Source organism: Crassostrea angulata, chromosome 10 (genome assembly GCF_025612915.1).
Source record: "Crassostrea angulata isolate pt1a10 chromosome 10, ASM2561291v2, whole genome shotgun sequence".
NCBI lineage: Eukaryota > Metazoa > Mollusca > Bivalvia > Ostreida > Ostreidae > Magallana > Magallana angulata.
Window position 1 is genome coordinate 8,124,852 of NC_069120.1, and position 105,526 is coordinate 8,230,377.

At 35.0% G+C, this 105,526-nt stretch overlaps 10 protein-coding genes across 13 annotated transcripts; 6 read left to right on the forward strand and 4 right to left on the reverse strand.

Annotated features, from left to right (window-relative positions):
* The first annotated feature begins 10,523 nt into the window (after positions 1 to 10,523).
* Positions 10,524 to 17,427, forward strand: LOC128165241 (vitamin K-dependent gamma-carboxylase-like). Of its 3 annotated transcripts, none has more exons than XM_052829569.1 (17): positions 10,524 to 10,652; positions 10,995 to 11,192; positions 11,608 to 11,770; positions 12,311 to 12,466; positions 12,861 to 13,026; positions 13,210 to 13,288; positions 13,552 to 13,658; positions 13,770 to 13,933; positions 14,397 to 14,578; positions 14,800 to 14,934; positions 15,235 to 15,366; positions 15,563 to 15,717; positions 15,880 to 16,058; positions 16,205 to 16,335; positions 16,624 to 16,771; positions 16,958 to 17,111; positions 17,273 to 17,427. In XM_052829569.1, exons 3-17 carry the CDS (start codon positions 11,620 to 11,622, stop codon positions 17,394 to 17,396), a joined length of 2,163 nt encoding a protein of 720 aa, XP_052685529.1. In that variant the 5' UTR covers positions 10,524 to 10,652; positions 10,995 to 11,192; positions 11,608 to 11,619; the 3' UTR covers positions 17,397 to 17,427. The 3 variants fall into 3 exon arrangements, with proteins under 3 accessions (XP_052685529.1, XP_052685528.1, XP_052685530.1); XM_052829568.1 differs by having other exon boundaries at positions 10,555 to 10,658; XM_052829570.1 differs by having other exon boundaries at positions 10,601 to 10,658; positions 11,062 to 11,192.
* A 74-nt stretch (positions 17,428 to 17,501) lies between these two features.
* Positions 17,502 to 21,550, reverse strand: LOC128165244 (18S rRNA aminocarboxypropyltransferase-like). Its single transcript, XM_052829572.1, has 6 exons — positions 21,411 to 21,550; positions 19,912 to 20,116; positions 19,445 to 19,638; positions 19,190 to 19,366; positions 18,967 to 19,042; positions 17,502 to 18,536 (listed from the first exon to the last, which is right to left on the reverse strand). Exons 1-6 carry the CDS (start codon positions 21,529 to 21,531, stop codon positions 18,323 to 18,325), a joined length of 987 nt encoding a protein of 328 aa, XP_052685532.1. The 5' UTR covers positions 21,532 to 21,550; the 3' UTR covers positions 17,502 to 18,322.
* A 30-nt stretch (positions 21,551 to 21,580) lies between these two features.
* On the forward strand, positions 21,581 to 26,811 carry LOC128165243 (N-acetylglucosamine-1-phosphotransferase subunit gamma-like). The gene is made up of 9 exons (XM_052829571.1): positions 21,581 to 21,740; positions 22,928 to 22,976; positions 23,707 to 23,841; positions 24,158 to 24,241; positions 24,482 to 24,575; positions 24,662 to 24,859; positions 25,830 to 25,985; positions 26,257 to 26,323; positions 26,468 to 26,811. The coding sequence occupies exons 1-9, from the start codon at positions 21,581 to 21,583 to the stop codon at positions 26,581 to 26,583; spliced, it is 1,059 nt and encodes a 352-aa protein (XP_052685531.1). The 3' UTR covers positions 26,584 to 26,811.
* Positions 26,812 to 27,838: 1,027 nt separating this feature from the next.
* LOC128165245 (mitochondrial import receptor subunit TOM22 homolog) lies at positions 27,839 to 29,631 on the reverse strand. Its single transcript, XM_052829574.1, has 3 exons — positions 29,446 to 29,631; positions 28,265 to 28,504; positions 27,839 to 28,104 (listed from the first exon to the last, which is right to left on the reverse strand). Exons 1-3 carry the CDS (start codon positions 29,542 to 29,544, stop codon positions 27,985 to 27,987), a joined length of 459 nt encoding a protein of 152 aa, XP_052685534.1. The 5' UTR covers positions 29,545 to 29,631; the 3' UTR covers positions 27,839 to 27,984.
* A 12,322-nt stretch (positions 29,632 to 41,953) lies between these two features.
* LOC128165240 (exportin-6-like) lies at positions 41,954 to 59,515 on the forward strand. 2 transcript variants are annotated; one of them, XM_052829566.1, is made up of 24 exons: positions 41,954 to 42,094; positions 42,898 to 42,988; positions 43,220 to 43,332; positions 45,049 to 45,246; positions 45,497 to 45,656; positions 46,546 to 46,692; positions 46,863 to 47,298; positions 47,465 to 47,591; positions 47,698 to 47,807; positions 47,894 to 48,002; positions 48,178 to 48,270; positions 49,164 to 49,393; positions 49,512 to 49,604; positions 49,760 to 49,910; positions 50,852 to 50,998; positions 51,221 to 51,410; positions 51,678 to 51,833; positions 52,177 to 52,291; positions 52,772 to 52,831; positions 53,149 to 53,260; positions 54,895 to 55,065; positions 55,403 to 55,501; positions 57,562 to 57,792; positions 59,220 to 59,515. In XM_052829566.1, the coding sequence occupies exons 1-24, from the start codon at positions 42,092 to 42,094 to the stop codon at positions 59,319 to 59,321; spliced, it is 3,444 nt and encodes a 1,147-aa protein (XP_052685526.1). In that variant the 5' UTR covers positions 41,954 to 42,091; the 3' UTR covers positions 59,322 to 59,515. The 2 variants fall into 2 exon arrangements, with proteins under 2 accessions (XP_052685526.1, XP_052685527.1); XM_052829567.1 differs by having other exon boundaries at positions 46,866 to 47,298.
* Positions 59,516 to 60,112: 597 nt separating this feature from the next.
* Positions 60,113 to 63,572, reverse strand: LOC128167938 (uncharacterized). Its single transcript, XM_052833935.1, has 2 exons — positions 63,234 to 63,572; positions 60,113 to 62,488 (listed from the first exon to the last, which is right to left on the reverse strand). Exons 1-2 carry the CDS (start codon positions 63,246 to 63,248, stop codon positions 61,946 to 61,948), a joined length of 558 nt encoding a protein of 185 aa, XP_052689895.1. The 5' UTR covers positions 63,249 to 63,572; the 3' UTR covers positions 60,113 to 61,945.
* Positions 63,573 to 73,102: 9,530 nt separating this feature from the next.
* LOC128168344 (beta-1,3-galactosyltransferase 5-like) lies at positions 73,103 to 75,989 on the forward strand. Its single transcript, XM_052834581.1, has 2 exons — positions 73,103 to 73,782; positions 74,385 to 75,989. Exon 2 carries the CDS (start codon positions 74,414 to 74,416, stop codon positions 75,644 to 75,646), a length of 1,233 nt encoding a protein of 410 aa, XP_052690541.1. The 5' UTR covers positions 73,103 to 73,782; positions 74,385 to 74,413; the 3' UTR covers positions 75,647 to 75,989.
* Positions 75,990 to 83,790: 7,801 nt separating this feature from the next.
* Positions 83,791 to 85,085, forward strand: LOC128167578 (beta-1,3-galactosyltransferase brn-like). The gene has a single exon (XM_052833373.1). The coding sequence runs from the start codon at positions 83,815 to 83,817 to the stop codon at positions 85,045 to 85,047; it is 1,233 nt and encodes a 410-aa protein (XP_052689333.1). The 5' UTR covers positions 83,791 to 83,814; the 3' UTR covers positions 85,048 to 85,085.
* Positions 85,086 to 89,844: 4,759 nt separating this feature from the next.
* LOC128166769 (cell division cycle protein 20 homolog) lies at positions 89,845 to 94,814 on the forward strand. The gene is made up of 10 exons (XM_052832135.1): positions 89,845 to 89,971; positions 90,346 to 90,668; positions 90,878 to 91,141; positions 91,313 to 91,444; positions 91,626 to 91,822; positions 92,049 to 92,143; positions 92,290 to 92,524; positions 92,832 to 92,957; positions 93,345 to 93,462; positions 93,843 to 94,814. The coding sequence occupies exons 2-10, from the start codon at positions 90,446 to 90,448 to the stop codon at positions 94,025 to 94,027; spliced, it is 1,575 nt and encodes a 524-aa protein (XP_052688095.1). The 5' UTR covers positions 89,845 to 89,971; positions 90,346 to 90,445; the 3' UTR covers positions 94,028 to 94,814.
* LOC128166770 (trafficking protein particle complex subunit 5-like) lies at positions 94,758 to 102,993 on the reverse strand. Its single transcript, XM_052832136.1, has 7 exons — positions 102,844 to 102,993; positions 101,171 to 101,259; positions 98,074 to 98,200; positions 97,693 to 97,750; positions 97,314 to 97,373; positions 95,695 to 95,759; positions 94,758 to 94,966 (listed from the first exon to the last, which is right to left on the reverse strand). Exons 1-7 carry the CDS (start codon positions 102,907 to 102,909, stop codon positions 94,877 to 94,879), a joined length of 555 nt encoding a protein of 184 aa, XP_052688096.1. The 5' UTR covers positions 102,910 to 102,993; the 3' UTR covers positions 94,758 to 94,876.
* Positions 102,994 to 105,526: the final 2,533 nt, after the last annotated feature.

A 105,526-nucleotide genomic window follows, 5' to 3' on the forward strand; every position in this document is an offset into this window, starting at 1 on the left:
TGCTAATGTGTTTCCACTGACAGGACTGGGTTTGACACTACAGTTCTGGTCTACTGCCCCGGTAGAATGATAAAGCACTACAGTATAGCAATCATGCATACAGGGAAAGGCAAGTGACCCCGATACACTGAGTGGAGACAGACATCTCCGACTCCCTTCTTCTGAAGTAAGGAGGGTGGGGTCAGGTACAATAACAGCTGTGCTGTATATTACATATGGGTGGCCCGCACAGAAAGAGCAGTACATAATCTTCCTCTTCTTCAGAAAATTAGTGGAGAAAAACAAAGTCTTATCTCAAGTGATACTAGGGGGGTATAAAATTTTATAAACAATATCCAAAGTGTCCGAATTTGACAGAGATTTATGGTGGCATCTTGTTGCTCTTCACAATGATAAGAGGTCACCCTGTTTGGTAACTAAGCACTAGTATATATGGAAATTATCTAAGCAGAATAATTAAGATTAGACACATACATGGTCCAACATGATCCTTCTCAGTCACTGGACTGTAAATGAGACTGATAATATGACAGCCAGTGCTTCGGTGGAAAATAACGAATAATTACCGAGGCATATACAATTTCTTATTGTTTCGTAAGTCATGATCAACTTTAAATTCTTCCAGTTGCATCTGCATATTTTTTTTCAGTTGATTAGAGTCAGGAAATCAAGTTTGTATCAAACAATGCATATTTCAAACATTTGTTTGTAAATAATCATTAATCATTTGCAGAGTGCTATAAACTGACACACATTTATACAAGGTAGCTAGTGCTAAAACAGAGGAGAACTCATCCAAGCATGCGATCAATAGCCCTGAGATATAATCCACTCAATGCAGCAGTCAATATTTATTATTTATGTCACCCTCTGGGTTTCTTTACATGAGTTAACATTCACTTTGTAGATAAAAGTTTATTGCTGTGAATACTGTCAAGGAATTATTAATCAGGAATCTCTTGGTAGGGTGCATCATCTTATATTTCCTGATATAATGAAAATTAGAGCATCAGTGATAAAAAAAATAAAATTCCCGGCAAAATATCAAACTACCAATTAATCCCCCATGACACTTATAGATGCTTTTGTAGCTGCAATACTATGCATTTCTTTCTTACTTGGTTGAAATTAAGAACTGCGCATATACACAATGTATATACACAATTTGAGTTGACATTTTAACAACACTTTTGTATGACTCAACTTCGATACAAATTTCCCTTAATTTTGGGTGTATATACCACATTCAATAATTACAGAGTTTATCCAAGTTTAATAACACTTGTTTTCAGCAGTCGATCACAGTAAACTGTTATTTATTTTAGGTCCTCCATCACCATTCATAGACCAAGATTTGTCATGTTCCTGTGAAATTCATCCATTCACCATTCTCCCGACTATCAGTTTTGCATATGTTTCTATTGGTGGTGAATCATCGACTTTTTGTAAAGGACTCCATAATAATTAAATTCTACATTGTAATTCATTCACTGGATCCACATTCATTAAGCTGATTTACCTATTCATGCATTCAATAATACATCTGTTATCAACTGGGGCATCTTTGCTAGCCAAAGGTTTTAAGTCCACTCCGCTCCCCACATATAAAAATGCAAGATCTAGAGGTTTGGATCAGAAACCCTTGACTAGCAAAGATGCAATTTAGGGTACTTCTGTTTAATTAGTTACCAGTAAGGATGCATTTAATCATAATCACTGTTCACCTACACTCCTCTAAAAAAGATTCTTGTGATGCTGACATGGATCAACAGTGTTAGAGTAGAATTGTATTATATATGCATAAATAAATACACTCAGTATCTATGTCTCAGTTGCAAAAGCAGCCCTTTTTATGTGAAACAAAGACGTTAAATTGACAATGGTGTACATGTATATAACATGGTTAAAATACAACATGAGCACCAGAAAACCTTTAAAATTGTTTTAATTTGGCATGATCTTTGTGTTTGCATTAATTAACATGCAGTAATTAATTGACCTAGTCACCTAATTCATGTACATAAAAATCTGACATTATGTCTGCAGACACGAAATAAACACTTACAATGCAGACATTACTAATGAAGCATTTAATGAATGAATGAGTGCATTGTACTTGATTTTACAGACAAAGACCTGAAGATGATGTGCAGAGTACAGACTCCATGTAATCTAAAATTTATACAGAACATCTACATGTAAATATCAATTTAATATTGAATTTCAAAAGATAAATTTAATGCACCTTATATTTGGATTTGACCATCAAAGCATACATGTACATGTACTTTGTTTTGGTCAAATTAAAATGGGGGAAAAAAATGAATAAACAACAATTTAAAAAAATATAAAAACAAATTTTATAACAGTGACACCATATTGCTTAATAACAGCTTCTGACGAACATGCAGGTGAAGTACTTTGTTTGTGTGAATAGAGTATCAATCAAAAACACATTTAACATCAGCCAGAAGTGCAACAAAAGCATAAGCTTATTATAGCAAAATACACTACAGAAGTAGTCAAGTGGGTACTGAGTTACATCACCAGCTAGTGACCGCAATCAACGTAAAATCGGAAGGGGACACTCCAAAGACCCTCAGCAATAGCGTGTCTTAACCACCGACGGACATAAAAAAGACTCTGATAACGATTCTAACTGTATATCAAGTGTATCTAAAGGATACGTTAAAAGTATTATAAAGTGTGAAGATAGAGATGTTGACATCAAATTACTTCACTTCAGTATCAAACACCACGTTAAATCATAGGTCACAAAGCTTACCTTATTGAGTCTTTGGTAAAAAAAAAAAATCTATTAATGAATTGTCTACCTCTCTTTCTTTTTTTCTCTTGAAAGATAAATAGATATTGTCATCATACATTGTACCAACAAGACTCAAGTAGCAATGATATTGTTATTTCAAACTGTACCCACACAGTCTCGAGTAGCATATTGCCGGTACATTGACCAAACTTTTTTTCAAATACCGGTACATGTATATTAGTACTGTATCATATTCCATGGTCTTGTTGGTGCTTTCTGGTATCATGTCATTTATAACCTTTTCTTGTCTAAAGATAGCATGCATGAATATAAATGTTTGAGAATCAGCCTGTTACCTACTCATTCACTTAGAATATACCCTATACTATGTTCCAAGATATCCTCGGTTCACATTTTGCTTAATTACCGGTACTCGATATTTATATATAACTCAGGATTTAAACGATGTTCATTCAAAAGTATGAAAAATTTCCCAGATTTCTGAGTTGAAACAACCCCTCCAGCTTATCAGATTTCAATACACAACTTAAAAGGTGATATCTACAGGGATTTTGTATTGCTGCACACAGATGATACGATTGAAAAATTGCGCGAGGTATTCCAAATGACTTCCGAATGGAGAAAAAATGTAAATATTCCCCATTATAAATCTCTGTAATAAATCCGTGAATTTTTCTGAGTGAAAAATGATAATATGTCCATGAAAATATCTTGGAAATTTTCCATTTCGTCAATTCAATTGCACTTCTCTCATGTTTATGTGTATTTTAATTAAAAATTGGCCAAATGTGCTGCATAAATATTGTGGAACAGACTATAGGTAACATGCAGCATGACTTGTATTTTGCATTAAAAGATGCATCATTTATGCAAGTGTTGTTTTAGTACCTGGCTCATAGATACTGGAACTTAAAAGTAGTTGCATTCTGCATCCCAAGATACACTATTTTTGCAACTCTGGATCATATATATTGGTCTATAGATACTTGGTAATAAGACCTGCATCTAAATCTTTGACCTTCTCTAAAAGGTTTGAAACTGGATATTCATATAGAAAATGTTTAATTATGTAATGAAACCAAAAATGCACCACCCTGCCACTATATACATATATAAGATTCGGAGTTACTTGAATTTGTTCTGCTCCAAAATACATGTATTTCACCAGATAAAATGAAATCTGGCCCCTGACATGGTTCAGGTGAGCTAAAAATCACCTGTGGTGAAAGCTTGTCTTTACAATTCCACAGCTTGTGCAATTTCAATGTGATTATACAGCATTATATAAAATATTGTACTGCCAGGCAATAGTCACAGAGTAGAAAATAATTACACACAGCATATCCTCCCAACAATCATCCATCTGAATGTTCTGTATACAAAACATACATATCACAACTGTTTAAGAAATCCTTAAGCAACTTGTCACTTTACATACATAAAGATACATTTTACATGGAGAAGAAATAACAGTGGATGAACAGTACAAGTCTGTGAATAGCATTTGACCCCATTACAGTTGTATGATGACTTTTATCGTGATCCTGGCTTATACAGATTCTGAAGAATTAATACTAAAGCATCAAGATCGACTCAAGAACCAGTAAATGGCACTGGAATCAGAAATGATTGTGTACTGAGTTTTTACTCAGCAGCTGTATCACTTCATTCATTACATTCAGGATCCTAACTTGGAGAGACTTCCTGTTCCAAATCACTCACAGCAGTCGGCACACCTGTATAAGTGTAGCTCTGCACACAAAGTAGCATTTGATGGCCAATGTGCAAGGCATACTGCATTACGAGCAGGTGGACTTTTTAATAAATCTGCATCTGGTCATTTGCTGCACATAGTGCAAATTACACAAAGGATAAATATGAAAGTAATGCATGCCTTCATGAAATATTGACATTTCTGATTTTTATTACAGCATGTTACTGGTATGAATAATACAATGTATTTTGACACTATGAACAGTTTGGTCACATTAACAAATATTTACATTTGCAAATATGCTTCCTTATATGAACCTATAGAATACGAAAACGTTCAATTTGGTATGAATGTTTTCGTGACGTCACAATGATAACCGCATGCGCTTATCGCTTGATGATTGCAATATTGTAAATGTAAAAGCACTGTTATATTAATGATTCTGAACAGTTTGCCATTCTCAAACGTAAACATAAGTAATAAACAGCAATGTTAAAAAGTTCACTGGGATATGAACTTGGTTGGTATGTGATCAAATCTTCTGAGAAACCCTTTGGGCCCTTTGGGCTTTTCAGGATTTGATCATGTGACCAACCAAGTTCATATCCCAATGAACTTTTTAAATTGCTGTTTATTTCTTAAGTAGCCAATCTAGATGAAATTGACATTGATATTGATACTTTCCCAGTCATTCATTTTTGTCACTGACAATTCTTAATACATCAGTAAAGCTGTAACAGTTACACCTGAGAAGAGATTCATATGTATCCCACTCTTGGGAGTACACAGCAAGTGTCAGGGTGACAGCTAATTTTTATCCACATAATCTGTACCAAAAATCTAACTGCATATATTAATTTAAAAAAGAACAACCGTATATTAGGGGGGTTTTTTTGCGCGTGTTACAAAAATTTGCAAAAATGGGGAAAATCTGTAACATTTTTAATTTGCATCAGTCATTTTTTGCAATTTAAAAAGTTTCTTAAAGAAAAAGATACAGAATATAATTTCTGCGTCTTCAATCATTTGCAATTTTAAAAAAGTCGCAAGAAATGCTAAAATTAGATCATCGTCAAAATTACCGGATATGCAATATAAGACTGAGATGGTTTGTCAAAGACCTTTCCAAAAGACAGAAAAAGTGTATTAAAAGATTAAATTATCAAAATTAACTGATGATCATGACTTTAATTGTTTCATTAATACACCAACTTGTCTATTAAATCTGTTCATGTTTTAGTACAGAGAAAAGTTTTTAGCAACTTAATCTATATATTTTGTATCGTTACTGTGACATACGAGTCTTTCTCTTCTTTTATCATATGAATCATCCAAATAGTAAAAATTATGTGCGGCTGAGTTTTTTTCCCACTGCCTGTTGTTTAATCAATATCATTGCTATTAATTGTCATCAATATTTTCTTCCTTGTACGTCACCCTATGTATCATTAAGCAGTGGTTGATTGAATATTGGTAGATTGAATTGAAGTAAATAACTATCCAGGTCAAAATAACAAGATCATAACACTAGGTTTTAAATCAGTCTACTTTGTATTGAATGTTTTTCTGAGACTAGCTACCAGAGTTGTCTTTCTTTATACAATGTTAATTATAGACCAAGCTAGAATCTATAATAATTATAACTTCTGCTACGTTAGAATATTGATAATATTGAACTTCTTTGTCTGAACATTTAATATTCTTCTTAATTAATTTACCAGCACCTAACAATATGATACATATCCCTATTTTTTTCATCAGCAGCAGTATTAAATTACTATATCATACACTTTTTTAGAGATCTTATAAAAAGTACTGGACCATCAAAATTATATTACTTTTAATGTTGTGATGGAGATCTTATTTATATAATTTGCACCTGACAAGGAAACAATTGTAGTACTGTACTTTCTCTTTCTGACCTATAATAAATTTATAACCACTTACATCCTAAACAGTGAGCTTTTGTAACTTTAATCTGCTTTAATTAGGATAATAAATAATTCTGTAAATGTAACACTATAGTGAGACTGTCATACTCCTTGCACAAAACAACAAAGAACAAAAGCCTTTTATCGACAGACAAAAAAGTAAAAGTTCACTGCATTATACAAAAAGCTATGCAAATGTTTATTTCCCATGGTCAAAATGATTAATAATCTCTGCCCTATCACTTAGCATTGTCATTATTATATAGAATAGAGACAGTCTTCCCTGTGTGCTTTAAATTGTAAATGTATGCATATGAATGACTTGCGTTAACGACTGAAAACAAGTTCTGTTTAGTATGTGTCATCATGTTTTGACCTATAGGTAAGGAGGAAGTCGACTGAAAATTACAATGATGACGCCGATTCTTGGGGGATGACCAGGGGAGATGTCATTATCTCAAATTAAAAAAAGAGAAAGTAAAACAACCTGAATCATTCAACATGGGACACCCCCTTAGTTTAAAATCAGTCATTGACAGCTGTTTCACATCTGTTGAGGCCCATTCATCATTTATATACACTAATGTCAGACTTCACTTTGATAGAATACTACTAGTTTCCTTTAAACTTTGCCTAAAATAATCTAAGCTACGTTGGAAAAAAAGAACCCTGGGATTTACAGTTCGGTGTGAAAAAAGTACAGTGATTTAGGCTTGTATTTGATGGGATGAAGGTCATTGGGTGTTTTATAATTAATTATGCATACAGTAGGATACAAAAATACATGTAAGGTCATAATGATAAACATTAATTTGTGGAAAAGATTTATACTTTTCTTGATCATTATCAAAGAGGAAACTACAGGTTACAAACTGAGGGGTTCTCATGTGATCTTTATGCTAATGTGTACTATACTCTTTTAAATGCAGTGAGCAAGTGCACATGATTTATACACTTTCAATAACAAAGGTAAATATTAAGATTCTGTGCACTAAATCAGCTGATCAATAAAATTACCTGGTAAAAAGGGCTTTCTTTGTGCATTTATACGAGTCTGCGTTGTTGTTATTTTTATATAATTTTGTCTGAACAAACAAATTAATCTTTTCGGTTGCATAGATTGAATGCATCAAGGGGCTGGGTGTGTTCAGGCTTTATATCAAAACACATTTGTAATTATCTTGGCTCAACACTTTAGAAAACAAAGGCCTTATCACAGTCTTAATTTCTGGTTCCTCTGGCAGCTAGCACAGTGTGTTCCACTGTCAAGGTTTGAGGACCTTATCTTTGATTTAAACAGGACATGAATTCAATAGGGTGGTTTTTGGTAATTAAAAGTGCAGCGTAATAGGTTGATTTGACTTGAAGCGCCATGCTTGACTGGTTCCTACAATCATATTAACTGTCATCTGTCTGTGACTGGTTGTCCCACTACGGTAACAATGTACCAGTTTAGTTCACTTTAACTCTGCACTGTGTACCACTGAATCAATCACAGACAAAACAAAGGACCGGCCATTACCACAGAGCGACAAAAAAAGAACAAGACTCATAGAAAACAAAGACAAATACAAATATAATTCTGAAATCATAGAGATATATCCCGGTAATTTGGCATCATAATAAATTACCAGTACCGGTACAATTTTGACTAAGGCAGTCTGACTCTTCCATTTGTCCTTTCTTAACATTAAAAGTACCTGTGTTGTTCAACTCAAATTATACAAATTATACAGATACTATGTATAATATTATTTCCAACCAAGTCTTTTCAAGACTTTAAAACAAAGAGACAATTTTACATCAATAATTCAGAATACACATTAGTTGTAATAGGAATAGAAATAATGTTTGTTGTTCAAGTCAAATGAGTCAGACTTATATATATTTACAACCAAAACTTTTCATGACTTAAAAACAGAGATACAATGTTACATCAATAATTCAGAATATGTTACTTGTGATAGGGATAAAAATCACCAGTTAAAATGACAACTGATATGTGAAAAAATGTCCCATGGTGCTTTCGTTTAAATCAAGCTGTTTTCTTTTAATAAACTGACAAATGATATTCTTATATAAAATAATGTTCCTGTTCTGTTGAGATTTTTAATTTATTGGATTTCTGAAGCAGATTTCTGCTATTGTGAACACTTTACTTATAATGATTGACAATTACAGCCAAAAACCATATGGACCATGAAACCCTATCTATTTAATCTAATAATAAAAATATATTCAAAATTTAGAATGGATCAGAAATCCAATTTATTTTATATACTGATAAATAAAGCATGCATTCTATTTAATTTACTTACTTCTGTCTTGGTATAAAATATCAAACGGACTCCCATCTACAAAAGTTAATAAAAATAATTTTGTACTTCTTTCCATACTAAATCTCTTTTATAAAGAAATGCTTTAATAAAATACCATCCTCAGACATTCAATTTTTGGGAATCTTACTGTTGTACCAGGGTAATTGTCATTTTATTTTTTTTTACAACTTTTCAGTTATGTCCACTTAATCAATAGTTCAATATCAATATTTATATCTATATCATTTTAATATATCATTTAAAACATGCCGCATGCTTGTTAAATGTCAAGTTTTCGTCTGTTGCTTGGTAACTTAACTTTTATCAAAATTTTGCGAACCCTCTGTTTGCAGACCAGTTATTACATCATGACATTGAGACGGCTTTTTTAACAGTGCACATGTATTGATTGGGCTGATAAATAACTCACCTGTATTGGTATCCGGTAGATTTTGCCCCAGAAACATTGTAGTTAACAATTGGGGATACGTAGACTGTAAAGCAAAGCACAGCTTCTGGAAAGGACAGTGCGGTTTCTGTTGAATTATTTCCAACAGCTTCCCGACCTTTTCATCGCTTCTATGATGTTTGTTTATTTCCAATATGTCATCGGTCGTAAGCACTTGGGCGCCCTGTAGAATCGGGTAAAGCCGCTCCACTTCAATAGTGGTAGCAAATTTTTCATGGTGAATCTTCAAAAGTTCCTTGTATCTTTCCTCCATGGTGTATGTCACAGGACATACTACCGATCACAAACAGATAGAATATATATTGACATTATGAGTTGAAACGTACCACTTCGATTTCAGCCATGTTTGATCTAATAATGCTATTTCGAGCAGCTGATCGGGGAACCTGCCGTAGTTTCGAATTTGGGTATTTTTTTTTAACGGAGAAACAAAATTAACAGCAATATTGAATAAATAAAAATCAAATTCATAAACAATATAGCATAAAATAATTTCTTGATAAATTCATTATTAAAAATCAATTAATGCACACTTTTATTTGTTTTGTTTACAAAATAGTATATGGAACGCTGAGTTTGCTATAATAACATGATTTGCAATGATGTGGTGTGTTCGAATAGAGAACACCGTAACATTTGATTTATGATGTGTACCAAAAAAAAAACATTTTTTAAATTAAGAATCTTAATCGAAGTTGTCCCTTTTATTGTAATAATAAAAATAGTATAAATTACTATTATAATTTTATGTACTTTTTGTTGATAATTTCATTGCACGTATTAAAACAGTTCTTTAATTTCAAAGTACATTAATCATTACATGTTATTATGTATATTGAGTCATTCTTCATGTATATTAAATGGCTTATTTATAACAATACTAGTCAACAAAACAACTAAACTGACTAAGATGGAAAAGTATTAAATATCCATTCCTTTGCAAAAGAAACAAAATGCATTGCAGTTCTGTAGACCTGTTATTGATATATATGTCAGTGTTGGCGCTGGTACAGTAAAGTATATATATTTTTTAGTCATAGCATTTTTATATTCTGTCTCAAGTTTTTGCTTCCACCAATATTAATATTTCATAATCATAAATACCTTTGTGACCAAACTACGTTTATCTACTATTTAGACTGAAAAAAGTCCAGATTTTCTGTTTTGAAACGCTCCTTCTATCGCTTCAGGTTTCAATGCACAACCAAAAATTGAAAGTCTTCGGGGATTTTGCACTGCAAACGACATGAAACGTACCCGGATGATATAGTTGAAAAATTGTGCGAGATGTTCCGATTTACCTTCGAATGCAAAAGATGTCAACAATCTCTTTAAGAAATGTTAACATGAGACCCGATGAGGTTTCCATACTTTGGTTTATCAAGCAGGAAGTTGACATCACATGGAGCGGTTGCTGTGATCCTTCATCCAGGTAAAGGTGTGTAATTTGTAAATTGTATTGAATTTTATTTCGACCTCATTGCAATTAAGTTATCAGCAATCTGAAGGATAGTATTTGATTCTTCTTCTTTTGTTCTGATATGAAAATCATTGGAACTTGAGTGTGGATTAATTTTTTCTACACATGCAACTATAATGCATATACATGTATGAGTGACCATTAGTGAAATTTTTTTGCTAAATTTGATTTTTTTTATGTGAAGATCAATAAACTTTCTTCTGGTTTTATTCCAGTGACACTTGTATCGTATTTCAATTATAACAGACATCAGAAAAGTGACAATTATTGATTTTCTTCCCCTTGTATATGCAGCATGTTTGGTGGTAGGAAGGAGATTGTTATCAGGCAGTGAAGCCTTTATGTTACATTGCCCACACAGATTAATCCTAGATAACCCATCCTCATCGCAGAATCTTGTTGGGATTCAAGACATACAGAGTTTCTTCAGGATCACACGGCTCTTTGTTTCCATATGAGAGTACTTAATTTCAGCTAAGGACTAGTCTTTAAGTGAGTATGAAAGGGATTCTAGATCTAACAATACATTAATGTTAATTTAAATCATTTTTTAATTGGCAAGTTACTTTAGCTTAAACCAACATTTATGCACTTCTCTAGGGTAAGGTACTGTACCAGTCTGCACTGGGTGTCTCTATAGCTGTTAGTTGGTTAAGTTATAATCAAAGTAAATAGATTAAAGGGTTAAACACTGCATGTTTATGATTATGACCAAGTATATCAACATTTCAGTTATTGGACTAAGATTGGAAAAATAAGAGCAATAAGGTCGTAAATGTCTACGTGTAGCTATAAGGTTTTTCAACCTCCCATTTAATTTTTTTAAAAATAATTTAAGTCAACTATATGGCATATTGCAGAATTGTTTGTTTTGTGAGATGCTCAGATGTTCACGCTTGTTTTACAGATAAGCAGAATAATGAAGGACAAAGGAAAGCAGAGGGGGTCCACCAACACACCCAAGCAGATGGACACTAACAGGGGTGCAGCCTCACCCTCCACTTCCCTCTTAAGATACCTGTGTCAGCCCACAGACCCAGCTAACTTGGCCGTTTTGAGGATTGCCTTTGGTAAAGGTTTTATCCCTAGGTGTAAAACATTAATGGCTAGCATTAGTGATGTTAATTGTTCACATCACAAAGTATTGATTTGCTGTGGGAGAACTGGTCGCATTTGATTTTTATATCATCAGATGTATATAATTATTCTAGTGGGACTTTGTATTTCCCATAAAATCTTTGATGAATCATTATAATGACATTGTATTTTTTTAGTCAGATTCTATTTTAGAAGATATTTTTTTATTTTGAAATGGCAATGACAATTTTTAATCTACCATAATTTCAATCTAATCGTTAGAAGTCTTACATGCAGTGCAGATTAAGAGGGGAAGGGGAGGGGCTGGGGGTAGTTTAGACATCCTCCCCCCCCAAAAAAGGGACCACACATTGATGATTAGAGGTACATGTAAGAGAAACAACACACATACAAGTGCATCCCCTCACATATGAGGTTATTTATGAATGATGCTGGTACATGTATGACTTAATCTGACCATGAGTGAGGTGATGTCAGCACCTCTGTACTGATCCCAATAAATTGTTTTTCAGGTACTCTGATGATGATTGACATTCCCCAGGAGAGAGGAATGTCCCATGCAGACGTTAGGTGGGGTAGGAAAGATGTCTGCAGGTTCCCTCTTTTCAGTGACCTCAAAGTGGCCCCACTGGAATGGATGTATATCATATATCTCATTATGTTTATAGGTACGTAATAATAGTACAGTAATGTAGATTACTAAAACTCTCTCGTACAGTACCTTTGGGGCACTAAGCCACCTTTAAAAAAATGTTCTTCTGGTGGGGGGGGGGGGTTGGAGGTAAATTAATCTTCTCTTTAAAGTTGCACAAAAATTAGATAAAATAATTAATTTATAAACAAGTACAGCTAGATTTAAAAAAGTAAAAAGTGAAAATCATCTTTGATTGTTACTGGTTATGAAAATTTGTTAAGAAGACTACCATACCTTTTTGTCAATCAGCTCAGAGGGGGCATAAAAACAATATCTTGAAGGTGCATGACCCTATGTGATAATTTTGTAATATTACAAATGCACTCCTTTTAAAGTTATTGATTGACTGTGTGTTGTGTCACTGACAGGTGCCCTAGGTATAACTTTAGGACTATTTTATCGGATCAGCTGTCTGCTATTTAGCTCGACCTACTGGTACATAATCCTGTTGGACAAAACAGCATGGAACAACCACTCCTATCTGTATGGCCTGATGGGAATTCTTCTAATGGCAGTAGATGGTAACCGGTGTTGGTAAATACATTCTTGTTCAATAGTACCATAACTGCATCAGCACATTTTATATACCCAGTAATTTCTGTGTTCTTATTAATCAGTAGTTTTGAAAATCAAAGATGAACACTACTGGAATATTATAATTAAATATTAGAGATTCATTGTCCTAACAATTAATAAATGTACTTATTTATCTTCTAGGTCCTTAGATGGCCTGATTAACAGATCTATCAACAATGCACATGTGCCATTTTGGAATTACTTCATCTGCAGAACACAGGTACTAATACAGTCAAATCTCATTATAACAAACTCAGGAAAAAAACTTTGAGATATCCAAGATTCCAGATATGGAGGTTTAAATGCCTAGAATACATGTACATATATGGTTGGGACTTTCAAATCATTTGATATTTCCATGGAATTCAAAATATTCAAGTTTAAGTGACCATGGTTTGACTGTCTATTATTATTATCTGTTAAAAGTCCCAGTGTCCCAACATTTTCAGATATTATTAAAAGTGAACATTTCATTTGATTCAGATATTTCTGGTGTACTTCATTGCTGGCTTAAAGAAGTTAGACCAGGACTGGATCACTGGGTATTCCATGCAGAAATTGTCCAGAAACTGGGTGTTTGATCCATTTAGGTAAAATCCATTGTCATGCAAATTCCACACCATTTACTGTCTTGTTTTGTCAAAGTACAAAAAATAATTGTCAAGCCTATAATAAATTCTGTCTCAATTATTCCTGTTTAGGCTTTTATTGACGGATGAGCAGATAGATTTATTTATTGTACACATGGGAGGCCTGACTATTGACATGTTTGGGGGAATTTTCCTGTTGTTTGACAAAACTAGACCCATTGCCATCTTCTTCCTGTCCTCATTTCATATCATGAACTCCACAATGTTTTCCATAGGTGGGTACATGTATATGTATTATAATAATGCATTTGTCACTCTGTAAGGGTACTTAGTAGTATATATATATAAAAAATATTCCAGACGCAAAGCGTCCAGTTTGATCTGATGAACCGTGCTTGGCAGCAAGCCGTGATCCAGCTCTTTGGATCAAGTTACAGTTATAATGATAAATTTATCTATTTAAATGTCTTAATTACAAAACTTTGTTTTTGAAGTCAACTGTTTGACGTTTTTTTACATAACAATGCTATTTTGAAACAAAGTCTTTTAAAACGCACTAAAATACAGACGTTATGGATGCATACTACAGTTTCAGAGAGCAGTGATATGGAATTGGAAAACCAGAGTGTGGTGATCCGATAATCGGATCACACTCTGTAAAATTGACACTATCAAGAAGGGAAAATTAATTGATGGGTATATAATAAAATGAAATATATTACTATATGAATTTTCCAGGAATGTTTCCCTATGCCATGCTTGCCACTCTGCCACTGTTCTGTGCTGTTGATTGGCCAAGGAAAGTTATTCCCAGACTGCCAAAGTTTTTGAGAGTTCTGTTTTTGACCGAGACAGAAATCCAACCCAGTTCTCACTGTTTATATAGCAAAGAGGAGATCAAGCCAGAGGGAAAGAATCTGGTATGATAATGGTGCATAAATAACTACCCATATTATGGATAATTAAGGATAGTTGTAAAACCAAACAGTCTGAACTTTCATTCTAAACAATCTTCAGTTTTCATGTACAATATTGTATGAAATAAAAAGAAAAGTTATTGTTTCAAACTCTTTGGGTATGTTTTTCTTATATTATTTTCTTTATTTCATGTCATTTTAAAAACTTTTTTTCCTATGCACAGGATAATAAAGTACCTGTTAACTCCCAATCAGCCCCACCCACCTCTCCCTCACTGGTTCACAGACTTGGAGTCACATTTACCATTATACATATTGCTATACAACTGTTCCTGCCTTATTCCCATGGAATAACAAAGGTAAAATTTTGATGATTCATCATTTTCTCTCTACCTGTGTATCACCATTTTAAATCTATGATCAAGTAAGCATATGAGAGAGAGAGAGAGAGAGAGAGAGAGAGAGAGAGAGAGAGAGAGAGAGAGAGAGAGAGGGGGGAGGGAGAGAGAGATTGTTGCAAGCTTTTTTTGGTGTTTTATTGATTTTTGGAACAACTATGGTTACTTTTTATGTAACCTCTACTTGTTTTTTACTGGTACATGTATATATTGTACATAACACATAAAAGAGAACTGTAAGAATGGGACTCTGTGTTATAGGGGTACAACAACTGGACCAATGGTCTATATGGTTACTCCTGGGATATGATGGTTCATTCCTGGACAACACAGCATGTGCGACTCTCCTATAAGGACAAGATCTCAGGAAAAGAAGGGTTCCTTGATCCTGCTGTAAGTCTCACAGTTTTTAAGATCACTGCAGTGAATAGAAATTGGCAAGATATTTCAAAGAAAAATTTTAGGTATATACAAAGAAAGACAATTTCAGATGGGATGGCACTTTTACAGGTATAAGTAACCTTAACTGTTTAAACTTGGTTCAGTTTTATAAAAAACAATAACATTTGTTGTTTTTATTTTATCATAGGCATTTGTTGATGGTGTTGGGAAAAGATGGAGTAGCCATGGAGACATGGTAGTCCAGTATGCACACTGTGTGGCAGACATCTTGAAAAATTACAACATGTCAGTCGAACTCTATTTTGACATTTGGAAATCAATGAATAAAAGATTTCAACAAAGGTTTGTTTTGATGTCTCCTACAAATTTTTGTTTCTTTTGTTGCTTGTATATATGTTGTATAAACTACCATTACTTTTACAAGTGCAAATCATGTAAAGTTGACTTGGTTGTATACTTAGTTAAAGGCACTGTGTTAATAAATTTTGCATTTGAACATGACAGAATGTTTGACCCCAGAGTAAATATAATGGATGTGGAGTGGTCCCCCTTTAAAGAGGTCTCCTTTGCTATGCCATTGCTACTTGATTTATCACCATGGAGATCCAAGTTACAGGAGATGGAAAAGGAGCTGATAGATACCTCTAACTATACAGATGTCGTTTTTGTGGCAGATTTTCCAGGTAATATATTTGTTATACCTAATCAGTACAGGAAATCATTAAATGTTTGTTACCTATTGGATTCATACTTTAGAATTATATTATTATAAAGTATTCTCTTAACACTCTGAAATCACAAGTAGTCTCCCTTTTATTTCCATCTTCAGGGCTTCATCTGGAAGCTTTTATCCAAGAAGATCTTGGGAACACTAGCATCACTTTACTATCGGGGAGTGTTGTGGTGGAGCTTGTGGAGCTAAAAAAGAATTACAGCCTCAACCCAGGTGATAAAATTCAGGTGAGCAGCTGGGACACTTAAATATTTCAAGTAATGCAATGGAGTGACCTTAACCTTGCCCAATGACCTCATCAGTGTCATCCTTGGGTCACAGGCAACTTTACCGGTATATCTTCTCAGAAAAGTTTTGAATCGGACATGAAAGTTGGACAGACAGGTGGACAAACAGACATGGTGATTCAAATCCCCCCTTGATGATTATGTTCTTTTAAAGAAATCAATACATGTACATTCAATTGATGTTTTACTTTGCTGAAGTCAACATGAAATTTTTGGGGTATTTTGCAGGTGCCCCCTGGTCAGTTCCACAAAGTTCACACAGTGTCTGAGGAACCTTCCTGTTACATGTATATCTATATCAACACTACTTATGTCGAAATTATGGAGAAGGTGGAGACAGTTGAGAAAACAATGAGTGAGAAAAATATAAGTGCAGGTGAGTTGATTCTGTTGCAATGAGTGTACTTGTGTGAATGTTGGTCATTTTTATTTTTTTTTATTTTTTTGTACATTCAGTATATGATCCATCTTTGCTTTGGAAATTTTGAATTAAACCTTTCAATGCATATTTTTAATAAAAGTACCAGGATACATATAGTATTATATGTCTCCATCATTCCAGAAACAGCTATCAAGAGAAAACTATCCAGACAGGACCCATATGTTGACGATGTGAGGCAAGAAATTGAAAGAAGGCACACTGAAGTAAAGGAAAAGACTTTCTTGGATGGAGTCAAAGAATTCATAACCAAAAAAGTAAAGATGCTCACTAGAAGGTAATGGCAATCGTACGATGAATAGATCATTATCCTTGTTTTAAAACACTTTTATCACCATATAACATATACATGTACTAATATCAATATTATGTAATTATATGATATATATGTATTATATGTATTATTGTATAATATAAGTAATTATTTATATTTTACAGCTGGACATTTTTGGTTGGAGCTTTGCAGAGTGTTGTGCTGAGGTCTTCGTTTGATGATTTTCTGGACAAAAAATATAGTGAAAATGAAAAGGCTAATTCTATCTTACCAGAAACTGTTACCTAGATTTCTTCTCAGACTGTTCCTCTTGCAATTAACAAGTGTATATAGGCAAACGACAATTTGCTAATCTTGTATGGACCAACCAAGTACATGTATTAAAGATTGAGAAGTTATTTTTGAGTGAATACATGTATAATTCATTGTGTTTAGGGTGATTAATGTAAATATATTTTTTGATATTATACAGTGTATGTAAAAAATATTATTGCAAGCATTTATCATTTCAGTGAATTTGAATAACGAACAACAAACAGTATAATGTTTGTGTCAGTAATAATTTCATGATCTTAGATGGAATATTTTGTATCCATATATTTACACTGTTATGATGATCATATACATGTAAGCTTTATTTTTTATGTTTTAAAATTTGACATATTTGTACAATATAATTTAAAACTTATTATGCATAAATGAAATCCAGTTTACATTTTAGCTTCATTATTTAAAAGTGAGTTTGTGTATTGTCTGTTTTTTGATAGTCATGGCAGTCCCATTAGATTACTTTTGTTTTCCAAAGATTAAATGTTGTGCAATTTTTTGCATTTGTTTAATATTAAAATGCTTTTTTTTAAAATTGTATTTTTGTGCTCTATACCATGAAAAGTGGAAATTTGGTATTTTGTTATTACAGCACTTGAGTATGTAATTCAGCATAAAATAGCTCAAATGAAAATACAGATTAAAAAAAAAAGAAATATAGGACTAGTGTTAATACTCAGTGAATACTACATGTAATAAAACACCTTATTTTTTATTTGACAGAAAGAGCTTTACGCTTTATCTGTAACTAAAAAAACAATTTTAATGCATCAATTCATTATTTATTTATCTTTTTCATAATACTTTATAAATTACATGTATATACATTTAAAAACAGGTTCAAAGTGTATCTTCTAATGTACTAGCTTCTTCACTATATTGAGATTTTAAGTTGGACTTGTTGAGGTTCCTATGGAAGGCTTGCATTGGGGAGATTCCCCTTTATCTGTGCCTCCACAAGCACTGTCCCTCTTATTGCACTCCTCAGCAGAATGCTGCTCCTCACTCTCCTCTTCTTCCTCCTCCTCCTCCTTTTCATTCTTCTCCTCTCTCTCCTTCTCTTCTTCATCATCATCTTCTTCCTCTTCACTGTCATCAGAACTTGAAAATTCAAACAATAGAAAATAGTGAAAATAAACTACCAGGTACTCATTGTCAAAACTGCTTCCTGTAGAACGAAATATATGATTACCAATAACTGACAATGAAGATCATTTATTTTTATTATTTCAATAAAATAAAAGAGGGCATAATACTCAGTAACATCAGTCAAGTGTCGTGCTACCATTAGTCTGCCAATCACGTGTGGAGAAATCAGTATCTACTACCAAAGCAAAGGGAACACAAATGTTTCCAATACATGTAGTAAATTTACTTCCATTATCATAACTGTGATCAAATATATAGTTGGTGGAAATTTAAAACAACCAACTTAAATATAAAATGTTCTATCTGCAGGTACTATGTTAAACAACATAGTATAAGACAGTATAAGACCAATCAGTCAATGTTTCTTGTGATTCTCACAAACCTGTCACTAGGTGGAAGTTCTCCCACTCTTCGGTTTGGATTACAGTGCTCCAGATCCATGTCTATGTCTGTCAGATCTAGAGACAACATAAACAAAGCAAGAAGAATTTAATACTGTGCATGATTATGAATGACCATATTCATCAGCATGAAAAAACAGCAATGGAAAATTCTCTTTATCAAAGAGAAAGCATACAATGTTACTGTTTATAAAGTCTTCCTACCTTGTTTAGGCTTGTTGTGTTCCACTTCCAACTGTTCTAAGTACTCTTTCTGAGCTGCCACAACGTCAGCGCTGTCTTTACACTTGGCATATTTTTCCAGCAATTCCTCATTCACCTCATAAAATGTATGACCCCATTTAAACTTTTTCAGGAGAATTTCACCAAGTTCTTTGTATCCTACAATGTAATTGGTTAAAATTTAGTTACAGTATTACACACTTCCTCTGTCTATCACAATCATCATTTTGTTACTACCTGTGATATAGAAAGCTGCAGCGTAAGCCTCTACACAGGACAATGTGCACGGCTTTCCGTAGTTGATTGGGTTTGTGGCCACCAGATAAGGAAGGAGACGAGGGTGGCCCCCTCTCATTCTAGAGAAGGGGGTGTCCTCTAATCGAGCCCAGGAGCAATCTATCACCGCCACTCCATGCTCCCCCACAATCTCCCTAAAGAAGAGGTCATTCTCAAAATTTAACTACTTCAAATGAATTATCATGGAGTCTATATTTAGTCATCATCATTAATTTTTTTATTTTTCTATTGTTATTTATTAATCTATATTGCTACATCTCACCTCCAGTATTTCATCTATTTAATATATAAATACATGTATTAAATACAAGCATGCACCAGTACATGCATTTTTTCCAAATGGGTCACACTTTGACTGTTTGTTAATGTTAACAAAATGCAAAGTGTTGGTAAGTTTTGTTTGGTACCTGTCCTGTGGAGACACACACTTGACCCCCATTGGTGACAGTATTAGTCCACTAAACCTCTGTTGCAGTCTAAGAGTTTTCACATATCCCAATCGTCCTAGTTTTCTACCACTGCATTTTTTGGGATCACAATGCTCCAAATCCCACATGCCTAATGGACATGGGAAGTTTTCAGGGGCATATGATGGAGATTCTTCATCACTGTCTGAAATTTCATGCAAATATCATTGTGGCATAAAATAATTTTAAATTGGTAACTATAAATTATACAATAAATATTGACAACAACGAGGCTCTCATGAACCTCGCAAATATTTCTTGCATTCGAATAAAAGTTAATTTACAGGATCCAAAACTTTTTGGGAGTCAATATAATACAACCATAGAATTATATGAAAAATTGGTTACCAAAACTTGTTGCACTTTATATATATACATTTAGCGGTATTTGGATATACCGTCTAACAGGTATTTTATGCTGCTATATATTATTTGCGGTATTTTGTGGGTGTAAAAAATCCGCAAAACATAAAATAGCAAAATATTCTTCAATTATACACTAAATGCATGCAGTTGTAATCAAAAATGTGGTCAATATGTTACTCAATAGTCTGTATTTGGTAATCACCAGTGATAAACTCATAATATGCATCATTTCTGATCAATATCGTTTGGGTTAACAGTTCTAAAAATTCACACTTACTATACTAATTAAATCATTTTATAATATAATTGTTAATTTAAAAAAACACACACAAAAAGTAACAAAATTATCAGACGTGATTAATTTTTCAGGTTACACATATTCCAAGCGCTTGTATGAAATTAATCTGCAAATCTTATTAAAACCAACAGCAGTCTTTTATTTATAGATATTGAACACTCACTTAAGAAAAGTGTCATTCAATATACCATATATTCAATAATGAACAATTAACCTAAATAATACGAAGTCAGTCAAACATAAACACGTAATTTGCTTACAGCTGGTCACAAAAAACTTTTATTTAATCTTTATTTGTAAAATATTTGTGCCTCCCAACAAATACTGCAGCTAGAATCAACAGGTGGCTGGTTATGAATTAAATGGGTACACCCTAATCACACTCGCTATCAGCAGTAATTATCCCAGTGGAGTCCCGTAAAATGTAATATTATACTTGAATTTAATTTTTGCGGAGAAATGTAATCGCGAAAATTGGAAACACAGAATGTAATTTGATACCTCTTAGGTTCTACATCGCAAAAATTTCGAGACGCAGAAAATACCTGTTACATGGTACATTAAAAATTACCGTACTGTGTTCCCCCTTTTTTCATGCACTTCAAATTTATATCCCATTCTGGATATTATATATCCCAAACGGGCTTTTATATCTCATTTGGGCGAGTGGTCCCAATCTGTGGTCATTTTCCTTAGAGGTGCCCAATTTTGTTAATGATGCTATTCTAAACAAGCTATTCCAATACCCCCTGTAATCGGAACTTATCTTAATTACCAATCTGACATGAGCCAAAATCTCTGTTACACTTATCGACATCAAACTTGTCGTCTCTGTGTCGCCTTCTGTCGTTGTTTGTTTTCTTTTTTCCTGTGAACTGTTTATTGTGCTTTCCCATTCTCCTAGTTGATCATGTTTACCAAAATTTTGTTAAAGCATTTTAATACATGGGCGCAGCCATATTGTGGTCATGTGACCTTTGCTGGTTCCCGATGAAGAAAAACATGTCTGCTTCGACGAAAAGGAGGAGATTGTTTTGCATCTGTATTGCATTTGAACACGTTTTACCTATTTTATTGTGTCTGTTGATGGTTATGAAACACACAGGTTAGTTTTTATAAAACTGATTTTGACTGTCATCTTTTCTATGCTTTTTGTTATGATCATATATTGACGTTATTAGAATTATTCCAAAAATTTTCTCTACGAGTACCCCTGGTCGGTTCCGACAATGCTGCATGAGTGTCAGTCTTGTTCATGTCTAGTGTATCAGTAGGCCAACAGTCTTTGAATCGGTGATAAGCCTACTCAATCATAGTTCCAGCATTATTTTTGAAGGCATTTGGCTATGTCTAGTCTTCTCCATAAGCACCCATGCCAGTGAAGTCACATGGACTTGTTCTCCACTGACTCTACTAGCCTAAGAGCAACTCTTGAGAAGAACTATTTCTCACCAGAGTATATTTATGTCACTTTATCAACACATGAATATGATATAGTGAATTAACAAAGGCGAGAAATATATAATCATTAGCTGAAAGTTGTGTTTTCTTGGATTTCTTAGCAAGACAAGTGTAAAGGATAGGAGGAATGAGCATATATATAAGTTCATTGAAAACATATGACTAGATCAGGAGTCGAACCCAGGACCCCTGCATCTCAAGTCAAGAGCTCTACCACTGAGCTATCCAGGCCAATATCCATGGTCAATATAGCACCAACTACAACATTGTTCCTTCCTTATATGATCGATCATCAGTTCTTCCCTTGGCAGGAGTTAACATGTCAGTTCCAGGGGCAGGTCACTGCACCAAATGTTATTGGAAAGGAGGAATAAGCATATGAATTCATTGAAAACATGGCTGGACCAGGAATAGAACCAAAAACCCCTTCAACTCTAGTCAGGAGTTCTACCTGTGACTGAGCCACTACACAAACAAGCATCAGTCTGGGTCATTAATAAACAATGCTTAAATATTAAGTCAACCAGGCCCAGACAAAGTTGTAGAATTTTTATCTTATGAATTTTTTGTTGTTTTTTTTATTGGCCTAACATTCATTGGCATTGACCATTAATTTTACCAGAGATAAAGAAACTAATGAACTTGTAGTTGTTTTAATGAGAATTTGACAGAAAACATATTACCAATGCAAGTCACCATCAAGTTTAACTTCAAATCTTCTTTCTCCTTTTTTATCACTCATAGTATTTTTTTTAATTTTCCTTTCATGTTTAAATACATATTTAACTTTAGAATTTAGTTTTTTAGTAATTTTAGTGATTTTAAATTTAGTTTCAGAGATGGTTAGCATGAAAATTGTTGAGGAACCATCCAGCTATGGGTAAGTACTTATTTCTTACCTCCTGCTAAATCGTAAGGATATCATTGGCTAACAGCTTTCACGTGGAGCTTCAGCTCCCCAGGTATGAAATTTAATAACCAGGTATCATCCCGTACCCAGTCCCTAGACTACCTACATAACTTTGTAACTAATATTACCTGAAGAGAGTATATTATGTACTTATAGGCTTATAGTTGTAAGGAATTGTAGAACATTGGCTTTTGTGGAATACATGTACTTACTTGCCAGTATATTAGACCGCAAAAGAAAGTACAAGCGGCTGATGCCATTAATTGATTTTTCAATAGACATGGAATTAATATCTAATAAGTTTGTTTTATAAGATGTCAATAAGATTTTAAATTGAAAAATATAATTAGCTCACCTGAACTTCCTTTAGTCTGTTTAATATTATGATAATATGATATAGATAAGCAATGTAGCCAATGGGCGTCTTCTTTGATTTTATACCCTCTGCAAACAAACAAATAAAATAGAGAATTTATAGGAATGATCTTGTCAGTCACTCTTTAACATGAAACATCTGAAGCTACCTGGTACAGTTTACAGTCCTGAACCATGGGTTTGTCATATGACCTTGATCTAAAGTCATATGACCAAGGTCAAGGCCATGTTACTACAGACAGGGCACTTTTTATTTGTCTATTTGGGAAAACTAATGTTTTGAAATTTTCTATAAAATGATTTAATGATTATTGTTTTGCTTCAGTCTCAACAGTTACAACTTCGCTAGTCACACAACAGATGACAAAAAATTAAAGATGAGGATACAGCCAAGTAATTTCTCAGGACCTGCTCATTTAAAAAGGCTCTATGGGAAATGTTTCTCAAAGGAGATGAACGAGTGAGGATCCATTTTATTTCTTTTGAACATGTACAGTTGAACTTTGATATCTTGAACACTGATATCTCAAAAACAATGGATATGTGGAAGTGATTTGTAAGTCCCAACCATTTATTTATTTTTTTAAAGTATTTTACCCTTGATTTCTCGAATACTTGAATATGTTTAAGTTTTTAAACAGTCCTATCTAGTTCGAGATAACAAAGTTTGACTGTACATAATGATGAAGATTAATCTGAAAAGTTTCTACAATGTATATTAAATTTTACTTGATAGAGAAATTCATGAACTTCGTTTTTGTTGGTTTGATTTTAAGGTACAGATATGAGCTTTGTCCATTCTTTAATGTGACTCAACATGAACAGTCCTACAGATGGAATCCATTTAGCGGAGTACTTGGGTAAGATGTCGTAAATCAAACCTATTTTCAAACAATATCTTATTTTTGACCATCTCCATAATATGTGAAAGTTTATTGTTACACTTCTCAGCTTTTGTGTGAGGAATATAACAATAGGCTTTGACATTATTGAAATGCATAAATGCTTTGTTTATTCTTCACATTTACAAAATTTAAAAGAAGGATTTCAATTCAGCTGCCCTGTTAAAATATAAATACAACTACAGTATTGTCTTTTAGTGTATGGCAAGAGTGGGAGATTGAGAATAATACATTTACTGCCATGGAAATGAGAGAGGGTGAAAAATGTGGTGATATTCATCGAACTGTCAAGGTAGAGCAATTAGAACAATGGAAATTCAATATAAAGCTTAGTGAGTGATTCCAATTATGTCAGTATTTCTTGTGATTATTTTACAGGTGATTTTTGTTTGTGGAGATAAGCATGACATTGTGAACGTAACAGAGCCGTCCACCTGTAACTACCACATGAGATTTATCTCCCCATACGTCTGTCACAGAGACTCGATGCTAGTGTACCCCACCCTCAGTGAGGAGCTACAGGGGGCGTGGGATGAGCTGGAGGGGGAGCTCTACAGGGAGGAGCTCACGCAGAAAGTATTCATCTATTGAGCTAGATAGCTTCGTTTCTATTTTAATGTTTTTTGTCTATGTTTAATATCTCTGTAGAAGAAGAGCTCTGTATATTTTGGGTTTGTTATATTGCTTTGCTGCTGTCCGTCTGTCGGTCGGTCGGTAAGTCCACCAATGGTTTCCGTTCATTTTCTTCGCAGAGGTTTGGATAGTTTTAGACAGAGTTATGCCCCTTGGACTTAAAAATTTCCACTTATTTGCAGTTTCCATCCATTTTCTTTACAGAGGTTGCACATACTGAAATGAGATTTAGTATAATGATTTATCATAATAATATCTAGGTCAACTTTGATTTTGGATATGATTGAGCAATTTTAGACAGAGTTATGCTCCTTGGACTTAGAAAAATTCCACATATTTGCAGTTTCTGTTCATATCTTTGCGGAGGTTGCACATATTGAAATGAAACTTAATATACAGATTTATCATAATAATGTTTATGGTCAAGTTTGATTTTGATTACAATCGAGCAATTTTCGGAAGAGTTATGCCCCTTTGACTTAGAAAAATTCCACAGTTTCTGTTCATGCTTGAACATATTGAAATGAAATTTAATATACAGATTTGTCATACTAATGTTTATGATCAAGTTTGATTATGATTACAATCAAGCAATTTTTAACAGAGTTATGCCCCTTTGAAGTAGAAAAATTACAATTATTTGCAGTTTCCATTCATTTTCTTCATGGATGTTTCAAAGGGAGGGGGCATGCATAAGTGTTTCACAAACATCTCTTGTGTTTACTAGGTGATCTCTAGGGTAGATCCGAGGAATAATTTGTTGATTGCCCAACCTCCTTAATAAATGCAGGCACAATTTGATTCAATAAAAATATTGGTATTGAATATCATCTCCCACATTTGACTATGATATATACTATGCAAATGAATTTAGTCATAAGTATCTGAATGTAAAACATTTTTTTTTCTCAAGGGGTATAAAAAACAATTGCGGAAAATTTTCGAGAAAGCTGGATATTACATTCCACAAGAAGAAAAAAAGCTTTTATCAGAACAAGCTGTGAAGCGTGAGGAAGAAGAGAAAAAAGAAGAAAACGGACAGTTTGATACCTTGCTTAAATGTACAGAGGTAAATTACCTGCAATTTGTTTACAAACCACTCAGAATTAGATTACTATAATGTCAATACATGTACAACAACTTTTCATTTTCTTCAGGATTATAACTTACCAGTAATCTTGCTTTTAATGTGCCAATCAAAGAAAACTTGTAATTGATGTTGACAATTCTTTGATTATTTATGTGATGAAAAAAATATCAAGGGTATTATAATACCAGTACATCTTAGTTCCTGGTACATGTAGCAAGAATCTTATTTTTTTGTGTTTTGCTTTTTTCAGGAATATAGAAAACTGAAGAAAGAAATTGAAGGATTGAGAACTCTCTTAGCAGTGAAAGAAAGTAAAGGTAAATTTTGAGATTTCTGACATGCTTTTTTGTGCATTGGGTGCACTCATGACCCATGAACACAATTGAATATCCAAAATTGAGGGTTTCAGTTAAAATGTTTCTACTTTTTTCATTTAAAATATGCTTTGTTTCAAATTTTAGATGCAGCCGATGTTTTATTTGGTAATTCAACATCAGAATCAACACAGACAAAGAAGTCTAAACGTAAAAGTAAAGTGGGGAAATTTTTGAAATCAATATCCAAAACAAAGACATAGTATTGATTTATCACAATTCATAAAATCATTTATATTTAACTGAGGCATTCATTATACATTTATAACATATCTTTGGTTTTCATTATGTTCATGAGAATTCATTATATTGATTGAATGTTAAAATGGTGGTTTAAACTGAAGACTGGATCCTGTGCAATATTAGTTATATTACATATGATGTATTTTTTTATTTGAAATGCCCTTTATGTATTAAACTAAAAATAATAACTTTTCTTCTGTTGTCAATGTCCAAATAATCCTATATCTGAGGCATGCTCAAATACAATGTGTTATAATGATTTGAATAGAAGTAAATTTGGTTAAAGACCATCCAACCTGGAGAGGGGTTACTCTCTTCCATGATCTCCACCCATAAAGTCTGTTGGAAACACAAATCTTGTGGAGAGAAAGGATGGTAGAAGGGGCATGGTTTCAGCAATACTTTAATTCTGTTCATCTTAATTGATCAACCTGTGCGTGCACAGGCTAGAGTATAGTCAACTATAAGATTTTTTGAGATTTTGTTGAGTGAGGAGTTCAGAAGAGTTACCCTGACAAGAACAATACTGATGAGGACAAGATTCGAACCATAAACAAATTTGAATCAGAGTGCCATATTTCAATAGAAATTCCCTGTGTATATAAGCACATGTATAAATTAAGTCCTCGTTTAACCCCCGCAAACGAAGTTTGGGGGGGGGGGGGGGGGGTATAAAGGAATCACCTTGTTAACTCCAAATTCTGTGCAGTGGTTTAAGAAGAGTTCTACTGACCATTAAAACTGGGCTGACTGACTGACCAAAGATCAAAACAATTTCCGAATCACATACTGCAACTAATATCGTTGGGTAGTATAATGGCATGAGAATAATCAAAGATAATGAAATGCATTTTAAGTTAAGTAAGTGCATTTTCTTTTCATTCTTCTGATCAAGAAAACTTTGGCTAAAGAAATGCTACGTGTGTGACATTTTCATAGCAGAAATACAGAGGCATACCGCAGAAGCACATAAATTTCATTGTTTTTAAACCAAATACAATCTCGTTGAAATTTAATTTTATAGTCATATCTTAATCTCAAAAATCAACTTTGTATATATGAATACATGTACATGTACTTTGGTTAAAAATTAGCATGGATTTAATTTCATTAATAAATACTGCCGACGAAAATAACAAAATTAAATCCTCAACAAATATTTCTGCTTCTACAGTATTTCAAAAAACCTAATAAAAAAAAACAAAAACAAAAAACTACGTGTTTTTAAATTATCTTTAATTTTCATCACTCTGCTACAATAAGTCATATCCATACATATTCCACACACACATTTATACAACACACAATGATCATTTGAACAACAGAAATATGAATCGCATCTCTGTACACAAGACCAAGGGTTAAGATGAGGCAGGAGGGGGAGGTGCCATTGATGGGGGTGGGGGTACCATGCCTGGTGGCAACATTCCCGGAGGCACCATTCCTGGCCCTGACATAGCTGAATGTGGTCCTAATAAAATCTAAAACAGAATTTTTCATTTCATGTGTTATTTAATGCATACTCTCATTACCATGAAGTAGTATTCTGATCACATGTTTTTGTTTTTGTTTGAACTCTTTGACCATGATTACCATTATGAAAAAAGATATGAAAATAGGTAAAGATCAATCTTAACACACCTGTTTTTCCTGCTGCTTTTGCTGGTCTAACATTTGTGCTCTTTCATTTTCGAACATCACTGGTAGAACCAGTATTGTTCCTGCAGACACAGCTACCCACATTGCACTCTTGCTGAATGAGAAACTCCACTGCATGGCTTTCCATGAAAAGGATCCTGCACTACAGACAGCATTACGGACTGAATCTGGAAACATTTCTGTTAGCCCGATTAATCTTTCTACTAGGGTTTCATCCAATTCCTGAAACAAATACAATTATGTTCATTGTCAGTATTTGTTGGTCTCATCTTTACAAAAGAATACATATACAGTACCGATCAGACCCAACCTCATGCCAGAGCACACCCGAACTAAACCACAGGTTTACTTTTGGGGTTATCTTGAAGTTTACTCTGGGTTTCCTTTTCGAAAATTTGCATCCACTTGGGGTTTACTTTGGGTCCACTCTTGGTTTAATTTGGGTTTACTTGCAATTTGCTTTTGGGGTCCACTGAACGCAATGAAGTGTGAAGCAGGCCCGTCTTTTATCATAGCATCTTATTGCTTACAAGGTAATTCGCTTGTAATTCCTGCCCCTTGTATATTCAAAATGCACATTTGCATCTGCTTTCAGGGGTATACTTCTGAACGGGGTTTACTCTCTGTGTCCACTCTAGTAAACCCAGGGTTTTAACTTAGTTTGGGTTTACTTTCTGTTAGGTTGGGTGGTATTCGGTTGGGTCAGATCAGTATTGTATAGAAAAATTGTCAGAGATCAAATGTGAGCATCTCTAATTTTAATGGGAAAGGATGTGAGTTGCAGCTGGAAATTTAAACTATATTTTTTGGCAATTCAACATGAATACATTAAATTTATTATTTAATAAATTAGTTTCCTTGTCAAAAATGAAATAAATTTTGGACGACATGCTGAGCTAACTTTTAACTGCACATAATAATGCATTATTGTGCCATCTTTTAAAAAGATGCACTTCATATCTAAATATTTTGGACGACATGCTGAGCTAACTTTTAACTGCACATAATAATGCATTATTGTGCCATCTTTTAAAAAGATGCACTTCATATCTAAATACGCAAAATGCAAAGGTAACAAATTTTTTTCCAAACAATTTGTTTAGCATTTAGCAACAACCAGTCAAATAGGACTAGATTTACGAGTCAGTGGTATTTAGTTTTACCTCATCATCATCCTCTTCGTCCTCAATTGCATTAGTTAACTCCTTCAACTTGTCCCCTGTAAGTTCCATTATCTGGTCACCAGAAGCAGGTATTTCCATAAGTTATGACATGCAATTTCCAGCACTATGCAATGTTGAATTACCAAACTCGTGCTCTAACCTTGATCAGTGTCAGCAAACTTATTTAAAGTGCGCTTCAATAAACTTCCTGCTCAAAACGTTTTGGTGATTGCATTTGGTGAAGCGAATACCATTGTATATAAGGATGTCATCTTCCCTAAAAGTTTACAGATACAAGATTTAAATTTTCCCAGGACATTTCATTTATTTCAGAAAGCAAAATGAGTTTAATATTTTTCAAAGTCGAATAATTTGATCACGATCTATTGTATAATAAACGCGTCTTACTCGGAAGTCCTCGAGAAGTTTGAGGTATAGAATAGGGTACTTTTTATATCCTACAAGTAATAGCTTTCCAAAAAGCTTGCCTGACTAAACAAAATTATTCAATGGAAGCATGCATGTATCAATTAGGCTAACTTATCAGAAATGAATTTTAATTTTCGCTGCTGATCATAAATTTATAAATGGAACGTGCAAATTTAAGACGAAATGTTAGTCTTTTCTTCGATCTAGAACATGTACATATATATCACTTGAAATTCATTCATTTTATTAATTCAATTTTTTAGGAATGCACACATATCATATAAGTGCATGTAAGCTTGAAAGCTGGAGAGTAAATAGTCGTTTTTTCAAATTGTATTTGTTATATTAATTGCAAAATCAACTGAAAGGCATTTTTTTAAACTTCTAACGTCATGAAATATGAGAGGGTATACAAACACGTATTGTTTTTAATGTGTGTGGGCAGCTTCATCAAAATCATCTTGACAAGCAATTAAAAAAGGGTGAATTCTCAAATTCAAGAAAAAACCCTAACTGTAACTTTAATTCAATTAGAACTCCTTATTTGCAGTTTCATTATTGCATGCTCCTACAAAAGTGGAAGGGGGGGGGGGCAAATCCATGATATTTCCATTTATCCTATAAAGTTAAGAAAAGTGCCAGCTGTCAAAAAAGAGGGGAGGGGGAAACAGCCCCCCTCACCCCAACCCCCGATGCTACGTGCTTGTGATGTAAACACATGGTGTGCTCTGGGGTATTTGCATGATCCCAACGGACTCGTCAACTAATCGGCGCGCAAAAACTATGAATGAGACATTTAGGCGCGAAATCCTGCTTTACCGTTCACGCAACGAATGAATTCATCCATGGGGGGGGGGGGGGGTTAAATGAATTTTTTGACATTTGTTTTGTAACAGCTACATACATGTATATCATACTTTGGATCGGATGTTTTGGAAGAAATCTATCGAATTAAGAAAGACACTTGATTAGTAATTGTTAAATGTAGTAATGTACATTTAGTAAGACACGCGAGTTATGTTCCCTTTTCAAGATTAATGAAATCGCCCAACTGAACGAAAATCGGGTCACACCCCGCTTTGGCGATTTAGTTCCTCCAGTAAACATTCCAGCTGTATAAATATATATTTGTTTTAATCCAAACTGATGACTCTCTTGTAATAATGAAAATCCAACACCAATTATTACTTACATTGTACCGTATAAGACAATATGTTACAACTTGTTGCGATGACCCCTCCCCCTTTTTCACCGTTCAAATATGGTGGAATGCTGTTCTATTTTTAAATCAGGATTACACACGTGCTCTTCATGGTGACCGTCCCTTTTACTTGAAAACTCTTGCTCGCTGTTGTTATTACATGCCATAAAACATTTTCATCAATTATGAACGTAAATGCTGACATCTTAAACATGCATCGGTTAATCTTTTTTGTGAAATATCATGATATTGCTTGTTCCATTGTCTGCACTGTTTCGGAGATTGCAACTTTTAAACCTTAGATATGCCTGACGTCATGACGTCAGGCAATAACCAGGCACTATAACCAGGATGTGCGCATGCGTGAACCAACTTTCCATCGGGATCGGTAAACGATTGGGAGGAAATTCGAAAGCTATTTGGAGGAACTTCGAACTGATATATGTGCAATTTAAAAATGCGATTTTTATATGAAAAATATGATCAGAAGTGATAAAAATGTTCTGTACATTAGATTTTACACCAAAAAATTAAATAAACAATTGAGAGAACAATCAAAATCAATGTTACAGGAAAACAACAGGCACTTAGCATCGGAGGGGGGTTGGGGGTTGGAATGGGGGCAGGGACAGGGGGACGGGACTGCCCCCCTCCAGCACACGTTTTCTCGCAGCAAATATTTTTTTTGAATTAACTTATAAAAAAGTAAATTAACATACAGTTGCACCCCCCCCAATATTTTTGGGAACATGTAAAATTTGAAATGAAAGAGAGGAAATAAACTGTGAAATTGAAGTTAAAGGTACACTTAGCCCCCTACCCCCACGGATTAGGATTTTCAATTATTTAAAAAGTATTTTTGAGTTGGGGTTTTTTTCAAGGCAAGATTGGATGAGTCTGCCCTCAACCCACTTTGCTACGATGCTAGGTGCCTGAACAAAATATCATGGTTTCATTACATACATGTATGCTAGTATAAAGACTTTATGTAAACCAATATTATCTCGTGCATTGTTCCTTTCTCCAGGTTCTACAAACACCTTAGTCCAAAATAAATAAAAAAATCCAAGACTAGGAGGGGAAAAAAGGAGAAATCTATTTTCCTTTTTTTTTTACTCAGGACCTATTTTGTTGGGGGGGGGGGGGGGATTTGGGGTGAACAGGTCACTGACCCCTTGTAGATCTACCCATGACCTATCACCAGGGTCTGTATTCACATAACCAGGGTCAGTATACCCATCACCATGGTCTCCAGGGTCAGAGTACGTATCACCAGAGTCTGTGTGCCCATCACCAGAGTCTGTACACCCATAACCAGGGTCAGTATACCCATCACCAAGGTCTTCATACCTATCACCAGGGTCAGAGTACGTATCACCAGAGTTTGTGTGCCCATCACCATTGTCTGTTTACCCATAACCAGGACCAGTATACCCATCACCAGGGTCTCCATACCTATCACCAGGGTCAGAGTACGTATCACCAGAATCTGTGTGCCCATCACCAGAGTCTGTACACCCATAACCAGGGCCAGTATACCCTTCACCAGGGTCTCCATACCTATCACCAGGGTCAGAGTACGTCTCACCAGAATCTGTGAACCCATCACCAGAGTCTGTACACCCATAACCAGGGCCAGTATACCCTTCACCAGGGTCTATATACCTATCACCAGGGTCAGAGTACGTCTCACCAGAATCTGTGAACCCATCACCAGAGTCTGTACACCAATAACCAGGGTCAGTATACTCATCACCAGGGTCTCCATACCTATCACCAGGGTCAGAGTACGTATCACCAGAGTTTGTGTGCCTATCACCAGGGTCTGTATACTCATCACCAGGGCCTCCATACCTATCACCAGGGTCAGAGTACGTCTCACCAGAATCTGTGTACCCATCACCAGAGTCTGTACACCAATAACCAGGGTCAGTATACCCATCACCAGGGTCTCCATACCTATCACCAGGGTCAGAGTACGTATCACCAGAGTCTGTGTGCCCATCACCAGAGTCTGTACACCCATAACCAGGGTCAGTATACCCATCACCAGGGTCTCCATACCTATCACCAGGGTCGGAGTACGTATCACCAGAGTTTGTGTGCCCATCACCAGGGTCTGTATACTCAAAATCAGGGCCAGTAAACTCATCACCAGGGTCTCCATACCTATCACCAGGGTCAGAGTACGTATCACCAGAGTCTGTGTGCCCATCACCAGAGTCTGTACACCCGTAATCAGGGCCAGTATACCCATCATCAGGGTCTCCATACCTATCACCAGGGTCAGAGTACGTATCACCAGAGTTTGTGAGCCCATAACCAGGGTCTGTATACTCATAATCAGGGCCAGTATGCCCATCACCAGGGTCTCCATACCTATCACCAGGGTCAGAGTACGTATCACCAGAGTTTGTGTGCCCATCACCAGGGTCTGTACACCCAAAACCAGGGCCAGTATACCCATCACCAGGGTCTTCATTGCTATCACCAGGGTCAGAGTACGTATCACCAGAGTCTGTGTGCTTATCACCAGAGTCTGTACACCCATAACCAGGGTCAGTATACCCATCACCAGGGTCTCCATACCTATCACCAGGGTCAGAGTACGTCTCACCAGAATCTGTGTGCCTATCACCAGAGTCTGTACACCCATGACCAGGGTCAGTATACCAATCACCAGGGTCTCGAGGGTCAATGTACGTATCACCAGAGTCCGTGTGTCAGTCACCAGAGTCTGTACACTCATTACCAGGGTTAGTATACCCATAATCAGGGTCTCCATAGCTATCACCAGTGTCAAAGTGCGTATCACCAGAGTCTGTGTGCCCATCACCAGGGTCTGTACTCCAATAAGCAGGATCACTATACCCATCACGAGGGTCTCCATACCTATCACCAGGGTCAGAGTACGTATCACCAGAGTCTGTGTGCCCATCACCAGGGTCTGTACTCCAATAACCAGGGTCAGTATACCTATCACCAGGGTCTCCATACCTATCACCAGGGTCAGAGTACGTATCACCAGAGTCTGTGTGCCTATCACCAGGGTCTGTACACCCATAACCAGGGCCAGTATACCCATCACCAGGGTCTCCATACCTATCACCAGGGTCATTATATCCATCACTAGAGTTTTTGTGCCCAACAACGGGGTATGTACACCCATCACCAGGGTCAGTATACCAATCACCCGGGTCTGTACACCCACTACCAGGGTTAGTATACCCATCACCAGGGTCTTCATATCTATCACCAGGATCAGAGTGCGTATCACCAGAGTCTGTACACCCGTAATCAGGGCCAGTATACCCATCATCAGGGTCTCCATACCTATCACCAGGGTCAGAGTACGTATCACCAGAGTTTGTGAGCCCATAACCAGGGTCTGTATACTCATAATCAGGGCCAGTATGCCCATCACCAGGGTCTCCATACCTATCACCAGGGTCAGAGTACGTATCACCAGAGTTTGTGTGCCCATCACCAGGGTCTGTACACCCATAACCAGGGCCAGTATACCCATCACCAGGGTCTTCATTGCTATCACCAGGGTCAGAGTACGTATCACCAGAGTCTGTGTGCCTATCACCAGAGTCTGTACACCCATAACCAGGGTCAGTATACCCATCACCAGGGTCTCCATACCTATCACCAGGGTCAGAGTACGTCTCACCAGAATCTGTGTGCCTATCACCAGAGTCTGTACACCCATGACCAGGGTCAGTATACCAATCACCAGGGTCTCGAGGGTCAATGTACGTATCACCAGAGTCCGTGTGTCAGTCACCAGAGTCTGTACACTCATTACCAGGGTTAGTATACCCATAATCAGGGTCTCCATAGCTATCACCAGTGTCAAAGTGCGTATCACCAGAGTCTGTGTGCCCATCACCAGGGTCTGTACTCCAATAAGCAGGGTCAGTATACCCATCACGAGGGTCTCCATACCTATCACCAGGGTCAGAGTACGTATCACCAGAGTCTGTGTGCCCATCACCAGGGTCTGTACTCCAATAACCAGGGTCAGTATACCTATCACCAGGGTCTCCATACCTATCACCAGGGTCAGAGTACGTATCACCAGAGTCTTTGTGCCTATCACCAGGGTCTGTACACCCATAACCAGGGCCAGTATACCCATCACCAGGGTCTCCATACCTATCACCAGGGTCATTATATCCATCACTAGAGTTTTTGTGCCCAACAACGGGGTATGTACACCCATCACCAGGGTCAGTATACCAATCACTCGGGTCTGTAAACCCATAACCAGGGTAAGTATACCCATCACCAGGGTCTTCATATCTATCACCAGGATCAGAGTGCGTATCACCAGAGTCTGTACACCCATAACCAGGGTCATTATACCCATCACCAGGGTCTGTACGCCCATAACCAGGGTCAGTATACCCATCACCAGGGTCTCCATACCTATCACCAGGGTCAGCGTGCGTATCACCAGAGTCTGTGTGCCCATCACCAGGGTCTGTACACCCATAACCAGGGTTAGTATACCCATCACCAGGGTCTCCATACCTATCACCAGGGTCAGAGTGCGTATCACCAGAGTCTGTGCCCATCACCAGGGTCTGTACACCAATAACCAGGGTCAGTATACTCATCACCAGGGTCTCCATACCTATCACCAGGTTCAGAGTACGTATCACCAGAGTTTGTGTGCCCATCACCAGGGTCTGTATACTCATCACGAGGGTCTCCATACCTATCACCAGGGTCAGAGTGCGTATCACCAGAGTCTGTGTGCCCATCACCAGGGTCTGTACGCCCATAACCAGGGTCAGTATACCCATCACCAGGGTCTCCATACCTTTCACCAGGGTCAGCGTGCGTATCACCAGAGTCTGTGTGCCCATCACCAGGGTCTGTACACCCATAACCAGGGTTAGTATACCCATCACGAGGATCTCCATACCTATCACCAGGGTCAGAGTGCGTATCACCAGAGTCTGTGTGCCCATCACCAGGGTCTGTACGCCAATAACCAGGGTCAGTATACCCATCACGAGGGTCTCCATACCTATCACCAGGGTCAGAGTGCGTATCACCAGAGTCTGTGTGCCCATCACCAGGGTCTGTACGCCAATAACCAGGGTCAGTATACCCATCACCAGGGTCTCCATACCTATCACCAGGGTCAGAGTACGTATCACCAGAGTCTGTGTGCCTATCACCAGAGTCTGTACACCCATGACCAGGGTCAGTATACCAATCACCAGGGTCTCGAGGGTCAATGTACGTATCACCAGAGTCCGTGTGTCAGTCACCAGAGTCTGTACACTCATTACCAGGGTTAGTATACCCATAATCAGGGTCTCCATAGCTATCACCAGTGTCAAAGTGCGTATCACCAGAGTCTGTGTGCCCATCACCAGGGTCTGTACTCCAATAAGCAGGGTCAGTATACCCATCACGAGGGTCTCCATACCTATCACCAGGGTCAGAGTACGTATCACCAGAGTCTGTGTGCCCATCACCAGGGTCTGTACTCCAATAACCAGGGTCAGTATACCTATCACCAGGGTCTCCATACCTATCACCAGGGTCAGAGTACGTATCACCAGAGTCTGTGTGCCTATCACCAGGGTCTGTACACCCATAACCAGGGCCAGTATACCCATCACCAGGGTCTCCATACCTATCACCAGGGTCATTATATCCATCACTAGAGTTTTTATGCCCAACAACGGGGTATGTACACCCATCACCAGGGTCAGTATACCAATCACCCGGGTCTGTACACCCACTACCAGGGTTAGTATACCCATCACCAGGGTCTTCATATCTATCACCAGGATCAGAGTGCGTATCACCAGAGTCTGTACACCCATAACCAGGGTCAGTATACCCATCACCAGGGTATGTACACCCATAACCAGGGTCAGTATACCCATCACCAGGGTATGTACACCCATAACCAGGGTCAGTATACCCATCACCAGGGTCTTCATATCTATCACCAGGATCAGAGTGCGTATCACCAGAGTCTGTACACCCATAATCAGGGTCAGTATACCCATCACCAGGGTATGTACACCCACAACCAGGGTCAGCATACCCATCACCAGGGTCTCAATACCTATCACCAGGGTCAGAGTACGTATCACCAGAGTCTGTGTGCTCATGACCAGGGTCTGTACATCCGTAGCCAAAGTCAGTATACCCATGACCAGGGTCTCAATACCTATCACCAGGGTCATAATGCCTATCACCAGAGTCAGAGTACGTATCACCAGAACTGTAAACATATCACCTGGGTCATTATTCCTTTTAGTAGGGTCAGTGTTCGTAGTACTAGGGTCTGTGTGCCCATCATCATGGTCTGTATATTCATAACAAAGGTCAGTTTACCCTTCACCAGGGTCTTAATACTTTTCACCAGGATAGTGTACGCATCAATAGGGTCTGTGTGCCCATCACCAGGGTCAGTATACCTAACACAACAGTCAGTGCACTTATCATTAGGGTTTGTATATCCATTACCTGAGTCAGGTAATACTGACCCTGTTGATAAGTAGAGTGACCCTGGTGATAGGTATACTGATCCTGGTGAATATTACACATACCTTGGTGATACGGACACTCATGACCCTTGTGATAGGTATACTGTCTCAGGTGATGGTTATACTTACCCTGGTTATAGATTTCGAGATTCTGGTGTTACGTATGCTGACCCTTAGAATATCTACACGTTTTTGTATACCGACTCTGGTGATGGATACATACTGACCCCTGTGATTGGCTACAGACCCTTGTGATACGTACACTGACTCTGTCGATAGGTATACTGACCCTGGTGATAGAGAATGTGATAGATATACTGGTGATAAATGTACTGACTCTTGTGATAGGTATACTGACCTTGGAGATGGGCCCTCAGACCCACGGATGCGTACACTGACACGGCCGTTAGGTAAACTAACTCTGGTGATAGGTAATAGGTACAGTTATCCTGGTGAAAGTCTACTGATCAAAGTAATGGATGTACAAACCCTGATGATAAGTGCACTGACTGTTGTGATAGATATACTGACCCTAATGATGGGCACACAGACCCTATTGATTCGTAAACTATTCCTGGTGATAAGTATTTAGACCCTGGTGATGGGCATACTGGCCCTGGTTATGGGTGTACTGACTCTGGTGATGGGCACACAGACTCTGGTGATACGTACTCTGACCCTGGTGATTGGTATGATGACCCTTGTGATGGGTATACTGGCCCTGGTTATGGATGTACAGACTCTGGTGAAGGGCACACAGACTCTGGTGATACGTACTCTGACCCTGGTGATAGGTATGGAGACCCTGGTGATGGGTATACTGACCCTGGTTATGGGTGTACAGACTCTGGTGACAGACACACAGACTCTGGTGATACGTACTCTGACCCTGGAGACCCTGGTGATGTGTAACTGACCCTGGTAATGTGTATACAGACCCTGGTGATAGGTAATGGATAGATCTATTATGGGTCAGTGACATGTTCACCCATTATACCCCCCCCCCAAACAAAATAGCTCCTGAGTAAAAGAAAAAAAATATAGATTTCACCCTCTCCCCCTCCTTGTCTTGGATATTTTATTGTTGGTTATGTGTATACTGACACTTGTGATGAGCACACAGACTCTGGTGATACGTACACTGACCCTGGTGATAGCTATGGAGACCCTGATGATGGGTATTCTAACCCTGGTCATGAGTGTACAGACTCTGGTGACTGACACACAGACTCTGGTGATACGTTCTCTGACCCTGGAGACCCTGGTGATGGGTATACTGACCCTGGTCATGGGTGTACAGACCCTGGTGATAGGCACACAGACTCTGGTGATACGTACTCTGACCCTGGTGATAGGTATGGAGACCCTGGTGATGGGTATACTGAACCTGGTTATTGGTGTACAGACTCTGGTGATGGGCAACACAGACTCTGGTGATACGTACTCTGACCCTGGTGTTAGGTATGGAGACCCTGGTGATGGGTATACTGGCCCTGGTTATGGGTATCCAGACCCTGGTGATGGGCACAAAAACTCTGGTGACACGTACTCTGACCCTTGTGATAGGTATGAAGACCCTGGTGATGGGTATACTGACCCTGGTTATGGGTGTACAGACTCTGGTGATGGGCACACAGACTCTGGTGACACGTACTCTGACCCTGGTGATAGGTATGGAGACCCTGGTGATGGGTATACTGACCCTGGTTATGGGTATCCAGACCCTGGTGATAGGTCATGGATAGATCTATTATGGGTCAGTGACATGTTCACCCATTATACCCCCCCCAAACAAAATAGCTCCTGAGTAAAAGAAAAAAAATATAGATTTCACCCTCTCCCCCTCCTTGTCTTGGATATTTTATTGTTGGTTATGTGTATACTGACACTTGTGATGGGCACACAGACTCTGGTGATACGTACACTGACCCTGGTGATAGCTATGGAGACCCTGATGATGGGTATTCTAACCCTGGTCATGAGTGTACAGACTCTGGTGACTGACACACAGACTCTGGTGATACGTTCTCTGACCCTGGAGACCCTGGTGATGGGTATACTGACCCTGGTCATGGGTGTACAGACCCTGGTGATAGGCACACAGACTCTGGTGATACGTACTCTGACCCTGGTGATAGGTATGGAGACCCTGGTGATGGGTATACTGAACCTGGTTATTGGTGTACAGACTCTGGTGATGGGCAACACAGACTCTGGTGATACGTACTCTGACCCTGGTGATAGGTATGGAGACCCTGGTGATGGGTATACTGGCCCTGGTTATGGGTATCCAGACCCTGGTGATGGGCACAAAAACTCTGGTGACACGTACTCTGACCCTTGTGATAGGTATGAAGACCCTGGTGATGGGTATACTGACCCTGGTTATGGGTGTACAGCCTCTGGTGATGGGCACACAGACTCTGGTGACACGTACTCTGACCCTGGTGATAGGTATGGAGACCCTGGTGATGGGTATACTGACCCTGGTTATGGGTATCCAGACCCTGGTGATGGGCACACAAACTCTGGTGACACGTACTCTGACCCTGGTGATAGGTATGGAGACCCTGGTGATGGGTATACTGGCCCTGTTATGGGTATACAGACCCTGGTGATGGGCACACAGACTCTGGTGATACGTACTCTGACCCTGGTGATAGGTATGAAGACCCTGGTGATGGGTATACTGGCCCTGATTATGGGTGTACAGACTCTAGTGAAGGGCACACAGACTCTGGTGATACGTACTCTGACCCTGGTGATAGGCATGGAGACCCTGTGATGGGTATACTGGCCCCGTTTATGGATGTACAGACCCTGGTGATTGGCACACAGACTCTGGTGATACGTTCTCTGACCCTGGTGATAGGTATGGAGACCCTGGTGATGGGTATACTGACCCTGGTTATGGGTGTACAGACTCTGCTGATGGGCACACAGACTCTGGTGACACGTACTCTGACCCTGGTGATAGGTATGGAGACCCTGGTGATGGGTATACTGACCCTGGTTATGGGTATCCAGACCCTGGTGATGGGCACACAAACTCTGGTGACACGTACTCTGACCCTGGTGATAGGTATGGAGACCCTGGTGATGGGTATACTGGCCCTGGTTATGGGTGTACAGACTCTGGTGATGGGCACAGAGACTCTGGTGATACGTACTCTGACCCTGGTGATAGGTATGGAGACCCTGTGATGGGTATACTGGCCCTGTTATGGGTATACAGACAATGGTGATGGGCACACAGACTCTGGTGATACGTACTCTGACCCTGGTGATAGGTATGGAGATCCTGGTGATGGATATACTAGCCCTGGTTATGGGTGTACAGACCCTGGTGATGGGCACACAGACTCTGGTGATACGTACTCTGACCCTGGAGACCATAATGATGGGTATACTGACCCTGGTTATGTGTATACAGACCCTGGTGATAGGTCATGGGTAGATCTACAAGGGGTCAGTGACCTGTTCACCCCTAATACCCCCCCCCCCCCCAACAAAATAGCTCCTGAGTAAAAAAGAAAAGGAAAATAGATTTCTTCTTTCTTCCCCTCCTAGTCTTGGATTTTATTTATTTTGGACTAAGGTGTTTGTAGAACCTGGTGAATGGAACAATGCACGAGATAATATTGGTTTACATAAAGTTTTTATACTAGCATACATGTATGTAATGAAACCATGATATTTTGTTCAGGCACCTAGCATCGTAGCAAAGTGGGTTGAGGGCAGACTCATCCAATCTTGCCTTGAAAAAAACCCTAACTCAATTTAAATACTTTTTAAATAATTGAAAATCCTAATCCGTGGGAGTAGGGGGCTAAGTGTACCTTTAACTTCAATTTCACAGTTTATTTCCTCTCTTTCATTTCAAATTTTACATGTTCCCAAAAATATTGGGGGGGGGGGGGTGCAACTGTATGTTAATTTACTTTTTTATAAGTTAATTCAAAAAAAATATTTGCTGCGAGAAAACGTGTGCTGGAGGGGGGCAGTCCCGTCCCCCTGTCCCTGCCCCCATTCCAACCCCCAACCCCCCTCCGATGCTAAGTGCCTGTTGTTTTCCTGTAACATTGATTTTGATTGTTCTCTCAATTGTTTATTTAATTTTTTGGTGTAAAATCTAATGTACCTAACATTTTTATCACTTCTGATCATATTTTTCGTATAAAAATCGCATTTTTAAATTGCACATATATCAGTTCGAAGTTCCTCCAAATAGCTTTCGAATTTCCTCCCAATCGTTTACCGATCCCGATGGAAAGTTGGTTCACGCATGCGCACATCCTGGTTATAGTGCCTGGTTATAGGATATAAAAAGTACCCTATTCTATACCTCACCTGTCGTCTGACAAGAAAAAAAAATGGGTTGATCAAATTAGAAGATGTTTTGAGCAGTTTCCCGAAAAATATCGCGAAAAATTATTTCTGTTTAACCTAGACTTGTTGACGAAAATCAGTAGTATATAATAAAAGAAAAAGAATGGTAAGTAATGTATACAAAACCTCTCTCCATCACTCAAAGGGGGATGACCTAACAAGCTGAATGCAGGAAATTTAATGTAAATTGATGCTGAATGAATATTTTTTTAAAAAGCTTATCTGGGAGCGTTTCAATATTTTGTGTATGTTTCAACCTTCTAATGAAGACTTTAAACGACCATAAAAATATCCCCAGTCATAGGTGAACTGTTACTGGAGCTTCCTTCTATGTTCAATTAATTGTCCAGAGGTTTCAACTGTAAGAATTATAAGCCAGTTGATAATGCCAAATTTCATAGCATTACATTGGGTTGAAATTCTGTAGTTTTAGGTAATTTTCAATCCACGTATATCACTATATGTATAGATCTTCTTTCCCTGCTCATTATGGCATTTAAAGTGTTCAGTCATAGCTTGTTGATTTTAATTACTAATATGTAAACTGTGCTAGCATTACGGCAAGCACATCAATTTTGTAATGATATACAGTTTATTGTTTTGTTATGTGTTCTGTGGGTTCCAACCACAGTTGATATTAATTTTGCTTACCTTTGAAATGATTGTTTTCATATTGCCTGTAATATGAACCTGGACTATTATTTCATTCATTATTTGATATAATCATGATATTATTTTTTTTTATGTATATGCCCCCCTGAGGGCCCTTAATTGGTGAATAAATAAATATGTATAATCAACTTTAGAATCACCTCACTTTGATCACATTTATGCTGGATGAAATTGAGCCAGGGGAAAATACTGGGTAGCTACCTTGTTTGAAATTAATTTTGTACTTATAAATTTCAGGCCTCTGACCAGTCATCCCTCAAAGCCCTGGAAAACTTGATGACAGAGTTCTTTGATGGACGAACTTCAAATGAACGAAAAAGAAATATAGGTGTGAACATAAACCATACAATATTTAATTCCATCAGCAAATATATGTCAGGTCAACTTATTTTACTCTTGAAATTTTATTTGCAAATTTTTTATATACAGTGACAAATCAGAGAAAATAATTTTAATTCAAAGTTATTTCCAAATCTTATCAATATGTATAAATGATGATGATGATGATGATGATGATGATGATGATGATGATGATATAGTAGAGAATGATCTATTTCAGAGGAAATCCTAAATAATTTTACCCAGACCAGAGATGCCTGGCAGCATTGTTTATATTATTTGGCAAACACACACAATGAATATGTTATGATGTTCTGTATGACTGCTATTGAGGTAAATTTTGCTTAGTAATTTTGATTAATTAGATATCTAAATATTAGAATGTTGCACAAATTTGATAAAACTCTGTCCCTCCTGTACAGTGCATGAAGTATTTTGTGTTTAAGGTCAAGATCTAGCGTGGCGGCTGCACGCTTTCCATTAATGTTGCCTCGTCGGCGACGTTATCGGTAAACGTTAATGAAACGGTTGGCAATGTCACAATGCTCCAACGAGGACGATTGCAGCTTAAAACTGATACTTATCTCAAAATGTGCCCCAGAAAAGTTGGCTATTTGCAGTTTTAATGTTTTTTGATGTAGCAAGACAAACTTTAGTTACAGGAATCAAGTTTTGTAAAATATGGTAACCTTTACACCATATTGTTTCCTATTCGGCAATGATAAAATGCATTGCCACTACCGCTTGCTGGCGATGTGCGTTCCAGCATTTGGCGACGAAGGCAACACTGGCAAATCTGGCGATGCTGGTTTAATGGAAAGCATCCCTAGTTAATGATTCCAGAGTGCCTTTTAGGTGCTAGAACCATTATGATATCATAATTGATTTGATGAAAATTTTTCCCGTACTGTACGGCTTTAAAGGAGCTTTGTAGAAAATGAAACTGTTTCTTCACATTCTTTATCAAGTTATGGAAAAAGTAGTCACGATACTTATATTAAATTTGACATCATTTTGAAGAGGAGGCCAAGAGCTTGTTTAATGTCATTTTTGGAGAAATTGTAGGCATTCTAGATATATTTCATTGGTTAAAAATGGTTAAAGCTCCGAGATTTGTTACTTATTTTCTTCATATTACATGTACTTAGAAATTTACTAACAAAAACATGATTTTTGTTGTGTTTACCAGAAATTCAAGAGCTAGTACACCCTATTAAACATAGCTATTGTTGCGAAGCATTATTGAAAGAATTTATATTCCGAATTTCATAAACCTGTAGGCATCTTTCATTTACTAGATCTTGACCTTAAAAATTTAAGTATTTCTTTTTAGAATATTAACTTTGGTACCAATATATGGGATGTAATATACCATACTGGGTATTAGAAATACATATAAGCTAGTATACATACTATATGCATCTATGATTTATCAAAAGAAGAAAAGATGTGTTCAAAGGCATATAAAGAAGTAAACATGTATAAAGAAGTATACTTACAGGGCACATTGTGAGCCAATGAGTTTCAATGTAGAATTGTATGTCTATTTCTTATGATAAATATGTAACACTGAAAATATGCATTTTTTGTGGTTCACTATAAACTTCAGCAGTGAAGTGATGAAGAATCTATGAATACTTGAGAGGGTACAGATCACGCTCTAAATGGATATTTTACCAGTAATCAAATACACATGAAGATTTAAACAGAAATTATATCATATATCAAATAAACCAATGTTTTTAACTACATGTTTACCAGTCCTATTGCATAAAATCGACCCCTGGTAATTTCAAGCAGATGTAAAGGTATTGCTTATTCCCAATTGTCTTTATATTGACATGTCAGATAGAGGAACATGTACATCTGCACATTTATTGGTACTTGTTAAAACCTGTGTTGTAACAATGGTTAAGATTGAAAAAAAGTGAATACGGTTGTCTTCATTCTACATAATTATATGTACCAGGTATCTGTGGTTTTTAGAATTCCTGTGTGTATGTTTTAAGTTGAGAAGAAAAACAAAGTGTTTATTCTTTCATTTTTCAGAGCTTGATCAACAAGCAGTGGGTTGGTTTTGATGGTCAGCATAAGTTAGAAATCCGCTCCACACTTAACCGTTTCCTACTGGAACATCACAACAGAGTACCGACCTACATCAGAAACAAACTGGTCAAGTTAGTAGTGGATATTGGCAGAATAGACTGGCCCCACTTCTACCCCGACTTCTTCTCTAGTATTCTACAGGTACACACAGAAATGATGCTGTGTTGGCTATTTTACTTGAGACAAAAAAAAAACCACCATTGTTGTTAATATATTAGTGACTAAAATTGGAGTACCGGTACATATATTATTCTTTTCATCACATGAATGATACTTTATGTAGTACTATATAAAACAGATATTTTAAAATCATTTTTTGAAGGTGCCAATAAAAAAAGGAATTGAGTATACATGTTAATTGATTATTAAGGGCATTGAATTCTACTTACAGCTTGCTCAACAACCAGAAACAGCTGTCCTTGGGATCATCCTTCTGCACACTTCTTCGGAAGAGCTCGCATCTCCTAGAGAAGATCTCAGCATGGCAAGAAAAGAGGAGCTACAGCGTCTTCTTCTTGGACAAGTTCCTACAATTCTAAGCTTACTAAGCAGTATGACAAAATTTCTAGTTCATTGATATTAATGCAAGATTATGGGCTTTCATCTTTTATTAATACACTGTATTTAGCATTTCAATTTACACACACATACAGTAAAATTTGTAAAATCTGGATATCATGCAACCTGTCATGTCCAATCAAACCAGACTATTTATGTAAGCACCTAAAACTTTTTTGATCAATGACAGGTTACAGGTTAAGACCCTACTTTTAATAAGTGTGAATTATCTCATTTTGTCCAGCCATTTATTTTCGTCTTGTTTTTAATAGTGATCCTAACTAACCTCATTCGTTAATTATTGGACAATTATAGACCTATTATTTGTTCTCTCTCAGCAATTTCAGTTCTTACAACATAGACTTAAAAAATCTTTGGTTTAATGAAGTGTTGGATTCCTTTACATTATGGAGATACTTCATAATTTTTATCAAAATTTGTTACAAAAAAGAGCCACAAAAGCATTGCCTTTTTGGGAATGTTTATGAACAGTAATTGATTCAATGGTATCTACAAATACCGAAAAATGCTGAGTTTTAACTACCGTAATAAAATATAAAACTGTGTAAATTATATCAATATCAGTGCAGAGGCAATAAACATAATATATTTTTTGAGAATATATCTTTGGCAATATGTATAAAACAAATTCATGCATGGTCATGTAGAACAATTATAGTGACAATTTGTTAATCTTATTATGTAGCAAACTAGCAGTTCTTTATAAAGAATACACATGTAATACTGGACCTTGAAGATGTAATATTTTCCAATCTGGCCACATTTTCTTAAACAACAAAAAATTACAGAACCACCAATTGCTTGATTGAACAAGTTTTTCTGTAATTACATGTGTATTGAAATTGTTTTGTATATTTGTAGATATTTTGGAGTCTGTCCTTGAGAAGCACCGCCATTTGGTGGCTGCTACTCCACCTCCATCTCCCACCTCAGGAGAAGATGGATCCACCCGCCGGAGATCCTCATCAGTGATGCTGTTCAGTTCTCCTCTAGAATCTAGTGATACTGGTAAATATACTGTTTGATGAGTATAAAATATTTTTGGATCAAATGTTTTGCACTAAAGACTAAAATTTTGACACACTAATTGAAATAACCATACTGAAGAGAAAAATAAAGAACTTGAAAATATTTTGTAAAATGTTTAATGAAGCTGGGTTGCTCTATTGTCTTTAAAGCAGGAAATGTGCTCAGCAACATGTTCAAATCGCCAAGCTGTCGAATTCCACTGGAAGCATTACCTCCCTTAGATGTTGAATCCCAAAATCTGTGTTGTTTAGCTTTGAAATGTTTAGCCCAGTACTTCAGCTGGATTCCTCTGTCTTCAATGATTACCCCTTCTCTATTGAGTACTGTGTTCCATTTTGCTGGATTTGGATGTGAAATACGGAAATCCAGTACCAGTGTGAATTCAAACTTTAGCACCAATACACAAGTGCTAGGAAATCTAGCAATGAACTGTATTAATGAGTTGCTGTCCAAAAACTGTGTTCCAGTAGAATTTGAGGACTATCTTCTTCAAATGTTTCAACAGACATTTTATTTACTACAAAAATTAACCAAAGATAGTCGAACAAATTCAACAGGAAATAGGTTGTCAGAAATAGATGAAAGGTATGAGTGCAAACTTCGATCTTTTTGAATAATTTTTTGTAACTGTATAATTTTGGAATCTAAAAATCTTGCTTTATCTGCATATTTGTTATTATTGATTAATATTACTGTAATAATATTGATAAATATTACTACATGTATTTAATACGTTGTTGTTTTATTACAGTTATGTGGAGAAGTTTACAGACTTTCTTAAATTATTTGTTGGTATACATTTAAAGAGATTTGAATCCAATCCTCAGTTCCCGGTTTTAGAATTTTTGGCTTTATTGTTGAAGTACACTTTCAGACAGGTAAAACGCTCTAGTATGACTTTAGTTTAATTGTTACAGTGCATTCAAAACATGTTTGAATGCTCACGCTTTTGAATGTTTAATGTATGCATATTTTTGTTTGAAGCCAACAAATGAAGGATTTTATAACTGTCTGGACACATGGAATACATTCCTGGATTACCTGGATGATAAATTAAAAGACAGATCCACAAATAGCGCAGCAATTGTGTCAAGGTATTCTACACATGGCCAACTGGTAATATTCAGCAGATACTAAGAGATACAGAGATATATTTAGTTTATTTTGTTTTTGATTGTAGATACCAGGAAGCTCTGTTATCCCTGGTCTCTAATATGCTACACAAACTCCAGTTCCGCTACAACCAGTCACAGCTGGAGGAACTGGACGATGAAGTTCTGGATGACGATGTAGGTTCCTCCTATTGTCCACAATTTATGAATTTTGTTTGGAATAATGTCAGCATTTTAAAGTTCAAAACTGTTGTGAAATTGTTATAATAGAAGGATTTTGGTTCAAAGATGTACTGAATTAATAAACTGTTCAACTTAAGCTTCATAATGTTGTCCTCCTTTTTGAAAACAGAATGAAACAGAATGGCAGACTTTCTTGTGTCAGAGTTTGGAAATTGTTGCTAAAGTGGCAGAAATCTACACAGCAGAGACATTCAGGCTATTGGTGAGAATTATGACTTCCAGTGCTACATGCATTAATGCCAAAAAAAATAAATAATAAATAAAAAACCAGGACTTCCTGAAAGAAACTGTGTTTTTTAGAAGTTCTCACACTTCTTTAAAGCTATACACGCTATAATTTACGTCAATTTTGAATGACAGTGAAAACGCATGTGTTTGTCTACTTATAAAAGTTATCCTTAATCTGTTAATTACAATGGTGAATTCCATCTCGTTACAAAGATATAGATTTTTAATTGTTTATTTTCCTGCCAGGAAAATATACCTTTTCATGAATATTGATAAAGGAAGAGCAAACCGACCTCATTGCGCATGTCCGTGGAGAACTAGGTAGTCGTTATTGTTTGCCTAATTAAATATCCAACTTGATTTTTAATATGCTTAACAGTTGTTAATTTGAAATACATACATGTATAATGAGTAAAATACGTTTGTCATTCACGATACCCTTACTTCTGCATTAACACTTATAGGATCTATAAATAGCACAAAGGGGAAAAACACAGGTCTAAGTCATTTTTTTTAAAGGCAGTATTTATATCTACTCACAGGCTTGTATTTTTTCTTTTGTTTGTACTCGTATATCGGACAAATTTATGCTTTACTGAAAATATCCTTTCCTTTGTGAAACTATCACAATTATGAAGATGTTGACCCTTCACCAGTTTTGGTATGATAGGCTAAATTTAGCTGTCGATATCACGTGATAGATTGATATTCTCGAGGAGGCATTACTTTCCTGGCAGGAAAATAAATATTTTTTATTGTTTAATATTTGATATATTTGTTACGTGATCGAATTGAGCATTATAATTAACAGCATAAAGGTTAGACCTTTTAATAAGCAATATATCACATTTTGTATTTTGACTGCAGTATGAACCATTCAGGGAGCATTTGGATATTTATCTTGGTCTGGACCAGTTTGTCAGAAATAATGCACAAGGCAGACACTTGACAATAACTGCCGAGAATGAATGTCGGAAGCTGCATTGTTCGCTGCGAGATTTGGCCTCTCTTTTACAAGCACTAGGAAGGCTGGCTGAACACTTTATTGGAGAGAAGTTTCTGGAGCGATTTACTGATGGCACAATGTTGTTGGAAAGGTGGGCATGTTTCTCTCAATAAACCCAAGCTCTTGAGACTGTTGATTGTGAATATGATTGAACTGTAGACTTTGTATACTAGTATTTATACATGTATTTTGTTGTGTTCTTGTTTCAGATTAGTAAATACAGTTGTATATGGTTCTAAGTCACAGCTTTTCAACGTCACATCAACAATACAAAATGTCCTTCACACCGATTTTGTTGGGGTGTAAGTATTTAAAAGATATAACTTCTCTTAAGATAACATCATTAACATGTGATATAAACTTGCATTATATTTTTAAAAATTATATTCAGAAGATTTCTTCCTTTTCGAAGTACATTCATTTACACATTCTTCTTAAAATGATTCTCTTTTGACAGGCATGCTCAAGCCATTTCATCAATACAGGCCTTTGCCCATTGGCTGTCACAGTTTTACAGTGAGACACACAAAGTCAACTTGGATAAAGATAAATTTGCATCTCTTATATCAACTCTTCTAGACTCTATTGTACCTATGTTTTCTAAAGAGGTAAACTCTTATTATTAGTACATATTTGTATATAACACATTGAAATCTATTTGATTGATTGTGAATCTGGAAAATTTACCGGGTGCTGTTAATCTTACAAAGATTTGTCCAGTATTGTAGATTCTGAATTAATTCTTTTAATTTGTAATTCTTTTTATTTGACCAAAAAAAGCAAGCATTGAAAATGCATAAAAGTTTTTTAGAGTACATGCCAATGCAGTGTATATATACATATCTGTATATATATTAGGGATGTCAACGAGTACCTGGTTAACCGGGTACTCGATTGAACGTCCGAGTATCGAATAATAAAATCAGTACTCGGTTACTCGGATGTATATTTTTCTAAGTTTATTTAATAATGCATTAAAACATCGGTTTTAAAACTTAAAATGTCCATTGCACTTGTACATACAGTAATTAGGATTTCCTACGCCTCGTAATATGCTAAATGACCGTTATCGCCTGTGGCAGTGTTTATATAGTAATTATCGTGACCAAGCACCTGTTACCTAGCTTTTCTCACCTTTGGCTGTCTTCTACCCTTATTTTTGGCTTACCTTAATGATTTGTTTTCACTGAACATCGTTTATATAGTCTATTATATAAATTAGATAGCAAACAGTAGAGAAATTGAACAGACCTAAAATGCCGCCACCGACTTCAAAGGTCTGGAAATATTTTAAAAGAACTGAAGATTCAAAAAACGTAAAATGTCAGCTGTGCGAAGTAAACTTATCGTATACGGGGGAACGACAAACATGTTAAATCACAAGGTTTTACAGTTATCAATGTACTTGTTCATATTTATTTACACTTTTACCCGGGTACTCGATCGGAAAAACGTCCGAGTAACCGAGTACTAAAAATTGACCGATTTGACATCCCTATTAGGGATTCCCTAATATATATGTATATAATGTGGTTTTATTCTGTCTCAGATTCCAGAGAAAATAGTCCATTCCAGTGCACACCTGTTACTGTCAATCACCACCACAGTGCGGCCCCAGTTCCTTCTTCACCTCTCCAGTACACAGACCCTGTGTAAACACGCTAGTCAAGGAGCGTATGTTGAGCTCACAATGGAGGTTAGTATCCATACTTTTCCTTTGTTACTCTCACTGATTTAATTTGTTTATGATTTTATTCAAAATTCATATCATAGTTAAACTTGATGGTAAATATTGGTAGTGGAATAAACTAAAATATTTTACTGTCCTTTATTCTTTTTAATCATACCTGCATTCTTACTACTGGTACATGGATTCTTGTTACTTGTATATTTTGATTTGATGTCTTTGCTTTGACAGGTACAGCTGTTGGTTTACAGAGCCCTGTCTCACAGCTTGATCCTGCCTTGGCCTAATGTAGCAGATGCAGACCAGAATTGGACCAGTCGGGCAGAGGATCATCAAGCATTTGTCAGACAGATAGCCAGGCATTTTCTTCAGCTTAGCAATCCCAGGGCTTTAGCAGCCAACAAAGGATTGCTGGAGGAGGGTACATATTCATAATAAAAATTTACAACCATTATTCCATTTTGATATATTCATTTTATGGCTCAGTGCCCCTCCATACCTAGAAAAAACAATATACTGGACATATTTTATTCACCCTACACACCTGATATTTTTTGCATATGACTTGACTTCATAAGACATGTCAGAGATATTGTTTTCACTTTTTGCCAATTGATGTGTTTATGACTCTTTTCTGTACAGTGTTAGGATCTAGAAATATCTTTATTGTGGCTAATCAAAATTTCAGCTAAATCTGTGATAAAGAGGACCTTGCAGATTTTTGAGGATTGGATAGAGAATGTTGCCGGGGAGGTGGTTAAAAGTAAACAAATCTGTTATCGGTCTCTACAGGAAGTCATTGAAGTGGCGCTAGCTGTATTTCCTGTCTATTTGCATCAGCCAGGTAGGTGTGATTTAACTAGATGCAGAACTTGATTTCAGTTTTTCCGAGATGTTTGTTATTTTCTCAGTATAAAATTACATGATTGAATTCAATGCAAGGAAGAGGGAAATTCAAATTTCTCATTTGAAATTACCCTTATTCTTATTTGATTATTGTGATTGTTAAAAGTGAGGTCATTGGGAAATTTAGAATGACTGTGAAAGAAGTTTTGAATGCATATTTTTACAGTAAATTTTGCTTGTAAGGAACTGAAAAAAATTTCAGTTATTATAAGGAAATAATGTTGTGTTGTGTATTGAATTGTAATTTGATATTAAACTGATTGGTTTTCTTACCTTTATAGATGTGGTTGACTCCTTGATGAGTTTCTTCCTGTCCTTGTTCCAAGGGCTTCGGGTTCAGATGGGAGTTCCTTTTGCAGAACAAACCATACAGACTTTTATGACTCTTTTCACACAGTATGTTGTTGTAACATCTTAACTGACTCATATTTTTTCAATTTCAATAATCAGTTTTACCAAAGTCAGATCGAAAAGATTAAAAATAAAGACCATTACATAGATGTCAAAGAATCTCATTGTGTATAATACATGTACTTGTATTTGATGTCCTGAGTTAAGTTTATGTATATTTGAAAAGCATTCCTTACAATTGTTTAAAATTCCTTGTGAAAATAGATCTTTTTCTCTGACAGAATGGTGACATTTTATTTTTAGAATTCAATTGTTTGTAATACTACTTATCAAGATGAACATACATGTACAAGTATAATGATAAGAATATTTCTTACGTTGTTTTGGGGTAGATATTGTCTAGAATGACTCCACGCAGATACATGTATCTTAATACTGTACACAAAATTGTTTTAACAAATTCTGCATTATTTCCATTGCCATTAATAACTTTCTTTAATGCAAATATTTGTTGATATTTTACAGAGAACAACTAGCAGAAAGCATTTGCCATGAAAGTAGTGCTGCACATAAAGTGGTTGAAAAGTATGTACATGTACATTGAGTACTATATGTTGAACATTGTACATTGAGTACTATATGTTGAATTATTTTTGTATCCAAAAGATTTGCAGATTGCAGCTTGAAATTAATGCATATAAAATTAATTGTTTAAAAACTTCACCATATATCCATGTAGATGTTTACTGGAAAGACTGATTTTAAATTCTTCTCCTTAAGTTATTTTGTACGCGCATTTTTTGTTGTCCTGTAAGACTATAGACATCTGCAATATTTGGGGGTAGGGTTAGATGTGTTTGTGCATTGTGATCTGTTTAACAAAATGAATTTTTTTGTTATAGATTCCTGAAGATTTTGGAGCTGATTGTACAAGAACCAGGGTCTGCCTTTAAAGCATTCTTACCCAATGTGATATCTATATGTATGGATCAGATTTATCCTATCATAGCGCAGGTAAATTCTTTGTTATTAGTTGGTTTAAATGTCACATTACAACACTATCTTTTACTTCAAAATGCATGTTAACAAAAGTAATATATATATATATATTTTCAAGTACTGCAATTGATCCCAATTTTGCAAATACACAAGACAATATTAAAATTGTCACATGCAGTTTCAAGATATGATTGAAAGGTATTAGTTGGAAAAAGAAAATTATGATTGCGGAACCTGATGCTAGTACAGTTTCATTGTATTTTTACCTGAGTGTGATATTAATGGATCAAATTCACCCTATCATAGCACAGGTAAATTACCAGTTGTAATGATATGACAGGTAACTAATAGAACTCAGGTGACATTGATGTCCATCCCTGAAGGTTTTGAGCATAACAACTCCTATTGATGTTATCAATTTTGTTTTTTCAATAAAGATAAGAACAGGTCACAATTTTATTCATTTTGCGATGAGTGTCAGTAAATTGTTGTGTCAATTAGGTGTCATATCTACAAGTTGTTCATTCTACTACTTGTTGTCTAGTAGCTGCAGAACTGTAGCTCCACGGAAAATTTGGATTGACATACTGTGGATCTACAGTTCAATCCGTACAATTATAATTTTCACAGAATATAATTGTAAATAAGTTTTATAAGTCCAAAACCTTGAGCAACTTTTTCTGTAAAATAGATATACAGTTTTTTGTATATATGGAACTGCAGCTTCGTGATCCTTCAATCTGAATGTCCTGTGGAGTTACAGTTCTGTAGCTTCACGATCCTTCAATCTGAATGTCCTGTGGAGTTACAGTTCTGTAGCTTCACGATCCTTCAATCTGAATGTCCTGTGGAGTTACAGTTCTGTAGCTTCACGATCCTTCAATCTGAATGTCCTGTGGAGTTACAGTTCTGTAGCTTCACAATCCTTCATACAGTTCTGCAGCTTCACGATCCTTCAATCTGAATGTCCTGTGGAGTTACAGTTCTGTAGCTTCACGATCCTTCAATCTGAATGTCCTGTGGAGTTACAGTTCTGTAGCTTCACGAACCTTCAATCTAAATGTCCTGTGGAGTTACAGTTCTGTAGCTTCACGATCCTTCAATCTGAATGTCCTGTGGAGTTACAGTTCTGTAGCTTCACGATCCCTCATACAGTTCTGCAGCTTCACGATCCTTCAATCTGAATGTCCTGTGAAGTTACAGTTCTGTAGCTTCACGATCCTTCAATCTGAATGTCCTGTGGAGTTACAGTTCTGTAGCTTCACGATCCTTCAATCTGAATGTCCTGTGGAGTTACAGTTCTGTAGCTTCACGATCCTTCAATCTGAATGTCCTGTGGAGTTACAGTTCTGCAGCTAGTTGTTTTGATGAGTTGTTGTGTCATTGAAAAGTTTCGATGAGATGTCATTGACCCCTGTACAGAGATGTACATCTGTATTGAGAGAAACCTGGTAGTGTTGAGGGAGATTGTTTATGTTTTTTGTTATCTTTTGCAGGTGTAAAAAGGAATGTTGTGTTTTAAATGTGCTTAAGCATATAAATATGATAACATGTTAAAAATTATTGTCTACCCTTTATTATTGCATCCAATTTTATTACATATTGTTCGTAATATAAAAATGATTCCATGCTATTCTTTTTTCTTGCAGCGTCCATCTCCTGATATTAAACAAAGTTTATATAGACTAGTCCATGAGTTGATAATGAACAACTGGCGTTATTTCTTCAAGGGAAGTGTCCTAAAGACTTTACATTCTCAGTCCCCCCAGAATGGAAATGGGGATGTCCAGAACGCCCAACAGTTCACTGCCATCATGCAGGTTTGTAGCACGCTGACATCTGAGGTCTGTTGACCTCAATTCGTAACTCAGAACTACTGTATGTATATTCAAAAGTAATACTTAGTTACCTACTACATAACAAGTGAATTGATACAGGAAGGCAAAATGGTAAACAAAAATCTTATAGTCTATTTGATGTATCTATGATGACTATTCATATGTTTTTCTGTACATTTATAAAAAAAAACCATTGATTTGGTGATTTAAACTCTAACAAATGAAAGGCCATTGAAAGATGTTGCTATGATTTAAGACTACATTGTATATCTTTGATATAGACTCCACTGCTTTCAATGGCTTTTGGTTTCCTTTACAGTCATACGGCCAATCATTCCTTCAACCAGACCTTGCTGTCTTTAAACAAAACCTTGAATCTTTAGAAACCTTGAATGCCAAATGGAAACTTTACCAAAAAGTAAGTTTCAGATGAATCAATTAGACTAAAGCACTGCTCAAGTAGTTCCACTTTATTAGTAATATGAATCTATTCAAGATCATTGATGGAAATATGTAACTCAGGGCTGCAAAATGTATTTGGATTGATATTTTATTAATTGCATCTTTTTAGACACTGTCATTTTGAGACTATTTTGGTTCTTTGGTCATATTTTGGAGCTCAGTTTAATGGCCGAAGAGAAGTTTATTTTGTATTGTGTATTACGAGATCTATTAAGATGTGTTACTCATGTATATTGCATAGTCATATTCACTTGTATTAAGTATTTTTTGATAGCTTTAATATTCAAGTTTAACTTTGGTATAAAGATAGATTAATTGTCAGTGATAAAATTCAAAGATTAATTGAAAAAGTGGTTGAATCCTTGCTCAAAATATTAAGACATTTGAAGATACATGTATGTTGCAGATTGTTTGATGGCATATAAATGTAAACTCTGGGATAAGAGGAATCTAAATTGTGATATTTATGACCTTACTATCCCCTGGGCCTCATAGGTGGGACCAAATAAGCAAAAACTGCCAAATTTTCAAAAATCTTATTCTCTACTTCCACATTTGTGGAAAAAAACTAAATGCATGATTCTGATGTCCATAAAGTCCTCTACTTAGATTGTGAAATTCATGGTCCATGGGATAGGGGTTCAGGCCCTAGGGCGGGTCCAACATGGCCATTCTTTACTTCCATATATATTTGAGAAAAAACTAATGCATGGTTTTGATGTCCATGAATTTCTTTACTTATGATGTCCATGAATTTCTTTAATTAAATTGCGAAATTGATGGTCCCTGGGTCTGGGGGTCAGGCCCAAGGGTGGGCCCAATATAGCCACATAGTGAAAATGTATTGATTTAATAATATTTTTTCTGTACTGTCACAGTCATGATAGCAGTAGTTAAGTCATATATTATTATTATTATGTTCATAATGTCCAGATGTTAAATTGTGTAATTCACTGCCCAGGCAATTGGGCAGAAGTTGAGGCTTTTTATTTTATTTTTATTTTTGGGAGGGGGGGGGGGTTAAATATTGCTATATATTGAACATGTATTTTTACTTAGGGTAATTGCTGTGTGTAATCCATTAACAATTTTAACTTTATCTTGAAAACCACATGGTTAATTGTCACTTGGCAAGTTAGATATGTGTTCTATTTTAGGAAATGTACTTTAATTTAGCTTATTTTTGGATATTGTCTGTCCTATATCATACCAGACAAATTATCATACCACACTAATGCACAGAATTCAATTTGTGACCTTCAGGTGTACAGGATTTCAAGCACTATTTGCATAATTTGGTGTCAAAAGTATCAAATAACAGAACTGATGTAAAGACCTGATGCTCATACTAACACTTTTTGCTGAAATGCAGTCATCAAAATCATATAAATGTACCCACCCAAGCCTTTGCAATAGCTGGAAGAACCAGCGATAATAGTATTATGTTTCTTTGGGTTTTAGACGATATATGAAGCTAGCTAAATCAAGAACCAGGAAGTTATAGTGGCAAAAACGATAAACTGTAAAATGTGTCAACAAAATTCAGAGAACAAGCCATTTGCTGCTTCACTGGCCGACACACTACAGTTTTTAATGCTGGATTATAAATTGACTAGAAACATTCACATGGTGATCCACCAAACCATGACTGTCTTATCAGTTGATATAAATTAGAATCGCTCTGGTTTAAATTCCTTCCAACTAGCATAGCTAAAATTAGCATAATTTTAGAATAGAAATCAAGTGATATGTCCTGTCCCTTTACTACACAACCAACATTTTACTTGATGCTTATGCAAATGATGAGAAAAGATTTGAAGGAAAGCATTACTTATTAACTGTGATGCTTTTACTCCAAATTCTATTTTACAAACACACATTAAGTACATTTTAATATATTGTAGCCAATCTATTAAGAAGCGATGCTACATGTACTTCAGTATTTTAATGTGTTTGTGCTTTCTTCCAATATATTTATTACAAATTGAAAAAACTCTGTATTTCCATTCATTGTAGCCAATCTTCAGAGAAGTGATGCTACTACAGTTTTTGAATGTTCTTGTGCAAGTTTTGGTGCATAAATCCCATGACCTGCTTCATGAGGAAATCGTTGTGACAGTGTACAACATGGCCTCCGCGGACTTCAGCCGATTCTATGCTGAGTTCTTGCCACACTTTGTGTCTTCTTGTGAAGGACTGGACGCCAATCAACGAAATATTCTCGTTAGGAATTTCAAAGTAGATAAGGTGAATTGTAAAACCCCTTTATATGGCATTTCAAACTCACAAATATGAGCTAAACATAGTTTCACAGACAAAAAACTAGGTTTAAACTATAGTTAACAATGTTAATCTATATTTCACATCTGAAAACCATAAAAGTTAACACAATACAGTAAAACTCGTTTACCATGAACACGGATATAGCAAATTCTCAGATATAGCGAAGTTTTTGGAGTCCCCAGGAAAATTCTTAACAAACCTTTGCAAAATTTTACGGATATAACGGATTCGGATATAACGAATTTACGGATATAGAGAACTGATTTTGAGTCCTGTAAAAGTTAATAATAACGAAATTTAACACTTTTATAACGAATTTCTTTCAGTTTAATAAAGTTTGCTCTGCTATTTCACATAATAGTTTGAATACATTTATTTTCATATAAATTTTTCGACCCACAGTCCGATCATTATAGGTATCAAAGTAATAAATTTTAATTCTAAGCCTCAATAAGTAAAAATTATAGTTTGTGAAAGAAAACATATATATAGTGAATTTGCTATAGTTATTATTACGAATTTGTTATACAGATTTAACGAATTATGGATATAACAAAGTAAATCCTTTGGTCTCTAGGACTTCCCTATAACCGAGTTAAACTTTAATCAATGTTTCAGAAGTGTAAACTATAACTCACACTGAAAACAATCATTTGCTATTGCAATGATTTGTGAAACTATGATAAGCAACTCTTAACTATAGTTAATGAATGTATATTATAGTTTACAGATGGGAATCGATATTTATCAGTAAAATCTATTGTTTACCGTATATACTGTAATTTTCGTGATGATCTAATTTTCACTTTTTTGCGACCTCTTTTGAATCGCAAATTATTGAATATGCAAAAATTTTGTCCTGTAATATTTTCTATAAGAAACTTATTAAATCGCTAAAAATGACATACGCAAATTAAAAATGTTACAGATTTTCCCCATTTTCCAAATTTTTGTGACTCGTTAAAAAAAATGGAAATACGGTATTTACAGACAAACTTAAATTAGCATTCATAAACTATAAATATGGTTCTACAGATAAAAACTATAGTTAATAATTCATTAACTATAGCTTATAGATAAACCTAGTTTATCAAATGTGAAACCATGTTTAGTTCATTTTTGTGAATTTAGTATGCTATACATATAAGTACATGAATTCATGAATTGAATTCATGAACATGAATTGATTAATTTGTTTGAATGCTCTGATAAAGACTCTTAAATTCACATACTTCACAAAAGCTACAATAATGAATTTAAATTCTTTTAACAATAGTGTTTAGATAAATCGTTACATAACCATCTCAGATATGCGAGAGATTAGTTAAAGTGTGCACCTTTATGCTGAGTCGTACATTGTTTTACAGACTATGTTGTTTCTTTATCTGCAGGATTTGCCATCTTTTACTCAGAATGTGAATCGGTTTGTGAACGACTTGAGATATTACAGACTGATTAACAGTAGTCTTCCTGAAGGTTCAGTCACATTTTAAGTATATCTTGAATTGTTCTCTCACCCTGTACATGCAGTTGTTGCTAAGGATCTGCTACAAGGGCAAGCTTTGTGTCTTTTCTGTGGCAGTTTTTATGTGTAGTTCATATAAATAAAATGCATGCGTAAAGGAAAAACGACAATACTGTCGTTTTTTGGAAATTATTTTTGACAAAATCACCAGTAAATTTTAAAAGAAAATGTCTGTGTTTTTTTTTTCTCAAATTTTCCTGTTTTAAATTACATACATTTTAAGACTCTAAAAAACAGAACCTATATGGTTTGAAAACCTTATAAATTTATTTAAGATACATGTGTTATATCAGATAATATTTTCATTTTAAGGGCCTGAAACTATAGCATCCTGAAAAAAATCACATAAATAATTGTGACTGCTGTTGAGAAGCAGCAAGGATTTGGCTAAATCAATTTAATGTTTGTTCAGATTTTCTGATTTAATTTTCAATACTATTTTCATGCATACACCACCAGAAAATAGCTTGGTGCCAGACTGCTATGTCAATAGCATGTTGACAAAACTGGTAGAAGTCTTATCTATGTAAATCTCCTAACCCAGTTTTCTGGTTTGTGCACTATTTCATGTCAAGAAGGCAGCTTTACAGGCTGTCATTGACAAAGTCCGTCAGAAATTTAAATACTTGAAAGGTACTCTAGGTGTGCAATTTTACCCTCAAGATGAAAATAGAACAATTCTAATGATTTCTTCAATTTGCACAGTGTTATGTAATATAAAAAAACAAAAATACTCAATGTAAAACCCATAAAACAAAATACTTTAGATTATATATTTTTATCTTAATACACATGAATAAGAGAGTGAAAACAAGTGAAAAACAAAATGCACATATTGAATATAGACATTTATCTCACAAATATCAAAGAAGAAGTTTTAGAGAGTTACTTGAAAAGTGAAAGTAATATAAAACCAGTCTTGCTAAGTTCTCAAGGAATGCGCATATTACATTTATGCCAAGGTTCTCCATTAGTTTTTTTCTGTTCAACAACAACCACAGCTTACTTGTTTTCTGTCAAAGAATATTTCTTGACACACTAAATTTTTTTTTTTTGCTATGGGTTTCTTCAGTAAATACTGAAGAGGATAATTATTCTTGAGAAAATAGATATGGAATATTGTGATTTAAAACTTCTTCAATTTCTAATTTTTTTTTTCATTTTCTTTCAACTTCAAAGTTTTAAGAACGTTCTATTACTGAACAAAAGCCCTACTTACAACGATTTTTGTGACATTTCTTACTTCATTGAACGTTTAATTTCTGCAGATTGATTTAGTTATTAATTCCATTCAAATTGGTGTTCAAGTAATAATGATGTAGCTATAGACATTTGTGTCTATCACAGTGTCTGTCATTGATCGCCAAAAAGGATGCATGATCATGCACTAAAATGACTTTCATTTTGCTTTACTGCAAAATTGTAAAGATGGAGAACCCTGAATGAACAATTTTTGTATGAAACAAAACACCGGTGCATTCATTTACATGTATTTACAGTTTATATATTCACATAATGATAAAACAAATAAGTACTTTAAATTGGCAAGTCAACATATCACTCGAGAGCGTGTATTTGATAATTTGATCTATATTAATAGAAAATATTTTCGGGACAATAATTATTACATTTCTCACATAATGCTAGAGCTGATAAATATAATGAATGCACTATAAAACAGAAAACAGCAATTTACAAATAAAACACACTTTTAAAATAAAATAAAAGTTCATATTACAGGAGTATAAATTTAACTTAAAGGAAATTGTCTCCAGGGTTCATTAGTTATTTTGAGCAATACAACCTGCAGCACAGATCCCTCAATTCTGGGTCGTGTAAGGATGTAGAATGCAGCTCTTTCTTTCATTTGTTGGTGGTGTAATATTTTAGAAGGCCCATATTGCTTGTTTTCCAGCTACCCATTGATAAACTTTGATATAAACATGAATACTATACACAATTTTAAAATATTGGAAAAAATTTTCTCAAATATTCTACATGTCACAATCCAAAATCCATTGTAGATGGATGTGACTGTATGTTGTACTGTTTTGACAAGCTTCGTTTCCTCCCTTTTTGGAAAGACGTGAATTCAATGGACATATAAACCAAAGATGTGTGAATGCATATTCTTGATTAAAAGTAAATCATCATACACAGAACAAATAATTCATCCACACACACACACACACACAAAACGTTTATGCCATTTACCTTTTAACTGTTTTTTTGTTTTGTTTTTTGTTTTTTTGGTGAAAAGTGGACAGGGATAGCCTTTACTCAAGGTTGAAGTTTATACCTGTCCGCTCAAAAAATGCACTGACCATATTTTTTTTAAAAAGCAGAAATCGGATTGTATCACAATGAAGCTGCTCCTCGTCCCCGGGACACAATGGACTATATGCGTTCACAGCCCCGGGACTTTAAACGGAATGGACACTCCGACATTATACTGCATTGTAAAATAAAATTCTCAAAAAAGTGTATAAAAATAGTCTTTAAATTTAACAAAAGTATAAAAATAACAACAACACATCTGTAACAACACTGAGGTATTTGTCTTGGACGCGGCGATTCTTGGATTATGTTCACTTAGACTTGGTTAGGGTTAGGCCATTGACACGTGCAGGCCACCGCGTACTCCTCGATCCGTACTGTGTATACCTTTCTCCTCTTTTTGCTGCAGAGCCTGAGAACCTTGCGGGGAATCATGACCTCTGTACATCTCCCGTCATGCAGTTCCTGTAGAGATCCGTCGGGCTTCCTTCCGATGCAATTATCACAGTTACATTTGACCTGTATTATAGATTGGGGTATCCTGAATCGGTCGTAGTTCAGTTGGTAGTGATATGGACAACTGTCCACCACTTTTTTTCTACTAAGCTCCTTTAAGGAACAATTCCTGCTCCCGGATATATTGATGGTTTTATTCTCGGAGCGCGTTTGACAGTCGCAGTTTTTATCCGTCTTTGTGTTCAATGAAGCGATCATACCGAAAGACCAGTCGAGATCGTAAATATAGGGCGATAGGATCACTTGTTTCCTGCGACTGCCTAGAATCTTCACTCGCATAGGATCGGGGCATAAGTTGAAGTAAAGATCCACAAATACTCCCAGAACTAATAACTGCTGAATCTGTAACAAAATCAGCTTTCTTCAAACAGGAGTAACGCTATGAAGTACCGGTATTTCTATTTAGAGTATTTCTATTTAGAGATGTACCTTATACTTTAACATAAAAATAAGAGGAAACTAAATTATTGCCGAATACACCTATATTACATGTACTTGTTAATTTTCGTGGCTGTTATCAAGATTTTACACATTCATTGCGTTTGAAGTTACATCGTAAAATTAAATAGATTTTTTAAAAAATATAATATTTTTTTCTTTCTTTTATTTGAATAATTGTTCAAAATAATGTGTTATAAAATGCAGAAATTTATTCATGGGCACACTTTTGTCGCGACTTGTTTAGAGAAAAAACTTAATTCCGAAATTTATGATGAATAGTAACAAAATTCCATTATGCATTTGAGTACTTTAAGTCTCAAACGTGTTTATTTGCCAGCTATATTTGGAGGGCACATCAAAAAATTGTTGCCCATGTCACCAAAAATATGCCGTTGTAAAATTTTATGCAATCACTGGAAAACAGATAACAGAGGACATTATACAAAAAAAAAAAATAGATAATGCATTATTTTTCAAAATGTTTACACATTCTTAAAATCAGGATCGTCTCTGTTTCACAACATATATCTAGCGATGTTTTCTATTCATCAGACGAATTACCATTTACAATTTAACTCGCATATATATAAATATCGGTATATTTCTTTGCCTTCTCTATTCACGCGGTTAAACTAAAAGTACTTACGTATATTTTAATCATCCCTTATCGAAGTGCAAAAAATCCCAAATACTATCCAGAGGTCAGGAGTACTTTTATACATGTTTCCAATAGTTTCCTAATGAATTACAACGTTTTGATTACTGCACAAGGTGTTGGAAAGACCTAATCTGAGCATTTTACTTCACTTCCTGGTTCGGGCACCCTACTTCGTAGAATTCCTCCGCCACGCCGACCTGTTAACACCTGCTTTTTTTCTAATATTTTGAAATATTTTTTTTTTCGGATTTTACTTTTTGGTGGGTGAATGACGAATGGGAGTATTGTAAATTTTCCTTGTTTAACGACACTTTTCACCGACAACAGTAAATTTTAAAAGTTTTTTTTTTAAATGTAAAAACCCATTACATGTATTTTATTCGACAGCACTGATAATTTCTTTTGTAATACGCAATTTAGTGACATTCGATTTCCAATGTTTCTCTGTTGATGGTAAAGGTGTTCATTTACTGACAAGGTATACACATGATCAAAATTGGAAAATTTCAAACGTAACAATATGTAAAAATACTGATGTCGGTTTCATTAAACAGTTGGCAATGTTTAGTGCAAAATCGAGACCGAATTTAAAAACAATTTCAATGATAATATTGTAATTGAATTTCATTGTCAAAATAAAATATATTTTCAGGTGAAAATTGTATTTATGGCTCTCTTATGTCACCCGCGTTAATCTGGTCTTATAGTTTGGTTCCAGCAAGCAACGTTGAAAACTATCTATTTTTTGCAATAAGTTCAGTTTTTTTCCTTCATATTTAAAGAATTATCTCTAGATATTTGACGGTCATTTTAAAAAACTGACTTTAGGTAGTATAATTCCATTGAACAAGAATTTTTTTTCTCTTCTATGTTTCCATGGCAGTTTTGTAAAAAAAAAAAAAATGACAAATTTACGTATAGAACTGTCCTAAATATCTCCGTTTGAGATAAAAACTTGAAAGAACGATTGTTTAACGCGATTATTCAATAACTGGAAATAAACCATAACCGAAAACATTTCAGTGATTTTTATCTCAAAAATTGCGCAAGAGGCTCACTGAATGGGACTTGGAATAGCTAGGAATAATTTAAATACATCACTCCTGCTATCACACCCATGTGTTTTATATACAAAGAGCAACTTAACGTAAAAAAACAATAAACAATTCTAAGCGACACCGACGAAGAACAGAATTGGGTTTGTGTTTTTGAGCCAGAGATTTTCCAGACACCCGGTTTTCGGAGTCGTCTAACTCTATTATGCCGCAGTTATTACCTTCATTGAAAAAACCTAATCGATACACATTTGGGTCTTAGCTTGGTAAAAAAAACAACATGTTTGTGCAAGTTTTGCGGCACCCGATAATAAATTTGATGATGAATTGATGATTTTTATAAAAATTCTATTGAACTATATCGAATACTCATTCCGGTTTAAAAAAAATCACAAACTATTTCTGCTGATTATGAACTTTAAACCTGTGAAATTTTATATCCACTTTATTTCAAGTTTAGGATTTTTTTTGGTTGGACTAAAATGAACTCGATGAATCAGTCTCTTTGATAATAGTCATTGATAATCATAGATAATCTGTTTGATCTGTTCCGCTTGTAATAATATCCGTTTTACTCGAGAACGGGACGAAGAGAAACTCTCACACGCTACAGACCTGCTATGTAGATTAATGGAGAGAGACGAAGATTATTGAGAGAATTACATAATTCGAGGTATATAATCCGCCATGGTTGATCATATTTTACATAAGACACTCGTCTTTGTATACCTATCGATGCATAAATGTTTTAGAAGAGACACTTTAAGTGAATTAGACAGATTTTATTAATGAATGTTTAACTCTCTATGTAGACATAATAAGGTCTCCAAAACAGACATTGTTTTGATAAAATCCAGTCTACTCTCCTTTAGAAATATGTTAAATGACCCAGCCATTCAATAATTAAGAATGTTTCAAGATCAAGACGCATTATCTTCGTCTATACAAGTCAAAGTATTGTACAGCACGTGTAAACAACACCTAGCAACGTTCCATCTATTACAAAATTCACACATAAAAAAAATCTGTTAATGCATGGAATTAGCATTATTGCGTTTTAGAATGTTCCAAAACGCATTAAGACATAAATTCCTTAAGAAATCAATTCTTTACTTGAACGTATAATAGGTCCTTTAACAGGTTTCATTTAAGTCTTTATAAGTATTCGTTATCATTCTAGCTGCAGGTCTGTAGCTGCCGGTCTGGAAAAAAACATTCGGATACATAGACGACCTGGGAGCTCCCAGATCATTCATCCGAATATTTTTCAGATCGGGAGCTACAGACCTGCAGCTATTATCATTCATGTAATGACTGACATAACGTTTAAAAAAAAAAACATAAAGATGCGAAGATATTTAAAGTGCTTGTGAATGACAAAGCACAGCCCAGTGAATGAAATGATAAAAAAGAGTGCCCTTATTGTACAAAAACCATGAATTGAGGTCTTCTTTACCATTAATTAAATGCATTTGTCAGAAATCAGGTTGGTCCACTTTCATTAACGTTTTCAACTATTCAATATATTTCAATGGAATTAAAAGGCATTTACTCTCAGTATAACCCCCCTCCCCACCCCCAACAAACACCACTTAATATAGATCTAACTAACAAACAAAATGGAAATATTTCGTGTACGCTAACAGTTAGTACGATATTTAAAACTATTAAACCACCGTTTATTCACTGTCAAATTCACCATATTCGGGATACCTGGCCCCCACCCCACCCCCAGCCCAAATATTCGAAATTCCACGCGGATGTACAGCGCCGATATACATTGTATGTGTTATGGAGCGTAAAAATAAAATGTATCACCAGACGTTAATTACGGGACACAATATCCGCTAAAAGATGGTATCTTGTTTGATGTAATTATGTGCTTATGGAGGAATGGAACACTATGGTTGAAAGTGCAGCATATTTAAGATGTAATCAGCTTTTTAGAATATTCAATAGTGTTAAAATTTGACATGAAAATATGTTTATAAAATTCTTGGAAGGTAAAAATTTAACAACTTCAGCCGGATATGAATCCAAGACTCACCACTCACAGACGTACACCTTGTATAAGGAAAGGTAGCTGTCTCCCAGGTTTTTTATTTTTGTGGATAGGGTCGGGAAGAGGGTTGCTTTTTAATGAAAATTGCTCTAGCTTATTTGGTATGTATGCTGAAGCATTTTCATAGCTATGAAATTTTATTTGAAAATTGCTCCAAGTTATACATATATACATGTAATATCAAAGCTGAAGCAATTTTCTTGAAATTTAACTTTTATTCCAATATTATTTATTTACTGAGAAAAGCGAAAGGGTTAAGTGTCAATTTGTTTCGCTCAATTTTGCATGATGAATTTAATGTTTTCATTAATATAGTTCATTATATATATATATATATATATATATATATATATATATATATATATATATATATATATATATATATATATATATGTTTGTGTGTGTGTGTGTGTCATAGAGAGCAGAGCGGATATGAAGCCCCTGTGCAAGACCTAACTGGACAATGGTTTTAGATATAATATATACTTTAAAAACAACCCAGAATATATTGTTAGGGCTAAGTTTTTTGTTTATCTAGAAAGAAATTAATTCACAATATGGAAGTTCCACATTCCTATTGCAAGGTAGATCTCTGATCACGTACGTAGCTCTTGTTTATATGCCGAGAACTCTGGTCGTCATAGAAACATCTGCCACCTGTGATTACTCGAATTCAAAAAATAAATCATAGCTCGATCGATTTAGCCTACCCAAAACTTATAAAGTATTGATTTATTTTGCGTATTATACAATTGATCTCACAGTCCACGTAAGTAAAAAGTATCCAATGTCTTTGAACCAAGATTCTACTCTAAGACGAAGGTCAAAGCAGATTTTTAAAATCCATATGTTTTAAAGGGTACCTGCAGTGCCGGTCAATTTTTGATATAATGGAGATTTATGTGTAAAAACATCATCCTGAAAATTTTACAGCGATCGCATAAGTAGTTTTCGAGATATTTGGGGAAAACCCGATTTCACACCTGAACGAGTTTTGAATCAAGCCGATTTGGCGCGAGATGAACTGTGACGTCACGGGGTCAACACCGCTGTATGAGAAACAGGAATATCGTATGAAAACTGTTCGTTTTCTTGTATTGTTTTATCGATTTATGAACATTTTTTTCTGTTGTTTTATTTCCTTATCAACCCTGGATGGCTAATTATACTGTTGTTTGAGTTTAACCCGTATTTTATCGAACAAAAATGCCGAATTCGGACAATTGTTTGCTTCATGAATTTTGTCAAATGTGTAACACATTTTACATATAAATGCACAACATATGTAGCAGAATGACAATTAATCAAAGCATTATTGATATAAGAAACATGCTTTGTTAATGTTGTCATTCTTTCGAATGATTTCTCAGTGACATTATTAACTGATTAATAATATTGATAATACATAAATAAATGATATTTCGTAAAAGGTAACTCGGGGTCTATTCCTCGTATAAGGCATAAAATTACAAATGATGTCGCCCGATTATTCAATATTATTTATATCGGACCAATAACAATCAAAATAGTATGCATTATTTAACGCAAACACGGGATTATAAACGGATCAAGGCGAAAGTCCAAGATGGCTGCATGATTAAGTCTGTCTCGTATTCTTTTTAAAAAATGGTAATGGAATTTAATTTTACATTTATTTACATCCTTTGTCAAAATGTTACAGTTTATTCAGATTTCATAATGATTCGTTGTCAGTATTACAATTTAAGCTATACGGAGTTATAAAGCGTTTAATTGCTGGCCATAGCGCTCGAAAAAAAGTTGCACTTTATTAAATAAGAAATTATAAAGACCAACGAAATTACTTCCGAAATAATTACTTGATCACATAAAAAAGGTTCAATTACTCAATTGTAAATTTAGTCATTATTTAAGTGATTAGATAAGTAACAATAAAGGCATTTACTTCGAACATTAGTTTTACTATTTAATAGTATCATGCATGATTCTTTAATCAATGATTGACAGACTATACACTTGTTTTAGCTGACGAATGCTTGATGTTACACAGTCTAATTTATTTTTCTGTTTTATCTTTTAACAATTGAGTAGCTAATTATACACAAATCAAATTACCCGTCTAGAGGTGTGAAACCCTCTCTTTCTTCACCAGACTCGTGTACCTTGTGTATACATACCCCAGATACACGTGTGTCTGGAGCAATGGCTTCGTTAGTTTACCTGTCTACCTGTGTCATTGTCTCGGATCACTCGTGTGTGAAAGGATATTATGTAATCAAAAAATGAATAATGAAGATAAATTTGCCCATGTAAGCGTTTTAAGATATCGTATTCATCGGTAAAAAGGCGACGAGAATAACAAATTTTAAAATCCTTTAAAAAGAACTCCGATTGTAATAAAATAATAACGGATACAAATTTCTAGATCTACAATACTTAAAAAAACAAGATAAGTCAAAACATCAGACCTATATCAATCATTTTGGCTGAAAAATCGAATTTAATTTGTATAGTTTTGTGAGGAAATTTCCCTCCTGTTGACCTCGTGACGTCACTTCCGCTGAAGCCTCGTTATCGCCTAATTCTGTTTTCTCTTGATTAGATTTCCCAAAGCAGGTAAAAATAGCCACTTTGAAGAGGCGTAACTCCGTTATTTTTGCCCCGATTTCGATGCGGTTTTTTGCATTAAATTTTGGTTAATAAACTCTTTAACATATGTTTCACATCGGCTGGGCTGCAGGTACCCTTTAATATGGTTTCTCGAACGTTGGCCTTATTTTGATAAGAATTTATCCAAACAGCTTACCATAAGGGTTTATATTGAACGTTTTCTATGTCAAAGGTCAAATTCATAACAGTTGTATTCTCTATTTCTTTATCCAAATGTTGCTAAGATTTTTATAAAATAATCTACCTGTCGGTATGAGGTGTTCAGTGACCTTGAATTAAGTTTCTATGTCAAATGTCAAGATCAAAGTAGACCTCTGTAAAATCTTGTTCAAACTATTTCCCCCCTAGGCACTATCTGTTTTACATACTTCACCCATAGATTGCGTTGGATAAAGTTGTATAAAGGATGAGCAATTTGAACTAAATTTCGTTAAAACCAAAGTCTTCTTAAATATTTTTCATCCGAGTGTCCTTTATTGAAACTGAGTCCGTTGAGATGTTTACCATCTCAATGATGTCTACATTGCACATGTTTATACAACTAACCTTGTGATATGCATGTCACACTTGGCCTAGAAACAGAGAATTATTAGTATATCTCTGTCTGTGACATGATTGGTATTTTCGTTATCCCCGTGTGTATTTTTCTTTCTTTTCTTTTTTTTTTTTTTAAATTGTATCGATTTCTAGATCACTGGAATTGCACAAGCCAGCGACCGGCCTCTGTCTTCTGTCAATGAAACCAAAGAATGTCAGAATAGAGGACATCTTTGTAGTCGAGAATTTGTGTTTGTTGTGTCAAATTGAAGTTCTCTGTCCATCATATTCTACTTTGAAATACTTTATTAAATCCATCAATGGGGCGCTCTCTTTAGAGTAAAAAAAGCCCACTTTGCACACTGAATAGCAACGATAATGTCTGCACTGTTACATGACGAGTAACAAACTTCTTCTTTCAGATCCTCCATAGTCGTAAGTCATGCAATTCGATCCGGAAACTACGCACTAGGCGTTCAATGACAAAAGGACATACGTAGACGTATCAGCAAAGCGCGTTCTGACTCTCTCACAATCGCGGTCAGATTTGTTTGACTACTCTTCAGTTAAGCTTTTTTCACGCAATGCCTGATCAGATTGTCCAATTTTCGTAAACCCATGCACTCCCTGTGATGGGCTGTAAATTTGTGAAGCGACGAATAATGACATTTAGTGATTCTTTGTGGTGGTAATGGGGTTAGACTGAACAATCCTGAAGTCATAAAACTGGATGAATTAATTTTTCAAAATTTTCAAAACTTTTGCAAAATTCAACTGAGAGTTTAGCAACATAATTTAATCACAGAAAATAACAATTCAAAAGTCTTTTTTTGCAAGAGGGACTGCTTTTAGCTGTTGTCTATGTTTTTTATTTGCTGTTGTTTTCTTTAAACATTCTAATAAATTATATAATGTCTGGAATATGCAATCTCCAATTCTCCATTGACTCGGCTATACTACGGAAAAAATTGAAGTCACAAGTTACCGCGAGTACCTAGTCGCATATTCATTTGCATAAGTACCGTCTGTAAGTACCGTCTGAAAGATCTTCTTGAGCGACATACGATATAATTCGGTTGAGTACTGGCACATTCGCTCTATGCAAAAACGTCTTGCACCCAATGCTTAAGCGATTGTATAAGAACATAAAAAAAATTGAAAAATAAAAACTTTACAAAGCAAATGACATTCTCCTGACGGGAAGGCTCTACAAGGTACAGAGACACGTAACCAACACGACGTCCCCCCGTCGGTGATACTACAATAGAAGGATCGTGAAATAAGAGTTATGTAATATTCGTTTGAAACTTCGCTATTACTTGCATTCCTCCTACTTTAATTTCAGAAAAATTATTTCCCCATTGTGTATTGGTCCGACAGATTTTCTGTCCTAGTAGAGAAATAAAAAGAGAAATGAAAATAAGACATCGTAGTTGTTAATTGACAGGAGCTCCTTGATATAATAAGATTCTGTATTGCTTTGTGACATTAAAATGATATGACTGGTGCGTAATTAACAACGGATGATTGAAAAATGTTTACTTTGATAACAGAAAGTCAAGTTCTATTCATTCACATTTCAGATTTTCAAAATGAGAGAAGACATTTTTAATTTGATGCAGTTGATTGTATGATCCTTTGCACCCAATTACCGATACCTCTGAACAGCTTTTTTGCTTGGAAGCATGCAGCGACGTTGCCTTTGTAAAAGGCAAAACTTAGTGCGATTCACACACACACACACACACACACACACACACACACACACATATATATATTTCATTTGTGCCTATTAAGAACTATATAGTTCACGTTCTTTCTTTCGAACAGTACGTTTTGATTATCAACATTGCCACTTGCATATTTTACCCCTTTTAATGTTGGTTTGTTGTTGCTGATTTTTTTTTGTTGGCTATTTGTTTGAATGTGGCTAAATGGTTGATATATAGTTTAGTAAGTACCCAATGTACGTCATGTGAACACACCTTAAAATTTTGTGTACGTGTGTTCTTTCTTATGCAATAAAAAAGACTTCACTAGACTTAACTAAAAGATTAAACATTGCCATTTTCTACGAAGATAGCAAGCACGTAGAGCAAATTTCATAAAATCTGGTGACATAACTAAGATTGTGGATCGATAGACAGTGCGACCCGGATTTGCCAATTTCACGTCTGTCAATAAAATTATAAAGCGAATAGACGTTATCTTCATGATAACTGTGAAAATAAGAACGCATGTTATATAATCTTAAAAAATGAGACTGATTTGTTTGTACCTATACCAGTATTTGTTGGAACTTGAGGTCTTGTATAAATAGTAATCAAAAGTTTAAGTTATGATTCATTTATTGATAGCCATCACAAGGCCTTATATTGATAGCACTCATAAAGCCGGGTGTGGATTGATTCACTGACAGAAATCATCAGGCTGAGTGATAATTGATTCATATACAGCAATCATGAGGATCATGTGATGATTGATTTGTTGACAGTAATCATAAGATCAAGTGATGATTGATTCATTGATAGCAATCATAAGGTCGAGTGATGATTGGTTTATTGACAGTACTCATAAGATCAAGTGATGATTGATTCATTGACAGCAATCATAAGGTCCAGTGATGATTGATTCATTGATAGTACTCATAAGATCAAGTGATGATTGATTCATTGACAGCAATCATAAGGTCCAGTGATAATTGCTTTATTGACAGTAATCATAAGATCAAGTGATGATTGATTCATTGATAGCAATCATAAGGTCGAGTGATGATTGCTTTATTGACAGTAATCATAAGATCAAGTGATGATTGATTCATTGATAGCAATCATAAGTTCAATTTATTATTAATTTATCGATATTCGTCTTAGGGCCTTATATTGATAGCACTCACGAGGCCAAGTGATGCTTGATTTACTGACAGCAATCATGAGGCCGCGTGATGATTGATTCATTGATAGCAATCATGGGGCCGCGTGATGATTGATTTACTGACAGCAATAATAAGACTGACAACCATTTTGAGGCCGAGTGATGATTGGTTTATTAAGAACAATCATGAATCAGAACGATGATTGATTTATTGATGACAATTATAAGGCCGATCGGAGATCGATTAATTGATAACAATTATGAGGTCAAGTTATGATCGATTCATTGATAGCATTCATGAGGTCAAGTTATGATCGATTCATTGATAGCAATAAGGAGGCCAAGCGATGATTGATTCATTGATAGGGGGTATCCAAAATATGCAAGAATATTTCACTCGTAGAACGAGAGAGAGAGAGAGAGAGAGAGAGAGAGAGGGGGGGGGGGGGGAGAGAGATAGCATATGTCATATACAATAAGAATGAACTCGTACAGCCTAATAAGGACAACATCGTTTTTTAAATGAAAATTCACTCCATATTACCTTAGAATACGATAAACAAGGTTAAATACTCAACTTGGTCAACCGGCAAAATGCTATATTTATCTTTAAATGCATCGAGAATATCCTAGAGTCCTGTTGTGTAGGTAAATAAAGTTATCAGACAATAGCCCTCTGCGTTGGCTGAAGAATACCTTTGCAAATAAAAAAGACGAATAAGGTCGCGTATTTAGAATCGTATAGGTCAAGAAACAAAATCTTTTGTGCAAGAATTGCGACTATCTGTAAGAGTACATTCATATTTACTACGAAATTAAGAAATCAACAGGCATTCTTTAACGATTTACCAAGAACAAAACAAGCAAACAAAAAAAAGAGAGTTTGTTCACTGTGGTATATGAAGGCAAGGCTATAAGTCGAATTGTTTACGTTTATACGTATATTGTACCAGTATTCGATATAGAATTGGGACTTGGCATTGCTAAACCAATAAACACTCAAGCAACTGTCAAAAGACTTGCAAGCTAAGTGAGGCTGCACTAGTCCCATGGCCTCTCAGTTAATCAATCAAGGCTGATAAAGGTTTTAATGGTTAAAACATGTTCAAGACGTACATACATACTCAAAGCAGTCAAAAATTACCAATCAACCCCCTCCAATTCTCAACATTAATCTGGTTTCATACGAGGACTTTCCTCTAGACCTTAAAGGGGATAAAGAAATCAATACATTTTTCTACAAAAAAGAGACTGTAGTCGTTGGAATTGCTTAAGTCGTGAGAATGGAATCTGAGCTGGAAGATACTCGAGTTGTATAGAACTGCCTCTGGTAGACTTATGCTGATTCTACACCACACATGTAAGTACACTTGGACAAAGATAGCAAATTTATTAGTATAGTTTGATTTTAATTGGAGGTATGTGAAATTAATTATAGAATGCTTTTTTTTTTTGGTGTTCAATGCGCATGTGACGAAAGCGAGTATTGCAACAAAAAATGTTCAGTTTTTCGGTAATTACCGGGTACTCTACCTCCTACCTCCCTAGCACATACATGTAATAACCACCAAATAAAGATTATCACTTTTATCAATTTTGCACCTTTCTACTAAATTTCTTCTCAAATATCAATAAACAATTGAATAAAAATATGTAAAGTATTGTTATTTTGTCGATTGTAAGTTGTATAGAAAAAATAATCAATTTTTCCATAGATGGAACTTTTGCATTGAACAGTGCTGAATATTGCTGCAGTGTTAAAGGTTCGAAGAAGGCGCATATATATTCATAAACAGAAAAACTGATATTAAGATATGACACAGGATGCGACAGTAACTGTATGAACTGAACACATTTTCCGTAGAATATGGGAGAAATTAGAAAATACTCAGTAGTTGTAGTTACATGATATGAAAACCTTGAAGGTAATTATTATAATTTCACTTTTCTAACATTTTTCAGACCCGCAATTGAATTACTGTTTATGAAGTATGCGGCTATGCAGCGTCCGGCGAAACGTCAGAAAATGCAGTCCAACCTTGTTTGTCTTAATTCCATTGCTTTTCTGGCTTTCATTTGAAATTCAACATCCACGGCCGGTTGTGAAAATCTCAGCCCCCTTCAACAACCACCGACCTTTGCAATACGTTCATACGGAATTGTCTTTAAAAGGTCGTCCAAGAAAAGGATGTCCAATTTTTCTGAATGCTACTCACATCATAAGATTTTCAGGTGTAGAAGAGGTGAAGGAAGACGGTGTTTTATGTGAATGCAAACCCCCTTTAAACACTACAGATGTACGAAAGAAAAAACTGAAGTTTATGGTTTCTTTTTATCCTTTGGAATTAAATTTCGATGAGCTCATAAAAGTGCGACTTGAGGGAAGAAAGATAATAAACGAACCCATCAATTCACACGACTTCAGTTATATCCATACCGGAGAGAACGTCTGTGACGGCTCCTCCATATACCTTCTTCTGGTCATCAAATCTAGTGTAGGAAATTTCAGGAACCGACAGACCATCAGGAACACTTGGGGTAATGTGGACAACTATGAAGGAGTTCGGAAAGTGTTCCTTCTAGGTTACAACCACGGTGTTCAGAAACAAGTAGACAATGAAGCTTTGGAGCATGGGGACATAGTACAAGAAGATTTTTGGGACCATTATTCCAACATCACCTTTAAAACGATTATGGGCATAAACTGGGTTGTGCAGTACTGTCCCAAAGCCAAGTTTAGCTTTTACGTAGACGATGACGTGTTCTTGATTTTAAACAATCTTAAAAAATTAAGGAAATCGACGTTCAGGGAATCTGGATTAATGCTTGGGAAGGTTCTCTCTTCCTCCACACCGTATAGAGACAACACGTCCAAATGGTTCGTGTCGTGGGAGGATTACCCCTTTGACAAATACCCCAAATATCTGGCAGGTTTTGCATATCTTATGACTGCTGATGTTGTGAAGAGATTTTCCTTGGCCATTCCCTATATTCAACCTATACCGATTGACGACACCTATTTAGGAATTGTCGCCGAGAAGCTGAAAATTCCGCTCAAGAACCAGTACGGGTTTCTAATGCGGAAACCCGGCCCGGTGTCATACTCAGCTCCCAAACTTAATTTTCTGAATACGATAGCATTTCATAGAATATCGTCCCCAGAATCAATGATGCAGACTTGGATGGAATATTGTAGACAACCTAAAGCTGCATGTCAAAATTAGCCAAAGACGAATAAAGTTTACTATAAATTCAAACCAATACAAGGTCTATTCCATCGGTGGAGAAAACATTCGCACGGTGGATACGTATGTTTAATTGACTGCTTCATATCGATGCAACTTCATTTCATTGATTGAAAGATATTATGAATATCGCTTTTAATATTTGCATGTTCCCATATTCATCTGTTATGTGTGTCTGGGATGACGTCTTTTACCGCTTTAAATAGCACTTTAATCATCAGTAATGTGTTACTTTACGGCGTATTTTGTTTAACTTCACCGTTGATGGCAATTTCCAATATATGCATAATCGTATAAAACAAACATTAAAATTGATATCACTTTTAAAAGTTTTCAAGTTTTTTTTTAAATAGAGTAGTTTGATAGTTTTCTCTGTAACTTTGTGACAAGTGTTGAAAACTTGCATTACATACATAGGGCACAAGTCTCGATCGAAAGATAGCAGTATGTCATACGTGCCTGACATTTGTCACTCGGAATGTTCTTATCACCACAGACAAAGTTATGTAACTTTGTGGTCTAGAAATATTGAATAGGTTGGCTTGTTCTAGATCTTTGAAATATTAACATGCAATCAGGAAGAAATTGTCTTTTTGACAATAGAAGGAAATGAGATACATTCAGTGAAATGAGTAAAACAATGCATTAAACGCAACTAACACAAAGCATGATAGGCTTAAAACTATTTTAGTGAACGACTTTAAAAAGATAGGGATCAAACTTAGTTTGGGATTTATATTCCAGAAATGTTACTGTGACCCTATCAATGCAAAATATACTTATTAATGCTTCTGCGTGGGAATTAGTTAGAAATTGAAGCCGCGCTATGTAATACACGTACACTGTGACAATATCAGAGATATTACATATATAGAAATAAGTGTGACAATATCAGAAAGATAACTTATACATTATATATAGGAAATAACGATGTCGTGATTGGTTTGAACCTATTTTATTGAATATATAATATACGGGGGTTTGAGCACGTGATGATTTCTGTGGATAAGGATTCATTTATTCCGTGAAAAATACTACATGTAGTAACCACCCACTTTGCCATGTTAACAGGAAAACACGTACTGGACAAACAGAAATAAAAATAATTGCAATATCATGATTTTGTAAGCGATGATATTGTACCAAATTTAAAAGTGCGAGTTTTGATCATACAAGGAATTGGATATTGTGCAAGAATTTTTTATTTCAACAGTCATTTTATGATAATGCCAAATTATAGCTAAAAAATCACGGACAGCAGAAAAGAAGATGTGAGATAAGATAGCACAAATGCCCATTTTGTTTAATTGTACACTTCAATTTCATTTTTTTTTTCAATAAAATCTATTTGATATTGTTATACTTTCATGTTAAATACTGAAATCTGATTGGTTAAGACGCAGTTCATAATCCGTTCTATTACCCTCAGCGTAAGCAACGCACTTAGCAACGGGTAACATTACAAATTGTTACATGCGCGAAATTTATGCGCGTACGGTTCGCTGTAGAATTCACGTTATTCCTATATAAAAGCAGTAAAATTTTCTTAAAAATAAAGACATTCAGTATAACAAAATAAATAGTGCCTGTTTGGATGGATAACAGTTGAAATTGGCACCCCTCGAAAACCATTGTCAACCGACGCTTCGCGTCGGTTGACAATGGTTTTCTCGGGGTGTCAATTTTAACTGTTACCCTCCCAAACAGGCACTATTTATATAATGTTTTAATACAAGCTTGCAAAGCACAATTTCTTACTACTAGTATATTCAGTTTTGAACATTTTAACAAACCATCAGAAAAAAACATTGCCTTAAGTTTTGGTGGTACCGAACCCACCTAGTTATATAATATTAGTTCGATTGTCTAGTGCTTTTGCCACTGAGCCATTTCGGTCACAACAAAGTGCGTTGTTTAAATGCTATATGCGACTTTGGCAACGAATTTACGGAATTGTATTATTTCTTTTTAACTTTCAACTTTTGGGATACAAAATAAAGTTTCTAATGTATAATGGGTCATCTCTCCATGTTTTTGTTTATTAAAATCGGTTTCTTTTCCATAAGACTTAATTTAGACAAAAAATATTGAGTACAGACCCGCCCTACAAAGAGAAAAAGCATCGAAGTTCTCAAAAATGACACTTTTGAAGGTTTTGATAACCATATACCAGTTTTAGTCAACATATTCCAAATATTGAACATATTGAAGGGTTACAAATCGATGTTATGTTAAATATACTTTTCTGTGAATGACTTTTTCTTTTAATTTCAGATTTTTTATATTTTAATTTTCAATATCTTATCCGTCCTTATATAAACATTTTACATACCTTTCCCACCCATCTTCTTTGTGGGTTTTTTTCGACAAATTCCAAAGCACACATTCAAGAGCCCTTTTGTCGTTATGTTGCCCTTTTTAGCTCTAAGTCAGCTTTACAGAATGTGTTTCTCATCTGTAGTTGTCTGTCGTTCATTACGTTAACTTAAATTTTGCCGAATCAAATCAGCCAAATTATCCAGAAGAGAACAAACAGCATTCTAAAGGACAAATGTTTTGCAAATGGTGAAAATAAAGACTATTGTTTAAGAATTTCTCTTTACGAAAACTTTTCAATTTCAATATATTTTTATCTAAAAAGGGGAATAAGTCAGTTTTTATGTAGCATAGAATACAGTTTAAATTTGGTACTGCAGAGCTACCAGTAACCTCATTCAGTGTACTCATTAAAGTCGAAAGTAGTGAATGACATTTAATAAATGTAGATTCTATTATGTTAATTGAAAAAACTACTCAATTAAAAAAAAAAACTTATAGTTTAAACTCGAGAGGGAGGGAGGGGTGTCAAATAGGGGCCACAATCTGTGGGTCTGTAATTTTGATTTTATATTCATTATAGACATAAATAGGAAAATTAATCTGCTTATTAAAAAATGTTAACTTTACTATTTTGGAAATAAGGGTGTTGTCTAATTTTAAAATGAAAACAAGCTAGTATAATGAGGATGTTTTTAATTTTCTTCGGACCAATATTACATGTAAAATTTCAATTATAAGATGTAAATGTTAAATTAAGTTAAATTTAATTTCATTTTAAATTAAAAAAATAAATAAATATAAAAATCATTAGAAGTGGGCCACAATAGGGGTTAAATTAAACTGCAAAAAACAGGTAGATCAAAGCTGTTTATAAAGTGACACTCCTCATTGGCGTAGAGGGCACCATATATATGCGTAGGCAAAAATTGAAGCCGAATGCTTCAGTGACGGGCGTAGCGCGGAAGGGGGTAGGTGGGGGAGGGGTCGCAATGGGGAGGGGGTTAGGGGACCTCCCTTAAGAATTTTTTTACAAAAGGATGCAAAATTACCACTGATGAGAGCATACATTTGTTAGTTTTAACAAATTAGTTATGTATGATTTAAGGGACCATTATGTAAATCTGAAATAATTATTTCCTGTCCTCAGTCGATTCATTTCGTAATAATCAAATAGAATCTATGTTTCGTTGATGAAATTTAAGAGAAATCTTTCATACACCGTATCCATAACCTACTCTGCATGTATTCTGTAAACAAAACCAACAACTGTACGCCACGGTTGTAGCGCATCCATTTGGCAGTTAGGCGAAAGGTGTACGCTTTGCAGTATACGATTATAAAATTTTATCGTATTAATTATCTCATAAATTGTCTTTTGAACAGCATGTGTGGCTTTGTAAGGTTTGAACACACAGATGGGATTTCATGGAATATCTTGCTATGTTTTTCAGAGGACATATTCTTCTAATCTGGGTAGTTTATCTAGAGGTATGGGGAGGGTAGCAGCTTGAGAGTTGGTGGGCTTAATATTGATCAAGACTAAACATTATGTTGTCATCTTCAAGATCTTATAATATTTTCATAACTGGAAAATTCACTATGACATTAAAAAACTTTTTGATATGAGGCATATGCCTCATTTGCCTCCATTGCGCTACGGCTGTATACGTACAGTATATTTCTATATCAACTTCTTTTTCACAATTGATACGCCACATTTACATGTTTTCAGCCCCTTATTTGAAAAAAAAAATATTTTTTTTATTGCACAGACATGACAACGTTAAAATCAAGGGACCAGACCATATGATATATTTTGTTCAGAAAGTTGCCTTTTCATAAAATTCAGTAAAATCGCAAAAGTAATAGTGTTAAAGTCAACTTTGTTATAGATTTAAAATCTACACAAATTTCAAATTTTGCTTCACAAAATTGTGTGGGCATTTGCCTTTTTGACCTGATTGACGCTACGCCACTGCCTCCTTGATACAGTAAGGCACGGTTTTGTTTTGTGACATTATATAAATAGTGCCTGTTTGGGAGGGTAACAGTTGAAATTGACACCCCGAGAAAACCATTGTCAACCGACGCGAAGCGGAGGTTGACAATGGTTTTCGAGGGGTGTCAATTTCAACTGTTATCCTCCCAAACAGGCACTATTTATTTTGTTATACTGAATGTCTTTTTTAAAATTTTTAAGAAAATTTTACTGCTTTTAGATAGGAATAACGTGAATTCTACAGCGAACCGTACGCGCATAATTTTCGCGCATGTAACATTTTTTAATGTTACCCGTTGCCAAGTGCGTTGCTAACGCTGAGGGTAATAGTAAATATTATTAACTGCGTCTTAACCAATCAGATTTCAGTATTTAACATGAAAGTATAACAGTAAAGGATATTACTGGTATGTGATCAACAACGAATGTAAGTCGAGTCCTTTTCATACTAATTTATTTCATGATTTCCAAAAAGAGAGAATGCATATTAGGTTGATGCAATTTGATTGTATATAAACAGTAATGATGCTTTCTTCAGTGACTCAAGCGGGATATGAAGATAGCGACATTTCAGAAAAATACATAACCCGCGTTAGCGGGTAATGTTATTTCATTCTGGACATTATTGTTAATTTACATCATTACATTAAATAAAAGAAAAACCAATTTGTCTTCGTTGGGATTTGAGTTTGACATCATCATTAGGCTTACTGTGGTCAACAATACAGACGCAATTATAGAATATCTTGACGTACACTTCTGGTTCCAACTCACATCACACCATTACGGGTATATATGTGTGTATATATCAACGTATTTCAACGTGGCCATGTAGCCCTCTTAATGTAGAATTAATCCATGAAGAAATAATGCTTTATTAAGAACCATTTTATTGAACAGGTATTTTTAATTATTTCCATTTTTTTTACTCCTTTTTAATTTGATGGTTTGTTGTTTTTTTATTATATCTATTTGCTATTTGTTTTGAATGTGACAAAGTGGTTGATCATCATTTTTAATCTTAGATTATTCCAACCACGTAAAGATATAAAATCTTGGGACGAAAGATTGAGATCGAGTGACAGTGCGACCCAAATTTTGCAGTCATTATCTACACATGTACTACTGTATTAAAATAATAGACTCGAATTTTTGAGCTTTAATACCGAGAAATCGAAGGAGTACTGTCTTTTGTTTTATATATTTTTAACATCATTGGTACTTGGTGATTACCAATTTGTTTTTATTTTTTCTCAATCAGGCTTCACTTATTAATAATCAACGTAAATTCTTTATAAAAATCCGGAAATAATCTGAATTTTTCGGATTTTACAATCTTTCGCATGCGCATTACATTCGCTAAATCACGGGATGCTCTTTAGTTTATGTTTCCTCAGTATCGCATTTCGCATGGATAAACTCAAAAAACGATAATACCAATACGTGTAAAATTTCATTAAAAATTTGCTATATATTCTGTTCATGAAAGAAAAGACTGGAAATAACTCTCAGTGCGTTTAATATGAAAAATCCGAAAGTTCTGAATGTCAACATGGTGTGCAAATTTGATGTATCTACATGTATTCCGTAAATTCCCGACATAATATGCAATGTCAACCCGTGCACGCACGTGTCAAAATCTAGTATATTTTAAAAATGTATAAATGGATGCACTTGCAAGACAAAATCTACCGTTGTAACAGAACTACTTTAGTTTGTACCTTAATAAAATTTCTCGGGGTTTAATGCAAAACCTTGCATTAAATTTACATTGTTTACATGAACAATATTTTAATTCTATTGAAAACAAAAATTAATGGCTGATAACTGCGTTCGATGCTTCCTATTGTAAGGGAAGTTGATAATTATTTCATTGGCAATCATGAGGCCCAGTGATTTTCGAGTCATTGATTATTTTATGGATATGATAGCTGCCAATGCATCAACCATCACTCGACTTCATGACAGATATCAAAAGATCAGTTATTATAACTCGGCCTTATTTGCTCACAATGTGTAATGATTGATTAACTAAATGCAATCATAAGGTCGAGTGATGATTGATTAATTGACAGTAATCATGAGGCAAAGTTATGATTGATTCATAGATAGCAATATTGAAGTCGAGTGATAATTGATTCATAGCCAGCAATTATGAGGCAAAATGATGATTGATTCATAGACAGTAATCGTGGGGCAAAATGATGATTGATTCATAGACAGTAATCGTGAGGCAAAATGATGATTGATTCATAGACAGTAATCATGAGGCAAAATGATGATTGATTCGTAGACAGTAATCATGAGGTCGAGTGATGATTGATTCATTATCGGTAATCATGAGGCTAATTAATTTTAAAGCAGTCATGAGGCAAAATGATGATTGATTCAAATAGATAGCAATCATGGGGCAAAATGATGATTGATTCATAGACAGCAATCATGAGGCAAAATGATGATTGATTTAATGACAGCAATCATGAGATCAAGTGATGATTAATTCATTGACAGTAATCATAAGGCCAACTGATGATTGATTCATTGACAGTAATCGTGGGTTCAAGTGATGATTGATTCATTGACAGCAATCATGAGGCAAAGTGATTACTGATTCATAGATAGCAATCATGAGGTCGAGGTATGATTTATTCATTGACAGTTATCATGAGGCAAATTGATGATTAATTCATTGAAAGTAATAATAAGGTCAAGTGTTGATTGATTCATTGACAGTAATCATGAAGCAAAGTGATGACTGATTCATAGACAGCAATCATGAGATCGAATGATGATTGATTCATTGACAGTACCCGTGAGGTCGACTGATGATTGATTCATAGATAGAAATCATGAGGTCGAGTGATGATTGATTCATTGACAGTAATCTTGAGGTCGAGTGATGATTGATTCATAGACGACAATCATAAGGTCAGGTGATGATATATTTATAGATACCAATCATGAAGCAAAGTGATGATTGATTCAGTGAAAGTTATCTAAGGTCGTTTAATGATTGGTTCATAACAGCAATCATGAGACTGTGTGATGATTGATTCATTGACAGTTACCATTAGGTCGAGTGATGATTGATTCTTAGATAGCAATCATAAGGTCGTGTGATAGTTGTTTCATAGATAGCAATCATGAGGTCGAGTGATCATTGATTCATAGATAGCAATCATGAGGTCGAGTGATGATTGATACATAGATAGCAATCATGAGGTCGAGTGATGATTGATGCATAAATAGCAATTATAAGGTCAAGTGATGATTGATTCATAGATGGCAATCATTAGGCAGAGTGATAATTGATTCTGTGAAAGTAATCTAAGGTCAAGTGATGATTGATTCATTGACAGTAATCATGAGGTCAAGTGATGATTGATTCATAGACGGCAATCATGAGGTCGAATGATGATTGATTCATTGACAGCAACCATGAGGTCGAGTGATGAATAATTTATTGATAGCAATTAATAGACTGATAGTTGATAAGTATGGCCTAGTGAATTAAATATTGAAGAACCCTTACAAGTGCGACTTGAGGTGGAAAATAGTAATCGAACCCATATTCAGAAATGGAATACGAGCTAAAGGGTACTCAAGCTGTGCATAACTGCCTCTGGTAGACCTATGCTGATCGATTCTAAACCACATATGTGGCTATACTTATAATAAAGATAGCGAAAATATCAATAAAATTTTGTGTTTATTGGTTTTCCCAGAACACAGAAGAAAATACTCAGCAAAAAGAAACGATAGCCTTGAACGTAAATATTATTTCTTAACATCATTTTTTCAGAACCAGTTAGATTGCTGCTTGTGCAATATGAGGCTATGCAGAGTTCGGCAAACTTTCAGAAAATGCAATTCAATCTTATTGGTCTTAATTCCATTGCTTTTCTGGCTTGTCTTTCAAGTTCAACATCCACTGATTGTGAAAAATTCTGCTCTCTTCAGCAACTATCGACTTCTGCAAAATGTTCATACAGACTTGTCTTTGATAGGTCGTCCAAGAAGAGGATGTCCAATTTTTTTGAACGCCTCTCACATCATAAGATTAACAGGTATACAAGAGGTGAAAGAAGACAGTGTTTTATTTAAGTGCAAACCCCCTTTAAACATTACAGATGTACGGAAGAAAAAACTGAAGTTTATGGTTTCTCTTTATCCTTTGGAATTAAATTTCGATGAGCTCATAAAAGTGCGACTTGAGGGAAGAAAGATAATAAACGAACCCATCAATTCACACGACTTCAGTTATATCCATACCGGAGAGAACGTCTGTGACGACTCCTCCATATACCTTCTTCTGGTCATCAAATCTAGTGTAGGAAATTTCAGGAACCGACAGACCATCAGGAACACTTGGGGTAATGTGGACAACTATGAAGGAGTTCGGAGAGTGTTCCTTCTAGGTTACAACCACGGTGTTCAGAAACAAGTAGACAATGAAGCTTTAAAGCATGGGGACATAGTACAAGAAGATTTTTGGGACCATTATTCCAACATCACCTTTAAAACGATTATGGGCATAAACTGGGTTGCGCAGTACTGCCCCAAAGCCAAGTTTAGCTTTTACGTAGACGATGACGTGTTCTTGATTTTAAAAAATCTTAAACAATTAAGGAAATCAACGCTCAGAGAATCTGGATTGATGCTTGGGAAGGTTTTCTTTTCCTCCACACCGTTTAGAGACAAGACGTCCAAATGGTTCGTGTCGTGGGAGGATTATCCCTTTGTCAATTACCCCAAATATCTGGCAGGTTTTGCATATCTAATGACTGCTGATGTTGTGAAGCGATTTTCTTTGGCCATTCCCTATATTCAAGCTATACCGTTTGACGACACTTATCTAGGAATCGTCGCAAAGAAGCTAAGAATCCCAGTAAAGAACCAGTACGGGTTTGTTTCAATGTTTCATCCCACTTGGATGTCCTTCTTTGTTCCCAAACTAAGTTTTCGGAAAACGATAGCATTTCATAGAATGTCGTCCCCAGAAACAATGATGCGGACTTGGATTGAATATTGTAAACAATATCAAGCTGTATGTCGAAATTAATTTCAAATTTGTGTATAATCGAATAAAACAAACAATAAAATTCATATCAACTTTGTCGTTTTCAATTTTGTTACTTTATTTGTGTTACATTGATTGGCGTCTTGCATTCCGTGTGTATAGAACTGCGAACGCTAACGCCCGTTTCCCGCCTACATTTTACATCCAAATATTTCGGAATTTCTGTCAGATATTCAGAAACTAAGTTTTTCTACTAAAAAGTATAATCAAATCCTAATCAATTTATATCAATATAAAATGTATAATCAAATAATTTATTTTTAAACAAAAGTTTTGCTAACGCGGGGTCTAAAAAATTTCGATCATTGAAATCGGTCTCTATGAGTGAGGAAAATTTTATTTAGCGGCCAATATGTGCATAAAAACTTAATAATAACATATTTACGTTATATATTAAAGTAAAATTTCATTTTAATTCATATCTGTTAATTAGTTTTCGAAAATTTACAAAGCAAAATTCTTTTTTTGGAATGTATTTCGGTCTGTAGACATATGTCCCCCCCCCCCCCCGTGAAACAACAAACCCTTTGGTAAAAATATGCTAAATAACAATAATTAAAACCCCTCCAAAGGAATTTTTGTTTCACGGATGGGGGGGGGGGGGGGGAGATGTTTTAAAAAACATTTCCGTTATTTTCTATTATAAAATGAGCTATTTTAACCCAAAATACAAAGTTATCTCTCTTTGTTTGACCAAATCATTTATATTTAATGAAAATATACCCAAATCTTTACATTATTATAAAAAATTAACTTTAATTAGACAACTTTTAAAAAATGACTTTTAGTTAGGCGGCTATATAATGCTATCGTTCGCAGTCCTTACAGGTCTCGTTAGAAATACATATTATACGTAAAACATTATAAATGCGTGCCTTACATCTGTCACTTCATATTTTTGGGCATCATAAATACTGTTTTATGTAACTGTGTTATAATGATGAATAGATTTAAGTACAACGTGGCTTGCTAGGTTGGTTTGTTCTATGAAATAATATTATTCATTCAGGAAGAATTGACCTCTTTGATACTTGCAGGAAATAATATACATCTCTTAAAATAAGTAAATGATAGACGTTAAGAAAAACTATGACGCATTAAGTAAACGACTTTAAGAGCATAGGGGTTAAAGTTGGTTAGGAATTTCTGTTCAGAAACAAGTCCATTCACAACTGGTCAGCTTATCTTTCAAAGATTCACAATGCCAATTCATTCTGTAGTGGAACTGAACATGTATTCAACTATTCGCATTACTGAATTTATTTCTTGAAATCATGCAATAAATGTTAACCACTACTGGCAGAAGAGTTGCGAAAAAAGTAAAATGTTACTGTGACTCTAATTATGAAAATATACTTGTTTACGCCCCCACACGGGGATTAGTAATTGAAGCTGCGACATGAAGTATATATAAACTTACTGTATTATTTGTTTTTTAATTCATTGTCAATAGCGGAAAGTTTGCCTTGGAAAGAAGGATATCGTGATGATTTCTTTGCATAAGGATTTTATTTGTTACGTCGCATTTAATAGTAAGACCACTATACCGTGTTAAGAGGGAAACGCGTACTGAACAGACAGACAGACAGTCCCTTGTCTGTAGTCGTAGTGCGTGGTGTTCACTAACTTCGCTATATCAACTTGGCCATTTTGACTAAACTCAGGACAACGTATATTTAGGCGGCGGGCTTTCGTGTTTCAACAGACACCCTTCTAGGGGAAAATGTTTGGGAAATTGTGAAAATAGGAAATATTGTTCTATGAATACTCTTTTCGATGTGTTCACTGTCAGCGTATTTTTTTTGGAAACGGGGAATAATTCAATGAACACTTGTATCTAAGAAAAGGCTTGACCAATAGGGTCGGTGTAGGTTTCTGACTTTACAAAAAGCATATCGGTTTCCGTTCCAGTTCTTAATTTTATGCCATACATAATAAACTCTTAGCTTTTAGATCTCATCATGTATAGTGATTGAAAAAAAAAGTTTCACAATCGTTGTCCGAGCAGTATGGGTTATGAACTTTTTTAAATTGTGTTTTCAGCTTGCATTCTATAATATGATACATGTTCTCCATATGCGTTTATTTACAACCAAGAACATATTAACAACTATCGAAAGTCTAGCGTGGCGCGACTTCAAAGGTCGCAAACCCTTTGACTCTTTGCGACAAATAATGGACGTCGCCTTAGTTTTCCAAAAAGAAATACAGGAAGAGTGCATGATGTTTGTAGATGTTGAAGAATTTTTACGAGGCGTTCGAACTCTTTTTCGTATTAACAGCTGCATCATTTGTATATGGAGACGTACCTGGTGCCGGAATGGCAAGGAGACGGAAAACTCGAACTGACCCACCCCCACTTTTTTCCAATCTATAAACCTTTTTCCTGCATTTATGGCTTAAATTTTCACCAATGCACACGCTCTTTACAAAGAATGAACTGCATGCATCTACTTTGCAGTACTTCTCCCACAATTGTACCATTTCCTATAGAAGTTCTGGAAAGGCAAACGCAACAGTTTTTGTTCGGTTTTTTTTTTACGTGGCACCTGTCTCTAGTAACACAGAATGAATGATCCTCAAACAAAGCGTGCTCACTCTAGGATATAGTTCCGGTTGATTGCTTTTACATTTTGTGGAGTATATACTTTTTCCATCGTTATCTTTTATTCAACTAGCAGATGTGTATTTAAGGAAGAAGATCGAAGTCTAATATACAAAATGCACAATTCTGCATAAATATAAATCGGTGTTTATAAATTTCATTACGTGTAATTTAAAAAAGAGAGAAAAAAGTATGCGCACAGATTGAATCGAACAGGTCACTATAAACATCATGTGTGATTCTAACCTACTGAGCTCTCCAGGACTTATATATACTTTTCGATGTAACCACTTTGATAGAAATCAGTTTCCAAAATTTTTGTCGGTTTTATTTGTAAATTCGACCCCCAGGGCCGGGTTGCCCCATATTCTATCTTAATTCATTCCTTTGAACAAAACCTATCAAAACATCCAAGATTTTTTTAGGGGCAGGCTGGTCCTGAAGGATATCTAGGCCTAGCGTCATGCAGAAATATACCATTTTACTGAGAAAATGCTGTTTTAGCCAACTTTGAAGATTAATATTAAAATTGCATGAGCAATATGATAGGTTCAAAGTGCATATTCGACAAATTTAGAAATGTGTACGATAGAAATAAAAAAACAACAAAAAACTTTGATTTTCAAAAGTGATTTTTTTTCCTGGAGACCCTATATAGGTCAATTCTTTTTTTTTTTTAATTTGCAATAGATCCTTTTCTAATTTTCTATTTATAGAATACAAAATTTTCCTGACAGTACTGCAGAGCTACCAGTCTGACTCTTGAGTAACGGTAGTCTCGCATTAAAGTTGCCAGTAGTGTTATTCTGAAGTAAATGGAGACTTTATTTTGTTAAATCCATACACTCGAGGGGTCAAATGGGGTCCACCGTTAGGGGTAGAGGGTGATTATTTATTTATTCACTATATGCATAAATACAATAGTCTAGTTTTAAAGACAAGATCTATTGTAATTGTGAAAGGTGTCGAACATGTGTTTAAGGGAGATGAGAATAAACCCATCGGACCCTTGGCCAGCAAAGATGCAGGCATTGAAATAGGAACACAAGTATTTAATTTGAAAAAGCACTCTTCATTATTTTTTTGTTTCGATTCGCGCTTATACACCCATGCAATTGCAATGCCAAAGTTGATGAAAATTTTTTAGAAAAAAAAATTGATAAACAAATCGTATTTCTAACGATTTATTATTAAGAACAGTTTAAATAAAGACTGTCGTCTTTTATCCAATTTTTACCCTTTTTAAGTAATTAACAAGTCATAGGCGTCGGAACCGGGGGGGGGGGCTAGGGGGGGGGGGGGCTTAGCCCCCCCCCCCCACTTTTTTTGCAAAGTTATACCTAACCATTAGGCACATAGTATAATAGAGGGTTCAGCCCCCCCCCCCCCACTTTTTCTCGCATCAAACATAATTGATCTAGAATTCACCTTGAAAAGATACTGAAATATTGAGAAGTTGGAGTAATAGGTATACTTAACCCTCCCCCACGGATTAGGAATTTCATGATTTGGAAAAAAAAAATGTTGGTAGGTAAGAACATTTTTTGGAACTATAAGTATCCCCCCCCCCCCCCCCCCACGGATTAGGATTTTCATGATTTTGGGAATTAGGTTTTGTCAAGATTTCTGAGGATAAGTCTAGCCCCCCCCCCCCCCCCCCCCCCCACTTTCAATTTGCTTCCGACGCCACTGCAAGTGATAACAAATGTATATATTATATTTTCCATACAACTACGACGTACTGTATCGCTTCGCGTTCCTATTTCTGTTCCGCGTTTTAGCTACACCCTCTTGATTTCGAGGATTTTAAATAATTGAAGAAGTTTATATGAAGAAAAATAATTTGGCAATAAATAATGCAAATTAACACTAACAGTAACACGCGTCAGTTTGATATGCAGATTTAAGCTGGCGCAGATCATTATTTTTAAACACTTTAAACATTTTAAACACCATATTTGGTAAGAAAGTTATTTTAGTTTGCATGGACACATATAACGAATATAACTACTAGTAATCAAGTCGCCCCCCCCCCCACCCACAAATGGAATATTTTTAGAACGACTTGTCCTTGTATTTCCGGTAAAAAGGGAACCAATCGGAGCTACCATAACACAAAATGTTTGTTATGGGAACAATTAGCCAATGAAAAGTGTTCAATTTTTTCAGCATTAACCAATCAGCCGGCGGCAAACTTGAATTGTCAAGCAATCAAATCTTGTCAGGACTTGTCGCATGTGTGTATATTGACATTTCATACGAATTGTTTGTAAAACATTTTGAATACACGATCAACTATACGTAAGTTTAAACGTTTATTCAAATGATTTACGGTCTGCAATATAGACATAACTTGTTATTTATGTGTCAGATGTTCGTGTTTGTCCTATATTTTTATTTTTATCAGCTTTTTATCAGCATTGCCTTTGCTACGTTTGCAGCATTTTATTTATAGAATATGTAGGCCTATATTTTGGTTGAAAGTAATATGAAGCAAACAGGTGACCGTCACCAGAGACATATATAACATATATATGTCTCTGCCGTCACTACATACATTAATATTTTATCATTTTATATAGAAACTGGTAGGTTAATATTGAATAATAATAATACTCCTAGTGAATGAACCTGGGTGTAAACTGTGTTTAACAATCATTTTTGGTGTTTTGTAGGACAAATATGTGGGCATGAAAGCTAAAAGATAACTCGTGCTTCATAAGATAATATACAGTCTGAGGAGAGGGGCAAACAGGTACAAAGTGTGACAACAATATGTCCCATTTTAATTTTGAGAATGAGCTGAACAGTGTGTTGAGGATGGATGGACCCATTACCAAAGGACCAGGCATGCGTTTTGAGAGGAAGGCTGAGTGTAACCAGTCGGTCAACAGCTCTCTCAACATCAGTACAACGACGAAAACACCGATGAAGAATCTTAACAGATCAGTCAACAATCCAAAGACGCCATCAAATGCTAAAACACCCAAATCTTCAAGTAATGCTTATAATTTAATTAATAATGATCATTCAAGATATTATAAACTAATTATTTTTCTCTGTTACATATCTTTCTATTTCATGCATATTTTATTTATCACATTTTAGCAACATAACACAATTTCTTACCTTACAAGCTATCTTTGTTTTAACAAGGATATGATAAGAAATTGTCCAATTCATGTTTGTTTCAATTTGATTTTTAAGATCAAGCAAGGACACCGGGAGGATCAAAAGCTCCAAAAACACCAAGTGGTGGAGACAGATTCATTCCAAATCGTAGTGCTACACAGTTTGATCTAGGACATTTTAAAATCACCACAGACAGTGCTAATAGTGGGGAAGCAGACAATTTGTTAAGTCCTTCACAGAAAGAGTACCAGAGAGTAATGAGTGAGAACTTGAATGGAACAGACATTTCTAGCAACAAAATTATTTCATACAAGACCAAGGCACCTAGTGCACCAGAAGGTACTTCTGAATTTCTTAGTATTATGGTCACTGACATCTTCAACAATTTTAGAATGTTTTCAATGAATAAAGAATTCATAATGATTGCCAATAGCATAATCAAGCATTAGAAAACTACTTGTGTAGAAAATGGCTTGACTGTATCTAATTTGTACATTTATTATGTTTTAGGATATCAGAACAATCTACGAGTTCTGTACAGTTCATGCAAAACACCTGCTAGTTCAGTGAAGAAGACAATACGTCACATACCCCAAGTTCCAGAGCGTATCCTTGATGCTCCAGACATCCTTGATGATTATTGTAAGTAAATCCTCTATTGATAATTTCATTTTAGATTACATTCAAAGAGACTGATATTTTAACGTAAACACCTCCACCTTACGCATGTCTTAAGATTTACTTATCTGTATGATGACTCTTGCATTCTTTGCAAAAACATGCAAGACTTAATAAAAGGATTGAAAACTGAATCCATTTTCAGACCTGAACCTGCTTGACTGGTCATGTAACAATCTCCTGGCGGTGTGCCTGGGTGGGAGTGTTTACCTGTGGAACGCCGCCACCGGGGAGATTGACCAGCTGCTACAGATGGAGAGTTCCGACCAATACATCGGGGCAGTGTCCTGGATCAAGGAGGGCAACTATCTGGCGCTGGGAACCAGCAATGGGGAAGTTCAGGTAAGTTCATAGGGGGGTCATAGAAAAAATATAATAAACAGAATATATAATAAAAAAATAAATTAAGTATGGCTCAGTGTCCTCTATTTCCCTAAAGCATTGGCAAAAAGAACACAGAAAACACATACTGGATGTCTGATCATGAATCTTGTGTACAAAATTTGAACTTCTATTTTCAATTTTTGAGAGTGTTTTTGTTTAACCTTGGAATTTTGAATTTTAACAGTTGTGGGATGTGGCTGCCAAGAAGCGATTACGCAATATGACAGGTCATGCCAACAGAGTTGGGGCTTTGTCTTGGAATTCATACATTTTGAGCAGGTAATTTTCTTTCAAACAGATCTTAAAAGAGAAGAAAATGTACAATGTTTATTAGTAATAAACTATTTATTATGACTTAGGTTTTATCAATTCAATCACTGATGATACAATTATAAAATCTCTAAAACGTCTTGTCTTCTCCTCAGTGGTTCTCGTAGCGGAGCCATTCACCATCATGATGTGCGTGTGGCTGAGCACCAAGTAGGGACACTTCTTGGCCACACCCAGGAAGTGTGTGGATTGAAGTGGTCCCCGGACGGGAAGTTCCTGGCCAGTGGAGGCAACGACAATCTCCTGAACATCTGGAATGCCCAGCCGGGCAGCCCCCTCACCAACACCACACCACTGCATACATTCTCCCAACACCAAGCTGCTGTCAAAGTAATTTTTTCTTCTCTTTGATGGCATCAATTATTTGTGTTTACAAATTATTTAATGAATTATTGTTGCATTTATTTCTGAACAAATACAACTGGAGGAAAGAGTTTAAAAAATGTTCTGAAAGGTTCTTTCCCCAAAAGTTTAATTAAGATTGTACAGCTATATTAAAAGAATATCTCTCTATAGAGATTTTAGAGCCTCTCAAGTCATTTGATAAATTGATATTTCTTATTAACATTATAAATATGTATAAATATTGAATCAAACTGTGAATAATGCTATTCATACTGTTGGATTTGATTTGTAGGCATTGGCTTGGTGTCCCTGGCAGCCCCACCTCCTGGCCAGTGGGGGAGGGACAGCAGACCGACACATCCGGTTCTGGAACTGTAGCACGGGACAGTGTGTGGACAGTGTAGACACCAAGTCACAGGTAAGTGGATATGCAGTATTTTATTTATTCATACAGGTTAATTTTCATTAGGCCACAAAAGATGAATGCATTGGTTTTCAGACACAGCGACACCAGGTCAAATGCGGCAGCATGGATCAATTTTATTGCCATATCGAAACGGGGAATAACTCAATTTTTAATTTCAAACTAAAATATGAAAATTGATCTATTCCCCTTTGCAAATCTTGCAATAAAAGCATAAATTACCTGTCTGCATCATAATTTTGAACTTTTTTGGCCTGAAATCCAATGCATTATTTCTTTTTGGCAATACTTTGTTTTGATACCTTTTGGTTGTTAATACAGTACATGTACTCCAAAATATTAACTGATTGAATTATGTGCTTCATGTTGTGAATTTTCCAGGTGTGTGCTCTGTTATGGTGTAAGCATTATAAAGAACTGATCTCTAGTCATGGGTTTGCTCTGAATCAGCTGACCATCTGGAAGTACCCCACGATGACCAAGGTGTCCGAGTTATCAGGTAACTTGCTGAATAACAACTTACATATTCAATGTAATCTGTGAATTAAGACTGACACTATCAAATCATGTGCATATAAATTAGAATGCCCTGTCAAAGATATATATTTCAAGTCTTTTTCAAATCAAAAATTATGGTATTTGTAGCAGTTACATGTACCATTCTTCCACGAATATATCTTTTTTTTCTTAATATTTACATGTTAAATCTATGCCACTGAAAATTTTGTAGGTATTTAATTTTTAAAATAAATCCTTATTTAAGAATAAGCAATATCTGTAGAGGTATAAATTTTAAAGTCAAATGTATGATTTCTCCTCAGTACTAATAATCTGCATTACAGTTTTCATAAAGCTTTATTGTAAGATTTTGCTTTCTAGGTCACACTGCGCGAGTGTTGCACATGGCGATGTCCCCTGACTGTCAGACTGTAGTATCGGCAGGAGCAGATGAGACGCTCCGAATCTGGAAATGTTTCACACTTGACGAACAAAAGAAGGCTGCCCAGAAAACGGCTGTCACTAAAGACAAAAAGAGTGTGTTCTCCATGACCTCAATAAGATAGTGACGAGTCTCGTACAGGATTGTGTGTGGTTGTGAGTGTTTTATATGAAAGACATTGTGAAAAGTGAGAGTCATTATTTTTTGTGTTCGTTGCGACAACTCTGCAATATCATATCTGGTATTACTTTATTTTGTGTTCGTTTCATTCTTTGTTCATGATTTCTAAAACTAGTAAATCTTTTAATAGCTTGTTTTACAATATTAATCATGATTCTCATTGTAAAATTATTAAATACATGTATGATCACATGTACATATATTAAAAAGGGTGCTTAATACATATATAAAGTATTGAATAATGAAAACTTGAGAGTTCACTTATTATCAACTGGGTTTGTTTGTTGAATGTGATATTTATTTGATTACTGAGATGGGATTTATAAGAATGTTGTCTTGTTAATGAAATAAATATATATTCAACAAAGAAGCCAAAAAAAAAAAAAAAAAGATTTATGAAACTATTTGTGAATGAATTAGAATTCAACGCTATTAAAGCTTATTTGTATATTTCATCTATACCATATGCAGTTAGTTTTTACTTTGTAAGATCATTACTATTTACAAATCAGATATTATTAAATATTTTGTTATTAATGAGCTATTACATGTATGTCTGCACTGTGGGTCCCCCATTTTGTTACAGCTGGTGTTTTGTCTGACTGATTTGAAGACCTCTTTTTGTGGACCTCAAATTGGGTATAATTTGTTTAAGAACAAAATGTTACAAACAATTATGGAGTCATATTTATTATTATTATTAGTGATCAATAAAGTTTTGAAAGCATTCATATGTTGTTTTTCAAGGTCTTTGATATACCGTACATAAAATATTGTGTCTCTTTAAACTGCATCACACCATTTTATCTCTGGCCAAAACAGATTCATCGAATTCTATCATAAATGTTGTTCCTTTATGCCAATGCGCTGTCACTTTTGCTGGCTGTAAGAGAATACATAAGATCAATTAAATGAAAAAAAACCAAACAAACCTTTAAAGGTACTTGGACACGATTTGAGCTCAAAATTTTTAATTTTATTTTACCAGTTTTAATGTTTAGAATGGTTAATATGGGTACTTTTAATGCTTTGTCAAAATTTGAAAGTCAAATATTGATTTATAAGCAAGATGCGTAGTTTGAAAATCTTTGTTTTGTAAACAAAGCTGGAGCTTTGCTATGGTTTAGATATGTGTTTTATTGGTTTAAGTCTCAATCAAATGTTGCTATTATCTGTTTATCATATTATCTATGAACACATTGAATCAGTTTAACTTGTTTGCCATGAGTCATTTGTTAAAAAAAAAAATGGTAATTCCATAATTTATATGATTTGTAAAAAAAATATAAGACTCAAGCTTTGTTTACATAACAATGATTTCTTAACTCTGTATCTCTCTTATAACTTGACTTTTAACATTCAAATTTTGGTCAATCATTCAAAATGAGCAAGTAAAACCATTTGATACATAATAAAAGAAAAAGAAAATTTTGATCTAAAATAGTGTCCAAGTCCCTTTAAGATTCTTTTTTATCCTAAATTTTGTACCCAAAATACAATTAGTGTTCTTCACCAATGAAACATTTTTTACCATTGTTGATTTTGTTCCGAAATAAGTAAATATATCATAAAAAATGAGTACTTTCAATACAATTCTGAGAAGGAACTTACAAAATTTGCTCCATTTAATACAGCCTCTATTATACCCGCTGTGAACGCTGCACAGTTAAGTTTCCCTGTGAAAAGAAAATACTGAGTTGACTGAATCTTATTTTTTATATATCCAGCTTGGTACCTTCCATGACTTAATTGCTGAAAAGCTTGGTTTAAATTACCTTAAAATAGCCATTTGAAAGAATTAGAACATATTAAATTTGTTTTGCCTTGGACTAGATTTAAGAACAGTTTTTAAAATACAGCACTGTATGTTATGAGTGCTTTTACATGAATAAATGAATGAAGTTTGCATGTGTAGGACTCCAAATTTGATGGTACTCTAAAGTCTGATGATCAGACCAAAACCCAATAATGTGAAACACCAAACCCCAAAGGTTTGACACGCTAGAGTCCAAAGGACCACATGCAGTCCCCAAAGCCCGATGGTATGATACACCAAAGCCCAATGGTTTTAAATTAACTTCTAGCACAAATATTGTCCTCTTTATTCATCATTTGTCACAATAAAATTGTAATATTACATGTATGTTATACCTAGCCTCCTGCTAAAATCTAGCAAAATTGGCTAACAGTTGTCATGCAGATACCAGGTATATACCATACATAGTCAGTAGAAAATATTACATGTACTCCCTTTGAGCATTATGACGTCATTCTTACAGTATTATGACATCAGATTTTTTACCCAAATTAAAACTTATAAAACCTAACTTTTTATTGTTGTTATTCATTATTTGCCATTTATACAAAGGCAGTCGGTAAGATAAAATCGTTACATGGTTTGTAGTTGACCTAATATGTTTAAACCATATTAGGTCAACATAAACTATGTAACTAGTAATCTGAGTACTCTACTGTAAAGATCTTTCTTTCACTATCATTTTTAAAAGTTTTCACGTCACCAATGACATCACCATGACGTGGTGTAACAAACATTTAAGCATTGAATCATTATTTTTTGAAAGATATAGTCTCATAACTGCAGCGGTGTGTGCATACAAATTGAATAACGCGCGCTAGCGCGTTATGAAAATTTGTATGCACACACCGCTGCAGTTATGAGACTATATCTTTCCCAAAAAAATGATTCAATGCTTATATTTACATTTTTTAAAACTTCTTGCCTTGTCTGCAAATGTGATTTAAACGTCAAAATTTCTGTTTTATCCTAAGGGTAAGTTCAAATTAATGGAAGAGCCACTGTAACAGCCACAAGCGTGAACTTTGATTCTCGCTTGTGACGTTGCATTTTACAGCGTTCAACGTTCGTGATGTCATAATAAAACTAGTCATTCTAACCTTTGAGTACCCTGTGTGTGTTACAGTCTTATAACTGCAGTAGCTTTTCATACACTTTACATGCAAAAATTATTTGGAATGTAAATATATTCTGATGACATCAGACTTTGGCATGGCAGGCCATCAGACTTTAGCGTAAACCATCAGACTTTAGCATGACCATCGGACTTTGGTGTGACCATCAGACTTTGGAGTCTACATATGTGCACCTATCAGAATTTTTGTTTTGATAGTGTAGGTCTATTTATATTTAGTTTATATATTTTGCTAATGTATGTATACTTGCCAAAATTAATCTTTAAAATAAAACTTACCTTTATCTTTTGGAACAGATATGTATCTATTGACTAAATGTTCTGTTTCAATTATATAATCTATTAAATGTTAAGTTTTAATAATTGCTGTCTCCTTGTTTGGAAATAAAAATTGCAAACAATTACCGGGTTAATAAAACTTAACTTCTGTATCTCAAAAATCTCCAGCCATTCAAAAGAGGCCCTCAAGCCTGAGTGTGACTATAAGAAATTAAAAGTAGGAGAGAGGATTTTTAAATAAACATTTTAGGAACTTCTAGTTTTACACTTAATTTTTGGCCCTTGGGAGGTGAAGATCACATGTTGCACATCAAGTTTGGTCAAGGTTGGTCCGGTAGTTAATGAAAAAAAGCGAAAAATATTGAAATCCAAAGGATACATGTTTTTTCGTCATCATTGGAATGTTCTAAACGATCTGCCTCCTTTCCAAACAATGTCTGTCAAAAAATAATAATAAAAAATCAAATAATGACGTTGTGATGAATACCTTAAATTCTTTAATGCCACCTTCTATATTGGACAATATATCCTGATGTTAAATTCAGTACTAAATATACAGTAGAGTCAATATTTATTATATTTTCAGGCGACATTAATTATAAGATTGCTCTTGAGGGTAAGAATATTTCCCTTTGCTCCAATTAGGCACTCACATAATGAATGTTGCCCTCAACCCCAGTCAATATTTGTACAATATATCAATTTAATAATTCAATGGTTTATTTATGCTCTAAGTAAAATAAAATAAAATTACCAGTACCTTCCAGAAATTGTTCTTTATGAAGAGAAGCATGTTCAGAAGTTTAGTTTCCCTTTTATATCCTTTCTCCCTCACAAACAGCAGGTCAAGCATGTGAGTGCCCACATGTTGTCCTAGTTCTGATAACCTAAAATTTATTAACAATACTGTACCTTTAATTTCAAATAATTGGTTGAACCCCTGCAGGTATTGCAGTTATCAGGCCAGAAATTATTGAAATCGGAGCCTTCTTATGAACAATAAATGCATATACTTTTTTTGAGCAATACATTGATTCATATCAACTTGTTGAACTTTTGTGCTGTATATTTAACTTGCACATAAGATTTAAAGTTTTCGTACTAAATATAGCGAGGAATAGTGCATGTACTTAGTGCAATTATGAATTTATAAAATGACAGGATTGCTCATATATGCTTAATATATATATACTTTTTTTTTTTTTATAATTTATTTATTTTTTGAAATACAAGCATACACATAATTACACCCTCAAAAGCCACACACAAACACACCAACTCACACACTCGCCATCATATTTTAAATAATAATTTTTTTTAATTGCGCTAAGCAGTGGTTACTTGCTTGAAAAAAAAAAGTAATAACAAATAACAACAAAAAACAAAAAAGTCAGGAAAAGAAAAAAATTGTTGTAAAGTTCATAATACACAAGAAAGAAAAAACAAAACATAAAACAAATAAGAGACAAAGAGAAAAGTTATTAGTCAAATATTTCTTTCCAACTATCCCACTGTTTTTCAAATTTATGCACTTTAGAACTTTGAATTGCAGCATATCTTTCAACATTATATTTTATCTTTAAATGACCAAGAAAACCAATTAGTGTTGGCACCTTGTTCAACATCAGACAAGAAAATAAGTATTGTTTCATAGATAGAATAATATAATTAATAACTTTGTTATGACATGTTAATGGAGCTTCACCGAACATGATATTTAATACATTAAACCCAATCCTTTCAGAAGTCTTTCTGTAAATATGAAGACTCAGTTCACTCCACAGAGTATGTATAATATCACAAGAAAAAAAAACATGGACTATGGTTTCTACATTTTTCTTACAAAATCCACAGCTGTCTAAAGACTTGATATTAATTTTTTTAAGGTAATACCCAACTGGAAGAATTCTGTGTAAAATTCTAAACTGTAACCACTGAACAGAAGAATCATGAGTTGTTTTAAAACAAATCTTAAAAACATCATTTACTGAAATATCATCAACACCATATGGAGTTAGTTCTGTCCTCCATTTATTTATAGCAGTTGGTACATCATCTTTCTCATTCAAATAGTTGTAAATAATTTTGGTACATTTTTCTGATATTAAAACAGGTTGCAAAAAAACTGGCATACATGGATTAGGAATTCTTTTTACAGAATAGATAATAGTTTCAAATATTTAAAAATTGATGTTGTAATGCTATTATATTGCATAATACATATGTCATTGAGGTTATATATGCGTTTAAATACATCAAAAGCTAAAACATTACAATCCTCATCAAGAAAATCTTGCACTACCTTTTATACCAGGATTTATAAAAGATTGTTTTGTTGTTGGCTACTTTTATATTGGAATTATACCATACTGGAACATTTAAAATGTTGTCTTTAATGGTTGGGTGGTTATTAATAGTTTTTATATAACATGACCAAGAATAGAGAACATCTTTCCAAAAAGCATTGTTTTCTTTATGTAGACATTCCAATACAAAAGTGTCTCCAAAATCATATAATTTCTGTAAAAAATCATGTCCATTGATGGTGTAAAAAATATCCATCCAAGGTTTATATGATTTTGTTAACCTTTTTATTCATGAACATTTAAGGGCTGTAATAAAGTTGTTTATATCCACCATTTTTATACCCCCTGAAAAATAGTCTTGTGTTATAATTGATCTCTTAACTTTATCTACCTTAGATTTCCACAAAAATTCAAAGATACATTTATATAGGTATAAAATTGTCTCCCTTTTTGGAGTAGGCAGTGAAATAAATAAATGGTTTAATTTTGGGATAAGCAAACTTTTAATAACAGTAACTCTGCCAATAGGAGTAAGAATTCTTCTTTTCCACTGTTCAATGAGTGCAGAAATTTTTGGGATTTGAAGCCCAAAATTAATATCTATAATTTCTTTAAGATCAACTGAAAACTGAATACCTAAAAGATTAAAGGTTGTAGATCCCCAATCCAATTTCCATCTTGTATGATGATAGACTTGATCAGAAAATTTTTTGGAACCAATCCAAATTATTTTTGTCTTACAAGTATTTATCTTCAAGCCAGAAAAACTGGAATAAAAATCAATTGTATCTAAAGCTGCAAAAAGAGATTTAGGTGAACCATCAAGGACTAGTGAAGTGTCATCTGCATATTGTGATATTTTGTGTTCTTTGTTATTTATACAAATACCCTTTATGTCCTTGTTTTGCTTAATCAGCATTGCAAGGATCTCAGCACATAGGATAAATAAATATGGAGCAACAGGGTCTCCTTGTCTACAACCCCTCTGTATATCAAATTTTTTGATAAAAAGCCACTCTGTAATATAGTGGCCGTAAAATTAGTGTTTAAAATCTTTATCCACTGTATAATATTGTCTCCAAAACCAAAAAACTCTAGAACTTTATATATAAAAGACCAAGACATTGAGTCAAAGGCTTTTTCAAAATCTATAAGAACTAAAAGACCTGGAATAATTTTAAATTCAGTATAAGACATTATATCATAGATAAATCTATATAGTGTTTTCCCCTATGTATCTACCCTTTAGAAAGCCAGACTGTGTATCTGATATCAGCGAGTCTAGGACTTTTTTTATTCTCAAGCTTATACATCCTGAAATAATTTTATACAATACATTTAAAAGAGTAATTGGTCGCCAATTTTTTAAAAATTGTCTAGGCTTATCACCTTTTGGTAAGCATGAAATAACACCAAGTCTTTGTGAGATGGGGAGCTATATAATATAATATATATATACTTTACACACCCTCATACATGTACACAGTTAGCAATGCTATATCTCCTCTGCAACACGTAGCATAAGGAAAAAAGGGATAATAAATCACCTACTTTGTTTGAAGTTCTGATACACTGTAGACTCGATTTTGGCAGTACTGTACCATCTCTGAGAAGAGCAGCGCAAAGGTGGCTGCATTTATCTGAAATCAAACAGGAAAATACTGAGTATTTCAGATGAACATGGCAACACACTGTAGGAAAAAGAAATTATATCTGAAATACATGTACCTTGTTATATAAATAGCAAGCATATGTGTTAATAATTTTTTTCCAGAATTACAAAGAAAAACTCATAAACTTTGTGCATATGAGCATAGATAAAAATACTTATAAACAAAGTTGTTCAAACTGAAAAATATCTCCAGAAAAAAAGCAACACATATATACCAGAATGAAGGTTAATAATTCAGCAATTAATTAAGGTATTGGAATACTTATACTGAGTGAATTGAGTTCTATGGACTAATGCACAGGAAATACTATAAGCCAAATCTAAACAATTTAAGTTATCATTTGACTCCATTAAAAAAGTCCTTCTTTCTCAGTGGTCAATCATCAAAAATGGCTGCCTGATCAATTTTAAAAAATGTGTTTTAAATATTGCAGATTCTTTTTAAAGCTACAAGTATGAGAATAATAATCCTTCAATTTTTTTTCAAAACTAAAACAAACCTAAGCAAGATCAAAAATATGTTGTTAAAGTAAACTCAGTAGAAATAGGAGGATCAGCATCTACCAAATGATTCTATGACATACGTAATGATGCTGTGTGGTTGCATTTTCTCCGCTATTTCTTTGTACACCAATCAAAAAAATTGTATCTATTGTACATTTGTACATATTGTAAAATTGTCCATTGTTCTATTGTAAATCATTATGTTGTGTTCATATGGAAAATGGTGAACATTGTTTATATTATACTGACTGTATCTGTACTCGCCATCATATTGACATGTTTAAGATAGCATCTTAACCATATCAGTCACAGTTTTGGTGCATGAGTGTGTGTAGATTAAACACAGGGGCTTGTGTAGAAAAAAATTCTTTAAAAATGTTGGAACCTGGGAGGTATTTTATCCTCCGATGTACCTACTTTTTTAACGATGTTTTTTTTTCTTCTCTAAACAAGCCAGTGTGGATTAAGGTTACAGCCTAAATTTTCATTTTATCAGGGACGTATATACTAGTATTTTGTCGAAAAATCTATCAATACGGAAATATTTCCAAAAACTAATGTTATTGTAAGATTCCTCTTTAATATACTTCAGTGATGTTCAGCGTGCCTCTGTTTACTATGTCTAGAAATATCTCGACGTCAAATGTCAATTTCAGCGTGTGCTACTATATATATATACTATATATATATACTAACCAGAAATACCGCGATACCATAGAACCCGCGATATGGTAGAAACAAGTATACAGTTATACGTCCCTGACTTTATATCCCTTAATTTTTTTCCTTTTATCTCAATTAACATCTTTCCAAATACAGATACAGGTAACACAGTTATTCAATTAATACTTTACTTAAGAATATCAATTTAGCAGTCAGTGCAAACACAATAAAATCAATTCCATGTACGGTACTGTAGAGACCCATGACTGATGGCATCAGCATCTTTTGCCGACAGACTAAAGTGATGCTTGGTCATATTTCTACCACATAACTAGATTTTAATCCTAGTCATTTACAAACATGAATTTAGACAAGTGGATATTACCTCCGGCTTCCCTTTTCCCAGAGGTTTGTCCAGTATACTAGTTTTCTGCTTGTTTATCGACGCCATATTTATTCTTTGTGGACACTTCCAGTTTCACTTTCACTTTGAGCTGACAGATGGGCGGATCCTCTTATCACCCGGAAAACCTCGGACTTTTCACAATGTTTTCTGATGAAAGTCCGAGGTATCCCAGATGCTCTCTCTCTCTCCTCTCCTCTCTCCTCTTCTCTCTCTCTCTCTCTCTCTCTCTCTCTCTCTCTCTCTCTCTCTCTCTCTCTCTCTCTCTCTCTCTCTCTCTCTCTCTCTCTCTCTCTCTCTCTCTCTCTCTCTCTCTCTCTCTCTCTCTCTCTCTCTAATAGTTAGTACCTGAACATATTTCAATGTTTCACATGGTTTAACCCCTCCCCCAAATTGTCAAGATACACCTTAATTACTTAATTATTATCTAAGTGACCATTAATATTAATATTGATTTTAAAATATTAATTAATTTCTCTGAAATAGTCTTCGCACAAGCCTAATTTGTTCACCCAATGTTTTGTCCATTGTAGATTTATTAGTTAATGTTTAACTTTTGCATGCTATGTTTAATGTTTTGTTTTATGTAACTCATATTCATGACTGTATGCCGACATGGTAATTGTCAATAAATTAATTGAATTGAATTATAATTATTTGATTTTTTATTTCCGAAAGGACATGAAATGAATGAATACGACTAGAGAATAAATCTGATCTGTCACTAAACTTAACTATAAAACCGATAAAACAAACGCTTAAAATTGAGCAAATCTATATTGCGTCACAAGACAAAATTCCTATATTTATTAAAAGAAAAAAACCGAAATATGCTGTATATAACGTACATATACATGATTTTCGACTATATCCCCACGTAGAGAAAGTTTAACAGAGAACTTCGAAAGACACACGGAAGAAGGAATTCGGGGATTTTAATGAAGCGCTGTGAAACGTTCTTGATTTTCAATTATCACTCACTGGCTTCACATAATGTTTGTTTGGAGAGAAAGAAACACGCTGGAGGATTGCAGAGATAAGTAACCGAATGATGCGTGAATCTACCTGTTGGCCAGGTCTACGTGTGCAATCAGCGGGACCCCCAGAAATTGGTTATTTGGGTTACTAAACTAGAATTATGGGGAAACCAGTGCGCGCTTTCTGCTATTCGAATTCACCGATAATTAGAATGGTAAATGATAAGTTATTAAATCTTCGAATGGAGGCAATTCTCTGCACAATTAATGAACGGGACTGTCAGTGGGTACAGTGTACCGCCGTGTGTATTGTCCCGAGTCCCCAGCAGAGAGGTTTTTTGACTCCGAACGTCACCCCTAACATTCCGTGTGATTATTTTGTTCTTGAATAAATAATTTATTATGGAGAGGTGGTAAAGAATGAATCATTCTCCTACATACATGCAACTTCCGTGAAAAATTATTTGATAAAGAACAAAAAAAAAAAATGAAAATGGAGATTTTTGTTATATACAGATTAATTTCTCACAAAAGCAACCCGAGAAGGAAATACTTCATGAATTTATTTGGCATTTGGTATGTTTGTATATTTCTGTGGCTGGTACCGATCTATACTCTTAATTGATTCTTTTATGTTCATTGTCCATTTGTTTCTTTCTCATATTTATTTATATTTAATATTTTTTTGTCATCATCAGCATTATTTTTTATCATTATTTTTGCAAGTGCGTTGGAGCACAATAAAGTTTCTTGGCCATGTTAAGATCTAATCTCTGAGAAGAGAGAGAGAGAGAGAGAGAGAGAGAGAGAGAGAGAGAGAGAGAGAGAGAGAGAGAGAGAAGGGGTAATTGAAGCATCCAAAAAATCATTCATGGTGGTTACATGTATACAATCAGTCAATGAAATGCTGATTAAATTAAATTTACAAGAGATTCATTTTTAATGTTTAAGTTAAACAATTTAAAATTGTCCAACATTTACTGGCCTCAGCATGTTAGATCTATCTTTCGATCAGTGCTTTCTTGCTGATATTTTTTCCATAAACTTTATTAATCATCAAAGGAAATTTCATTTTTAGTGTTTTACCAAAGTTCTGAGATTTATGAGTTATCTAACCTTGTGGAGAAATAAATAATTTTAAAGCAGAAATTAGTTTTAATTAATTTTCGATTCAAGAGAGCGATGGTTTGCGTTGTAAATTTTCATTGCATTTATGTTATCATTTCTTCAAATAGTGCATAATTAAAGAATCATATCTAATATTAATACTGAATATTTCTATATGAGTAGCCTATTTCGCAATATTTCTTATTCTCACGGAATTGTTTATTAAAACATCGACGAACTAGCATTTATAGTTTACCCCACAGACTTGTTCAATTATGTGAAGAAAAATTGCACCACTCGTTCAATATCGCCTGCCATTCGTCTTTTTTGCACTGGTCTGCAAAAAAGAGAGAGTGAAAAGGGGGAGAGAGAAACTCCGACGAAAAGCAGCGCGATGTCATACGCCAATTAAAGGTTTGCTTAATCAGAATATGGTTTAAAGCTTCATCTGCCGACAATGGAAAGATTTTGTCCAGTCTTCGGCCCTTCATTGTCCAGATAATCCTCGCCATTTTCTCTATGCATGCAATTACTATGACCTCGACGGGGAGTCGCAATTATTAAAAAGACCCCTTGGGTAC

Coding starts and splice junctions, on each gene's coding strand:
- LOC128165241 (XM_052829569.1), top strand. CDS start 11,620: ATGAAGGACAAAGGAAAGCAGAGGGGGTCCACCAACACACCCAAGCAG. Junction 13,934..14,396: donor CTCCACAATGTTTTCCATAG/GTGGGTACATGT, acceptor TGAATTTTCCAG/GAATGTTTCCCTATGCCATG. Junction 14,935..15,234: donor ATTCCCATGGAATAACAAAG/GTAAAATTTTGA, acceptor TCTGTGTTATAG/GGGTACAACAACTGGACCAA.
- LOC128165244 (XM_052829572.1), bottom strand. CDS start 21,531: ATGGGAAAGCACAATAAACAGTTCACAGGAAAAAAGAAAACAAACAAC. Junction 19,367..19,444: donor TGCAGCTTTCTATATCACAG/GTAGTAACAAAA, acceptor ATTACATTGTAG/GATACAAAGAACTTGGTGAA. Junction 18,537..18,966: donor GAACTTCCACCTAGTGACAG/GTTTGTGAGAAT, acceptor TGAATTTTCAAG/TTCTGATGACAGTGAAGAGG.
- LOC128165243 (XM_052829571.1), top strand. CDS start 21,581: ATGGGCGCAGCCATATTGTGGTCATGTGACCTTTGCTGGTTCCCGATG. Junction 24,242..24,481: donor CCATTTAGCGGAGTACTTGG/GTAAGATGTCGT, acceptor ATTGTCTTTTAG/TGTATGGCAAGAGTGGGAGA. Junction 24,576..24,661: donor ATATTCATCGAACTGTCAAG/GTAGAGCAATTA, acceptor ATTATTTTACAG/GTGATTTTTGTTTGTGGAGA.
- LOC128165245 (XM_052829574.1), bottom strand. CDS start 29,544: ATGGAAATACCTGCTTCTGGTGACCAGATAATGGAACTTACAGGGGAC. Junction 28,505..29,445: donor ACGAAGAGGATGATGATGAG/GTAAAACTAAAT, acceptor TATTTGTTTCAG/GAATTGGATGAAACCCTAGT. Junction 28,105..28,264: donor AAAAGCAGCAGGAAAAACAG/GTGTGTTAAGAT, acceptor ATTCTGTTTTAG/ATTTTATTAGGACCACATTC.
- LOC128165240 (XM_052829566.1), top strand. Junction 48,003..48,177: donor ATGAAGTTCTGGATGACGAT/GTAGGTTCCTCC, acceptor TTTTGAAAACAG/AATGAAACAGAATGGCAGAC. Junction 49,394..49,511: donor GGCACAATGTTGTTGGAAAG/GTGGGCATGTTT, acceptor TTCTTGTTTCAG/ATTAGTAAATACAGTTGTAT.
- LOC128168344 (XM_052834581.1), top strand. CDS start 74,414: ATGCGGCTATGCAGCGTCCGGCGAAACGTCAGAAAATGCAGTCCAACC.
- LOC128167578 (XM_052833373.1), top strand. CDS start 83,815: ATGAGGCTATGCAGAGTTCGGCAAACTTTCAGAAAATGCAATTCAATC.
- LOC128166769 (XM_052832135.1), top strand. CDS start 90,446: ATGTCCCATTTTAATTTTGAGAATGAGCTGAACAGTGTGTTGAGGATG. Junction 92,525..92,831: donor AACACCAAGCTGCTGTCAAA/GTAATTTTTTCT, acceptor TTTGATTTGTAG/GCATTGGCTTGGTGTCCCTG. Junction 92,958..93,344: donor GTGTAGACACCAAGTCACAG/GTAAGTGGATAT, acceptor TGAATTTTCCAG/GTGTGTGCTCTGTTATGGTG.
- LOC128166770 (XM_052832136.1), bottom strand. CDS start 102,909: ATGGCGTCGATAAACAAGCAGAAAACTAGTATACTGGACAAACCTCTG. Junction 101,260..102,843: donor TGGGAAAAGGGAAGCCGGAG/GTAATATCCACT, acceptor GTTTGATTTCAG/ATAAATGCAGCCACCTTTGC. Junction 97,751..98,073: donor TAAAGAACAATTTCTGGAAG/GTACTGGTAATT, acceptor ATTTTTTGACAG/ACATTGTTTGGAAAGGAGGC.